At 44.0% G+C, this 144179-nt stretch overlaps 1 protein-coding gene across 1 annotated transcript; it reads right to left on the reverse strand.

Annotated features, from left to right (window-relative positions):
• Window positions 1-4062: 4062 nt before the first annotated feature.
• On the reverse strand, window positions 4063-61951 carry UBL3 (ubiquitin like 3). The gene is made up of 5 exons (XM_061993344.1): window positions 60952-61951; window positions 14938-15046; window positions 11324-11410; window positions 6256-6333; window positions 4063-5865 (listed from the first exon to the last, which is right to left on the reverse strand). Exons 1-5 carry the CDS (start codon window positions 60976-60978, stop codon window positions 5813-5815), a joined length of 354 nt encoding a protein of 117 aa, XP_061849328.1. The 5' UTR covers window positions 60979-61951; the 3' UTR covers window positions 4063-5812.
• Window positions 61952-144179: the final 82228 nt, after the last annotated feature.

The raw sequence follows: 144179 nt of genomic DNA on the forward strand, positions 1-144179 counted from the left end.
CCCCACTGCCATTTCCTCCCGTGTAAGGCCCACGTGCCTTTCACTTCACAGCGCTCCACGGCCTGCCACCACACAGCCCTTCCCGTGGCACCACTGTGGCATGAACCCATCCGGATTTAGGAACACCAGAGAGCTGCAGAAACTACAGAACTGAATCTTTTCATTTAACCAGCACAGGTAACAGACAGATGCAGGTCACACAGACACCGGTACGCATTTCCCTCTCTCAGTCTGGACTGCAGTACCATCCATTCAGCACAGCTGACTACCAGTACCATGGATTCATTTTTACATTTAATTAAAAAATAAACAAATCTAACCTCTACAGGCAGTTGCACTCTGTTATTCTGCTTGTCAATAACTACTGCAAGATCCCAATCCCTTTCTTGACAGGCAACAACTTAAAGCCTCATAAAGGGACCAAGTGTCACCCCTTCTGCCCCTCATTCAGAACTTGAGCAGTTGTGTCTGAGTTGGCAAAGTGTGAGCACTGGTGACCTCTTTGCCACAGCTGATGTCTGTGGCTGCTGGTAGGTCAATGTTGACCAGACATTTAATGGTTGATCGTGTGTCAGGTGTCTAAAACTCCCCCCATTATTTCTTCCCCATCTTTAGTTCAAAGGATAAAAGACAACACAGAAGGAAATTGTTCTCTGTTTCAACCCATTACCCTGCCTCTATTAAAAAAAAAAGTAGTTGAAGAATATTTTCTGGTAGAAAAGTCAAAACATTTCCTACCCATAAATGCAGTGTCTTCTGAATTGATAAAAGCACGGTGCTTTCATCGTGCACTGTGGCTACCCTAAGGAACTGCATACAGTTCCCATTCTGCACCAGTTGAACACAGAAACTTACTCCTCCCAAGCCTGCTCCAGGAAAGCATAAACCTCCCTTTGGCTCTGGCCAGAAGTTCTCCTCATGGAGCAGCAGGTTTGTGCAGAAAACCTTGTATCAGGGTGCACAACACGCTTGCCCTGCACAGGCTGCAGCTCACGTGATGCAGTTCATTGTACATAATGGAGGTGGCAATGTGCCAGAAGTATTTCTTCCATGTGAGCTGTGTTCTTCCTTGGAAGTCAACCTAATGTCTGAAGGACAAAAGTTACTACCTTGTTGAGTAAAAAAACCCCAGTTGTTATCACTGACGATGATACAGCTGAAAATTCTACCGATCTTCATCAATACAAGGATCCGTTTGCCTTTCAAATCTTGCTCACGTTTTCTCCTCAGACTCCTTCTGGTGAGAGTGCTATTCATGTCATGAAAAAATGGGTTTTTAATGTATCACCCCTGCTTTAAAGAAAACGTAAAAACTGGGCTAATAAAGTTACAAGACAAAAAAAGGAAGAAGTTCACCCATTTTCTCTGTGTTAGTCATAACTATAGCTATGTTACTCGTTCTCTTCAATCTCTCTGTAATATTTCTCCTGTCTCATTATTTTTATCATTTTCCAAACCTGACAATGTGTACAAAGTTCTGGATCCATCCAGGCAATTCTAAAACTCAGAGCGTGCAAGTACTTTGCTTCCTCTGACTATGCCATCCTTTACATTCAAAACTGAACTTCCTTTGCCCCCGATCCATTCCACGAGCTTGATAAGGTACCATTGAATTTTCTGTGAGCTTGCCTTTAATAACCTTCACCATTTTGTATTTTGCTGGTCATTCCTTTCCCAGATTCATTAAAAAAACCCCTTATCACTTTAAAAGAAAAACCAAACCAAGAAAGAGTCAATTGTAACTATTGGGAAAAGGCAGAGCACGGAGAGAGATTTGTAATTTTACAGTCTGGTATCATAAATTGATAAGCAAATTAGCTATTACAGTGCCAATGTCTTCATGGGTACACACCCGTGGCACAGAAGAACAAGTGTGCTACCGCCTCATGAGGATTTTTAACAACTTGCTATCACGAGCCATATATTACTGTCAGCCTCTCAAATGGCAGCAAAGGCCTTTTATTGTGCTCCGAAAGTAAGATTGGTAACGAGTCATGGCCAAGATCGAGTATCTAGGAAGAATCCCAGTACTTCATAAGAAATAAAAGTGGTAGGAACTCTCATTAAAATACGTAACAGACCTTGGCCCTTCCTGTGCTTAAGCACAGAAGTCTCATGAGTTCCAACGGTGTGACTGCTGTTAATGATCTAAATGTCAATTTACAGGGGACACATAACCCAGAGCCTGCGTAAGTTTACCTGTTTAGTTAGCACAAAGTTAGTGAGAGAGTTTTACACGGGGAAGTATATCCATCTTCCTAGTTGCTTCTTGAAGTAAGATGTGTATAGATTCTCACTCGCGCACACACCGAACCACAAAACACAGCAGCTTCACTGCCCCAAAGATCAGCAGAACAACTCCTGCCCTGGCCAGCCTGGGGACAGCTGCCTTCCTCCTATAGGGCAGGAAGGAAGCTTTCTCACAGTGCTACGTATGTCTCTTCTAGACTAAACCACTGCTCCTCCCGTTGTAGATGCAGCGTCCTAAGGAAAGGTGTTCACAGCCTGCAGGGATCAGCACTGGATTATGATTACTGTGGTGCCTTAGCAAAGCCTTTCACTTTAGTGGCCATACTCCAGCAGCTGGGCTAATCCCTAAGACTGTTTCAATAGTCATATTTTTGCTGTCATTTAAGAAAACAGAAGCTGCAGAGTACTCTCGGTGCTCCCAGACAGCATTCCTCACACGTGTGGATATTAATGTAGGGTTGGTAACACCCACAGTAGTACGGGAGGCAGATGTGGTCCCTTTGTGATATTTCAGAATACAAAGAGCTCCAGTTCATCATCTCCTTCCCTTCCTTCATGACATCTATTAACCCATCCATAGGGAAAATACCATTTCTGTCTAAGTGAAAAATCAAATGTCAAACTCTTCAACACGCTATCAGACCACCCAACAGCCTGACCCTGCAAAGAGCTTTAATCTTTACAGGCTGCAAGTATCCTCTTGACTGCAATCAATGTAAAAGAGAAGCATATGAACTTTAGCAAGGCTGGGGGATTAAGAGCTACCTCTTCTGTTTTGGTGAACAGACAACACACAATACAAGGCATCCAAGGAAAATAAAAAGCAGAAATATTTTAGCAACTCTCCTGCCAAGTTCTCCACCCGCCTCACACCACACCAGCAACGGTCTGAAACGGGAATTTGCAGGGTAATTACGGCAACGGCTCTACCTGCTCGCTGCAGGAGTTGTCTTGGCCAGGCAGCACTGCAGGATTTGCTTGGACATGTGCGTGTGAACATTCTTGCTCATCTCAACTAAAGGGAACTCCGTGGCACTGCTGTCTGTGCTTGCCAAATATTGTACCTGGGAGCTACTGGCTTTGCATGTGTTCATACTGGATGAAGCACCTCGCTACTTATTCAAACAAAGATTACGTTTCAAACACTCATTTTTTAAAGTCAATGCACCGAAAAGACTTGTCTGAGTAACAAAACGCATCCTGCCTCAGCCCCTCTTTTCCTTGTATCGTTGAAGCCATTTCCCACCTCAGGCCGTGTCACTTACATGGTCGGTGTTTCAGGAAAGGGAAGTTTCAGGTTACAGTAAAGATGACAACAGGCTCCTAGTAGCTTTCTCAAACTGATATTCACCAAACTTTTTTTAAAAAACCAAAGGTTGTGTCCCTGTAATTATTTACTCAGCAACTACACCACGGAGTATGTGGAAATCCCCTCTCTCAAGGATCCTTTTGACAGTGAGCATGTCACACTCACCTCCGTTCCCCACATCCTAAGAGGTACATGGATGCTCTTCGGCTATGGAATCTCACAGCACAGACACATAACTCCTACCAGGCCCTGTATCAGGCTGCACGTTTGCAGCTGCAACTGTCTGTGCCTGCGTTCTTCTCCGACAGAAAAAAACCCTCTAGGCCACTTCTTTTGATGTGAAAGGAAAACAAACCCGAAGTGATAAATCCCATTAGTGGTTTTCAGCAGCTTTGCACCCACCCTCTATTTAATTTTAATAAATTAGATGTACTCCTTAGTTTCCAGATGAAGAATTAGTATTACCAGTGGTCACAGTCCCAATTAAAACACCAAGGTGCACTACAATATTGTTTTATTTAGTTTACAGAGGAGTCTATCAGTACAGGTTGCAGAAAGAAAATGTTTAGTGCTATTTACAATTTGTTTTAAAACTCTGCTCTATACAAATTTAATTCTGATCAGTATGAACAATATTGTTGTAAATCTACTGCATATAAAGCATTTCATCAAAGCAGTAACAACGAATAAAATAATCTGATGACATTTGAATGGTGCCAATCATTCGAGAAAAAAAACCCAAACCCCATGACACGGACCATCTGTAAGAGGTGTGGACACTGAAGTACAGAACACAATGTCAACCTGTGACTCGTTTGTTTTTTTTAAAGGCTAAAGCTATTTATATGGAATATTGTTCTATTATACTACACGCCAATCTATATTTCACTTCTATAGTTATGTACTTTATAAGATTTTTATTAAATATATTCTACACGTATTTGTAATTTCACCCAGGAAGAATTCCTCCCCAGGGGAAAAAAAATAGAAAATCTTTCATATTTTTTTAAATTTTTAGTCTTTTTTTTTTTACAGGTTTAGATGAAACTAGCTCATGCTTTTAGTGCTGTGCAAATTCCTTTAGCATATCAACATTTAAATTATTGATATGAAATAAAAGAATGGCATCCTTTTTAATATGTATGCCTTCCAAAAATCAGCTTCTGATTTTAATACTGTTGCAAGCACTAATACCAAATGCAGGTTACGTAAAGAAACAAAACTAGTACTATGGCAGAGGTTTTCTTCTTTTTGCCTTTTAAATTTTCATAACTCTTCTGAAGTCTCTAATGAGTAAGCATGACACTGGACACTAAGGTACAGGTGAGAAAATGACCGAAAAACACCAATTGCCAATTTTCAAAGACATAAAATTGATTAGTAAATGATGTTTTCTAACATTTATGCACAATAATAAAAGCCTATGAACTACAGGAAATTACCCCTCCCATATTAAGGCTAGGAAATGCACTCTCTGCACTTGTTTGTGCTGTCTGAGTAAGCACTCAACTAACGAACGAGATCAGAGTGCACGCAGTAACGAAAGAATCAGTTTCATCAGCCCTCTACAGAGTGCTTTTAAATTACAGGCACATAGTTTTTGTTTGTTTGTTTGCTTGTTGCTGTGAAAATATATATAGTTAGACTTGGTTTAGTTAGCATTCTGTGCCAGTTCGGCCACCAAGGTTGACTTAGGTAGAATTAACAGGTTTTTCCCTTTGATTTGGCCATAAGTGAGATGTGTTTTAATTATAGATATCCTATTTTCCAGTGTTGCATTATACATTGTAGGTTATTAGTAAGTGTCTCAAATATCGTTAGAGATTGTTGATGAGAAATACACTGTCAACCATATTTAGTGCAAATTGCATCTAGAAAGCTTGACTGGTTAGATCCGGTTAATGGAGATCTTTGTGGCAGCAAAATGATTCCTGCTAAGGAAAAGAACACATTAACTTCTCTGGAGATTGAATTCTTTCAAGAACTGATGTACTGTAAGATTATTCAACAAATAAAACGCAGGAATTTAAAAAACAAACCGACCCCAAACCCATGAAAGTGTTCATAGATCTTTCTCTTCAAAAGAAAAAGAAAAGACTAACGAGACAGTGTTCGTGTAATATTTCAGTTCCATGGATTTACAGACAGGCTCTTCCTACAGGTGTCTGAAGCAAAGTAGGGCCTCTTCTATTCCAGCAGCATGAAAGACAAAGACTATATTACATCACACTTAGCAGGTAAAGCTAACAGGGTTTACAGGATTACACAGCAATTGCTTTCTCCAGTTTTTTCACGGTTCCTTTGACCTGTGGAGTAAAAAGAAAGCTTTGCTTACTTGCCATTTCTGAAGCAATTAGGTTGTCTCACATGTGAGTGGGCTTGATACAAGTCTGTCTAGTTATTTTTAGTGAAAAAAAAAAAAATATACACATACATAACTTAAAACTGTATCAGGAGTAGTTTTACCCATGAAAATTAAAAGCTTTTAAGGTTTGAGCGAGTTTCTGCATTCTACAAAAACACTGAGCCAGAACAAGTTTCCTACAAGCAACATGCACAAAAGCATTCCACTACTTGCTTCACGAAAGGCCACAAGACTTGACTCTTCTCTACTATGAAAGACTCAAGCGGCCTGTAAGAGATCTGACTGCTTTGCCATGTACTTGAGTAAGAAACGCCTCCAGTGCACAGCGTACCTTGAGAGTTTGGCTCTGGCAATGTCTCCCTCGCCACCAAATGCATCACTGTTGTTTTGCCAAAAGGAAGTTTTAATGCTGCAAAAGGAGAAAGGGAGATCTATTAATATAATACAGCAGTTTTCCTTCTTCAAAATGCCCCCTTGAAACTGACAGCAGTTGGATTAGCATCTGTTCCAAAGGTCATACTGTAAGGTTTGAACTGCTTAATAAATAGATTTACAAAGGGGTTTCTAGCTAAAGTTTTGTATATCAGGGTCTTGGGACCTGATAATAATCATCACTTAAAATGTTGTATTCTTGGAGATATGATATTCCTGTTAGGAATCAGGGGACTGGGACATCTTTCATATGAGGAGAGGCTGTGGGAACTCGGGCTGTCTAGTCTGGAGGAGATTGAGGGGTGATCTTATTAACATTTATAAATATCTAAAGGGTGGGTGTCAGGAGGCAACGGGACAAGGGGTAATGGGATGAAGCTGTAACACAAAAAGCTCCACTTAAATATAAGAAAAAACTATTTCACTGTTCAGGTGAGGGAGCCCTGGCACAGGCTGCCCAGAGGGGTTGTGGAGTCTCCTTCCTTGGAGGTCTTCAAGACCCACCTGGACATGTTCCCATGCGACCTGATCTAGGTGACCCTGCTTCTGCAGGGGGGTTGGACTAGATGATCTCTAGAGGTACCTTCCAACCCCTACCATTCTATGATTCTATGAAACCGAGCCTTCCTCTTTTGAGCGAAAGCAGAAGTGAGCATTTATACCACGACTCAGGTGCTAAGAACTCTTTATTGACAGGGATGCAAAAAAGTGGCTAATTCAGCCACAAAAACGTTATTCCTGAGACATCAAAACACTGAGCCACTACTGCAAAACAGATTTTCCCAAAACATACTTTCTTTTCTGAAATACAAAATGTCTGCATTTTGCCTTTTAACATTAATCTCTGACATCAGCTGTTTGTGAGCCATATCAAATTTAATAGCAAATATCAAATTTAAATTTTAAAACTATATCGAATTTGAAATATTTATCTCACTAATATTTACAAATATCTAAATGCTGGATGTCAGGAGGTTGGGGCATCACTTTTTTCTATTGTATCCAGTGACAGGACAAGGGGCAATGCAAAGAAGTTGGAACACAAAAAGTTCCATTTAAACATAAGGAAAAAATATTTCACTGTTCAGGTGAGGGAGCCCTGGCACAGGCTGCCCAGAGAGGGTGTGGAGTCTCCTCTGGAGGTCTTCAAGACCCGCCTGGACGTGTTCCTGTGTGATCTGATTTAGGTGAACCTGCTTCTGCAGGGGAGTTGGACTGGATGATCTCTAGTGGTCTCTTCCAACCCTACCATTCTATGATTCTATAAAACACTTAAAAACAGATAAAGTAGATCTAACAATGCTACTTTTGTGAGCTTTAGTAACACCATAATTGCAAAATTGGAGCTTTCCACAATTTCTTCTGCTTGTTTCTGGAACAAAAATGACCATTTTCACATTCTGATTTGGGTATACCAACACAGTGCTGTATTTATGGGTTTAGCACTGTAGCAGAATATTTATCAAAACTTCCAGTCTCCTTGAAATGAAAGGATTCTCTGTTACTTACTATATTTAGCAGATTTTCATTGCCAGATTCCACATTCTGACCTTTGACTTCATCTAATTACTTGGGAGGGGAGTTACTTTTTCAAATTCTCTACATAATTTTAGGGGTTTTTTTTCCCTCTCCAACTCCTAAGACGAAGCATCTCCCTTGATTATTTTTCTGAGAAATGTAAGGTAAAGATGCTCTACGTTTTGTCTTCTCCGTCTCATAAAGGAAAAAAAAAATAGTGAAAAACGTAACAAGAATTTAACCTTAAATACACAAATCATTCTGACTTGAGTAGAATTTCTCCTCTCCAATTTACATCTTCTGTTTTCACATACAGTGCACACTAAGGCATTTTAAGTCAATAAAAGAATAAAGACTCTCCAATAAACCTGAAAGTACTTGAAGAAAAAATGCCCGTATTTTAATCACATGGATCAACAGCATAAATTCAAAACATAGTAATAAAAAAATGAAACAAACCTAGAATTGAATACATGTAGTAACCATATACAAACCCAGCTACAACACTGATAGTAATTGTGCTCATTGCTTATGTTTACTTGAAGAAAAAATGCAAGTTTCAATTAAACACAGGTGCAAGCATACCAAGGAACACACATTTCCACAAGCAAGTTCTCTGCAGCAGCTGTACTTTGGGAAAAGCCATTTCTATAGCAGATCTAAAAACCACATAGTTTACTTGAAGTGCTGACTCGACCTGCAACTAGAAGGTACTGCTTAAAATCTCACAAGGATAAAGTATTTTGGGTACTTGGTTCTGTGAACCTGAAAACTCTTCAAGAAGCACATTTACCATCTGTTAAACTCAATGGAAAGGCATTGTCTTCACCACATAAGCTCTTAAGAAGCCTTTACAAAAAGAACAAAATATTACAAACTAATCACATCAGGGACACCTTTTGAAACAACAGACATGTCAAGATATTTGATTAGTGAATTGTGGAGGTCTCACTTCAACTGGAGGTTTATTTAATGCCTTTCCCATCTGTTTAATTCCATTTTTGTTCCAGATTTTCTCTTGTTAGTATTTACTTGTAACCCCTCCTTTTGGTCCGTGTATGGCACAGGTGGGTTGGTTTCCCTTCCCCTACCTCAATAAATAAGGAAGTAAAACGCTGCCATTACCTTTATCTAACAAGAAACAGAGAACTGTCAGTTATGTATTACCTCCCTAATTAATACTATTTCAAATGCAAACTGCAGAGCAAATATTTAGCTAAGGAATGAAATTTCCTGTTGGAAGCTGAACAACAGACACTGCCTCAGTAGCTAACGCCCAGATCCAACAGAGCAGTGCGGCTCAAGCACCACAGGCAAGACTGGCACTGCCAGCTTTACAGTTTTCTTTACCTCTTGCAATGCCATTAGCTCCACTGTTCTTGTAGTGACAAATCACTCAGGGAAGGTGGCAACAGAGATGGTTTCTTTAAAACAAAATTTTCCACTTTCCTACCACTTTGTCATTTGTTGATGCCTCTTAGCTTAAAGGTGTCTCACGTTGTCAGGACACTACATAGACATGTGAGGTTACAAATACAACAGTACAGTGGTATTTTTAAACAGGAACAGAAGTGGCCCCCTGTTAAAAAACACCAAACTGTTTCCTTGGAAACTTTTGTTTCACTAGTTGATAAAGTGACTTTCAGTACACAGTGGGTCCAAACTCCAGTCAATATTTCCTAATCACCTAAGGCAAATAAAACACTAAGTGCTATAACTCAGAAAGCTGCAGATAGAAAAGCTTAACGGAACTGTAGTACAACAGCATAGGAAACAAAATATTGTATTTAGCAAGAAGTTCCCCCTCACCCTCTTTTAAAGATAACTCGTTCACTTAGGGTGACATCTTCTGACCGCCACAAACTGAAGTAATCATCTTTTCAGGTTGCTTCATGAATTGACTGTTCCTCTTTCAGCTGTATGACCTTACTCCAGATAACTTCATTCGTACTGAACTAAGCTAGGGATTCTTTTTCTTAAAACAATACAGCAACAAAAAGATCTTTGAAAAACACTAATATACATGTAAATTTCTTCAGGTAAAATCATGATGATTAAATTTCAATGCATGAATGATAAGGACTGAACTAAAATGCCCTAAACCCAAGTAAGTGTTCAAAATCCATAGATCTGAGTTAATGCAAGAGTTGACAGCATGCAGCTATTATTTTTCAGCTTGACTCATTAAACAATATATTAAATATTTAAAGTTGCTTCAGATTTAGACAAATGTCACTAAAGGGAACAGGTACTGGTGGTCAAGAGCAACACCTAGAGATGAATGGCAAAAAAAAATGCCACTTAGCTCTCCTTGCCTGGAAAACATAGGGGAGACTAGCATCTCTAACTGCAGAGATAATCCAAGACTTAACATTTGTCTTTCAGCTCTACTCCAACTGCTACTAGCTGCACTCATTGGCACCTGGTAAACATACAAATTAAAGGCTGAATAAAAATTTCAGAGTTCCCTCAGTTGAATTGACAATGATCTTGTTTGTTTATAGAGCAGCATTAAAAATTGATTTATGTACATCACAAGCCAACATCAGTAATGTCAGAAAGTGAATCAATGGCTACATCATCCCAGTCACTTCTTCATGGAAAGACCAGAAATGGTCTTTTCAGGTTAATCTTAACTTCAGAAACATTTCACTACTGATTTTGCATTACATTGTCTTCTCTGTATTGCACTCAAGTACCAAATGCATGAACAATCTGAACATACAGAGAAAGCAGAAGTATTATTTTAAAACCGGCACAAAGAGTGATTTTGTTTAGTCATTGATCCAGTTGATATTCACATGCCACTTCTGTCTACAAAAGGAAAGATTACTGTGACAAATTGGTGTCATATTTCTATCAAAGACACCCATCAAAGTGTGTAAGTGTGGGAGAAGGCTTGCCACAAGAGGGCACAGTTGAATTGCATTTCCTTAGCATATGAAGTGAAGCCATTTACTTTTGTTTTTGCATAACTATGCAATTGTATCCCTGGGAGAGCACTGGACAGCAAGAATGCTTCCCCTCATTCTCATTCATATGGTGTCTTCCCTCATGGCACTGAGATTTAAAGTATTGTTTAACCAATTATCATAATCTTTATCAAACATTTTAAATGCTTAAGGCATTTATGAAGAAGCTTGCCCTGCAAGTGCAGTGTAAGACAAGTGGCACACGGTATTCTTTTTAAAAAGACAACAAATAAAAGCAGCAGTACTGTCTCTTTGTGCAAGACAAGACTTGAATTACCAGGTTGTACTCCCAAAGTTTAGCAGCTAGTGGTAAGAAGATGGAAGAAATACACAATAAGATACAATATACCCTATGCAGACAAAAACCAGCATATAGCAAACCATACTGTGATCTTGAACAGTAAAGTAGTGTTTACTGCACAGTAAATAAATATCTCCTTTGCCTGGCTGTAACTTGGGTGACAATTATTTTCTTACCTCCTAGTGTCACATTGCCATGAAGAAACCTCCCTTGATAAATAAGCCGCAAGATATTTGGACTGCTGACTTGTTCTTCCTCCCAATCTGAAAAGAAGTGAGAAAATTTTCACGGTTGTGTTGTAATAAAAACATCTTTTGTTATTTCTCTCACCTTGACCAGGGAAAAAACCCAAGAACAGGACTAAACAATAAAAAGAGAGCACAGGCTAAAGATATAAAAAGATAATTCAAGGCTAGCACTCCCAAAATCTATTACTACATTATTTGACTTTGGGCATTCAGACACATAGTTTTATGTCTGTAAGTATAAATACTATTGACTTACTTCAAACTGAATGAGATACTAAATACACATACAAGTCTTACACAAAACACTTCAGAAACGCATGCGACATCCTGAGGCTTAATATCCACTCGACTAAAATTGCCTGAACTTCTTCCCGTTCAGAATATTCTCCAGCCATACCTTTCCTCACCAGCCAACTGAACTGGAGCCATTCCCCAGCAAGCATGGGGTGAATCACTTGCAACAGGAGTCCCTGATCACAGCACTGAAATCTCTCTGTGGCTGCTCAGGCGTGTTTGATGATGGCCAGATTCCATCAGAGCCACGTCCCCAGAGAGCAGTGACCCCAGCAGCCTGCCATGGTCACAGCAGAGCCTCAACAGAGGACTCTAAGAGCGGATGCTGACTGACACGTTTTCATGACTTTCTCAGAGGACAATCTGGGGATGTTTTTATGTAGTAAGCATGCAGTTTTTTCCTATAATGCATTTCCTATAATGCTTAAGCTGTCATAAATAATTCATAAGCTTAAATGATCTTTTCCTACTCTTTTACTGTTCCCTGTCACAAAGAGAAAAACAAATAAATATGCACTTTGCTTTCAGAACAAATATCATAAACCCCCGAAATGCTGAATTTAAATGGACTCTCTGAGAATACAAGTCTTACATTTCTTTGCTGACCAGACACCTGGCAACAGCTGTTCACAAATGTTCACTCTTTCTGCTTTTGTAATGTTTATATACCAAAATGAATATTCAGCAAGGGATCATGACAAGCAACAGACATAAACTTGTTCACTGGGAACATACAATAAACATGCGAGCAGTAGCAACTGCCACCACAAAAGGAAAGGAACTGAAAGGGGAGAAGGGGAAGCATTTAAAACAAAAGCCACGGCTCCAGAGTGTGTACAGAGAGGCATCTGGTGCAAAAAAGCAAGCAGGCAGAGACATGGGCATCACAGCCCCAGGACAGCGCGGGGACTGGGCTGGTAGCGACAGCGAGGGCTGCTATATCTCCAGGCGCTGCCATGTGCCTAGTCTAGAAGATTAGATCAAATTAGGCAACCAAAGCTATTTGAATTGGAAGCACTTCCACCCAGGTCTGATTCAACTGTCCCACAATTCGAGCTCATGCCCGTTTTGCCGTGCTGTGAAGTGAGATATGTTGAGCATCTGAATTACCACCCTGCTAGGGTAAATGATCTTTTGGAAGACAACGACTTCAAAATGATTTCTTTTTACTTCACACAGTCTCTATTATACTATGGTTATAAAGAGAAGTTCAACCTGTTTACACTGCCATAATGAAGTAAAATAACAACCAGAAGAAGACAGACTATTTTGGCACAGGTATTTGCTCATTGTTAAGCTGCCAGTTTACCCATCCTTTTAATTTTTGCCTTTTGGCTGGCAGTCTGAAACATTTCCTTCTGACATGATTTCAGATTTTAATTTCCACTGATGACTAAATAAGCCAAGGAGAAATTTATCTTCACTTCTTTTTTTTAAGTTCAGCAGGTAATTTCTGTACAAGTTAAAACCATCTAGAAGGAAATGGGGAGGAGAAAAGAACAAGTAACCTATCTAGATGATACACATTAACAAAAATTTAGCATTTTCCACTACAAGTCAAGAGATCCTTAATTAAAAACTATAATGCCAAAACACAGCAGGAGAGGTTTGCCTTAATCCTGACAGCATATGACAGGACATTTCATGACCTTTTTCCCGACAAGACCATGACAAGAGAAAACAGTCGTAAAACCAATCATTTCCTACCATCTCTGTTTCAAGGAAACTTCATTCCTCAAAATTTCTCAGTCCTGTGGTAAAGAGGAGCGAGCACTCTCAGTCTGGAAACAGCTCGTTGCCTAATGTTTGTGAAAACCTATACACTATTCTAAAGTAGACTTTTCCTCGATCTTTTAAATTTACACCATTCTTCTTTGCACAGACAATTAAATATCCATTACGATTTGGACCACTCTCTCAGGAGAGCAGGTATTTGAACTGAGGCTTCCTTGGCAAATTCTACTTTTCACTTTAAAAAAAAATACCAAAAAAACCCCAAAACCCCTCCAACTTTAAAGTCTGGGTTTCTTTCCAACTTTAAACTCAGAATCTGCAACCTTCAAGCTCCTCACAAGACTGGGGACGTGTGACCACATGGTCAGGAAGAAACTTGAGTACGAAAATCAGTTCTGCCTTTACTAATTCAGATTAAAGTACAGGAAGAACATTTGGCCTTTACAACTATGCTGTAGGCACACATCAAAATATATACAGGAGATACACAGATGCTACATCAATCAGATTTCTTGGTGTAAAAGTCCTCTTTCAGAGGACTGAAAACCTCCTCTGTCATTACATATTTTACTAAATACATAATGCTGCATGCCAGCAAAACACACAGTGAAAAAGTTACCTGCAACCCTGTTCTTCCTGACCTCAAAGACCAAATTAAAGCCTAAAATATGAATTATCAACACTAACTTTTTGGTATGAATTATCATCCACCATACTTCTTTGTCAAAGTCACCACAGAAACAGATGTCATAGTGTTTTAGTGTTTAATTTTTGTAAGTAGTAGTCTTTTTTGACATCAAAACTCAGATGAAGTTCTCTACTAAAAAGAAGCATTTTCTTTTATCATATGTAATGCTATATCTGTGTTTTTGCTGTTTCCCCATGAAATCATAGTCAGGGAGAACAGAAGCACTTTGTTTTTGTGAAACTATTCTTATATGTGAACACATATCTTCAAGTTTTCCATTCCGAAGCTACTATTCCTGCATAATCCCAAATATATTTATACAAACGATTTCAGTCTCCCTCAGTCTTTTTAACATCTCTTAAAATGTTCTTTTTATATTGGATTTTTTTTTTCCTGGAAAAATAGAATTATTACAGGTTTTTTCCAAGATTAAGGCAGAAAGAAAAAAGAATTTTATACTCAGTTTCCCTAACTCACTCCTGTGACATGTCATGTTTTTACATTAGCTGCCCTCACATAAAACCTTTTGTATCTCTGACAATTCCTCACATTTACAAGATCCTATCTAAAGACAGAGGGAAAGCAGTACTTTGGAGAAGTAAACTCTAGAAATAAAGTGGGAAATAGTTCAGACATCTAAAAGTTTGCTCAAGTGAGAGAAGAAGGCAAGAAGACAAGTGCATTTCTACATAAATCTATGCACAGATACACAATAAGCTTATTTTGAACACTGACAACAGAGATCGGTTTATTGACACCTTAGTCTGAAAACAGAGGGAAGCTTCTAGCTCACCAGTTTAAAAGCCAGAGCCACACAGCTACTCACCCATGGGCCAGTTGTCATAGACGTGTTTTGCGATGTCTGCAGCAGAGTCATTCGGTGAAAACAGGAATTCTTTCGTCTTTCCACTTACCAAGATGAGGCGCAAATTTATCTGTAAAAAAATGCAGTATTAGGAAAATATCCATGGAAGACTTAAGTAAAAAACTGTTTTAAAATTTATTAAAAAGTAGTTGTTGGTTTGATCCAAAGTAATTTGAGAAAATGGCTTAAGATGGTGTTAAAAACAAGGTCAAAGAGGTCAATAAAGTTTCATTTGTTTACACATAATCTAGGAAGATTAAATCCTAACATCTGGCAAATTCGACAATAAACATTAGAAGATTCTGATAGGTAGTGATTAAATCAACTGTGCCATTAAAAAAAGCTTTCAGAGTATTAAAAAATTGACCCACTGGCAACATGTTCTCTTGAATGAAGAGGAAAAATATAAAACTGAAAGATTAACCCAATCAGAGAGCACTAACAAAATCAAAATCTGCACCTGAATAGTGAACCTCAGTAAGCTCAGTGAGCTTCCTCCAGTAAGATATTTGTCAGCCCTGATCTCACCCACTGCATCTCCTACAGAATACCAGCATCCTTCCTTAGTCCCAGCTGCCACAGAACTTGAATCACTCTGCCAGTCTTCTGAACCAAAAAAACTTTGTTCTACCACTCTTTCACTGCAAGCAACATGGTTGAGATCCACATGCAATAGAGTAATAACATCACATTACAATTTTTCCATCCATCATCTATTTATCTAACTATCAGTATCTTCAGCTGTAATTTTCATCTCTTCTGTTTGCAAGTAATTGAATAAAACTCCTTTTCCATATAATATTAAAATAACCTGTACAAAGAGCTCATTATGACATTGCTTACAATGCAAAAGACATTAAATTTGAGCTCCTCAAGCAAATGCTAATAAGGTCACAAAACACGTTTGAGTTGTTAGCACTGATGCCTGTGGCAAGGAGAGGAGTCTAGCTGCTTTCTGTGTTTGATCTACGTGCCTAAAAGGCATCGATTTTTAGGAAGACTGTAGTATACTAACTGCTTGGATACTTTTTTCCAAATCCCACTCTCAAACTATGGGTCTCATTTTAAGTTAAGTTGCAACAAAGCTTTCCTTGTTGGAATTCAGCAAGCTATTTTCGAGATCAAATACAAAAGGAAAAATGTACAGTGATGTCAAAGTCTTCAAGACTTCTTCAGGGTCAAAAATCTCAACAGATCATATCCACTGAACATGACAGCCCTGCCTCATCGCTTATTTCAGAAGCTCTAGAGACAAATTGTCTATTCTCTCTTCAGTGCTCTAGCTTGGATTCATCCCATCTATCTTTAAGCATGTAATGGAGGTATCTAAGGAACAATTTCTATCATCCTGCACACTTCGAAATCAATGAAGAAAATGACCCCTCCAAAAAGCAATTCAGTCTCTATTTTGAAGTGTTGCAGGGATAAAAAGAGTTAGCACAGAAGGGCTAGCTTCCAAAAACACGAGTTCTACCATTAGCCCAGGAAACAAACCAAGTGGTAGCAGTCTCTGAGAAAGCACCACCTCCATGATAAGAGTATTGCTGTGTACGAGGAAATCACAAAAAAGCTTGAAAGAGAGAAGTTGCAGGAATGCTGTTTGGTCAAAGACATTAAAAATGTTCAGCACATATCTGGCTACAAATATTGAAGTTAATTTTCTTTGATATTTCCAGAATGATTAAGGAATTATTTTCAAGTCTCATCAAGATTTGGCAGAAAAAGCAGACCAAGTTACACTACTCTTGTTTACACCAAAAACCTGACTACTGTAATGAATTACAACTTCAAAACGTTATGCCTATATTTAGCAATGGCCAGACTATGTCTACTTGTTTTGCTTTTATTGTCTTTCAGTTTAAGTAGTATCCCCCCTTTTAGCTGTTTCCATCGGTATATGTATAGGTAACATCTACATATACGGTTTCTTATCTGGGCTACCCAAGACAAGCTCTTCAAGCTTTCTCTAGTGAGATACTCATTTCCCCATTCATCCTAGAAACTTCTCTTGACATGCTGCAATTTCTTCTCTTTTCTCCTCAAAAAAGAATTCTTATTTCTGAAGCATACTAAATGATATCTCACCACATGTCAGTGTAACACCATCAGTAATTTCCTCTGTCTACTGGAAACATTTTCTGTGATTGTCCCAAGAGCACATATACTTTCTCCATAACTGTACTGTGCCATTGGTTCACTTACTTCGTACCTTTCTCTACTTTGATCCTTTAAGTTACTTGGTCTCTAAGCTTGTAACTGACATTTTGGCTAGAATACCCTAAAGCATAAGACTCCAAATTTCATCCCATTCTTATTACTTCATGCTTCCAGGGAAAAGAGGATAGGTGGAAAGATGTATCCTGCACCACAAAGATGTTTCACATCTCCATGTTTGGGCCCATGGCCTGTGAAACCCCCTCCATAGTTTTTATGTAACACTTCTTTCTCTCTGCATTAACAGTATTTTTCCAAACTTCATGTCATCAATGAATTCTAGCAGCTAGATCTCTTTATAGGTACCACCGTCATTAAATGAATCAGGAAGCGTAAGACTGATCTGACGACTGATCCACAACGATTCCAATAACGGGCTCTCACTGAGTTAGTTTTCCCTTCCACTCAGGCAGATCCTTTCTGTTAGGCCCTTACGCACACTCACAGTTTTGCTATTAAATCTAGATTTCTCCTATTTAACCATCAGTTTGAGATTCATTGGAGGTCTTCAAGACCCGCGTGGACGTGTTCTGGAGTCCTGTGACCAGCTCTGGGCTCCTCAGTTCAAGAGGGAGAGAAAACTTCTGGAGAGAGTCCAGCGCAGGGCCACCAAGATGATCAGGGGACTGGAATGTCTTTCATACGAGGAAAGGCTGCAGGAACTGGGGCTGTTTAGTCTGGAGAAGACTGCGAGTAGATCTGATTAACATTTATAAATATCTAAATGGTGGGTGTCAGGAGGTTGGGACATCCCTTTTTTCTATAGTAGCTAGCAACAGGACAAGGGGTAATGGGATGAAGCTGGAGCACAAAAAGTTCCACTTAAATATAAGGAAAAACTATTTTACTATTTTGATTTTATGCAGGTTATCTAAGGATTTCTTTTCCTTCACTTGTGTGTAGTTTATCTGTGGTGGACATCACCTGTTTTGAAGACACTTTACTAGGCAGTAGATCTAACACCAGAACACCAGCTCCCTAGAACTGATTTGAATCCTACATGGAGATGTTTTAAAAAAAACCACCCAGATTAATTCTGCTCAGTACCTGAAATATGATTAGGGCACTGCATTAATATAGAACTAAAGTTGTTCTTCAGATAGCATAACATTAAGGAGACGTGATTCTCACTACTGAGCTTTGAGATTACCAGGCACACTAAAGTGAATATAGAAAGGAGAAGAATATCACAGACAAGTGACCAAACCTCACTTAGCTTCCTGGAAAGTTTGAGTAAGTCATACTTTTGCAGTTAATATACAATGTAAAATCAATATAAGCAACAGGAGGAAAAAAAAAAAAAGAAGTAAAAACTGTTAGTTCCTTTTCCCATCACCTCCCAAGATGGATAACTTAGCAGTGATGAAGTTTTTTGTTGCTGAAAGGCATTTCTTGTAGTCTTACCATAAAAAGGCATATCAAGATAAATTAATAATTTTGCAGGACATACTACAAAGTATGTGTAAAATGCAGGGGAAATATTTTCATTTTAAAAAAAATCACCACCCAATCATCATCAGCACCCAAAATAAATCCTTAAATCAGTCAAGCAGATGTTGCATCAAGTGCAAGGAAACAGCTGCTCTAATGAAAGGTTGAAGTATTTTCTTATTTATAGTACAGCATGTCACTGACACAGTTTGCATGTTTGTCTATATATATGAACATAAAAGACATATATATCTTTATATTTATATTTCTTGATCTTGGCTCGAAGGTATCTTAGTCTTGAGTTGCACATCACACTACCTCAAAGGGTTTGAAGCAAAGAATCCTCAAACTTGTCTTTAAATTTAGATTCTAATCTCATTCCCCTCAAGAGCACTGGGAAACTTAATGACTTGCAACTGCTGTACTACTCCTCCTCCAAACCTAAGAATCCCCTTTCAGACAAATTATAGGAGATCTGAAACAAATCTTTCTGGCAAAACACCACTAATGAAAAGCTCATATCTGAAAGGAAAAAAAAGGGAGGAAAAAGGACACGTGTATACAAATTTACTTGAAGGAAAGTGTAGGGAAAAACTCTTGCTTACGTAGCGATGTTTCGATACAAAAGCACCAAATTTTAACTTTCCAAGTTATGAAAATATTCTCAGTAGTTTTAGCTGATCTGTGTCCCATTTCCTACCTTAAAAGTTAGCAAGGAAGTTGTATCTGCATCCCTGGTATGCTTAAAGCCCCTCCACCTACTCTTGTCAAGACGAGAGTCTTGATATTGAGACACTTTCCTGATTCTTGCAGCCCTGACAAGTTTGCTGTTTCACAGGGGACATAACAATGACTCTCCTGGCATTATTTTCTTTCTTCCTCATTTTTCTCCCCCCAGGCTACCAAATTGAATTTCAGACTTTTGAAACAGCAAACTGATAAGGATCATATCCTCACACTTCTGCACCAACTGCAACATTACTAGTGAAAGCAGTTAAGAAGAGCCACAGTATCAGAAGTGGGATTAAATACAATTTGTGGACTACATCCCCTCTGCACTGTTACATAATAGCACATTCTGCTTGTGATCTCAAGCATGCAAATCTCACCCTCGCTCCCCCACACACCACAGCCAACAATAATCTCATAATCAGAGCTCCAGTCACTAACCCCATTAGTTGCACTGCATACACAATAAAGAGTTTCAGTGCAGATTTTAGATGGTAGACCAAAAACAAACAAAAAATCCATACATTTATTATATGCAAAGACTGTAGTAACAATTGTGACCACAACTTTTGGAACAGGTATTTGGATCACATTTATGCAGACATACAATAAGTGGTGTTTTGTTTGTTACAGGCATCTGCAAAAGAGGTTTTTCATTCTTTTAAGTTGTTAACTACAAAATGCCCTAGTTCCATGCTGCTTCTAATTTCACAGTTAAACAAGTGGGAAGTCACTTAAACATCAAGAAATTATTTACAACCTACATGATGTTTCTTGATATTTATGTGACTTCCCATCTATTCAGTTAATCACGTTATTTGGTTATCAATTTTATGCTCCAGAAGAAGCTTAAGAACCATCTCATCTTATAATTACAATGCATAGGAGGAACAGTGTCGTATCAACACATGCTATACAATCCCAAGCTTAAACGAACTGCCTTTCTTCATCTGTTTAAGATTAAAATACATACACAAAATTATGTTTTCCTTTTCTTAACAGATGTAAAATTGTGTAAAAATCTAAAGATAGACCAGAAGAGAAAACAATGAGTTAAAACCATTCAGAAATACAGACTGAAGTTTCACTTCTCAAAATCCAATGCATTTGCTTCCTAGTTCAGGTTCACAATTCTAAGAAATAAATTTGTTCTCCAAAAGTGCATCCAAATTTCCTCTCAACTCTAGGCCAAAGAGAAACCTCACAGCATCATCCAGTACACTTTTACTGTCTGAATTCCACTAGATTCAAGTAAGAGGTTGAATCAAGCCTCAACAACAGGTTAAGTGAAATATCAGCTTTACACAGGTCAGGTCAACAGAGACCTGCAAGTTCTAGACTCCAGTTGACTCCTAAGGTAGATAGATCATCTGATGTAACTCCTTCTGGAAATATATGCACTTGAACATAACAAAGAACTCCAGTTTTCACATCCCTAGAAGGCTGCTCTAGAACCTGGATGTCCCATGGAGTGAAGCCACCTTCTAATTGCCATATAAGTTTACTCTTGGACAGGTTATATTCACCAATGACAAACCTACTTAGTGCTTTACTTATAAAAGACTTTCTCCCCTTGGGGTTTTGATGACTTTCTTCTACATCTGCAGACAAGGACACACTTTGCTAAAATCAACAAGCAAAGGTTTTCTTCTTTGACAGGCTGGCCCTTGGTGTGATCACTGTCTTCAAAGCTCTGAAGTACATCAACAGAGGTTAAAGAAATTGGTCTTTTTTAGCCTAGAGGCCTGGTGGGCACTTACTAGCAGCCTTCTTACACCTAAATTACCAAGATGTTAACCTCTTCACAGAAGAACAAGAGACAAGTGTTGTAAATGCAAACAAGAGGTTTCAAACAGAGGAAAAAGGTTTTTGCCTTGAGGACATTAAAGCAATGGAAAAGGTCATCCAGAGATGCGTTGGAGGCACTGTCCTGGGGGTTTTTCAAGATTCAACCAACAAAGCCCTGAGCAACTTGGTTTGAATATGTTGCTGATCATGCTTCTAGCAAGACGTTAGGCTACAAAACTTCTGAAGGTCCTTTCCAATGTGAATGATTCTACAGTTCACTTCAATTTGAATCTGCTTTAGTTTTGATTTATTTTTCTTAAGTCTGCATGATTAGAATCATACATAAAATTTCAGGAATTTATAAAATGATACTAGAATCTCCTTGAATTGACCACAAACATCTTTCCATTTTCCATACGAACATCACAACTGTCTCACCTTTGCAATGCTTTTCTCTAGTCCAGTAATTTTCATGACAGAAATCTTCAAGCTTGCATTACAAAATACTTCTTTTAACCACCCATGATGTACAGGATATTTTTATATTAATGCAATTAATTTTATTCCTATTACTCAGTCTTTGAGACAATCTAACGTTTTCTATTCAAAATGATAATCTTCCTCCGTGCTATCATTGAATTTTTGTCATCAGCAAGTTCCATCAGCATCCTGATCTTCCTTGTGTCAGTGGCATAAACAAAAACATCAGAAAGATAGTTGGTCCCAAAATCAATCTGTAAAGAATTCCACTAAGCATAACTGCCAGCCTGACACTTCCACATTGAACACTGTATCTTATCATTTTGTCAACCCAAGTTCCACAGTCTATCAAACCCTGCCTTCACAAACCAATCCTTTCCTACACAACATCCACTACTCATTGAAAAGCAGACAGATTACACCTCTTGTGCATTTCCCTCATCTGAAAAACATTCTCCTTCCAAAAAAATGGGCTAACGAATCAGTCATAATCTATCTTGAGTAAATTTATATTGTGAATTCAATTCCATTATTTCTTCTCTGCTCCTTCTCAATGTCCTTCTTTAGGAGGTTATTCATCTGCCAAATTCAAAGTGTCTCAACATCCTTTCACTCATCCAGCATGCAGATATCCTGTACCATTAACATCTTCAACCTGAACAAACACCAAGAAAGCAAATTCTTCAGGTACCCTCTTTATAATAACCCAACATGCTTAGTTTAATCAGCATCTGCTCCCTTGAAATACAAAGCCTTTATGTACAATCCTACTTTGTTTATTCTTCCGTTTGATTTTTAGCTGTGTCAGCTCAGGACATGGGGTGATGGGATGAAGCTGGAGCACAAAAAGCTCCACTTAAATATAAGAAAAAACTATTTCACTGCGAGGGTGAGAGAGCAGTGGAACAGGCTGCCCGAAGGGGTTGTGGAGGCTCCTTCCTTGGAGGTCTTCAAGACCCGCCTGGACGTGTTCCCATGCGACCTGATCTAGGTGAACCTGCTTCTGCAGGGGGGTTGGACTAGATGATCTCTAAAGATCCCTCCCAATCCCTACCATTCCGTGATTCTATGAAGTCCATCATAATCATGGAATCATAGAATTTAATCCTAAAGTGTAAATTGCAACATACAGAAGACCCTGCTTTGGAACTAAGCTTTAAAACCAAAAGGTAGCAAAAATTGTAGAAGACATTAACCACATGGCATTTCTTTCAACCCAGTGTTATAGTAAGTGTATTTTCATTTTTAAATAAATTGCTAAAATTATCTCTACCAAAATTTAATGTTGATCTGTGTACATCCCTTCCTCTGTTTCCTCTTTTAGTCAATCAGTATACCATGCTGAAACAATCATTTAAAAACACAAGAGTGGAAATAAAAAACAACTCCTTCAAATGACAATGCACACGTGAGAAGCTCATGCTTGTGGACTGAGCCAGTTAGCTCTGGTGAACACAGTCAGAGTGAGGTGTTTAGAGCTCCTGCTCTCAGGAGGGACTCCCAGTGAAACTGGAACCAGGTCATCCTGGAGTGACATATCCTGGGGGTTCCTGGCCTGTAGCACATGGAGTTACTGGTGAAGCAGCAACAAACACAAAAGGCTTTTAGATGACTTCTTAAGAACATACATACAATAATAGCAGGGAAAAGCATTCTGGGTTTTCTTTCTGAAGTAGGAGAGTGTGAGTAGGAGAAAGAAGGTGTCTGTTTCTGTATTTTCAAATTTTATCTCCCTAAAAATGCCTTCTAATGACATGCATGCCAATATTTGACTCAAGACTTTACAAGTGAAATCAGCATGTGCCACACGTTTTGCTATTCTGCCATCTCTTCAAGAGCTGCCTTTGGATAAGCCCATCACCTTGTTTCCACCATCTCATATCAGTTGGTATTTAAAGTCTAGAAGCTCACTACACAAATATGAATAAAAATAATGCCGGACATTTACTGAAATTTGGATTAATTCTGATGTAACTCCACATTTGTTCTAATGTAACTCAAAATTTGTTTTAATGTATTCTATAAAGAGAGTACTTACGTAAGATTTTAAGATATTACATAGGACAGTTGAATGTCATTTTTAAAGAGAGATGCAAGAACAGTAAGTTTGTGAATTTTGTGAGCTACCTAATATCTCAGAACTGAAAGTGAATACTACTATTGCTGCTGCTGCTGCTAACAAAAGAGAAAACACAATTTCGATGAATCATTTCCATATACAGCTACTTTTTCTGAGTGGAATAAGCAAGCAGATACCCTCCATCCCTTATTAATCCCCAATCATTTTTTTTTCCTATCTTTAACCAGTTTTGTGGGTTTCAATTAGATTTAACACATGTTCCTAAAAGTTTCAGATGCAGTTGCTCCATGACTGCAAAGAGTAAAAAAAAACCTGACAGTGGTCAGGAAAGAATATATTGAATGCTCTGTTTGTACATTATGAGAAAACAGAGGCAGAAAACTGAGTTTTCTGCTGCATAATGGGAATTTTGAAAGCTGAACACAATTTTATAACCAGGACAGGTCAGTTAGACCATGCAAAAAGCTGAAAGCAATCTTTCAATTATGGCCTGGATGCAAACAAACATCAGCTTCAATTTGACCAGAGAAGAAGTTCAGCAAGGAAAAAAATGTGAATACAAAGAAAACATTATAAAATACAGGGGGAAAATACAGACATTTCAAGGGAGCTCTTATTAACTGGAGGTAAACAAGAGGAATATTAATTGCAAGCAGCACATAGTCATGGATATTGTAGAATCATTACAGTTGGAAAAGACCTTTAACATCATCAAATACAACATCTAGTTCCACATTATAATTTTCGGGACAGACAAATGGGTTTATTTTTGTTGTTGTTTTTTTGTTGTTGTTTGTTTTTTGAATAGAGTTTTTCAAAGTGATTTCTCGCTTTATTTGCACATAATAAACATGTGTTGGGCTCTCTGCATTCCTGGGTTAATATTTATTGCAGAAGTCTAATTGCTCTTGCCCCTGCTCCCACTTTCTGCCACGTGACAGCAACAATTATTAAGGAGTTAGTGTATATAATAATTTTTCAATTCTCACCAAAAAGAAAGAAGTTACTAGCCTATTTACAAAATTCCCTGGGAAAAAATAAAATTAAAATGCATTTACTTAAAAAGGAAAGAAACTCCCTCCACAAAAACAAGCTCACTTTGTTGGAAATGAAAGGTCCACTCCTTAGTTCCTTACGAGAGTGTAAAGATTCATGAGGTGATACTTTTCCTCAGAAACAAATTAATCTCCAAAGCAAAGCCTATTTAAAAACGTGCTACTCCTTAGACCCCAAAAAGAGGACAGTGACAACCAGGTACAAAAATAGCCTGATTTGGAGCAGAAAAGAAGAAAGAGAAGAGCAAGGAAATAACCTTCTGAATCCAATTTTGTCTTCTACTTCCTCTTGCAATAACTGCTACATTATATGTTTTTTACTGCAGTTTACTGTACAGTACAAAAAACCCACATTGTGACTAAATAGAGGATTACAGGTAATATAAACACTGTTTGCCATTTAAACTAGACACAGCTTGAAAAATTCCAGGAAAAAAAGATGTCACTCCCTAAAGACAAATAAAAAGTGATGATGGGACTTTCAGGTGACTGTATATCAGCTTTAAGCTATTAGCAAGAACACTGTATGAATAAAACAAACTTTCCCAATTGAAATGCTAGGAATAGGAGGCAAGTTTGCAGTTTCTCACTCTAGAGTCATTTTGGGACTATGCTAACAAGTTCTTCGCCTTATATGACTGGGCATCTTGGTCAGTACTGAAGTACTAAATTTTTCAAGCCTTGAGAGTGACAACACCAAACTGGGAAAAAAATCTTAAATATCTTTTAAAATTAGAAAGAATCAAGGAGATACATCTTGACTTAGAGATACATTTCAGTTCATTTGAGTGGAAATACCATAAAACTAAATTTTATTATTAGCTACTGATTTCTAGCTTCTCTAGGCTCACTGTGTATCATGGCAGTCAGCCAAAGTTTTACCATTCCAAAGTACTATCTGAATCACTGAGCTGTGATAATTAAAGGCAAGAGAAGGGCAATATATGTTTTTGTCCCTGATGCAAAAGATAGCTCAAATTTTGATTAAAATGGGTATTTCAATGACCATAGACCTCATTTACTAAAGCAAAAGCAAGCAACTGGGCTATGAATGAGAATACAACCTTTTTTAATTGTTTTCCTCCTAAAATAGCACCAAGAAAACACTGAATTATGTGATAACAGATCAAGGATCATCATGCTGACACCAATTTATTCAGAATACAACTCTTAAAAAGCAAACAACTTGACCTTGAACTATGCCTACTTCTCAGAACAAAATAATGAACACTATCTCTCATTTTTTCCTTCCTCAACAAGTTACCTTTAATGTTCAACAAAACTATATGACGCGTTTATAGAAAGTCTACACGTTTTTGTTGTATTTAAGCATTACAGCACTAATTCATTCCCAAGCTAAGCTTGTTGAAGTCAACTGACTGAAGTTAATGGAGTGGTATCACAAATAAGGTCTGATCCAGTTATTTATTGTGCTCTGCATTCACTGCTGAATACTAAAAGGCACAGTTTATGCACCTTTCTCTTACTGCACGCTAGTCAAGTGCTTGTGTTCTCTCATCCAGCTGGCAGTCTAATAATAATTCTTATCCTGTTTCCATCATGAAGAGCACTAGCGCATCCAGACTGTCTACTAATGACTAAAACAGTTAAAGCTGCCTTTTAAATTTGGCCTCCTCCTTCTCCAGTATTGTTAAGCCTTCTGCAGTCAGAAACATACAATTTACCAGTTCTTAGCTTAATGTTCCACTTCCTTGGATGATCTAGCTCCTGATGCAGTGTCCCTGTATGTCTACTACATGGTTCTGTGAAGTACTTGCCACCACAGTAGTCTACTTCCAAAGCAGACTGTATCTGCTTTTTTGCCATCCATAAAAAAACGGTTTTCTTATAAAAAAAGAAAATTAGATTTTAGTGAGAAGAAAAATAATGCATAATAAAAGCTTTTTACAGAGCACAATTTAATATCTTTTCCTTTTCTTCATTTGTCTTGTATGCCCAGAGTCTACAAAAAAAAAAATCAAATTACACAAAAATGCTTCAATCTAGCCCTCCAGAAAATCTACCCACATACAAACATAAAAGCAGAAATTTAAGACGCAATTGACATTCAGGCATCTTCTAGGTATAAGTATCACCTTGATCTAGGATCTCACTAACTCTTTGGTTTGTGTGGAGGCAGATTTTTGGTAGCAGGGCAGGGGCTGCAGCAGTGGCCCCCGTAAGAAGTTCCTGAAAACTTCCCCAGTTTCAAGGCAGACTCAACTCTGGACAAAGCCAGGCCAGTTGCAAGCCTCCACAGTCACTAAGAAGGGAAAGCCTGCAGCAGCTGGAGAAGGAGGGAGAGGAAGTGGGATGGATGAGACAGAAACAACCATGAGAACACCAAGGTCAACGAGGAAGGAGGAGAGAAGGTGTGTCAGAGTAGAGACCTCCTGCATCCTACAGTGAGACAGAAACTGTGCCCCTGCAATCCATGGAGGGCAGTGGTGGAACTGAGATCCACCTGCAGCCCCTGGAAGACCTCACACTGGAGCAGGTGGCAGTGCCTGAAGGCAGCTGTGACTCTGTAATAAGCCTGTGCCGGAGCAGTGTGTTTCTGAAAGACTGCAGCCCTTGGAAGGGACCCACACTGGAGCAATTTGTAAGGAGCTGTAGCCCGTGTAGGACGTGGGAAGAAAAGTTTGTGGAAGATTGTCTCCTGTGTGAAGGACCCTTCGTTGGAGCAGGAGAATCATAGAATGGTAGGGGTTGGAAGGGATGTTTAGAGATCATCTAGCCCAATTCCTCTGCAGAAGCAGGTCCACCTAGATCAGGTCACACAGGAACATGTCCAGGTGGGTCTTGAAGACCTCCAAGGAAGGAGACTCCACGAATATGAGGAGTCCTCCTCCCTGGGAAAGAAGCAGCAACAGAGACTATCCATGAAGGACTGACCTCAGCCCCCATTCCCTGCATCACTGAGCTGGTGAGGAGGTAGAAATATAGGGAGAAGGGAGCTGAGTTGCAGGAGAGGAGAGAGGTGGGGGATAGGTGGTCTTAAAGAAGCTGGTTGTATTTTCTCATCCTACTCTGTTTTGTTTCTGCTGGTGGATTAAGTTGATCTGGTTTTCTTGCCCAAGTTGAGTCGTTGAGTCTGTTTTGCTTGTGACCATAACTGGTGAGTCTTCCTTGTCCTTTTCTTGACTCACAAGGCCCTTAGTTACCTTTCCTCCATCCTACCATTGAAGCGAGAAGTGAGCAAGCAGCTATGTGGTACTTTGTTGCCAGCTGGACTTAAACCACAACAATCCTTAGCAGGAGGGAAGAATAGTGATGCCTTCTTGAAGGCATGACAGGCTTTTAATTCGTAGCGATCATAAGCAACACCAGTCATGGCTCACAGTTCTCACTGCACCAACAACTACATTACAAGCCATCTGCTCTGTGTCAAAGTAGTAAGGCTGGCTTCTGTGAATCTGGGGCAACATGTGTTCTAGCTTGCATCTTAATTATGGTTTACAAAACCCTATGTATGGACAACTACAGAGGTATGTTATTGAAAGCTCCCAAAAGTATATATGATTCTTACCTTAAAAAAAATAGAACTACTTTCCTGAACTAATTTGTTTGAATCTATATAGATTATAGAATATGCCATAGGAGAAGAAATTACTTACAATACTTTCTAGAGAGATGGCATCAATGTCTGACCATATTAAGAGAAATTTCACTGTAACCATGACTATGACTAACTATAGTTAATGGAGATAATTACTTTTGTAATTATCTCAATTGAAAAATTACTTTGATGTTCCAAGAAACAGCAAACACTCTTTCCCAAAACCAAATAAGCCAGACGGTCTTCATTCTTATTGGGACTCAACATTTTCAACTCAGACCTGTGGATGGATGCCCATATCAGCTATGATGACCAGTCTTTAATGAGAATAATTAATGAAAAAAAGAGATATAAAACATCTTTTTTAGTATAGGAAAGAAAGATGCTATATCTTTGATAAAAGTTAAAGCAACTATGCTTTTGGAGAGAAGGATGTAAGAATAATATTTAGCAAGCTATCTGACACAATATCCATTAGTAGGGATCTTTTTTTGGGAAATGAGTATAGATATATCAACCAAATGACAATTTTGTGCATGCAGCCTGATGTTAACAGTGACATAGTTCAAAAGTTCCAAGTTATCAGCCAACTGATTTTCTAACTAATTACTAAGTCACAACTACAGCACAGTAGTAGAAACTTGGATATAAATACTTTTTGCAAAGGGTCTAGCATATACTCACAAAACAGCATATAAAGTACAGCTGCGCTATAGGAAGAGAATGAAACTCCACATAGTCAAAACTATTTCATTCTTCTCAGTCGGTTGGGAGACAAATCTTTATACAAAGCTGAAAAGAAGATCTTGCATTTAGAAAGAAAAGTGCATTTGTCATATGAAACAGCTATCAAGAAAGCTATTGTCTTAAGCTACCCATGGCTTGCCGTGACTATTCAGCTGAGAGTCAATCAGCATCAACCTGCAACTAGTGATACTGTCACTTCCTGGTGCCAGACACAACTATGGCATCATCTCCTTTGCATATTAACATTTTCATTCAGAAAATAGTCTTCAAAGGACATAATGAATTCTCATATGCATATAACTATTTCATTGATTACTTAAACAAGCAAGACTGTTTACTTACAATAAACAGCCTATCAAATTACACAAAATAAGCGTTGCCTGAACACTGTGTAGTGTTTACAAATCAAGGATATGAGTAGCTAGGTAAGTATACACTATGCCAGATACTGTTTAGGATCTAAATATCATGATGTTACAGGAAAGTCCAATTCCATCATCTTGGAAATACATTTGCCAGTGTGGCAGCTAACTGACAGGTGAGTACCATCCAGGAGAGTTCAGTTCTGATTTAGTCTAAATAAGTATAAATTATTTTTTTTTTTCTTAAGACTTTTTAATAAAGGTTGAAACCACTACAAAGCAACTAAAGAAGGCTGCCCAGAGAAGGATGACAAAGGAAAGAAGTAGAACTAAATGACAGGCCACAAAAATTTGTAAAACCTGGAAACTTGTCTCCCTGGAAAAAAAACTCAACCGGCTAAACTAACCAAACAGAAAACCCAGAGCAAAATAACAGCATCAAAAAGCTAAGCTAAACAAAAAAAAAAAAACCCAAACAAATCAACCCAGTTCCAGACTGCAAAGAATGCAGGAGTAACATCAGCAAGGGAAATGGAACAGAAGAAAAAGTAGAAAATTAAGTACAATGGTGATGAACGTGGCATGGAATGAAACTGATGGCTGTCAACTAGAATCATTGTAAGGCCCCACAAAGTCTATGAGGCTCTAAGTCATGAAGAGTAACTGTCCACAAATACTCATAAGCAAGCATTTAAAAATAGGTAAAACCACGGTACTAAACATCTGTGCTTCTCAAGTTGCAAACCTTTCACAGAAGTATCAATTAAACACATCTATCATGACATGCCCCAAATAAAAGCTTGCCCAAAGTACCTCTGACCCAAAGGTGTTGAAACTTTTAATAAAATGTCACAGATTATACCCTAACAAAAACTAGTTTCATATTTTAAAAGCTGCATCGCAGAGAATTGTAACAGAAAGCAGGCAAAACTACTCTCTTCAAAACCCATGGCATTTCAGACCTTTCCAATACATGCCTCAAAGGCATAATTAAAAAGTTTAATTAGCTTTTCATGCAAGTACTGAACGAGCTGATCATATTCACCTTCCTCCCAAGTGCATGAGTAAAATCATCAGGGTACTATTCACTCTCTGAACAAGAGATCATTGCTGTGATTGTCTGCTAACAGTTAAATCTCAAAAGCCCTGGTGTCATGTTCTTAAAACATGTAGGAAAGATCATGTATGCTCAAAAGTTAAGCAGCATAGGCCTCAAAGTCTTGCATCCATCTAAATTCTAGAACAGAGAATACATTCCTTCTCCACAATCCACTTTTCTGTCTTGAAATGTGAAGAAAACAGACTTCATCCACAATAAGCTGAAATCCTTGCATTTATTAATGTAGCATTGTGTGTGATTGTTAGAGAACATAGGTGTTTTATCTGGAATACATATATGGAGTCAATCTGGCTGCCTTATAATGAAAAATAACTCACACTCCAGGGTGCTACGAAAAATCAAGATACCTGTAAAATTCAGTTTTATTAATAGTGTAAGTCTACATACTATAATAATTCTCACGTTCAAGAAGATACAAGAAAACCAAGACAGTATTTCAATCTTACATTCTAGAATGTTTGTCAGCTCACAAGTTTAAACTTCTCTTGAACTTCTGAGATGTTTCCTTTGCAACTCAAATATTATTGACATTTTGCAAATTACACCTCTACCTCTCTCCATTAATGCCTCTGCTAAATAAAACAAAAGAGTAAAAATCCATATCCCAGCAATCACTTTCAGAATTATTCATTACAATATTACTTATTGGTATAAAAACTACATATGGAGAATACTAACTTGTCAATGGATTTCCACACAGTGTACTTCAATGCACAGCAAAATTGCCCTAATATAACCAGTCACTACATTATAGAATCTCAACATCAATCCAACTAAATCTACTCCATTTTATGAAGTTTCCAGATTTTTCCATTTAGTTATGTCTTATTTTTTAGTGCGGAATTTAAAGATATAAAGAGTGCACTGTCATTGTGCAATACAGGGGCAAAGTTATAAAGAAAAAAAACTGAGGAGGGGAGAGATGAAAAATTATTTTGAATTTTTTTTTTTTTGCCTGTTGTGATAAAACCAAAGGAATAAAAAAATACCATCAAAGATGAATCCAAGCACCTAAGTGTCCTGGTTTTGTCTGGAACATTGATAACTTTCTTCCTAGTACCTAGTATAAGTGTTGTGTTTTGGTTTTAACATGAGAATAACATTGATAAACACATTGATGTTTTAGTTGTTGCTGAGCAGTGCTTACACTAAGACAAGAACACTATCTTCACTTGAGTCTTATTTTGACACAGTCCTGGATATCTCAGAGAAAGGATTAAAATCTTCATGGGGTGTTCCACGCTGGTTCCACAGTGCCAAAACTGAAGGATATTTTCTTGCCTTCAATGACTGGGTTTGGCTCTTGAAAATTAACAGCTCTGTTTGACTTAAGTCATGACAATCATTTTCACAATGATTCTTATTAAATTACACCTTCCATCTCATTAAAACAAACTTGCAAATTCTGCTGAACATTTACCTCACACAACCTCTGTGCTCTTTAAATTTTACAATTATCTGCCTCATCGTTCAAAGACAATTTATATAGATACCAATTCCTAGAGCACCTTCCCATCTTTTTTGTTAACTCAAATGAAGGATTAATATTTTTTGTGTCCAAAAACGTAGTGATTCAACATGTCATTCACCACGGGTTTGGTCTAATTTGACAGATGGTCTTTAACCAAGATAGTGCACTTTCACTCCCAAACCAGCATTTTCCCCCCTTGTATATACTTCAATTTCACATTACTCCTTTAATTTAAGGGCTAATAACAATTCACAGCTACTCAGAACACATTATTTTCTAAGTCAATGTTTAATAGTAAATGTCATTCACAATGTGGTATTACCAGGTATAGATAAAGTTGAAGTGAAATACAACTGCATTAAGTCCAAGTTACAGGGGGAGGTTTGAAAGAATGTAACTTTTATCTTGCTTTAAATACTCATTGATACTCACTACCACAACACACACGCACATACAGAGGAAACATGTTTCTTCAGAACTCTGCAAGTACAACTGAAAACACAGTATTTCTTGCCCACTAATTATTATTTTATGGTTTGATAACAGCAGTTGCTCAAAGGGATGGTACTTGTGTCAAGCTAAATGACTAGAGGGACATAAAATCAAAAGAGTATTCCATCCCATTTCTCTGCTTCACAGCTACAGTCATAGAAACTCCCCAGTTAAAACTTTCAAACTTTCCAAAGGAAAATACAATGGTAATTAATACTCCTTTGTTATTACACTGTTTGTTTCATCAAGACAGGAAGTATAATTGATATTGCAAACCACAAGAGACAAAGTCATAGTGATTCTTAATTTTTTTTTCAGCTGTCTCAATCAACTAAGCTGTCTCAGTCAACTAAGCTGTCCTTTGAACAGATGCTGGATGTCCAATTAACGCTGCTTCAGTAGGAGACGATGGTAAGAGAGGCCTGTGCATCATTTCTATGTTCTTTGGGGAAGTTTGGCTTGCAGATCTCCAGGCTGCTGCTTTTATTGCCTTGCAACAACAGGTTGAAAAAGTTTCCCTAAGTGTTGTTACTGCTTCATGGAAAAGCATTAAAAAGAAAATCAAAGAGAAATATTAATTATGACAAGCTGCTAAATGGATCCCCTTCTATTCCTGTTTCTCTAAAGACACACACGTGCTGTCATATGTTTTTTCTCCTGCACAGAAACCAGTGCAGATTGAAACACTAAGAAAAACAAACAAGGGTAAAAAGCTATCCTATAAGCAAAGCAGAGAGATGAGTAGTTGGAAGCCTAAGTTCTTGACAACAGGTCAAAGCCTCAGCCTAAGAAAACCTTCTGTGCCCATTCTGAAAGCTGTGCCATAACCTCTGCACACTTTCAATAGCTTTAGTTAGAAATATTGCCTCTGGAAATGGGTGCCAAAGTACTACTTTAAGTACAGGCTCTTAGTTTGAGCTTAAGAAAAAAAAACAACCAATGAACCAAACAAGAAACGTTTTTCATCAGTGTCTCCCACAAGCAGTGGTTCACTGCACAGAGAATAAAATTACTGAACCATCAGCTTCCAAAACTAACCAATTTTCCTTTCAGAGAAGTTAAGCACTAACCAAACTAGAACCATAATAAGCACTCTGTTCAGGCATAGCCAAACATCTTACAACTTCTGATCAAGAATGACTAGCAAAGTGAACAATCTACAGTTATTCCAAAAGTATTTTGAGAATTTTAATACATTTATGATAGCTTTTTTAGTTTTTTAACACTTAAAGTGTGCTCTAGCATAGAACTGTATTACTAATCAAAATGTTTTTCCCTTTGCACACACTCAAGCATGAAAGCAGTACAACACACTGAACAAATATTTAATTTCTTGAAATAACACAGAATACTTCCCTTTCCATAAAAGCAGGTATTGTTTGTGAACTATAAAGAAACACTATCTTTTAACAGATTAGATCTTTTTATGTACAATAATGGCTTACTAGAGTTTAATCAGGTTTTAAACAGTTACAATTGTTTTAATTGCTCTTGAAACAATAAGATTACATTTTTGAGGTACAAAATTGCAGGTTGTACATCCACCTCAAACTTGTCCAGAAAAACATTTTTAGAGAAAAACAGACCCTATTTCACTGCCTTAGTAACACATACATTGTTAAAAGAAAAGAGGCAGTTAACACTGACCAAGGTTTTTTATTGAAGTCTTCTGCCACTGGTCATACAACATTCTAAGGCTTTTACCTGCAAGGCTGAGATTTTCCATACTGGTTCTCACTTAAGATAGGGCTTGCTCTGTTTGTCGAAAAGTACCACAATGAAGTGACTACTTTGGAGACAAGTGAAAGGACATGGAAAAAGAAGCAGCACTTCTGTGTACTTTTTTTTAGAAAGCAACTGTTAAAATTTCAAAGTCTGAAACAATTGTATCAAGACAAATGGAAATAAATTTCAAGGTCCGATGGTAAGGCTTCAGTGATGCATTCCATTAACTGGTGATCTACACATAGCTACCTCCTAACTCAAGAGAAGAAAAAATCATCTGTTTACAGTTATCTTGGAAACCATATCAGAACACACCATTTACTCCTTCCTGAAATAGTTACATCTGCAAAGCTTTCCTTTTAAACAAGACATTTTGCAGTCACTTTGCAGATGTCATTTTATCTGATAGCTTTTTTTGGTAATTCATTTACTAGCTAACATGACTGTCTGCAGGAAAGTTTTATTTCTACTTCAACTTAAAATGAATTAGGTGCAACTACACAAAGAAGGAAATACAACTGAAGAATCCAACCACCCACAGCAATACAGGTAAGTATATAATGCTGAGGAAATCTTTATATAAGTACTGCACGTCATATTCAGCTTCCCTCATGAATCATCCTGTACAAGTAACTTTAGTTTTTCTAGGTAGATAAGTTCTTGCTCCTTGGGAAAAAAATAGCACAAATCACTAGAAAACACATATTACATCACCGTTCCTGTTTGAATGACTTGTCAGAAAGCCAAAATCCAATTTATTTCCAGAAAATGAACAAGAAATGCAATTAAACACTCTGATGACTCTGTTTAATCCCATGTTTCTTCTGAACCGCTGTGATCCCACATGCTCTTTGCCCTCCTTGCCTCTTACAACACTTCAGCTGCCCATCAATTTTATTACTTACTTTCCTAATTTTTCTCTCTTTCAGCACTGTTTTCTATTCCAAGGTGACTCACTTGTGTTTACATATTTATCTGACATCACACATCAAACCAATTTCCCTCAATTTAGTCTCCTACATATCTGTCAATTCATCTGCAAGTAACTCATTCTCAGCACAATACCAAGTATGCTTATGTTTTTTACTTTCAAACTCTTGTCCTTCTTGTATCTACTATTATTGGCCCATTTTTCTGACTGCTGTGAGTAGCTGCTGACCAAGACTTTCATCATTCAGGCACATCTTCAAATTTTCAGATTGCCTTGAATATTTTTCCCCCTTATAAGCCTAGACAGACACTCTCCATTTTTTCCTTACTTATTTGAATCCCGATATTACCTAGAAATCAAAGTGTAACACACTTAACTGTGACCAGAATAAAGAAACTGTCCCTTATAACTCAAAGTTGTCAAGGAAATACTAAAAAATCTACAGAGAAAGAACAAAGACAACACTGCTGACTATTATACTATGGTCAGTGGTCTTAAGACACTACCTACACTTTGTCAAAATTCTTGCAGAAATTTGCACAAGAAATTCAGGAAGAAAAACACAGAAAATGTTAATTTTGCAGTAGACATACACAATATTCTTTCTGTACAACTAATGAAGAAATAGATAGTGAACAGATATATTAAGAATGCAAAAAATTACATTTATGTCTTTGCAGATCATCTGGAAGCATATAAATGCTTCAAATGTTTCACTAACTGAAAAAAATAGAGATGAGGAGAACCTGGAGACTTTTAGCTGTAGGGGCAAGTAAAGGGAACATAAGTTAATTAAGAGCTGATATGAAACAAGAATCTGAAAGATTTAGATAAAGATCTCATGAAGGCATTTCAATCACACTCATTCAAAAATGGCAGCCAAATTACAGGCCCAAGCAATGATCAGAGAGCTGATGCTGCGCACGTAACCAGAACAGAGGTAAAAAAAAGAGATGATTTTAGGCCTTGTTCTGCTTGAGCAAAGATATGTCATAGAATCATAGAACTGTTTCAGCTGGAAGAGATCTTTAAGATCATTCAGTCCAGACTTTGTCCCAGCCCTATCAATCACTAGACCATTTCCCTAAGTGCAACATCCACCTGTCTCTTAAACACCTCCAGGGACGGTGACTTCACCACCGCCCTGGGCAGCCCATTCAATGCCTGACAACCCTATCAGGGAAGAAATTCCTCCTCATATCCAGCCTGAACCTCCCCTGGTGCAACCTGATGCCCTTTTCTCGTGTTCCATTGCTTGTTCCTGGGGAGAACAGACCCATCCCCACCTCACTACAACTTCCTCTTAGAAGGAAGTGTCAGAGGGACAGATAGATTTTAGCTGGACCAGGTGACAAGTCTGGACTAGAGGTTTTCATACAAACCTGGCAGCAGTTGATTCTGTCTATGAATAAGGAAACATTTGGAAAAGTTGTAGCAGGGAGAGACAGAGCAGACACAGATGCACAAACATGACTGAGCAAAGTACCAAGGACACAGTGTTCTGAAATTTCTGCTAGAAAGCTTGCAGTAAAAGCCAGTTAAGAATTCTCAAAAGAGGATGCAATGAAGACAATGCAGGAAAAAAAAATAAAGTTATAGCATCTCTGAAGGACAGACTACCTGAAATCCACTATAACCTCAACACTGTCATTTATTTATTGCTATGCTGGTCCCAAATCTACAACCAATAGTGAAATACATACATTTACCTCATTTAGATGTTAGTAACAAGTGTGTTATTTAATAAATGCTGGACATGGATAGATGATGTAGTTGAAGATGACATTTCAAAGATCTATAGGCATGAGAGTCAGCACAGAAGGAAGAACAGGAAGTTTTAAGTCTTCATTAATTGTTATTGGCAAGACAAACGAAAATGACACCCTATAAAAACAAAACTGCAATTCCATATTTAAGAAAAGCAAGGCAGTACTTGTGTTAGCACAGTGGAAGGCATTCTCTGCAGTATAAATTAAGATGTTTCAAGGAAGATATTAAATATGTTCAGGGTCTCAGACTTTTAAAATCCCAGGGATTTAAAAAATAAATAAAAATTAAAAGAGGTTCCAGTAGAAGTCACTGCATATGGAACACAACACAAAAAGATTGCGTCCCTGACAAGGTGGTTTTCCAGAAATGCAACATGACAAACAAAATAAAATATGCCAAAATATGGGGGGGGGGGGGGGGAAATATGTGAGAGGTCTTCCAGCTTAAATATTAATGTAAATCAATCAGCTATAACCCTCTCCTCCATTTTTTTCTTTATATAATTTTTTTTTTTGACTTGAAATATTTAGAGTGTATTTTTGAAGTGGGTCTGACTCTGAACCAGGGAATATTTTGAGCAACCTCTTACAGGAGCCATCTTTACAGCCCCTTCCTCATTACCAGAAACAGCTCCACACAAACCCATGACATACCTTAACCTAGATCTCATTATAATTATTTCAAGGTATTTTATTAACAATAAAGAACATGTTCAATGTAAGGATTTCACCAATTTAAGGAGAATCTTTACTTCTCAGCATATTCTGCTTACTATCCTACAAATACAAAATGTACACTCTCACAAGTTGCACGGGGTGGTTTGCTTCACCATAGATAAGGAAAACATGGAAGCTCTTTTATTAACTGCTATGGCCAGATGACTCCTCTAGCAAGCAACAAGATAGCTGAAAGTAAACCTGAACGCATGTGCGGTAAGTTTATGAATGAGTCAAAAAAGTTTCATATAGATGAAAAGAGGAAAAAAAAACCCATAATTCCATTAGTTATTTTTATTTTTTCCTCCTTATTTTGAAATCTCTTGTGTTCCCACTTACTGCCCCTCATTTTCCCTCTTTTTTACTTCACTTCAGAGCCTGGGCCCATCTTTTAGAGAACCTCCTTGTAAATACTAGGAGGCTGGTGTTAGGTCTCCCCAAAACTAGCTCTTCTCCAGGCTGAAGAAACTCTGTTTCCTCAGTTTCTCCTCACAAGATAAGTGCTCCAGACCAGACCATCTTGGTGGTCTCTGTGAGCATGTTGCAGCTGACCAACACATTTCCTCTTCTGCTAGGTACAGGAAAAACTGTCCAAAACTGGACACTGTATTCCTGATGCTGTCTACTGATTGTCAAGTAAAGGGGAACAGCCACTTCCCTTAATCCCACAGTTTATGCTCCTCTATTTTAGGTGGCCCTGCTCTGGCAGGGGGAGTGGACTAGATGATCTTTCAAGGTCCCTTCCAGCCCTTGAGATTCTGTGATAGAACCAAAGACGCTGTTGGCCTTCACTCTTGCCAAGACACACTAGTAGCTCACATCTGCCCGCCTAAGCTCCCCAGGCAGTCAGTCCTCAGTGTGCATCACTTCTGCAGATTAGTCCACCCCAGGCATACGGCATTTGTCCTTGCTGAACCTGAGCAAGTTCCCACTGGTCTGTTCCCTACCCTGCCTTGCTCCCTCTGACCAGCAGCCCTGCCCTCAAGCAGGTCAACTGCAGCTACAGCTCTGTGTTCCCAAACTTAATTAAACTGTCTCCAGGTCACTGATAAAGATATTAAACAATTGAGGTCCTAGAACAGACCCCTGCAGGTCTGTCTGCAAGCAAACTGCAGGTGGGAAACCAATCAGTAGGCACTACCACCTAATGTTAATGATCCAACCATGAGTCCCCTGTTTAATCACATCAGTCTACTGCCTCATCTACTCATATGTCTGATTGAGATGGACTATCCTTGTGCTTAGAGGAACATCTAAAAAATCCTGATAAAGAAAGCTCAGAAAAGGGAAGCTTCGTCAGTTTGGCAAGGAGCACAGCACAGTTTCCAGCTGGCACTGTAGGATTCTGTAGTCTACCGTATCTCCACCATTATCTAATTAAAAAAAAATTCCTTCTGTTTCTTTTCCTACCATATGGCTGTCTACATAATACCTGACTTAACATAGCTTTTCCCACAATCAGACCAGGGACTTCAGGACTTTTAGGCCAGACAATAGTCCAGGGAAGAAAAGCATGTCTTATCAGAATATTTTCAATTGTTGGTATATAAACCTACTTAAAAAATATTCTCATTTTATTCATAATCCTCTCTTGGCACAGATAATTACATGTAAATTTAATAAACCTATCCTTGGATCTGTTTAGAAAGACAAACATATTGCACAGGATAAATATCTGTTCTGAAAGTCCTTTGGGATTTGAAGGTATTTTTGTGCTTTTAATTATTTCTTCCTGTAACTACTAAGATTATGAAAAGGTCACTTTTAAAATTCATTAAAATAGCTTATATTTGAAGGGAGGTAAAAAAAGCCTAGTGTCATTTTCATTAAAATTAAGATCTCTGAAGCTTATTTTCTAGAATATTACCCCAAATTTTACTGAGTCTACAAAGCTTTATAGGTGGTTTGGGTGTTTTCTTACATCATAATTTTATTTCCACTATCGAATTCTTTCTCTGAGTGACAGGCATGGATAGTTTTTTGCTGTAAATCTGAAAGGATCAAAAAGTCATCAGGTATAAGCAGTCATTCACATGTCCTCGACATGCTTTTCTCCTTGTAAACATGCTTTTCTTCATTAACTCATTACCTGTTTACACGTAGAATGAGATAGCAAAGTGGACACATAAGCAGCTTACAAAACCAAAAAACATTATCTAAAATGCTGTGACACCATCTAAAATACTACCTGGCAATCTCACAACCTGCAGTGAGCATGACATTGCTTGATAACATGCAGATGGAGGTATTGCACATTTGATGTGCATTCTATGATTCTATGATGTGATATCATACACAGGTCCTAATGGCCTTATAGTATTAAACTAAGAATGTTGTGTTTTACAACACTTTGGAAAACGGAGTTTTTGTGAATAAAAGCAGAGGAACGGATATTCATACAAAAGACTCTTACATAAAAATAGCAAGGTATGGTGACAGCATAGGCATCCAAGTGCATTATATATACATCAAAGCACAAATCAAGTGTTTGCTCAGTCAGGGACAAGGTCACTAACTGATATCCCTTTCTTCTTCCCCCTGCCCCCTCCCTCCCCCAAAAAAAACAGAGAGTAATAATAATTCCAGGAGATCCTCCTTCTTTCCAGCAATTAGTACCAACTTCCACCAAGATGTGTATTTCAGAGATGAGCCCTTATCTTGCAAGATCCGTTTTTGAAAACTTATGAATACAATTTTCACTTTTTTCCCACCTCTTTTAGTATTACTAACACAATTCAGATTAAAAGACATTTTGATGGTGTCTTTTTCTGTTTATTTCAGTAGTCTGAATGCTTAAAATAAAGTTAAAAAGTGCAGGTTGCTAATACATGCAAGGAACAAAAGGTTAACTTCTAACCTGAAAAGGTGGGAGTGGAACAGAACATTGTGCATATATTAAGAACTTTTTTTTATTACAAACAACAACAAAATAAACTTTTCCTTGTTTACTGTTTTTGCATTGCAAAGATGTGATCAACTGCTTCTCTCCAGAGCTTCACACATACAAGAGCACAGAATTGTTTTCTTTGTTCCTATTTAGCTATCTATTTTTAATTGAAGTGTCTTGATATTTTTAAGTTCCTCTTAACTCAAAACACAAATTTACTTCCTCTTTCGTACTCTCACTTAAATAAATGAGATGGACAATGTTTTTGGCATTTCATCTAAGCTCATTTTTTAACAAAAATCTATACAATCACAACCATTGCATCTATGGATGAGGACAAATGTTCTAACAAAGAGAAATCAGAAACAGCGATTTTTAAAAAAATTTTTGAAACTCCAGTGCACGGGGAAACTCCCTGTATGAGATTCACTGAAGGCTTTAAAACACAGAGAATTCTGATACAGTTTGGTTGTAAGTTTTTACTGAAAGAGCTAAACACTTCTTGTACCACCTTGGTGGTCACAAGTTGCAGCAAGGGCATTTCGCACTGCACATGCTGGCAAACCCTCCCAGGTAAGGCAGTTTAAGCTCTGGCACAGAGAGCTCTGTTTAAGCTCTGGTCCTGAGAGGCAGTGGAGTTGACATCTTTGGACACAGCCAGAGCTCAAGTGGACAAGGCCTGAGCAATGTGATCCAAGTTTGAAGCTAGCCATGCTTTGAGTTACCATCACAGATAGCTCTGCTTTGGACTACAAAACCTTCAAAAGTCTCTTCTAACTTCAAGACTCCATAATCTATATATTTTCTTACTTTTGAGTATCATTTGTGTTAAACACATTCAATATATCAAGGCACTACTAAACAGAGTAGAGCTTCAAAGACCATGTTTGGCAGCCCCACCAACAGGTTTCAGTCCAACTAATAAGTTCTCAGGAAAAAAAGTATATTTATTATAGGTAGAGAACTCTCTATCTGTGTAACAGTCTCTGACTCACAAATTTTCTGAGACTCCAAGAGTTAAAAAATTTAAAAAATCTTTTATTCTACCTTAACAACTTACACTATTATCTCATTACTGATAGCTGAAGGGCTAAACAGATTTACAGGAATAGCTGAATACCTCCTATGCTTCCCAGACACATGCAATATAATATCTTTATAAAAACTCATGTCCTCTGTCAGGCCAAACGATTTTTATTGCTACAGATTTCTCACTGTTCCTCTGATTTATTTCACACACACAAAAAAGCAGCACCAGTAAGAAGATTAATGTCTGATAAATATGGCACCAGGAATGTGAGAAAGGAGTGAGTAAATATTGCATTCGAAAAGGTATTAAAATGAAAGATATTTATTTCCTTAACTCTCTTTTTGGTTATTTAATTCCACCTAAAGTTTCCAACAGCAATAACTATATAAAATTAAGACTATTTAAGTATTCACATGCCGTTTACTATTAACATTCAAGTCACAAAATTAAAAAAAAAAAAAAAAGAGTGCTTCTTGTTTGCCTGACAAGCAACTAATCCTTTAAGCCAGGTTCACTGTGACAATGTTATGATCCTGCTTAGAAATTGGTATTGTCTCAGTACATTGGTGGTTACATAAATGTAAGCATGCTTGGATTCAACATTCAGCAGCTTGCCTTTTCATAAAGGGAGTGCATTTTCTGTTACATCTGGACTAGATGATACCGATGATAGGCATGGTCCCACTTTCTGCCCTTGACTGGGGTCAGATCTAGTGAACCCAATATCATCAGATGAGTGGGTTTAAGCTCGATATATGGAAAAGCTCTGGGAGAAGTACTGGTAGATCACTCCTGCATCAAATCATTCAGTGGCCAGTTCTTCTTCTGGGTGCATGACCACTGACTACATCTTATTTTAAGCACATGGTGGAAAGATGGGCAAGTGTTACATGGGTAGTCATGTAGAGACACAATGACTGTATGGGAAAGCATATAGGGAGAAACTCAATTGCCAAAGCAGAGGTTATAGCACAGTTTTGTTCACCGCTATAACAAAGTATTTGAACAAAGACATTACGTGCCTGGTTTGGGTGTCCACTTGCCAGGCATACAGATAAATAGGCTGTCTTGCAATCACCTTACATACCCTGGTTTTAGCTACAAAGCTTCCAATGAGACTTTGAAGACAAGGGCTGGGGCAAAGGAGATTTTAAAAGCATATATCTGAGGTCCTTGATCTTCCTAGAATAAGCCTCTGATGAGTCAGGCCAATGAAGTTAAGCCAAAGCAAACCATGTGAAAACAGCAGAGACTGGATGCAATTAATTCTCAAGTTCACTTTATCCAACTGACACATGCATAAAAGAAAAACAAGAATTTCAAATATTTTGGTACCCTAGCTTGATTAGTTGCACAGATGTCCTTCATACAATAGCGACAAATTCTTGTTCCCATTTCCTATGCTTATCTACACTCTGGAGACACAGCAAAATGCAACTCCATCAAGCTGCATCAGAGTGCTGCTGTTCTGAGAAGATGAGAACACCAAGCTGAGCAGGATGAAAATATACTGGGGTATTCATACACAACATTGAATTCAGAGGTTTCATGCTTTAAAGTGGTGCAGACACCTCTAGCTTACTCTTTCATGAAGAGTAAACAAACAAGGATTTCCTCATGAAGTGAAGCCAAACCCTTTCCCAATCCAACAGTCTCGACAGAGTGGAGTGAGTCAACAAAAGGAGCTTTGCCATTCTAAGTGTGAGTGAGTGATCACAGCCAGCGCACAATGTATTTCATGGAAATACAAATCAGAAAACACAGTGCAGTGTCTCAGGTAGTTTCAACTGACTTCTGCTAGGTTGTATTTGGGCATTATTTTACAATTTCTTACAGTGGAAGTCAGAAACTGAATTCGGAAAGCTATGTTGCAGAGTTAAAGCCAGCTCTAAATTACAGTCAAAGAGACAGTTTCTAATTCAAAACAATTTCTGCATTTTTTTTTCTGAATACAGGTTGTTTAGCTGCCAACTGAACAGCAGAATAGAACAATTAACTGACCTGCAACAATTTTCTTTCCAGACTTTTGTAAATACCATTTTTTTTCCTTGTCTCATCAGCCTTTATACAAATTTTAAATCAAGCATAATAACAACATAACACTAAAACTTGCCAGGTCACCCTGACACCATTATTGAAAAGGTCTCATTTATCTCAGGGCAACATTTTAAACAAAATTATTTCAGAAACCTCCTCTGGTCTGATTTACCATCCTCAAACGTTCATCTAAAAGGAAACAGTTACAAAAAGCTGCATCATCTCACAGGGTCAGATAAAGAAAGGTGAGTGCCAGACAGATTAACTAAATGCCACTTGTGTTAGATGTCAATAGGATTAGAAGGGACTTTGGGTTGCCACTAGCAAATACATCCACATGCCACACAGAGGGTTTGGCGAGAAGGCACATGTCTTGTCCCGTGGAGTTGCTCCAAACCTAAGTGGGAGAAGATGAAAGCACTGACTAGAGAAGTGCAACAGAGAAAAGGTTTCAACTACATTCCTCAGCCAGAGACTAAATATAAGAAAGTGTCAGACAAGCTAAAGAAGTCTCAGATCAAAATAAAAAAGCTTTTTTGTCAACTCACAGAAAGTCTACTGTGTTATTCCTAAAATGTATGCCTCAATTGAGGCAACAGTGCAAAATGGACAGCTGGCTAAACCCATGCAGAAAAAAAATAAGCTTCTGGTGTATTTAACAGATGGTGGTACAGGTTATGAGATTGGTCTTTGCTTCAGTTTCCAAATACAATTTTTTTAATTACATAATTGAGATATCATATTTAAATAGCCTTAAAGCATCTCTCAAATTAAACAAATCAAAGCATATATTGTAGTACATACACTGATGTTTAGAATAAACAGAAAAACACCATGCTTCTATAGATTATATCCTATTCCACGTTTCTGCTGAGGAAAAAAAATGAAATCCATGCTCAGAAAAATGAGGAGTTTTAGGGTTACTCTTTTGTACCTCAAGCAAAATGTTAGGGACATGCCAAGCAAAAAATGTTAGAGGCACGCCTCCATATTATACATTGCCGCCTAGCAAAAAACCTCCCAAAGTTTCCCCTTGTTCATGTATCTCAAGCTGCCTTCTATATATACTCCTTTGGCATGTAATGTCATGCCAACACACTCAATTTTCACAGAGAAAAGAGTAATTACATTATCTTTGTTTTATATCACAGGGTTTGGTGTAAAAGGAGGTTTGTTTTCAATAATAGGAACAATTCCCTTCTGTTACATTGTAAATCAAAGTCTAAACCTGTTCAGATGGGATAGGGAAAAGTGAGGGTATCTTCTCAGAAAACATATATTTGAGAATTTTCTTAAACTTGCAAATGAGTGTCTGTCAGTCCTGTGAACTCGGGAAGTTCAATGCCACAAAAGTCAAGCCGAAGATGGGGGTCATAGAATCATAAAATGGTAGGGGTTGGAAGGGATGTTTAGAGATCATCTAGCCCTATTCCTCTGCAGAAGCAGGTCCACTTAGATCAGGCTGCACAGGAACATGTCCAGGAGGGTTTTGAAGACCCTCCAAGGAAGGAGATTCCACAACTACTATTGTGGGGTAGCTCCAGAATAGTAGCTTGTGGTCAAGCTACTAATGAAGGTAGCACAGCCCCATATTTCACCAGTTCAAAAGCAAAGGAAAAACAAGGACGTAACTGCTGGACTGCAATACTTTTTTTCTAGATTTTCTAAAAATCTGTAGTATTTGTACATGTCTTAATAAATTTCCTCATTTACAAAGACTTGACCATTCCTGAAAAAGAAATGTGATAGTCCTTAAACTTACAAAATTCAATTACCTTTCATTTCAGATCAGGTAGTCAATGCTCCCTACAGACGCAGCATATTAGTCCTACAAATGTGCAAGACACTTCTTTCAGAGCCAGCATGAGCTAGGTAGGCTGACCTTCTTTCCCACACTTTACACTGGGTGAAAAATTCTCTTCCCACAAACATTAAACCCTAAAATTCAATATGGAATAGAATATTTTGCACATTCTACTCATAGATATATAACTATTAATCTACAAATAATTTATTAATGATTGGTCTTCCAAGTGAAAGAGAATTAAACAAAAGACATACACGTGCACAGGCTTGGCAATGTAATGCTTTCCAAAGCATACAAATCCAGAAGTAGGTCACAGCTTTATCCTACAGATCATTTTCAGCTTAGTTTGAACAATAAAAGTCTTTTGAATAAACTGCCTGCATTCAACAATCATGATACACTCATCCACAAATAGAAGCTGTATTATAAGTGTAACAGCCCATGGATCCGGAGCTGAAAATTGATAGATTTGAACAAATATATTTGTGGCCTGCTTGTTCTTTGCATCTTTATACTTAAAAAAAATATTTTTTTAAAAAAAATCTCACTCTTCATATCAAGTGTCATTTCCAAGGATCCCACTCTGTCAATTTCTGTTTGATCCCTCAGTAATTAATTCTAGCCATCCAAAAGCAGTCTGCTAGAAGCACAAAGGATTAATCTTGTTAAAGGAATGAAGACTATATTTAGATATATATCTATTTACACAATTAGTATATAAAGATTCCTCTACATGAAATTCTTCAAAAACATGAAGTGTTTAAGCAAAATATGATGTAGTCTTTAAGCATGCAGACAAAATACATTTACTTACAAGTAAACATGAAGGAGCTTGGATATCTTTTCCTGTGTTATAAATACTACACCACACTATGCTGAAATAGTTTCATTTATAATCATTAGATTTGTATCATATGTAAAAAAAACCACCACAAAAAACCAAATAAACCCCCAACCAAACAACACCTCTCCTCAACAAACACACAGAAGTAATGTTCCAAAACTTTAATGGCGTCAAAACCTAAGTGCTACTATGGAGGACAGCATAAAGGCTTCACTCAATTCATAACTCAGCCTTTATCAGTATCAAAAGTTGCTCTCCAAAATACAAATGTAGGTTATGCTTATCATACTACAGGTACGAAATTCACTCCAGTATACAACAGAAACCTTACTAGGGCTGTGATAACAAGCTTCCCTGCACTCATATCTTATATAATGCCAAAGAATCTTCATTATTTAATTATGTAAGCATAAGTTTTCAACCCACTCATATTCATTTCTGCTCTGAGGATATGAAATATCTTGCAAATATTTCAGGCCAAATGTCAAGAGAGACTTGTCAAGCTTCAAGTAGTAAGCCTCTTTCTTTTAATCTAATCTAAAAACCACCCTGACTTTCTTTGCAAGACTCCATTATAAAAAATTCAGTATCATTACAACATAGCATTTGTATAGACAGCATTCTTTCTCTCCTGCTCCACAACACATTTCTGCTGTGATGTTTACAATAGATTATTCAAGTCCAATTTTATGCAATGAATTACATAGATGATGGATAATGCACTTCCAAGGACTTCAGACAATTTTCAAAATTAACCCAGTTGCGCATTTGTCTGGCAACTAAAATTACTTTTGAATTTACTGTGACAACACACATAACCTTCCATTTTCTTTTAACAGGTGGTGTGTAACAGCTTAGACTGGATCAAATACCTGCAGTCACACTGTACCTACTCCATCACAGCATGCTACTACTCTGCTACACCTACAACTACTGAAACTTCCATATAGTTGTAATTAAGGGAAAATCTGCTACAATAAAATGAAATAAATTTATTTTGAAATAAACCAGAATTTATGCTGGAAAATTTTCTTTCTACTAGAGCATTCACAACCATAGGTATGAAGGTTTTCTGTGGGAAGTAACAGAAGTGGTAGAACTTTGATTTACTGTAAATCAAAACATCTCATGATTCTGAAACACTAATCAAAGAATTTAAGCTATAAAAGATAACCTACCAAAACCCAATCTGAAAGGGTCACAAATGAGGTTTTACAAAGCTCTAACAGCTCAAAAGAATTACCTAAATACCTACATACATTGCTGGTTTTAGGTGATGTGCAGTACTCTCCCCACAGAGTGCAGCTGCTCCTCCCCTGGGCGTAGGTCTCTCCATGAGTCTTGACCACCTGCTCTTTCTGGCCATATTGGCACATGCAAATGGCCACTAAATGCCATATTCACACAACCAAATCACATTTTTGAAGCTTTGAGCCTATATTTGATAAGATTTACTTTCGCCAGAAGGTGAGATAATGTTTGCACAGACGTATCTCAATGATTTTTCCACTCAAAGTAACACACGTTGCTTTTCTATCTCCATTCAGCATCAATACTGAAAACATAAATATTAAGGGATGGATTTGGGTATGTTTATCTGGCAGGCAGAGAAAGGGCAAGGAAAAAACTGTTATCTGAAACATTAAAAACTTAACAGAATGAAGTTTTTTTCTCACTGGATGGTTGTGTAATCATGATTTGTTTTTTCCCTGTACTCCTTTCAGCTGTTACTACCACCCATTCTACAACCTGCTACAGCAGTCCAAAATGACTACAACAGAAAAAGAACATCATCTTCCCCAGCAGCCCAGCAATAACTATTTTGAAACAATTCAAAAGATTTCTCTTCACTGTCTCAACTACTCCACAGACACTCCAGGGCAAGCCAATACAGCTTCCAATAGAGCACCACAAAACAACTTGTGGCTTTAAAACCCAAAATTAAACACAGAACAAAAATACATGACTACTGTATTTCAAGGTTCTGAATCCATGATTTTTGTATAGGAAATTTCAAACTCCCACAACAAAGAGCTATGGTTCTTCCTAAAAACTGTATCCCATTTTTTGGAATGTTTTGCAAACTGATTTTACAAGAAAAACTATTATGTGATATAAAAGACTGCACAAAGCGTTGTGTTTGTTGAAGTATAACACTCTATCTTCCATCTTCTGCAAAACAATGTCTAGTAAAAGGAAAAAAAAACCCACAACTTCAAAACTGTACTTTTAGATGCAATAACTACACCAATTTTATTTACCTCTGGTCTTCATTGCTGTATGTGAACTACATGCTAAACCAAAAAGATTTGGTTGCTATGTTTTTTTTTTTTCCAGAAGAGACCAACAAAGAGAAAAGGAGAAAAAACCTCCTATGCACATGGTCATTATAAATAAAATTCATAACCTAGGACACTTATTTAAGCATCAGTCAGGACTGATATACAGCAGCAAAAGCAACTGTAAGAGGCAGGAAACTATTTACCTTCACTCTACCTTATCTACCATTAGTCAGCACTCTGAATTATTCATTCTGGTGCTTAGCTATTTTGTTTTTAAGCTGAGTTTGAAATTTACCAAGCAGCACATTTGCAGATAAAGGCACTGACTGATAATCATTCTGAGCTCTACGGATAGGGCAAGTTGCCTTTCCTACATTTCATTTCCTTAAAAAACCCACACCAGAATTGCAGTGAGATAATTTAAGAATATAACTAAATCCCCATGTCCTTGAACATAGGGAACTGCTGTGGATGCTATCAGTGTAAGTCTGGAGCAATCTCCGAAGTAGAAACATGAAAACTGACAGCTATATTAAGGCAATATTTGATAATAAAGTGCTCAGAATTTCAGTTTCTTTGAAGGATCAACAGGAATGGCAAAATCATGTGATTCTGAATCAATAAAAAGAGTTGAAAAAAATACTAAGGTGGTATGAAAGACATCTTCCCCTAAAGCATTACCCTCAAAATCTGCTCTTTCCTATAGTTAACAAATACAGTTACAACTTTTCGCCAAATGTTGTGGGAGTATCTAACAATGTATAAATATTTTATTGACTTTTGCACCATTTTAATTAACTTGCTGCTGTCCATAACAAGTCTTCTGGAATAAAAGCTTCATGTCAGCAAAGAGTACAGTAACTTAACTGAAATGTTGGTACAGTTATGTGATATGACTGCCCTGAACAACCAAGACGGACAGGCACTGAAGATGCACCACAGCAGAACTGGCCAGAGAAATTTCAGCAAAATTTGACTAAAATATACAATGCCATTAAAAAGAAGTTTAAAAGAACGTTGGTGGTGGTTGAATTTTTTTCTGTCTGACCACAGTTCAAAGCGTAAGATTTCATTCCCCGCAAATCTGCTGCAGAGTTATTGACTGTAAGAGTATATCTAAGTGAAATTATATTCCACAAAACCTGTGATTTTTGATAACCAACTCTTCTCTCACAGATCTTCCAAAAATAAACATATTTTAATAAAGTGCTTGTTTTATACAATGTTTATAGTATCACAGGAAGGCTCAAGATGAATTAAGACCTATCTTCCAAGACAAGTTTGAGCGGCACAGACAGGGAAGGCACGGATCCAGTGACTGAGCAATGAGGAGGTGCTAAATAAGGGAGGGATCCTGGGGGTAGGAAAGTATATGGCTCTATAAGAAGAGATGCACTTACACCACAAGGATGGATAAATACTGTTACATAGTCTTGATTCTGCTATTTATGACCAATTTGGTTTTTCATTTTATGAGTGGAAGAGTTCCCTCTTAATGTGAGTTTTGCATGTATGACAAGTAGTGCCACCATACATACACCACACTCAAAGAGCCTGCATGAGAATGCTATAGCACAAAGTATTCTGCAACTGTACTGCAGCCCTCCATAGGGACCACCCTGGCTACCCCCAAAGCAGAAGAAATGGGCACACAGGGCCTATTTTCATTCACATCGTATATGGCATGTAAGAGAAAGTTTAAACGTCTCGTCATCCCAGTTGATAAAAGTGATGACAGTTCATCATGTGCTTCAACCCTTCTTTTTACAATGAATTTGAAAAATCTGAATTTTTGAGGTCCTTGCTAGTGAAGGAGCATTAGAGTCCACTATCAGATTTCTCTGCCACCCTGTTCTGAGCACCTACACTCTATCCCTGAGCCACCTTCTACAGGACACCTTTCTTCATGAAAAGAAACAATTCAAAGATGACCCTCTCCCAGCTTATCAATTTTGCAAATATCCACTCACTCACACCTTCACCGGAGCCCTCATCACAACCCCATTTACAGTTTACCTAGCGTTCTACCCACTACAGGGGATCTTAAATCTCTAAATAATTTTAAGCATGTGTATTTTTTTAAAAAAATAAAGCCTATTTCCAGAGTTACATGAAAACCTAATTCTTTGGAAACTATACTTGCCAGAGACAGTAAGTAGACAGAAATCGAACACAGCTGCAGTTTCTCTTCAGTAAGAGCTCCTAGACATCTTTCCATTAGTTATTAAAACAAGATTCTCAAGACAAAGTCAAATTTCTCAGTAGCAACCTGTTCTCTTGGTGCCAGATTTTACCTTAAAACCTCAGTCTTGTGTCTAGACAACTAGAAATACTATTATCTTTTTAAATTTTTGAGATAAAAGCTTCCCTTCCTTTATACTTTAGCTTGAAGCTGGCACTCACGTAAAATTCTTACCACATCTTCAAATTATAAAGACAGTCTTCAAAATAGCTTTTCTTTGAAATCCGTAGCATACAGACTACATATTAGAGCACATTTTGGTACAAAAGTCTTTGGATATTCAAGTCAAGCAATCTCTATACATTTTTATGGCCAAAGCTAGCATACCAGACAAACCCCACCTTACAAGCATAGAGTTCCTGACCAAGATATAGTCAAACTAGAGTGACTCCAATAAACATTACCATGATCTTTGTCTAACAGGGCATCTCCTTAGGTGTTCACAAGAGCAGCTAAACCACTGGTTCCCATGTCCCAACCACACTAACCAGTGCAAGGCTGACCTCAGGCAGGGATTCACCTGCAATACTACCCACGCCAAGCAACTATTGGGTGGTAACTACAGAGTGCACACGATGCTGCATCACAATTAGTCCTGCATAATATAGGACACTGCAGTCCAGCAGTTAAAATCCAGAAAATAAATGCAAGTGAAAATTTAGGAAGTCCTCATAAGAGAGCCCACACATAAGAGAGCCCACAGCTCTTCTTGAGAAAACAGCTTTTTAGTTATTATTATAAACAAACAGTAATACAACTTCATCACCAGTTTAGTGTTTGTTACTGAATCTTAGAGACTTAGTGAATAGGAATTTTTTCCCCTCATTTAAAATCTTTTAAAGCAGCTTTCTGTAAGTTTGAGTTTCTTGCCAAAAATAGCTACACAAGTATAAAAAGTATAAAATACACAAAGCATAAATCACAAACATGTAAGTCCAATAAAGTTTGCTTCCATCACAGATCAATAACCTGGACTCAGAAGTGAGAGCTAAGCTTTCACCATCATATCCCACAGCTGTTATGATGTGTAATTCATTTGCACAAATTAAAAGTATGTTTCATTCACAGGCAAAATTATGTAAACATTCAGCTTTAATAAGCCTTAACAAGGTTGTGCATTAAATACAACCACTGAACACTATATGAAGAATTAAGTTTATTTTGATGTTCTTGTCACTGCCCACACAAATATTAATTCTATAATTAAAAAATAGGTAACTAGGTATTTTGAGCTTTAAAAGCACACAAAATGTTTTAGTCAGTCCTTTACAGCATATAAAGGATAAGCAAGTCTGAAAAATTTTAGGCACTATTTAATCTTAAATACTGACAAAGACTATTAATTTATAATAATACAAATTATGACAACTTTCCTGAAGCTTACTAGCATATGCCACATATATTCACACGTAGAATGGCACTAATCTACCTTTAAGAAGAGAACCGTAAATTTACATCCTAGCTACAAAAGATATTTGACCAACACTGCACTTCACTATTTTACCACTAATCCATTATTTCTCTATATTAAAAACATATGTCAAATTCCAGAGACAGATTAAGTAGTACCATCTAGAATATATGTTAAGTATCAGGAACAGATTACAGTGATGTGGATCTCTGCCAGACCACAAAGCATTACCATATCGTAACTCCACTAAGGAGACACCAACCAATCCTACAGTATATGACTTTGAAGTACTGCAAGTTTTTTAGATGGAACACATTGTTCTTTTCAGTTTTTGAAAGACAAAAAAACCCAGATATAGTTTCCTTATGTTTATTTTTAAATTGGTGCTACACTTTTATCAAATGCTTGAGAGAATTTATTGTGCAACACCAAACAGTAATTACTGCATAATGAAGATCATAGAAAAGCACCCAAAAGGGCTCAATATCACCCTAAATAAAGAGGAGAAAAAAAAACAGAAGATCTAAATTTTAATTCCCATCTAAACCACCAATAGATTCACAGATTAAAATCCAGATCCTCATCTGCAGCTAAAGAGTACTCCAGGGTAAGACCATCTTGGCTCCTCAGCAGTGGTCCACACCACTGACATCAATTAGATTAGCCTGAACGGTAATCTGTGCCAGCTCTCAAGAGAAACTAGAACAGTCAGAGTATGTAGACACCAGCACAAACATTTCCAGATCACATCCCTATGCTGCTGAACATGAAGTACCATTTTGGTACCAATGTCCCACTAAGGCTTAGGTTCATTCTCTGGCAGTGGAACAAACCTACTAAACTCCTAGGCAGAATCTCTGATTTTGACTAGTTAATTTATATGGGACATACAAAACTCAAGGAGTTTCTTGCTTGTTTCTGTCTCCATAACGACAGTAACATGGCATAAAGCCTCAGCTAAACTCTGCCACAAACTTTCCATTCAACTCGAAACTGAATCTCCCAAATAATTTTAAGTAAAAAAAACCAAAACAAAACAGACCCACAAACATACTCACTTTCTTTAGAGAAAGTAGAAAAACCTACAAGACACTCGCGGTAACATCCAAGTTGTGTAATCTGACAAATCTTCATTTTACACAAAGTTTCTATTTGTGGAAAATATAAGCTACATTTTAAAAAGTTATATATTAAAATACTTGCAGAATCTTAATACAAATGGAGAAATTGCCTTTACTGCAGATGGTTTACAACAGCAACAAACTTATCCTCTGTCTAGGAGCTCAACACAATCCCAGTCAGTGACCACAAAACACACCAAATTTACACAAACAGGTTCAGTTGCAACAACATTTAAGTATTTCTGCAGAACTACACTTTTGACATCCAGCAGACCTACAAGTAAGAATGTCTTAACATTTTCTTTCGGTCTTACAGACCTCCAAAATAATTTTCTGTACATTCATTGAGTGCCTGTTAGCAACTTTTCTCCCCCATTAAAGTTCAGATACAGAAAAGCACAGTATGAAGAATATACTGTTTTTTACAGAACCTCAATGGACGTCTCGGTAACCTTTTTTTTTTTTTTTTTAAATAATTCTTGCAGGGTGTTGATTCTTCATTCTTTTCTTCCCTTAGAATTTCCCCACCATCATTGCTTGCAACACTCAGTGGCAGATCTGTGAATTTACATTTGTCTGGAGGTATACCAAGTGAAAAGTGTTCCAGTCATTGCTTTAAGATATTCTGCAACATATGTGTAACAGAAGCTGATGAAAACTAAAGACTGTCCTTCTGGTAGAATTGACAGGGTAATTTTTAACAATAGCTGAGTTACAAAAGACAGACCTCTAAACTATGTTAAAACTGATGAAGAGCTGGGGTCTCGGTCTTTGACTGAGAACAATGACATGCAAATTTCTCATTGACAATTACTCACTTGGTCATATCCCTTTAATAATTACAGTGAGCTAAAGTTTACACATGCAAAAGTGTGTCAGGGAAGGTCTGCCACCTCAGTAGGCTCAATTAATGACTGAAAAAACAGATTTAACATGGAAGAGTATTGATCAGCAGTCCTGTCTTTCACAGAAGTTAGACAGAGTGTGAAACAACCAAGTTAAGTAGATCTAATGCTGTACAGAGAAAAGATTGGAAGTACTATCTCTTTTACATAAAACCACAAGAATGATTAGTCACATTCCAGATATTTCTGGATTCTTGGAAGCTAGAGTAGCACTCACAGGCTGATTCAGAATTGAGCTCTCCATTCTGCTAAGTATTGCATAAGCATATAAAGAGACATCACAAAAAGTTTACATTTGGACTTTTACTGAGAAGCAAAGCTGACTGACCAGAAACATAAAACAAAGTAAATCCCACTTACTGAATATACCATGACTTTCATCAGTCACAGAAGTTGTATTTAGAAAGAACTCTCAGTGAAAAAGTAGAAAAGCGTATCCTTAGTTGTTTTGTTTGCAGTATTATAAAAGTATTGCTTACCAAGTGTGCTGCAAGGACCATATTTAGACAGGCTAATTTCTTACTACAGCCTTAAGCCAAGCCAAGGAAGAGAGCTATGGGCCTTGAATGATCTAAAATTTAAGTTTAGATATATGCAAACAGTAGCCACAAGCTCCAAGGTTAAATACAGGTTACCAGTTCCTGAAGTTGTCCCTAAATCCACAACTGAGAGCTGCAATTTGTCCCCATTTGGGTCCTGACTGAGCTGTCCAGCTTCCACTGATGACATCTGGCAATTTTTTTAACACTCAGAATTCAATGTTACTGCTGTAGAAGTGATCATTTTGCTACACCTGGATAATCAACATTTGTTTTTTCCTCTCTCAGCCCTGTTGGAACCTGTCAGCAGCTACTGCTGGCTTCCCAGCATTCCCAACAACAGAGGAGTTAAACATCCTTCAGAACGTATTCCTTCCAGTGTTTCATAGAGTTAGTCAACAAAAGTATAGAGAATCCAATTCAGGTAGCAACAACAACAAGAAGGGTAGGAAGCAGGAAGGAAGAAACAGTTTACCCTGCCAGACTACACTTCTATCAGAAGTATAGTGCTGCACCAAGACCCAGCATAAAAGTCGTTCATTATCTCATCCACAGGTTACAGCTGTCCATCCCAAAGCAAATGAGATGAAGGACATACAAACATCATTTCACACTATGTTTAATGTTAGGATACTGTGGAATTTCCAGCACAGTGTCATACCTAAAACTGCCAGTCATTATTAAGATACCTATTTATCTAAGAAACAAAAATAAGAAAGACATTTTTTAACCCGTGGAAGTAAAAAAAAAAAGGGGGGGGGTGGAAATGGTAAATATAAATCATTTTGAAGTATAGTGAAAAATATACATTCAACATCAGCTTTGACAAGTTCATCCCTGGCTATTTTAGAGGTAACAGAAAAGGAGGTTCATCTCATTACAAGAAACACTGCTATATGCTATAAAGGCTGGATTAATACATAAGGCATCAGGAAGGAGCTTCTTCAAGCTCTTCATTCTAACACAGATCCCACCAACTCCTACTCTGTCTTCAAAACAAGGCAAAAAAACCCAAAATACTGAGAATGACAAAGGACAGGATACTCCTATCTGTTACAGTCAGCAAACAATAGTGGGGAAAAAAATATCAAAATAGGGAAGGAAAAATATATACACAGAAAAACCTGATAAGCTACTTTTATCTTAGAATGTAACGAACTAGAACTTCCCATGTGAAGGGGTACAAAAATACACAGAAATAATTAGACCTGTATCATAAAAAAACCTTAAGACTAACATGACTACATGCACAAAGGCTACTAGGAATAATTTTCAAAAGCAGGAAAAAGGATCTACTGAAGGCAAAAGGAAAAGCAGTTAAAATAGAAGAATAGAGATGAATGACTTCTGTTTTGTTCTGATACACTAAAATGCTATAAGTGAACAAAATATTTTCCTTCTGTGTTCTAAGCATATTATAGTGATACTGTACTTAAATGTAAGAATTGTTTAGACCAAGTGATGGAAAATAAATTTCAGCTCCTATCCACCAGCTACTCCCTTAAGTCTCTCCTGTCTGAACCTTATTCTTGGATGCCAGGATTGCCCACCTGAACATAATACCAGTTAAACATCTATCCTTTTTCCCATTAGCCTCCATTAATATGTATTACAAATGAAGTCCTTACACATTACAGTATTGATCACCATTCTGTATTAAACCTCCTAGAACAGAACATGCATACACGTTTCCAGTAAAGATACTGACACTAACAAGGTGTGAATTGAGAGGAGTTTTATTTACTGTTCTTCCACCTACTGCCCCCTACTAACTTTGACCATGCATGTAGAGAGTAGTATAGGGTAAGGGGACCTAGGGGTCTTGGTGGACAGCAGGATGACCATAACCCAGCAATGTGCACTCACAGCCAAGAAGGCCAATGGTATCCTGAGGCATACTAGAAGGGGTGTGGGCAGTAGTTCCAGACAGCTTCTCCTTCCTCTCTATTCTGCCCTCATGAGACCGCATCGGGAATATTGTGTCTAGTTCTGGGCCCCCTAGTTCAAGAAGGACAGGGAGCTGCTGGATACAGTTCAGTGCAGGGCCACAAAGACGATGGAGTGGAACATCTCCCTTATTATGAAAGGCTTATGGAGCTGGGGCTCTAGCTTGGAGGAGATTGAGGAGTGATTTCATTAATATTTACAAATACATAAAGCGTGGGTGTCAGGAGGATGGAGCTAGGTTCTTTTCAATGACGTCCAATGACAGGACAAGGGGCAATAAGTTGGAACATAAGAGGTTCCAAAGAAATACTAGGAAGAATTTCTTCAGTGTGAGGGTGAGGGAGCACTGGAACAGGTTGCCCAGATGGGTTGTGGAGTCTCCTTCTCTGGGGACATTCAAAACCCAACTAGACAAGTTCCGGTGTGACCTACTTTAGGAGGTCGTGATCTGGCAGGGGAGTTGAACTAGATGATCTTTGAAGGTCCCTTGCAGTCCTTAAGATTCTGTGATTCTGTGACTCCATCCTTTTGCATGCCTGCAAATGTCTCACATCAAAACTTTTAATAAAAGTAGTCTCTCCCGTACTGTCCACGTTTCTTAAGATTGGCATATGGATTCAACAGCTGTACAAAATAAAATTGAAAATCTTGAACCACTTGATAGATTTTGGTGTTCTGCTGTTTATTAAATGCTAAACACACCCCCTCAATAAAACAAGTGAAAAACCCCACCATGGGCCAAAAGCACCACTCTTCATTACTACTCAGATAGAAAATTCATTTGATATCCCAGCCGGCATGCAAAGAAATGCCCAGGAAGAAAGTGTTGGCAGAACCTTTCTGTACTTTCTGTAAAAGGCAACAATATAGGAAAAGAGTAGACACTGTAATAGTTTTCAGTCATACAGGCCCCATACTGCAAACTTCTGAGATCCCTAAAGAATTTTCTCTGTAAGAAGAAGTATCAAAGGCACACAGAATACAGAGACGTGGCTTTCCTATGATAACTCCACTGAAACAAAGGCGAGTATTCAATTGTGTAATAATTTCTGGGCTGAGCATAGGTTTTTCACAGCTTGTTTTAAAATAGTCAGCTACAACGTTTAGATAAATACAAAATCATTTTCATTTGGTCCACTTAAAAAAAACCCACAAATACACAGTGTGATTAACTTCACAAGTCCATAAATCACCTCATGTCTCTTTCTTACTACAAAAGAAATACAGCTTGCAGTTATTCACAGTCCAACTCTAACTGTGAGCAAATGGTAAAACTGCTAAATTATCTGATGAAATTACTGAACATACTCAGAGATGCCCTGTTGGCACGACAATTGCCAGTACTTAAGTGAAAAATGAAACAAACTTAGGCTCAAGATATGCAGTATAGTCTTCAAACACTGCCCCATACATGTCTAGTCCTAATTAAGATAACACAACCACAGAAGCAGAGAGGTCAGTATTAGCAGGTTTCATTCCAGGAGTGGAGTTTTAACCTGGAAGTAGCACACATTGCTAAGGAATAATGCACCACAAACTTACAATACGCAGAATGTGGTGTGTCACTATCCAAATTATTAGTGGAATGCAAATGATAAAGTACGGTGTTAATTATTTAAGAAGTGATGTTGAAATGGTTAGCTGGTAAAATCTGCTGCAATTCTGAAAAGAAGTCAACTAAAAGTCAGAGAAAAGGAGGCTGGGCCAAATTATGCCTACATACAAGTACAAAGCTTACTGAAGATTTGGTAATTTACTATGAATTTACATATAGCAGGTTCTTCTCAAACATTGGCCACAAAGACAACACATTTTTAAGAAGCAGCAATTATAATAGTTTTTTATTATTATGAGAAGGTTAGTTCATGAATATGACAAACAGTTCGAAACAATTATTATAATACTTTAGTAATACATAGCAGATTTACTAAGTGTGATGGAGTCTTCATAATATGACACTTCACACTGATGCCAGCTCCTACAGAAATGGGAAATCATTTTTTGTAAATGAAAATTACACAGTGTGTGGATAAGACAAAAGCAAACTGCAAAATTCTACACTAAATAAAAGCACATATAAACAAGGTGACAGCCTGGTAAGTGCTCCTTTTACAGAGTAATCAAATAACATTGCCATTGTCTTTTCTGAACAAGCTCCTTTGAAATGAGGATGGTGACAAAGGGAGATACAAAATGAGTTTACAAGTGCTCTTCTTACAAAGTTATATCTATTAGTTGTATTTAATAAACTGTATTTCTACAACAAACTTTCAGAGAGAAACTGATGTTAATAATGTAGAAACTCAACAAAATAATCCTAAGACAGACCAGGATACATCTATTTATTTAGTTTAATTCTACAGACATTGGAAACATCTTCATTGACATGTTTTTGCAGTGACTCAATATATAAACATCACTATGTATAACAAGCTTCTTCCTGATTTGAAGCAACAGAGCATCGCTAGGCCTAGTGATCCCTCGTCAGTGGTATTCTCATTACGTCATAACAACAGAAGGAAATAGTTTTCATAGAAACAAAATAGTATTTTACCAATCTTAAAATTTGTGTATTTTGTATAAAACATCAAATGTCAAACATTACAAGCCCAGAGGCAGCATCACGATACCCAGGCAAGCAGGACCTAGTGGTAATGTGGAGGTGGCAACAGGCTCAGCCAAGGTGAGAGGGAACAGGAGCTCTTCTCTCACAGCCCAGGGACTCCTCCAGGCAATTTAACAAGCAGCACTACGAGATTTGCAGCAAACACTCCATAGCTAAGGAGAGGATTTCCATGACATAATGCTAGACAGACACGTGTAAGTGTGAAGGGATTTCAGAGTATTCTAACAGCCAGAGAGAGACCCTACAAAGGAATATATTTAAATCCTTTCATCCATCATTTTTTAAGTCAGAGGCACTAGTCTCATCAACCATTTCTTCCGGGGGCAAAATTTATTCATAGTATTTTCGAAAGGTAGAGGGGAAAAATAAAACAAAGAGGGAAAAAAAAGGTAATCTTAAAACCGTATTTGATCATGCTCCACATCTTGTTTCTGCGTATTTTTGGCACAATTCACTCATTTTGCCTGCAGAACAAAAGCCGCGAAGGAAACGCTGAAAGTAGGCAACTAAAGGCTATCATCATTTCAACAGCTCATTTGTCATATATATGCACCATTAATTGTATATCGATGGCTGAAACCAGGGCTACTGGGTTTTATTGTTACCACTACAGGGGCAGGTTTTACCCATAAACCAGAACTGGATTCTGAAATGAAGAAAAAAGCAAGTCTGCTGCTTTTAGGAAAAAAAAAAAAAAAAAGTCCCGTCAAAGGTGAACTAGCTGTGGGGAGATAGATAAAAATATTCTACCATAAGAATAAATAACTAACACATCAAACTGCAGCCACAACTTTTTTTTCTAATTAAGTGTTTTAGGAAAATCTATAAATATGGGGAAAGTCGAGCTGAACGAAAGATTACCTAGCAGACCTGATTCACCCTCCCTCCTCATGCCCTGCTACACCTTCGTATCTCAAATGCACCGAGCTCAATATTCAGCACAGGCTGAAGTACAGTCCGCCATAAGAAGTACTAGGAGTGCCCTTGAAAAATGTCCAGATTGCAGCTAGTGCACAAAGGACCTCGCTATGTAAATAAATGCATGGGAATTTCTCTCTGGCTCTTGACCCGGCAGCCAGTGAAGAGATTAACTTCCCATCAACGTCGGAAGACAAAGCGTCGGTAAGAAACAAGCGAAGTTTGAGAGAAGAAAAGGAAGAAGGTTGAGACTAAATGTCACTTGGTTTAGAAAGGAAAAAAAAAGGAAAAAGAAAAATAAGAAAAAGAAACTAATTTAAATCATTCTGAACGTGTTACCTGGTATTTCTCCTCCCCCACCCCCGCCCCAAAAAATGCTCGGCAGAGCTGAACAGCAGTGCTACAATAACAAGCAAAAGCAGTCGGCTATTAACTGCCATAGGTAAGAGAACGCAGACACCCCCCCTTGCCTTGCTACACAGAAGGCGACGCTGCAGACTTCCCACTCCGCTACCAAAGACCAAAGCAGAACCAGCATCTGGGGCGAGGAGGGGTGGGGGGGCAGTATTAACTGGGAACTTTTTGTTCCTTAAATATGTAACCGAGATTGTTTTTTATTTACCAGCCCCTCCTCGTCTTCTTTGCCAAAACTGGCAAAAATAAACGTTATTCCATAATAACACTATTAAATAAGGAATATAAGACTTACCATATCAGCTGGAACGCTGCTGGACATCTTGATGTTACACTAAATGGCTTAAAATCGACTTCAAAAAAAAAAGGCAAAAAAAAAAAGCACCAAGAAGAGCCCGCCGCGGATGTTCAAGAAGCAAAACCGGTGTCAGTGTTGGAGGCAGCAACTTCCACGTCCCCTAGGAAAAAGAGGTGCCGACGTGCAGCGGGGAAGCGGCCGGCTGAGCAGCAGGGATATCCAGGGGCAAGCCGTGCCGGGGCCGCGCCGGAGGAGCCAGCGGGAGGCCAGAGATGGCAGCAGATCTCTGTCAGCAGCGGCCGCACCAGCGGTGCCAGGTAGACCAGGCAGGACTACACCGCCACATGAGCTGCGTGCGGGCTTTTGCCCCCCCCTCTGTCTCTCTCTCCCTCTTCCTTCTCTCCTAGCCTTGACAAATGACGACGGGATGATTCACGGGATAATGGTGCGTCCCAGTCACCTCCTCAGTCAGCGCAGGCGACTCGGGCGCGCAGGACCTCACTCCTGCCCTCGGCGGCGGGGCAGGGAGGCGGGGAGGGCCGGGGTGGGCCCGGGGCCGTGGGGAGGACGCCGGGCTTCGCCCCCCCTTAGGCGGTGTGCGACATTCAACAGGGTCTGGCGGGGCGACGGGCCGACAGGGCTGCCTGAGGGGAAAGCCCTCCCCCGCGGCGCGCCGGCGGCCACAGCACTCGGCGGGGGCCGGGGTGCGTTCAGCGTCGGCCGCCTCCTGCAGCCTCAGCTCTCAGCTCGCATCGCCGCCGCCTCAAGCCCGTCCGCCCGCCCTCCCCCGCGTCGTCCTCCGGCGGCTCCGGCGCCCCCCCCGCCTCCCCCGCGATGGCCGCGCTGCCTCGCCCCGCCGCGACCCGGAGGTGCCGGTCCTCAGCGCGATCCTCGCCTGCAGCTACCCCCTGTCATCTTCGGCTCAAACCAACATGGCGTCTGCCGAGCCGAGAAAGGGGACACGGCAGGGGAGAGACAGACGGACCCCCTCCTCCTCCTCCCCCGCTCCCGCCGCGTCACACGCCGCCGCCCCGCGCGGCACCATGGGCCTTGTAGGCTGCCGAGGCGAGCGGGGTGGAGTTGCCGCTCCGCGGCAACCGTTGCTAGGGCAGGCAAGCGGCCGGTGGCGGCACCGCGCCGCGCCGGTCCTCCCTCCCTCCGCGGGGCCCCTCATCCCGTCTCGTTCCGTCCCACCACGTCGGAGGCGCCCCTCTTCCCCACCGTGGGGTTCCCGAAGCACCGCCGGGGCCTCGGCGCCGGTTCCCCGCCCCCCCGCCACCCACGCAAGTACCACATCAATGGTCGTTTTCCCAAGGGTGGCTGCAGCTTCCTCAGGGCGTTTAGGGCAACCCTTGCAGCCCGTTCTCCGCGGATCCTGTTCCCAGCCTGTAGGGCCGTGCTGTTCTCCTGGATGGCCTCCAAAAAAGGAAAAAAAGGATTTTTTTATGTTATTGTAGTTGGGTTTTTTTCTTGCACCCCGGATCTGCAAGTCTGGGCATGTACACTATTTATGGTTTTCCTTTCTTGCTTTTTTTTTTTTTTTAGAGTTTGAACTATCAAAGTTCATGGCTTTCCTTTTTTGGTTTTTTCCAAACTCTGTAATTTTGTTAATGAAGAAAAAGCTCTTTCAAGATTCACGTTGAAAATGGTGACTTCCAATTAAGGGCTCTTGACATGTAAAATCTCCCGTTCAGTTCTGTCCCCATAAAGCTTTGTGTTTGTTAGGAACCCATGTTATTGGAAATGATGTGTGTAACGGAGACTTAATTCCTTATCCCACGCTGCTCCAGAATACCAGCATTGCAGAAAGAAGAGCTGTGCCTGACAAAAAATACAGCTCACCTCACACACAGAAAATCCGACTCAAGGTGCATATCTACTGAAGAAGTGAATAGGCCTTCTGAGAAGAGTGTGGACAGACACATGCATATGCCAGTAGTGTGAAACTGTCCAAGGCAAAAAATAACCAAGAAAATGAAGTAGATAGAGCTTGTGACTGATGCAGCTTGGTTCCTTCGGGGGTAGATCTCATGTAAAACCACAGGAAATTAAGACAGAGTTCTTCCCTTTAATACTAAAAGTTCAAGGCTGCCTTTCCTCTTTAGGCTTCATGCAGCTAAGGCAATCCCAGCAAGACACCATCCCTTGCAGAGGTTGTAATTATTTTCTTTATACCATGCTCCAAAATAGCACAAAGCTACCAACTTCAGAAAGCAGATTTGACAGCAAGCAGCCCCGCCTGACTGACACCCGGGAAAAGAGTTGGAGGCCAGCAGAAGCGGCCCCACACATGTCTCTGTGAGGATCCTGGGCTGTCACATGTTGTGTGGCTTCAGGCTCATCACTCCTTCTCTTCTCAGCCTAGTTTGCCTAGATGGTACATTTCTGGGAGGCAATGACTTGGCCATCGCCTTCTAGCCAGGAGGAGGGGCTGAGGTTTGAGACTGTTCGGCCCCAGGAAGAGAGGTCTCAGAGGAGTCTCAGTGTAAGTGCCCGGTGGGAGGGAATGAAGAAGAGAGAGTCAGGCTCTTCTCAGTGGTAGCCACTGACAGAACAAGGAAATGGGCACAAGATAAAAACCAGTAAATTCAACCTGAACCTGAGAAAAGACTTTTTTTTCTTTTTTTTTACTATAAGGGTGACCAAACACTGGCACATGTTGCTCTGTCTGCAGAGACACTCAAAACCCAACTGGATGTGGTCATGGACAGCTTGCACTGTCTGACCCTGCTTGAGCAAGGGGTTGGTTCAGAAGCCCCTTCCAACCCAAATGATACTGTGACTGTCTATAGCCTGATAAATGTTTTTATGGCACCTTATATTATCATTCCCCAATTTCAGTCAGGTCTTTTAGCTGCCAATAGGATAAAAAAGCCAGTGTTTGTGGAAGTAATAGCAAATTGTTGAAGCATCACTCACTTTCTCTCCAATCAGGTATCCCTGACAGACAGTCTTTTGTTGTTTTTTTTACTTTCATCTAAATAATAATACTCACAGACAAGGGTCCTCTCCATCCCAAATACTATGTGTTCCTGGACACGTGAGACTTTCTGGTAAAATCAGTGACAGACTGAAGAATTATAAATAGATATCACTGAATGGAGTTTATACTTAGAACATTTTTAATGTGGGGTTTTCCCTGAAACAAACAAACAAACAAAACCATATACATACAACAGCTTAAGTTTGTGCAACAGGCTCTTGAGATCTGCTCCAAGGCCATCCTGCAGATCAACCCTCACTCCATGCAAACAGCAGCCCCTGCGCTGATGCCTTGAGGTGATCTCAGGGTATTTTAAGAGGTGCCTTGCCCATGCCCTCCCTGCTAGCACTCTCGTAGTACAAGCAAGAGAAAAGGCACCGTGACTGCTTTTCAGTCACTGCAGCTCACAGCTATCTCTTCACAGAAATTGAAATTGGGGGCAACTGAAAATTATGTCCTTGGCCACACTGTAACAGCCAAGGTGCATGGCCCTTCCAACCTCCTCTACTACAAGGAGACAGGGCAGACAGTGGGGCTTTGTAGTCGTTTGCAGCTTACAGGGTGAATTGCCAAAGGTTATATGGAAATACCCTTCAGTTGTGTTTCAGAAGTCCATGTGCACAAGCAAGTCAGGCAAATAAGGACACTGGCAAGCACAGGGAAACTGGATGAGGGTCAACAAAGCAAGCAGGCAGCAGCAGGGCACATCCTCTGCATTGGAGGTGGCTCTTCTAAATTATTTAGATGGATGAGCTCATCTGTGGCTCATAAAGCTAAGCACATCACTAGGACACAACCATAGGAAAGAATACAGAATACTTGGAGCCTAAAACAGCATGATTCTATGGGGTTTGCTTTTTTTGCCCCTAGTTTAACAGTCCATTGCAAGGAAGGATTATACAATTTGTGTTGTTGAAGCAGGGGGGGATAGAGAAGTAGTCAGGAGACTGTGCTTGCTACTTCGTGTGTGCTCTCAAGTTGGTCAACTTTTCTGTTGAGTGTTGTATAAATAAGGGTCAGCTCCTCTCTTCAACACAGAGCTGTGCTGTCCAAGAGGTGGCACGAAGAATTGCATTAGTATTATTATTATATATTTGAACCTACAGTTATGACTGCAAACCAGAATGCCACTGTATTAGGCACAGCACAATAACAAACATGTATCTCTTGCTGTCCTGAAAGGTTCATAGGGCTGGGTTTACTCAGCAGTTGACATTTCTATCACAATCGCGTGGGCTTTTTTTCCCCTGGCTCTCAGCTACGATGAGCCAACACAAACAAATGGAGGATCCGACACAGCTGGTACATGCTGGAGATCATTTTAGGTTGGTTGTGTGCTGAGCAAATGAATAAAAAGAGGTGCTGCACGATGATCCTAGTAGCAGTTGTACTATATATGAGGACGGGGGTAAACCTCATGGATTTTGTTGAGGTGAGTTCATATATTGGAAATACAGCATTGCCAAATATAAAACAGAGAAACGATCTTTTGTCCTTGGCGTGTATTAAGAAAAGCTGTTATGGTAGTATTCGTTTGAGATTCACACACAGAGAGGAAATGAGAGTTGTGGTCAGCAATAGTCAGCTGGAACAAGGGACACTGCAAAAGTGTTACTGCAGGCAGAGTCTGGGATTAGCTTGCAGATAAACCCTGAACAAGTGCTTACAGACGTATACATCTGGAAACAAATCTTTCCCACATCCAAGGATCAAGCAAAACAGGAAGTGCTGTTTGAGAGTGCTAGCAACATAGAGAGCTAAAAAGGGTATTCCGCTTTTAGGACCTAATCCTGCATTCAGATGCACAGATCTTACTTCCAATTAGTCTCCTGGGCAGAGCTGTCATGTGAATTTAGCTGTCCAGGTACAAAATCCTTCATCATTATTACTTTGGCAATTTATGGGGGAAAGTATCCAACTGATATTTATGGGGGAAAGTATCCAACTGATAATTTGCCCCTCGTTTGAAAAACATGACATGACATGAGTAAATAAGTTGATTTTTGCTATACTGTGTTCCCTTTGAGAAGAATTGTGCCAGATATCTACAAGTAGATTGGGCTGAGGTTTTAGTGTTTTGTGGCCATCTACTAGCTGAAACCTGACTCTGTGCTGAGATGTGCTTAATAGGAATAAAAGCTCTGTTATTCAAAATCAGATTAGTAGTCCAGCCAATGTGATATCCTGTCTCCAGCAGTGGCCAGCCTCAAATGCTCCAGAGAAAGACACACAAACCCCCCACAATGGACAATCACGTTATAATCTTCTTATTTGCTGTGTTTCCGCTGCTGCCAAGGCTGCCACAGAGGCTGGTTTATGCCCCGAAGCACAAACCTTCATGTTCTTTATAGCCTTAATGTCAGAATAACCCTTTGATGACATGTGAGACTGATTGTCATTTTTCAAAAGAACAGCACATTCCCCCGACAGTTGTTACTGCTGGGGTTGGAGACCGTGTTGAACCTACACCCCAAGACCACCATTAGAAGCTCTCAGCCCTATGCTCCAGCATTTTCCTTTTGAGGCAAACTGTGAACAGGATCATCCCTGGGAGGAGGAACACACCACCATGACATTTCTTTTAAGGCAAGAACATCCATTGTTTCTGATTTCTCTCCAGTTTTTAAGGGCAGCCTGAGAAGGTGAAAGGCTCCTGAGACAAAGGGTTCAATTCTCCATGGTTTGGCTCTGGGACAGATCAGGATTCTTTCCCTCTCTGGCAGCCACAGAGGCAAGATATCCAGGGCAGCAAGGAACAAACTGGGCTAGTCAACAGGATACTTTTAATGCCTTTGTAGAAACACGTGGTCATTTTTTAACTCTTACAAAGCCAAGTTTGCATTTAACCTGGTTGGAGTTGGTCCTGTTGAATTCAGGCCCCTTACAAGGAAGTGTTCAGGAGAAAAAGCTGCTTTGGAAATGAGGGCTGGATCCTTCAGTGTGCTTGCTGTGTGCTGGCTGCTCCTGAGCACTCTCAGTTTCTCATGATGACCTTTGGAAAAAACCCAGATTTTGGGTTTTCAGACTGTAGTGGTTTTGTCTGGGCCAAGTTTTGGTAGAAGGGGGCTACAAGGGTGGCTTCTTTAAACAGAGCTGCCAGAAGCTTCCCCTGTAGCTGACAGGGCCAGTTCCAGTCAATTCTAAGATGGACCCACAGCTGACCCAGGCCTGGTCAATTAGTGACTGAGGTAACGCTTCTGTGATTAACGTATTGGAGAAGGGGAAGAAGTTGCTGCAGTAGCAACAGGGAGTGAGAATATAACATCATCTCTGCAGATACCAAGGTCAGTGGAGAAGGGGGAGGTGCACAGGCCCTGGAAGAAAGATTCATTCCTCTATGACCTATGGTGCAGCCCATGGTGAGGCAGCTGTCCCCCTGTAGTCCATGGAGGACCCCACACCAGAGTGGGTGGATGCCTGTGACTCCGTGGGAAGCCCACACTGGAGCAAGTTCCTGGCAGGACCTGGGAGTCTGTGGGGAGCCCACACTAGAGCAGGCTTGCTGTCAGGTCTTGTGATGTTGTGAGGGACTCAGGCTGGAGCAGTCAGTACCCGAAGGACTGTTCTCCCAGTGGATGACCCACGTTGGGGCAGGGTGTAAGGAGTTGCCCCCATAGGAGCCCCAGTGCTGGAGCAGTTTGTGAGGAACTGTAGCCCATGGAAAGGACCCACGCTGGAGAAGTTCCTGAAGGACTGTCTCCCATGGGGAAGGACCCCACAGTGTAGCAATGGGAAGTGTGAGGAGGCCTTTACTTGAGAGGAAGCAGCAACAAAGTCCAACTGTAATGAACTGACCATAATCCCCATCCCCTGTGCTGCTGGAGGAGAAGGAAGGAGAATCCCAGGAAGAAGGAGGGAAGGGCGAGGTGTTTGAAGGTTCAGTTTTATTTTTCATTTCCCTGTTCTGTTTTGATTGTTCATTAATAAATCAAACCATTTCTCCCCAAGCTGATTCTGTTTGCTCGTGATGCTGATTGCTGAGTGATCTCCCTGTCTTTATCTCAACACATGAACCTCTCATTCTATTTCTCTCTCCCCTGTCCAGTTCAGGAGGGGGAGTGATATTACAACTTGGTGGGCATCTGACACTCAGCCAAGGCTAAACCACCACACAGGTATTTTTTCATACTAAACTGATTCCTTTCCCTTTGGAAGAGCGTGGATTTTTACCTGCTGGCTGCTTCTGTGTCAAGCCAAATCAGCATGTGGGTCCTACTGGCTTCCCCATCTATGCCACTAGGCTTCTGGGAATAGTATTTAGCAGTCCTCACCTGCCTCAGAGCCAGCAGGAAAGCAACAAAAGGGCCTCTGAGGTTTTGCAGTGTTTATAATACACACATCCAGCCAGAATCATGGCTTATTTATTTACTTTTTAAGTTACTTGTCAGACCAATCTTGCTGGAAAACAAAAATGCAGCTATTCAAACAACTCACATTGTGCTCCTGAATGCCCCAATATGCTGTAAGGATTTATTTTTCTCCCTCACATTTGCAGTACCCGTGTACAAACACAAGATTATAGGAAACAACCAAGTGATACTGTGTGCCAGAGGTGATTCCTAATCTTCCTGATGCAGCTGAACCAGGCAGGAACTGTGTTCTGCCAATCTAATGGATGTAGCAGAGATATGACATAGTGGTGCTACAGTTACCGATGCCATAAATTACATCAAGGAACTCCTAAGAGCAGGGGTGAAGAATGATAGGGGAGAACACAGAGGTGGAATAAGAAGGAAAGAATAATGTGAAGAAAACCAAGAAGTCAGCAGATCTGGTTTAGAGAGTGCTCCAGTCACCAGCATTCTTGAGGTGGTTTAACTATCCATACATCTACATCTTTCCATATAGAAAAATAAGCCTGAAGACAGTTGGAAGAAGTTGTGTGTTTTATAATAGGTAAGAAACAGGAAGGAGAAGTTTTAGCAGAGAAGCATCCATCCTGGATTGGCTTCACAATAATGGGGAGGAACAAAGAGGAACATTGAAATAATGCTCAAGCTTTGAACTTGAAGCTTGAATTTAGCAAAGAATTTAACAAAATATAGCAGTAAAATGCTCTTTAATATCAGGAAATCAAATATGTGGACACTGAAAAGTCCTATGCAAGTGGTCGTAAGGGTTGTGGTGACAGCAAATATTAAAATTTGCCAGAGAAGATGAAGGTCAAAGATCTCCCCCAAAATGCCATATCAAATTAAGTGACAGCTCTGCAGAAAAGGAACAAGAATCTGTGACTTTGGGGAATAGCTGTTGCAAAACTCAACATTGCAAAAGAAAGTCTGTAGAAAATAGGTAAAGAAAAATACTTCACAAATGTTAAAGAGAGGACAGTAAAAGAGCACCACCAAACACTCTCAGTCTGACCAAGGATGCAAAAGGAAAATGGCTTTGTACAACTGTTAAACATGAGAGCTAAAACTCAAATTGCTTGTTGGTGCTGCTGGGATCCCAGCCTTCATTTATGTCTTTGGCGAGCCACTGCAGCCCAAGGCTGAGTGTGGCCTATTAGCTGCTTAGCGCTAAGCTCAGCGGGGACTCTGGAGTGCCGGCTGCGTTTTAACATCCCTCTGTCCTGCTGACTGCAGCAGGTTATATTTTTACATTATAAGGCAGCTAGGTTCATTTATATCTATTTTCTTTACTGTAAGGGTCTCCAGTGGGCAGATAAATGTCAGTAAGCTCCAGTTATGGCTCATATTTACTATTTACAAAATTAGTACTAAAAATGCTAAATTGAAGTAAGAAATCATTCTTGCTTGTTTGATTTTCATGTCTACTATCTGCACTATGTTAGAACTCCTCAGATTTTAAGGATCTTCATATATCTATAATTTAAGGCTGTTCTTTATATGCATGTGTATATATGCATAAATACATGTTTATATAGGCTCTAAATGTATATGCACACATGCATATCAATTCTCCCAGCATTTTTTAAATTAACCGTAGCACTCAGATAGATTATACTCAAATCTGATTGTGTACTACTTGAGCTGAAACAAAAACTCATCTCAGAATCTGCGGTGAGGAGGTAATTGTTGTTTACATATATTATGTCAATGTAATATAACACTTCATCTGCCTTATTTTCTACCATTATTAGTCTCCAAACCAGAAACAATATCTGAATGAAGCAGTGTCTAGAAATGCTATTTTTAATTGGCTAAAGAGATTGCTTGACCTCTGGTAACTGGTTACTGTTGTTGGGGAGACTCTCTGTGAGCAGTGGCACATTGTTTAAACATAATGGGACAATAGTCCCATGTCATCTATAGGATATGGAGACACCACAGTTTTGTGCTTCTTTTACTTTATTACTATACATGCGAGGCACAATCGACAAAGACTTCCTGAGGATGAATGTTGTCAGTATATGAAGCACTGAATAACTGCTTTTTGTTTTGCTGAATGGTCCCCTTTCTTTCAGATTTAAAGGGGAAAAAAAATGCAAAAAAATAGCTTTGGGGAAGGGAGTCTTGCATATAGGAATTTTTTTTTGACAGAGAGAAACTTTGGGCTGCACTGAGATCTTACAGTAATTTTATATGTTTGACTCCACTGACGTAATCTGAATGATTCCTGGTTTACAATAAGGTGAGAGAGGGACTGAGCAAATTAATAGGAGCCTGAATTCCATGTTACTTTCAGTCTAACAGTCACCTGGGTCCTGAATGCTGCCAGTGTTGGGATTGATTTTTTTCTCTTTTTCACTTTCATTACGACTATAAAACCCGAGAGGGCTTGATTTATTTCTAGCCTTCCTTTCTCATTCTAGTCCCAAGGCCTATGTGGACAGTAATAGGTGTTTGTGTAGCATAGGCGACTGCTCACAAAGTAACCAGCACTAAAAACCATCTAATTGGTTTACTGTCAGCAAGAGAGCAACAGAGTTTGAAAGACTCAGCTCACAGGTTTTACCATGTTTAAGTTTATGTGCGTGTAGTTGCTGTTAAAGAGCTTAATTTGTTTTTATTAATTTTAGTTTCATTAATTTCTTAACATTATTTTAGTTAAAAGTTAAATGAAAGGGGACTATGTTGGACATGAGTCTCTCTACTCACTTATTTTGCATCTGTTATTGGCAGTGGGCTCATGTGTTGGGTGCCAGCTGCAGGCACAGCAAAGGAATGAGAAGCAATAGCCTCAATGTTTGTCCATGTGCAAAAATCTGTGCCATGTTTTCAGATTCCCTTTATCAGATTTTAACGGTGGGATTCAACTCTCCTAAATTTAGGCTTCTAAAATATTGGGTATGTTATCCATGCCACTTGCTCAGCCCCATCTGTCACCAGGAAGCAAGGTGTGGCCACCACCTTGACGTCTTAGGTAAGACTCTTAACTTCACTCTACTAACTGCTACAAAAAACTTGCACAATTAGTTTAAATTAGTTTCTTGGGTTTTATACAGCTGAAGATAACCATGGTGAATCCCTCTCCAATCTCTGCCACTTCTCCCCACCAACACGGTGTTCTCAGCTCTACATACTGCTTAGCTGAAGAGTTGACCCTCATTTGTTGCTCAGGGCTGTTCTGCACCAACCCACCCAGACCTTGTCATTGTTAGTGTTCCAGAGAGCTGAAATCTGACACCAGGGATGCTGCAAACATTTATGCAGGACCTTCAGCCTGAAAGTGGCACCGCCATGTCTGGAGTTGTCAGGCACAGGCTGAATTAATTACTTTACAGCAAGCAGAACTAGTTACCTGCTTAAGCAGGTGCATAAACTTTGGCAGGATCAAGACTTAAATAATAATCACCTCGAGGCAAGAAAATGTTCTTCTTTTGTTTCCTTTGCAGCACAAAACTTGCTATTGTCACTTAATTAACTTGGTTTTCAAACTGATGAATGATGAAGTACCTTTGGAAGCATTACAATCATGGCATCACTCAAAACACCTCAGTGTTCTCCTGAGAGAGGTGAGAAGGTTATGGGCTGGCTGTTCTGCTAAATGAGGCCACTCAGTGATCACAGCGTGTGCTCTGGAGTCTGCAATATCTTCGGGGCACAGCCTGGCTGCTATTATACTGTATAGGCAGAGTCTCACTAGCCAGGTGAGAGTTGCATCAGACCTGAAAACCTTTCATTTTTCCAGAAAGATCTTTATATAGGACACAGAGGACACGGAAAAAGGAATTGATCATTAAAGGCTTGTTGAAACAAGAAGAGAATGGGAAAGCTTGGAGAAAACACATCTAGATCTCCTTTTCTTCATAACTTCAACATGTAATGTAACATGTATCCTTTCTAGTTCACAATTTCTTTGTAGATGCAGCAAGAGGTAGTTCTTAAACAGAGACTGGTTACACAGACTATTGCAGAGCATTTTCAAGAATATTAAAAATGCCACCAAACAAAGATCTTGATCGCTTTCCCTGCCCTTTCTGTGACAAATGACTGCAGTAAAAGTGAACTCACGCTTTTCCTTATTTATGAAACACCTCTTCTCTTTGTATGAAGAGCTAATTTCCCTGTGCTTCAGAAAGTGTATAAGTGGCGGTTGAAAACGCAGGCAAAAGCTGTACATTAGAGTGGAGGAACAAGGCAAGTACTGAAAAACAAAAAGCTATTCAGTTTTTTTTTTCTCTAAAAGGAAAGGAATGAAAACTGTCATCAGACTGAATTGTTCTATTCCTGATTGCTGTATGTAGCACGATGGAGCAAAAAATGCATTTCCATTTTAGCTTTCACAGGCAATATATGCCCGCAGACATTTTGATAAAGAACTGATTTTCAAAGCAGTACATTTCTTTAGGCTAGCAGTGATCCAGCAGAGCTCTCATGCTGCTTTGACTTTTCCAGCTCTCAAGAGTATCAGACCTTTACAATTCTTTCTAGGATTCCAGCAAATTTAGAATCATAGAATTGTTTTGGTTGGAAAAGGCCTGTAAGATCATCAAGTCCAACCATTAACCTAACACTGCTAAGTCCACCATTAAGCAACGTCCCTCAGCATCTCATCTGTGCATTCTTTAAATATCTTCAGGGTTGGGGACTCCACTGTCTCCCTGGGCAGCCTGTGCTAGTGTCTCACAACACTGTCAGTGAAAAAGTTCTTTCTAATCCCCAATCTAAACCTCCCCTGGTGCAACTTAAACCCATTTCCTCTTGTTCTGTCACTCATCACTCGGGAGAAGAGACCAACTCCTACATCGCTACAGCCTGCTTTCAGGTGGTTGTAGAGAGTGATCATGTGTCCCCTCAGCTCCCTCTTCTCCAGGCTAAACAGCCCCAGCACTCTCAGCTGCTCCTCATCAGATTTGTTCTCCAGGCCCTTCACCAGCTTCGTTGCCCGTCCCTGGATGTACTCCAGCACCTCAACGTCAGAACACAGGATTCGAGGTGTGGCCTCACCAGCACCAAGTACAGGGAGACAATCACTTCCCTGGTCCTGCTGGTCACACTATTGCTGATACAAGCCAGGATGCCATTGGCTTTCTTGGCCACCTGAGCACACTGCTGGCTCATGTTCAGCCAGCTGTCAATTAACACCCTCACCTTTTACCAGCCACTCTGCCCCAAGCCTATAGCATTGCCTGAGGTTGTTGTGGCCCAAGTGCAGGAGCTGGTACTTGGCCTTGTTGAACCTCAGACAATTGGCCTTGGCCCAGTGACCCAGCCTGACCAGGGCCCTCTGAAGAGCCCTTGTGCCCACAAACAGGTCTATGCTCTCACCCAGCTTTGTATCATCCACAAACATACTGAGAGTAAATTTAGTAAAACAGGCAGACTTCTTCATAGATTTATTTTGAATTTACAAGGCTCATGGCTGCTTGCTTGTCTAGATGTAACCAATAGGCAGAATCCACACATCAGTCTTGGAAAAAAAACCCCGTCATTCAGACAAAATAGATTTTACTCGTCAGCCTCTCGACAACTGAGACTGGCAATGTATCACACTTGGCCATAAACATTTCTTCAGGAAGGAACTGGTCTTAAATAAGTCAGTTTAAATAAGATCAGCAAAACCATCTCTACTAACACCATCTGGTGACTCTTAATCACATCCGAGCCTAGATTGTTGCAGATATGAGTCAGGTTAAAAAGACATGAGAAAAACAGTGTGAGTGTGAAAATGCAAGAGTATGAACTTAGATTAGCTCGCAGCCTGTAGGATGGAGAAGAGCAGTAAAGAGGAACATGTAGATAAGCAATTTGTAAACTTAGAGACTAAGGCAATACATTCTCATTAGAATGCACCCATTTACTAGTCTGCCTATTCTTAAGTCTGGTTTTGGCTTATTCCTTATGTAGTGCTGGGGTACTAATACAGGTACAAAGTGGACGGCCTAGCACAGAGTTGAACATCATGTGTTTGCCATAGTCTCAGCAGCACCAAATCATGCCTTCCCTGCCGGGTGAGCCATGGCAGCAGTGTATGCCCCCCTGAAATTGCCTAAGAACCCAGGGGAGTCACTGTTGCATTTTCTGTATTTTCTAAGCCATTGGCAGTGCTTTGGTGAATTTGATTTTTTCTATGCAAAGGTGCAAGCTTTTTTCTTTCCCACATTTGTTTTCCTTTTCTGCAGATGAACCCTTAAATAAACAACAGCCTGCGGCAACTTGTATCAAGAATAACAAGGAGGAAAAGTGGGCAACACCAGACACTGTGCTGGTTTGACAAACCAAACAATTTGAACGATTTGCTTATCAATTCTTTGCAAAGCAATTTTTCTTTTTTTTTCTTTTTTTAGCTACTGGCATGCACCACTAGATATAGATTCATTTCACTGACTGCAGTACCATTCCTTCTCGGTAATGAGCATCCAAGTGATGCATCACTGGATCACATCGGGGGATGTTGACAAATAAATGAATGCACTGATTCCTTCAGCATTTAAGCCTTTCATTCAGCTCTCTAATCTAAAGACAAGTGATTTCTTAAAGTGGATTTACATGCTGGCAAATATAAATGAAGACTTAAAGTGATGCTAGAGACAAATCCTTTATAGACTCAGAAATCATTAGGTAAAATGAAAAAGGTGGGAGTGATTTTTTCGTTTTAAAAATGTTTTCCAGTTAGTTTAACAGGATTTGACGTGATGTTTCACAAGTTGATGAGCAAGTAGCTGAATAGTTTGGGCTGTGTGTGTTTAATCTTGTCCTGAATATTTTGTTTGCATTAAGCAGCTAACAGAGTGTGCATCTGTCTCCTCATCACTGGCCTCCATTCTCACACTCTTTCTCTCTTTCTTGCAAAGTATTTTCACATGTGCTTAATCCCAAGAACATTGCTGATCCTGGGCTGTTTAAATACTGGGCTGTGCCTGGAAACTAGGCACAGCCTGCAGTATTTTATTGGCTTGTGCTGAGACTATGAGAGGATCTGTCATCTTCTGGGAAAGACTATATTGCGTGAGTTGTGCATGGGGTTGACTTCCACTGGCCAAGGCAGGGAGAAGATGTCCTCTCCCATGGGCATGAGGCAGTCCTTGGGTCATGTACACCATGGCCTTGAATATCAGGCTTAAGGACTGATCTCAGGAGATCAGCGGGCTATTCAGGCGGTCGCAGTGTCAAGATCAAGTGGTTGGCTAAAGTCTATCTTAGATGTTTCAGCATGATTTCTGCTTGCAAAGAATGTAGTGTGTCAGGTCTGGATGTAGCCTTCTTTTTTCTTTCTCATTTACTGACCAACTCCTGGCTTTGCAGTTGTGGATTCTGAATCACTCCTTGCTCTTATCTCACACAGTAGGTGACTTGATCTGTCAGAACTCCCATGGGGACAATATCTTCCTGCTTGTGACCTTGGCTCACTGTCAGGGAATTTGTGTAAGGTGGAGCAATGTGTGGTGGATGCTCTTATAACATATTGATCAGATAATTCCTCCTTAAAGAGTCTGGGTATCCACTTCCTCCTACTGGGGAGCAGCAGCTCTCAGAGAAGCCAAAGAAAAGTACTGATTGGAAAGGTGACCATAATAAAAAAAGATAGCAAAATCTATATGTATAAAAGTATATGTGTGTTTGTACATGAGCAAAGCCAGTTGTTTCTGTCTTCCCAAATCCCCTGCCTGCAAGTGCTATTAGCTGGTGCTTGGCCCTCTGGGCATTTTGGGTTGTTGTAGAAGTAATTGGCGTGTTTAGTGGGGTCTTCTCGCAAAGAGCATTTAGGGTGTTTTAATTAAGAGTTTAAAGCACTCAGGGGCTTGCACAAAGTCTTATGGGTACTCTCACTCACACAGAATCAGATATACACTTGCAAATAAAGCACAGAAGGATACAGTTACTTTTATGATTGGTTCAGCTTGACAAAGTATGGGGGATAGAGAGTTTCTTTGTCCTTGTACAGGACAGGTTTCTTGTTCTTCAAGCATTTTTGTGAGCAAATGAATGTGTTAAATTACGTCCTGTAGAGATCTGCTGGCAATTTTAAAGAGGAGGCATAATGAAGCTTGTTTCCAACTCTGCAGGGACAGCTTCTTTTGTTAATCTACCAAATTAAGTATTGGGTAGGCTTGCTTCATTAGGAAATGGGAGAAGAGATGCCAGGAGCCCTCCTTTTAACCTCCTTCTCTCAGCTCTGTGACCACCCTCTCTTTCCTGAAGGGGAACCACAATTCTGTTTTCTGAGGGATCAGTACAAACCTTTTCTGACATACAAGCTTGTCTCAGATCAAACACCTCTATTGAAAAACACTGATATACATTTGGAAAAACCAAACCAAGCCAGAAGAAAACCCCACCTGTTAATTTCTTAACGGGTTTCACATTTGTTGCAAGCATGCTGATAAAAAAAAATCACCCCAGCAGCATAATCTCATGTACAAAATATCAGTCCCCTAGTTCAGAGGGAAGTCTTCTACAGCAGCTTTGAACATCAGAAGGGAATTTCGCTCAAAGACAGGTTGGTTAAAAGTTGGTATTTAAGATTCAAAGGAACTACAAAGAAAGGCAAGGCCAGAGGGCAAGTCTTCCCATCTATACTGGCAGCTGTCTTTGGAGGGATGAACAGTATTTTCGCAGCCCATCTCTCCTCTGACCAGACAGGCAGCCAGCATGGTTATCTTAGATTAGATTAGATCAGATTAGATGACTGAGTCCCGAAAATATAAATTCTGGCTCCCTCAACAAACTCTATTGTTCCTTTTCCAAAAAGCCACACATTTTATGTCATGTCAGATCAGTTTTAAGAAGTGTCTGAATCTCAGCTGAGATGTGGTCCTGTAGTGTCCCTGCTGCCAGAGCATCCCTGCTCTGCTGATACGCAAAGAAAGAAAAATACCCTCTGCAGCTGCACACCCAGCAGTGAGAAGCCTCGGGCTGAGAACAACAGAGTGCTCAAGTGATTTTGGCCAGTACATCAGAATAAAACAACCTTCATAATATTAGAACAGCAAACCACTTTACTGCTTTTCAAACAGCAAACCGCTTTGTGCACAGTAGCAAAGCAGTCCTTGCTGGAGCATGGTGATCTCTCAACATGGGATCCATGCCTAACCTTTTCAGCATGAGACACTGGAAACACCCACATTACCAATGTGCTTTTACCTGTATATTATGGAAACAATGAAGGCATGGGAAAGACAATAGCACAGAGCCCTTGGTTGCTTGTGTATTCCATGTAGCAAAAGCTGCTACATGTCTGCTTGTGTGGGAGCTGAAATGCTCTGCTTGAAAATAAAGAAAATAAGAAACACTCATAAGCCACTTGTGCTACCAGTGTATTTACTTCTTCTTACTTTGAAACCAGAATGCACTTAAGCCTTTAAAAAATGTAAACATGCATGAAGCAGAAAATATAGTCACTTCATTTTGTAATGAGACACAGGTACGGAAACCCAAAGGACAAATCTATATAGACATCAGGAAAAAGCCCAGTGCCTGAGCCCCTTGCTAGAAAGTGAGTGCACAGCACTACAGGTGATGCCGTGGTTTCCACTTGCCAAAATGTAAGTGCCTGCAAAACCATTCCTCTCTCTGAGGACAGCAGCAGAAGTTCCATTTCCATTTCCATGCTCCTTCAGGAATGCTCTATAGAACAGAGAAGGAAGCAGTGGTCAGAATAAATATTACCTGTCTCACTGCTGCATGCTACTGCTCTGCTCCAGCTCTTAGAGCTCATGGATGCAACAAAGGTCACAGACTTGATGGAGAGCGAAGAAGAAGAAGTAGCAGTACCCAGTTATAGATCCCTGCAGGCACAATGCTTGCTTGCTGGAGATGTGACTGCAAATAGCTGCTCCCATCCCTGGTTATTTCCAGAGCATGTGAAATTCTCGTGTGAAAACACTGCTGGTCTGCTGCAACTCAAACAGCCAGATCAAAGCACAGTTATCTGTATCTAGATGGACTTATCAGTGTGCTAGGCTTCACACTTGCAGACAGGAGCCCAGATACCTTCATCTTTTCCCTAATTCCTCCCAATACATCAGTGACATAGAAGGGAGAGACAACTACATTCAGAAGAAGAATTGGTCTAAACCCAAAGGTGAATGCTGGTTTAATGTGGGCAGTATTTCACAGTCAGGAAGAAAATTGTAGGCCTAAAGACCTACAATTCCTGGGACAGTAATCTCAGCTGCTGGAAGCACCAACATGCTTTGGAGTGACTCCCTGCCGTTGCCAGACCTGGATATCACTAAGGAAAGCAAATGACTCTTTTATTCCAGGAGCATCCTGCCCTGATAACAACATTTTGACAAAGGGATAGTCCTCACTTGGTCTTTATCTTTGCATGTGGTACAGCTTGTTCACAGAGGCCACGAGGCCAAAAAACATCAACATACTAAGGTGCTGCATAAGGACACTCAACGTGGAGTTGCTCTACTACCCACGCAAAGGAGGCTCCAGGCTGTCTCAGCTGCCAGAGCTGGGCATGGTAGCCAAGGCAAAGATGTGGAGGATGTTCAGACTGAAGTGAGGACAAGGATAAGTTTCAGCCATGCAAACAGAAGCAAGAAACTTTGGGCTCTGCTCAAATCCATTCCCCCTCCTTCAGCATCACCGGCTCCTGCTGTGTCACCACGAGCCTTGTTTGCATTGCTGAGGAAGGGAAGCTGGCAGAGGTGATTTCCTTACACTTCTAGAACCTTTCTAGCCTGAACAAAAGACTTTTTACTTCTGACATTGGATTCCTGTGTCTGATGAACCCCTCACTTCTCTAACTTGAATAAGTAGTTTAATTCATAGCAGAGCTGATTTGAGTTGATATTGAATGGTTGTCATCAGGGCATCGTTCAACACAGGATAGGAATGTGACCAGGAAAACCTGAAATTAATAGTTCCTTGGTGTGACCTTAATAGAAGAGTGTGAACAAAAAAAGCCATAACTGCAGAGGAAATATCATCATGTCTGCGTGGAAAGGATTCCTGCTGCCATTTGCTCTCTGGTTCATTCTATTTGTTTTCTACCACCATCTCCCCCTTTACTATAAGCTAGTCGCTTTTCAGAAACCTCATCTCCATTGACATTGCACCTCTATTCATTGGCACAGACATTTTGCAGTGACTTGGATAACATTTAGTCAAAGGAAACAGCCTGAATAATATCAAGCATTATTTTTCTTGACAGAACAGTTAAAAGCAAAACAACAACAAAAATATATGAAAGGTGTGGTTAGTATGATCATATGTTCTTCATTTGGTTGGGCTACTAAATGATGTGGGTTGTAAAAGGAGTCATTATATAAATCCTATGTGAACATAAGGCTTTTTTTTCCCCCCTTCTGAGATTGCAGGCTGAGTCTATGCAATCCTGTTAACAAAATGAGCCTTGTCACTTGAGCAGTAGTGCTTAATGACAGTTGTCAGTCATCACTAGGTACCACACTCGAGGGATATTTGGATATGTCTGTGACAGACAGATTAGATTTTGTCTGGAGAGGGTTACACAGCAGCTGTAAGAAAGCCCTAGCTGAGAGGAAATGAGGATCTAAAAAAGAGTGGGGAAATCAGATGCAGCTTTTTCAGCCCCTTTTCTCTAGAGCAGATGATCCTTCTGCTGAGGTATGAGCTGTTTGTGTCTGAAGCTAATGGCTAAATGGGAGATGGCCACCATTGTGATTTAACTTCAGTCATCCAGAGATGTGAATCACATTTATGTTGTGCTCGGACCTGGGCAGATGGAAACCATCACTTCCACCCCAAATAGTTTGCAATTTAATAGGTTTTCCTTCCTATTCTTCATACTGTCTTACACGGAGGGCAGATGTAACCAGCACAACTATGCTGAGGCAGAAAGAGATTGAAATTGTCATTTGCAACTTCCATCTCCAGCAGTGAGGAGGCAGCAGAGTGATCCTGTTCCCCCATCCATGTGCCCTGGCAGGGACCCACTCAGTGCTGGCAGAGGTCAGGGGCTGGTGCAGGACCCTGCTCTCACTGCTGGACTCCTGCTGCTGGAGAGCCTGAAGGCAGCCCCAGAGCTCTCGGTGCAAGTGTGCCTATGGGGAGTGCCTCCCAAATAGCAATTTGCCTCACTCGTCCTTGTAAATTGGCCATGTGGAAATTAAGTGATGCAGGGGTCAACTCAGGAGCCTACGCACACACTGCTCTCACAAAGATGTGCTCTGTACCCATGCATGACCAGAGACTGAGCCTGTCAACCAGAGAAAAGGCTTTTCATGCATTTCTAGTAATAGCCACAAGGTCATTCAACACGGGTATGGGCAGCAGGGGATGGGATTTGGAGCCTCTGCTGCAAAAGTCTTTTATCTTTTTTCAGCCAAGGGTCAAACGAGACTGCAGAGAAAGACAAATGGGACACTGGCTGCAGGAGACCTGATGGAGGAGGCCAGCAGAGGCTTGCTGAGGCAGCAGGTCGCATGTCGCACACCTAACACTGCTCACATAAAGCTGAGCAGTGAAACTGCAGCGCTGTGGGGCCTGCGAAACTGCTGTCTCACTGGGACAGTGACGATGATGAATGACACTGCTTCCAGGCTGCAGGAAGCCAGGCCTCAGGAACTCCTCTTGCTCCCCACTCCCATGTACTGCTGATATCTCCCAGCAAACAGGAGGCCCCAGGAGGCTACAGCCAGCATGTACCACAGCCAGCATGTACCACAGCGAGCTGCTCCCCAGGGAACAGCCCTCTGCTTACAGCAGCTTTTCTTCTGTAAAGTCAAGAGATTCAAGAGGATTCACAAGGTGCAATTCACTCAATATTTTCAGCCTTGACCTTCATGACCAGAAAAACAGATATGAGCAGGACCACTCCAGAAAAATAGAAATCTTGTTAAAAAAAGTAAATAAGTGACCTGGAATTGTGGAGGAAGCAAGAGAAAATGCAAGGTTTAAAGTTAATTAGCCCTTGAACTGTCAGGCCCAATTACTTCCAGCAGCCTCTGACATTTCAAAGATTAATTAGGGAGCTAGCTGTCACGTTTCACAAAGGACCACTGTTATGCAAGAGAAGATCTACCTGCTCTCTGCACACAATGTCTTGAAATTTTGCAGTGTAGAATTATGTCCAAAAGCTAATTGGGGACCTCTGGTAAAAGCTTTCTGATTCTTGTATTCATTTTGAGGAATGTACTGTATTTACACTCTGAAAGACAACTGCCTGCTGTGAAGGAAATGTTTAACTCATAGGATGACAGTTTCAAATATCTGTAGCTCCTGGGCAAAAGGCCTTTGTATTTCTCTGCTTCTTTTGCAGCATTCTTGTTGCATCCAGTATAGATTACACTATACTGCTGTAAGTAGTCTATATAGAATCACAGAATCATTTTGATTGGAAAAGACCTTTAAGGTCAGTGAGTCCAACCACTAACCTCACACTGCCAAGCTCACCACTAAACTGGGGAGAATAGATTGACCTCCACTTTGCTACAGCCTCCTTTCAGGTAGTTGTAGAGAGTGATCATGTCTCCCTCAGTCTCCCCTTCTCCAAACATCCCCAGCTCCCTGAGACACTCCTCATAAGACTTGTTCTCCAGATCCTTCACCACCTTTGTTGCCCATCTCTCGACACTCAGTGCCAGCACTTCACCAGCACCTCAATGTCTTTGTGAGGGGACCCAAATCTGAATGCACTGTTTGAGGTGCAACCTCACCAGCACCAAGTACAAGGGGACATTCACTTCCTTGGTCCTGCTGGTCCCACTGTTGCTTATACAGGCCAGAAAGTCACGGGCCTTTTTGGCCACCTGAGCACACTGCTGGCTCACATTCAGCCAGTTGTCGATTAACACCCCCAGGTCCTTCTCCCCCAGGCAGCTTTTCCAGCCACTCTGCCCCAAGCCTGTAGTGTTGCCTGGGGTTGTTGTGGCCCAAGTGCAGGAGCTGGCACTCAGCCTTGTTGAACCTCATACAATTGGCCTTGGGCCAGCCATCCAGCCTGTCAATTATACTGCATGTTTTCACTCCTGAGCAGATCTGTGTGTATTACTATGTACTTGTTCTTGAAATCAGTGACCCAAACTGCTTCTGAGTAGCAGAAATGCAGCTTCCGTAATTTGCATCAGCAGCGTGGCCATGCAGCAGCCAAAGCAAGACCTCTCCTGGGCTGGAACAGTGAGGGCACAGCCAGCAGAGCTGGTGATGGGATTCTTGCACACTTCCACACTGTTCATGAGCCTGGTCCAGTTTTAGTGCCCTCAATTCAAAAGAGACATTGCAAAACGGGCCAGGGTGCTGTGGATGGCTACCATGGTGCTTAGTGAGTTGGAGATCTCGACCTAAGGCCTTGCTTTCAAGGAAAAGCCACAGCAGGTAATCTCCAGATGCTCCTTCCAATCTGACTTTTTCTAGGATAATATGACTTTTAACCCTTTCTTCTTCCCTAGGATACACCAGCTCCCTGCAGAGCTGGAGGGAGAGGCAATGGGTTGTTTTCTTCTCCTTGGTGCAGCATTCTCTGCAGCGGTGAACTGGAATTGTACCTGCAAGTCTGTCTGTATTGTACCACTAAAAATGTTGTTGTAAGCACCTTAGCAGACAAAACCCTGTCCCTGCCTCACAGCAACTAAAGTGTAACGTGCAGACTTAATGAATCATGGAAAGGATCCTTCAGAAAAAGTGGAACAAAAACAAAAGAAAGGCAAAGGAAATGAAATCCTATTTTAGACATAAAATGGTTTCTGGCTTACAGCCATCCAGATATTTTTAACGTGTCCATCAATACAGTGTCTGTGCACAGCAACTGACAGATCTGTGATGCTGTGTTCATGCTTCCATCTCTCCCCCAACGACCAGAGGTTGTCTTTGAAAGCATAATTTGTCTACAACTAGTTTTATTTTCCTTTATCTTCAGGAGATACTTATGTGAAAGCTGGGTTGTGGAGTGGTGGGACCTCTTGCCCAGAGAGGTGGTAGATGCCTCATCACTGGAAACATTCAAGGTCAGGTTGAATGGGGCTCTAAGCAACCTGATCTAGTTGAAGATATCCCTGCTCCTTGCAGGGAGGGCGGACTAGATAACCTTTAACAGATCCCTTCCAACCCAAACTCTTCTTCGGTTATATGATTCTCTTGGGGGGTGGTTATTTCTATGGTCCTTTTGATGTCTGTTGGGAGGGGGTTTCCAGGGCCATGGCAGAGCTACGTGCAGCAGTTAGCCTCCTGCACGGGCACCCTCAGCCCTGGCACAGTGAGCTCATAGCTGCTGGTGAACAGGAGTCATCAAGAAGCTCTCTGATGTCATCTGTCTACATGCCTGGAAGCCCATGTAACTGCTTTCCTACCAGCAGTGTAAGTACCTATTCCCACATGCATACAGTGCTTGGAGCAGGGCTGGCCAGACCTTTGCAACCTCACAGGGTAAGTGCCAAAAGGTTTCATGCTGGGCATGGGTGTCAAGAGCTCCCCCAACTCTTCCCAGTTAGCCTGGTCCCTTCTGATCCAGCGTCTGGCTAGAAACAAGGTCCCTGATACTATATTGTAGGAATTGGTATTTTCTGTGAATATCTTAACATACAAAGGACTAAGACAGTAGAGGCATAGTTAATCCAAATTCAGAGGCAAGGTCCTGAAGAGGTGGAGGCTAGGGCTCATCCTAGCCATCTACAGCCATCTCAAAATTATGAAGCTAAGCCAAGGAGAGAACCTGTCTTTTAAAAAGTTCTTTTTCATGGGAGAGCACTTCATCCCACCCTAAAATAGACAGGACGATTCCTCCTCTGTCAGCTGTAAGGAGAACCTACACAACCACCTTCAGGGAAGCCTGTGGTATTTGTGGGCCTTGGCCCCAGAGCTCAGAGGATGACCCTTGACTCAAAGTTTGCTGCCGCTGGGAGCTGTACTTGAACTCATAAAAGCCTAGAAACAGAAGCGATAGATACTCCCTTCTCGCTTTCCTCTCCGAGTGACCTGTTCAAAGTCACACAGAGTTGGCAGCCAGACCAGGAAGTGATGTGCCCCAACCACAAGCCTATTTTTTTTCTTTCATGTGTTTCTAACCATTTTCAAACCTACCAGGAACAGATCAGCAGAAAATAAAATAAATTAAAAAATACCTGAGATTCCAAATACCTTCTAATCTTCTCTACCATCAATGCTGAAGTCATAAATACCCACTGGAGCCAACTCAAGGCTGGTTTCCCGTTTCATCTTTCAAGGTCTTTATTTTAAAGGCAAGAGAAAAACTAGTTCCTCTACAGACAGCAGTTAATCTTTAAAGGTATGTGCAAAAGATAAAGTACTTGACCCTTTGACGTGGTGGGAGAAGCATGTAAGTGGAGATGACAGGATATATTGCCTTACTCTTCTGGACAAATCAGCCTTGCTGTGGGAAGGGAGGAATTGAAGTCTTTATCACCTGAGCTTAGTGAGCATGTTGCATTTGAAAGAGAGTAATTGCATACTTTAAGGCTGCTAGCTTGCAGCCACTTCAGTAATTCTGCCTGATAAATGCAAAGTCACTGATGCTTTGTTCTCGATGTCCAGCATCTAACGGGGAAGTGCTTAGTCAGCCTTATTTTGCTGACTCATTGCCTTGGAAGCACAGCCCGTCTTCCCTGGCAGGGATTTGGTCAGGCAGGGCAGTGAAACGAAGGGGCTGGCCGGCGAGCAGGCTGCCAGCAGCAGCCAGCGTGGTCCTCTGCCACCTCGCAGGAGCCCAGACATGCTGCACAGGAGATGTGTCGCTGGGTCCTTCTGGGGCCAGACCCAAGGCACCCTCAGCCGTGGCATTGGGAGGATGTAAAGATGCCTGACATTTTTCCAGGAATAAAAGAGGCAATATTCCCCCATCGGGCTCTGCGGGAACAGACCTTTCCGAGGAAATCGCATTTTATGGCCTTATTTTATGTTTATCCACCGAAGTGCTTTGCAGCACTGGTCTTGCCTGCACTTAGAAAGAAAAGCCAGAGCGAACAGGATTAGACGGCGGCAGAGGAGCCGCTCCTGGCGCTCCCGCTGGCCGGGGCGGCGAGTGGCGATGCCACCTGCTGGCCACGGAAAGGCCGGTGCCCGCTGCACCGCGCAGCCCCGGCTCGGCCGCGCTGGGTTTCGGGGCCCGGCTGGCAGCCGTGGCACTGCGTGGCTGTCCCGCTGCCCCACGGGATGCATCGCCCCGCTGGGAACGGCGAACCCCCGGCGAAGCAGAGGTGCCGAGGTGAGGGGATCTGCTGTGTGGTTGGGTTTGGAGAGGGGAATGCTGGGCTGCAGGGTGCTGTCTCTGCTCAGGCAGCTCCATGGGCACAGTAGGGACCTGTTTCTGATTTCTCCCTCTGCCACAGGCCCTCTGTGAGCTGCTCACACGTGGCTTTTTGTCGGGAAGAGCTGAGGTTCCCTCCAGTAATGCAAGAGTTCACAAGGAACAATACACAGATAAACAGAGAAACAAGCCCATAAGCAGGGACTGGAAATCACAACCCTCCTGCCCCTCCAGCTCTGCTGCCTGCTGGGCAACCTAGTCAGGCTCCTCCTCTCTTATGTGTCTGGCAGAGGGAAGCAATTTCAACAGCCAAACTCTCCTTTCCAGGGTCACTTGCACCTCATGTCTGAGAAAATGGAAACTTCTTTGAGATGATCCCAAGAGCTGTAAACCCTCTTACTCCTGTGCAGCTGCACCAGCCGTGCTGGGAAGAGAAGGTGGGAAGCACATCTGCACCAAGGCCCTTGCTGTCTCACAGGTATGATGGTCACCTTCTCCTGCAGTCCCCAAAGACCACAGTAACCACACAACGTACCCGGTAGCCACCAGATCACTTTGGCCAAAGGAAGGCAGTACTTCATGTGTATCTACCTCTGCGTGACTTTCCCAAACCCACATACATGGAGTCATGTTCAGAGCTCTGACTGAATACTGGCTGTTCTCTCTTGCCCTCTGTGGGTCTGATTGCATCTCTCTCCCAAATGCTTGGGTCAGACCGTGTTGCTAAAAAGAGGTTGTGAGTTGAAGAGATGGGCTTGGGGAGGCAAATGCAGTAATTCCAGAGTTAGGGAAGGTTTGACCTTCTTCAGTTTGCCATGAACCTTAGCACCTATAGTCTTCCCAAAGACTATGCAAGGCACTGTGACTTTTAACTGGTGGATGAGGCACACTCTGGCACAATAGATGTGTTGCAGCTTCTTATTCAGAGTTAAAAATTCTGAAAGAAATATTAAATGGTAAAGTGCATGTAGAGAATCTCTTGCAGCCAAGCTGCCGGCCCTCCAGCAAGTCCAGAACTTCTGAAGAGGATTATAAGGGCCTCCATCTATGGAGGATGAAGCCCTGGGTCATTCTTCCAGACTTCTGGAAAGCAATCTTCACCTTGAAGGAGTGCTTTGGGCTGAACCCCACAGAGATGAATGAGAGAGCAGGAGGGAGAGAGCAGGATAGAGAGCCAGGGGAGTAGATGGTCCCTTGGAGCTGGTGGGCACAGTGCCACCATGATTCCTGCTGGGTCATAAATCAAAAGGGTGTAAGAGTCCTTGCAGACATTCATTTAGAAAAACTAAAGAGAGGATGACAAAGGAGAGAGAAATTGATAAAGCAATGAGGAATTAAATTAGGGAGAACTACATAATAACTGAGATATCATGTTTTTCCAACAGTCAGCTTTCCTCTAGCAAAGACATAGGGCCTGGTCTCCCAGACACAAGGGAAGTAGGTCATCGGGATTTTAGGGATTATGTTTCTGGAGGTCCTGAATCTAGAGTCAGGTTTTCCAGTTCTCTGATAACATGACAAGGAGTTCCTTGGCAGAAAGAACTGTACAAAACAAAACGTTTCAGGAAGAGCAAGGTTATAAGGAGCTGATGGACACTGCAAAAGACCTTGCCACCAGTTTATTATTAGTGGGACTGCAGCAGTCCCAGGCACCACGTCCAATACACAGAGAAAGCCTGGGGATTTCAAAACCTGAGGAGACCAACACAGAGCACAGAGGTGAAGGGACTTGCCCAGGGTGAGAGTGCAGGTTAGAGGGAAACTTGGGCAATGAGCTCAGATGCCCTCGGCACCACATGTTCCTGTTGTGTGTACAGTTAGGCAGGGCTGATTTAGGGCTCTTACATACTGTGTACATCTTGGGCCTGGTTACTGCAGACTTCAGCTTTGTCTTCTTCTAGCAGTGCCACACGAATCCACAGTACCCAAGCAGGAGGTTCTTCCTTTCACTTCTTCTTTCCCCAGCTGCACACAGCCCTGGGGCAAACAGCCAAGAATGGCAAGTTCTTCTTGCAGCTTCCTCAGCTGAGTTTTGCAAGCAGTTTAACGGTTTATGGCCCTCCTCCTGCCCCCATTTTCTATCTTGTGACTTCACGTGGGGCACTTTTCCATTAAAATTAACAGCCGGCTCTATTGATAGTGGTGTGTAGAGCTGCTGACTTGCCCTCCTGGCTGCATATACCATGCTGAGGCTGCATATACCATGCTGAGGCAGCCTGGCTGTCACCATCCTCCAGTCCTCAACAGAGCTCTTTGCAGCAGCCACAGCCCAAATGCTGGTGTTTCATGGGAAGCTAAAGTGGTTGCCAGACACGCTCCCTGCCACTGTTTTGAGCAGTTATTCCAGCTACCAGGCAGGAGTCTGTTGTCATTAGTCAAAGCCATACCCACAAGAAAGAGCAGTAAGAAAGTGAGGATATTTTACACCAGAAACTACTCTTTATGCTTCCTTTTGATCTCTGTCTGGGCACAAAGCATCTCTTTTTCTCTTCCCTTTGCCTGTGCCACTCTGGTCTTGGTGCTGATAAGGGCAGAGCCAGGCACTCAGCTCCCAGGGCTCTAGGATACTCATCTCTCTCAATACCCCTTGTGAAAAGGCACTATCCTTCTGTGAGCATCCAGGCAGCCAGCACAGCATGTGGGAGTCACTCTGGGGTGCCTGCCCTCCATCCCATGCTCCAGTCCTGCATTACACCTGAGTTCACGTAAAAGAAAACACAGGATATTATTCAGTTTATAAATACATCTTGTGGAACTGTATATAATCACTCTTGATGCAAATAATTAATTTTACATCACTTTATTAGCATGGATTCAATCCCTGACTGTGAATGAAGGTATGATCCTCTCTCTTTCACTCTGTCCACTTATGTGAGTGGACACACATGGACAAAAAGCGTATTGGAAGCTTTGTGGACTGGTGAAGCATCTCTGCTGGTGCCCTGTAAAAAGTGTCACACAGCCTAACACAGGCTCTGGTGTGCAGGACACTGTGTTGGATGAAGAGCCAGCTATCCTGGAACCTGTAGGCTCCTTCCACTTGGGCAGGGCGTGGTGGGCTCCAGCAGATGATCTCTCAAAGCTCCGGAGGGCTCCTTCCTAGCAGAGCCCTACCTGTCTCCCCACAGCTGCTGCCGTGCTCTGTGCAGCACAGAGCAGCCCTCAGAAGCCCAAGCAAACCCCAGCACTGCCATGCAGTCAGAAAAACCCCAAATCCCATCATGCAAACCAGGTAGAGGCTGTGGAAAAGCTTGGCATGGCCAGCCTCCCTTGGATTCTTTTCTTTCCAAGGCAGCAATCTCTCCACGGATGTCAGTGAGGCTATCCTAGCTCTGAGCAACATTCTGTGCGTGGGAAGGGCAAATGAATATTTAGATTCCTCTAGAGAGAAAAATTATCAGCAGAGATGGATATAGCTGAATTGATGTGGACATACCATACTTGCCTACTGCTAACCAGGGAATAAATAGGGTCACTGCAATCTCTTCTGTCAGCTGTATCTGGGGTACCAGAAATCCTGGGGCCAGGATTAGACTGCAGGCTACTAGACCTGTTTATGCCAGTTGTCAGTATAAAACCAGCTGTAATCTGAGGAAAGTTAGAGGAGAAAGCCTGTGTGTGGGCAGAAGGCTCCTCTCTCCATGAGGCTAGTGGCTGAAGGGTGGTCACCAGCCGCAGCCAGGGCTGCAGGCGGCCCTGGGGCAGGGAGTTGTCTCTGGGGGTACTGCTTGCTGCATTGCCCACTGGCACTTCTCTGCTCACTGCCTCCACACCTTCAGGGGCTGCATAACTCACTGAGGTTTGCCAGATTCAATGTCTTTGGTTGCTGCTGCTTCTGGGCTTTATCTCCACTTGCTCCCCACCGTTAACAAGGCCAGCATGGCTTCCAGTGCCACAAACTGGCCAGCCTTGTTGGTGATACAGTGCTTTCACTCACAAGACTAATTTCTGTCTTGGAGTGGAGATGTGTCTGAAGTGCAATTCCCAGGCCTAATCTTTCTGGATTTTTTCCCCCTCCATAATAAGGAGATTTCTGGCTGCCAGCCCCAGGACAATGGCTGGTTGCTTGTTGCTCTGCTCGACAACTCCCTCATTAGAGGAAACCTTGTGATAATGCACCAGTCTCTACCCACAGTGACTGCCACATACTGACAGATCCAGGCTGCAGAAGTTCTCTGAAGGCTTCCCAGCCTCCATGACTGCCCTAGGGAGATCAAGAACTTTACAGGACATCATGCTGTGATGGTGAGAGATCTTCCCTATGCAGCCCTGAGTTGTTGGGGAGACAGGTGATTTTTTTCTTCTGATGCCTTAAATAGCTTTACCTCCTATTTCAGGCATTTTCAGAGGGCAGTGATAGCTCTTCTTGGCTTTTCTTTGGGTACAACAATAAGCTTCAAGTTTCTCCTTATAACAGCCTTCATTTCCTTGGTCAATTGGTTCTCTTAGTATTGGTTCTTTGTGGACACATCGCTTTCATAACAAACAGTATTTGTGTGGTACTAGAGCACTGCCTGGATCTGTGCAGGCATACAGACAGATGCTGTACAGTATTGCCTTCCTTGCTTGGCTTTCTCATGGGCAGGGACTCTTAATCCCATAACTCAATTGATTTTAGTGGCAAACAGGCCTCTGTGCAGTCTTTCCAGCAAGGTGCTGAAAACCAGAGCCACTAACCCTTAAATATTTATCTTTCCAGGACAAGCAAATAGATCCTTCTTTCCAAAATCTTTCCCCATACTTCTCCTAAAAGTAGATTTTGCTGGCCTGATTTGTCTTGTCTTGTAAATGGACCCAGCAAATTGTTCTATACCTTCTCCAAGATAAACTGTGTTAAATTAGTGCAAGTATTTATTTTGGTACAAATACAAGTCTGCCTATCTCCAGGTCTGGTGCCCTTTTCTCCACTTAGTTTAGCTCAATCTGCCTTGTATGTTTTGATCACGTGGAGAAAGTGTTGAGAAACAACTTAGGTTTATGGCAAGTCTTCTAAATCTCTATGTCCCTGATGTCACACAGGGAACCACATCAGCCTTGGACTGAGAGAGGGAGGAGGTTTCTGGCACCTGCAACCCAACCTACGGGTAAGAAGCTGCAGGACTGACAAAAACTGTTAACTTTGCTGCTGGGACTAGTGCATCTAGTGGAAACAAACTTTGACAGCCTCATCTACTGAGAAAGAGGCAAAATAACCTCCTTTTCATACTATAGGGATTTTTTAATTATTATTACTACATAAAAAACTTGACTGTGAGAACTCTCTTGGGCTGAGTAGAAGAGCATTGGGTGGAGATGAGAAAACCTGATTGTTTGAGAGAATTATACTAGAAGATGTTCATGAAAAGAGGGTGAAAGGGTGATTATAAATAAATGGTGTCTTTTCTTATCTGTTTTGTTTTGTTTTGTCCTTGTTTTTAACAGATCAGATCTGTGTCTCATCCCCAGTAGCTAAATTCAGAGGGAATTATGCAAGACCCGCTCTACTCTTTTCATGGTGGGAGGTCTTGGAAGGGTTTCACTTAGTGCCGAGTGAGTCCAGTACCATTAGTGATCACTGGCAAGGGATCTTCTGGAGGTGAAGGTGAGCAGACAGAAACCCTTCCCAGGACATGCTCAAAAGGCCAAAGAAAGCAGCTCTGCTGTTATTTTTGCAGACCAAGATATGTGTGAGGCTGTGGATCTGATGTTTGTGAACAAAGTCGGTAAGGTAAGGAGACAGTTTCTCACATTCAGCCAAAGTGTCTGTTTCAGTAGAGGAAAGCATTTTTGCTTTTGGAGTAATAGTTGAAAATTGGCTTTTATGTAATTCTTCTGGAATAGCTGCATCCATAAATTTCCACATTTGGGCAAGCCATGCACTGCTGTAAATCTGTATTATCCCATTAAGCAGGAGAGAATAAGACTAAATTTGCACTATAAATTTGATCAGGATGAAGGCCTGGCCTGATGATGAGTGTCTTTGCTCAACTCAACACACTTTGAGGGCACCAAATTTGGTGCTGAGCTCTCCCACAAAGGATGGGCACCTTGACCTCTCTCAATTGGAGCATCTGAACATAGAGCAATCTCAGCTGTGATTCATCTCATGCACCATGATCCCTGCTCCGTAAGCCATCCTGGGTCTGCCTGCACAGGAAAACAGGCATAGGGAGAGCACTGGCTCACTGACCAGGCACTGATCCTGACTGCACAAGAAACCCAGCTGTTTGGCTGAGGATGAAGTCAGTTTCCGCATGATGCAAACTAAAGGAGCCCAACCCGAACCTCAGAAGTCACACTTGAAAATTGTGACTGTGGATTTTAATCCAGGTGCCACTGCTGTGGCCACTGGAGGCTCTATGGGAAGCATATGGTCTCTCAGACAACGGATGTGAAACTGAAGGAAAGAGAAATGTGATAAAAAAACAAACAGAATCAGCCTTCTCTTAGTTAGGTTGAGACCCTCCCTACAAGACGGATATTGAGGTGCTGGAGATGAGTAACTAAGCTGGTGAAGGGTCTGGAGAAAAAGTCTGATGTGGAGCAGCTGAGGGAACTCGGGTTGTTTAGTCTGGAGAAAAGGAGATCAAGGGGAGACATGATCACTCTCTACAACTACCTGAATGGAGATTGTTGTGAGGTGAGGATTGATCTATTCTCCCCAGTAATGAAAGAGAGGAAGAGGAAATTGCCTCTTGTTATACCAGAGGAGGTTTAGATTGGAGATGAGGAAGAACTTTTTCACTGAGAGGGTTGTTAGGTGCTGGCCCAGGCTGCCCAGGGAGGTGGTGGAGTTCCCAGCCCTGGAGATATTTAAATGTCATGTAGCTGAGGTGCTGAGGGACATGAGTTAGTGGTGGGCTCGGCAGTGTGAGGTTAGTGCTTGGACTCGATGACCTTAAAGATCTTTCCCAACGGAAAGCAGTCCCCTCAATCACTCCAGTGCGGTGCTATTGACCTGCTGGTATTTTAGTCAGAGGGTCCCATGAGCACATTGCACTTGATATATGTTAACCACCCCAGCCAGGAACGCAGGCAGGGTAGACAGGAACACTTCAAGATGAAGTGCCTCTTAATGTATTTTCCTGTTTAAACAAAATCATGTACTCACAAAACACAGCTCAGGAAAGAGGCAGCAGCCCTTGGCAAGCAATCCTACCTGCAGCACACTCTCAGCGAGTGTTTACTCAGTGGGCCTGGAAAGCATACCGAGTGTATTGACATTATAATGCCTTGTTCACCACGTGTCCTGTGAAGCAAGAGGGAGGGATGACAATCTAATCACTGTCCCCAGAGCTACTCTAACCCAGGGCATCATTGTTTCTTTGCAAATAGTTGGTGCTCAGAGGAACTAGATTAATTTCCAGGCAAATTTAAAGTGAAATTAAATTCTGCCACCCATCAGAGATCCAATCACAAAGCAAACATAAGCAAAACTACTTGCAGGGGGGAGACAAGGACCTTGCATCACAACTCGCAAACCCTGCCTGGTTGTGGAAAGACGTGACTCCCTGGAAGAGACACCATCGTTGATACACAGCCCCCAAAACAGCATCCAAATGTCAGTGGAGATACAAAGGTCTGCCCGAGGCAGTACAGATACCTTATTCCCTCTCTCCCTGCATGGAGACAAAGCATTATTCCCAGGCTTAAGAGCCTCCTCTAGCACATCGTGTCATCCTGCTTTTGATACAAATCCAGGTAAAGGCAGGGTTGCCAAATTTCAACGTCTATCCATTTCTTTCCCATCATGAAGTTGACATAAAATCCTGCTATTTGGGGGGAAATAGAGGAAAAAAATAGAGTATGTGGCACTCTATTTTGCTTTTTGGTCATAGTGCATGATGTCACTTTTTTCCTCAAGTAAAGCTAAAAGTTGGAGTGAAACTGAGATGCTCAGCTAGTCTCTGAGAAAGGAAACTGTGGAGGCGCAGCAAAACTCAGAGCCAGCCCAGGCTCACCAAGAGGCCCAGGGACCTTCTGAGCTCCAACGTGTTGTGACAACCTGCTTTTCTAATGAACCGAAGCAGAGTCCCCAATTCCTTTAGATGCAGGTGGTCTGGGAGCCCTCTCCAGGGGTGTGCAAGCCCTCCCTCACCACTCTGCCCCACAGCCAGGCCACAGCCAGGGGCGAAAGCCCTGCAGAAGGGAGGGTGGTTGCTTTGATTCTCAAGGGCAGAGAAAATAGGTAGCAGCTGCAGACAGAGACAGCGAGGCCATGAGGATGGCACTGCGGTGCCCAAGCTCCTGCAGCACAGCTACCTGACCCCTCCATGCCTCATCCATGCAAAGGGGGAATGAAGATGCTGCAGGTCTCATGCTGCTCAGTCTCAGGCACTCGCTTGGTGCTCCCATAATCTTCAACTTGCTTGTAAACACCGAGGCTTTAAAAGCACAGCAGTTAGATATCTTTCACAAGTTTTTTTGAGCATGATCTTCAGGACCTGGGGTTTCAAGATTCCATCTTCTTTCTCTCCTAGATGTGGGGGAGGCTGAAAGAAAAAGTTGCAACACTGCTCAAGCTGTACAGCTGCAGCATCATGGGTCCTTAACAAAAGCTCCAGATGCTGGAATTCAAGAGGAAATAATTCAGACTGACAACATTCTATCAAAAGCACATTTTCATAAACACATTTTCACACTTATTATTCCATTACTTCTCTGTGCCACCATACTTGTGATGACAAATCCTGCAGCCTAGATAAGGAATTGGGCTTTGAAGCCAGGAATTGGATCAGGTTTTGGTGTTTTTTCCTTTGGAGGGATCTCTGTCTGTTTGGTTCGTCTCTTCACACATTAAAAAGAAATATTCTCAAGCCAGGAAAGCTCTGCTTTCCTCTCAGTTCTCTTTCAATTCCAGCTCTTTTTGGCTCAGTGCCTCTTTGTGCTGCAAAGCATCACCCACAATTGAAAGAACAGAAAAAGAGAAATCATTCAATGAAAAAAATTGCATGAAATAAAAAGCGCTTTGCAGGACAGATGTCAGAGCTGGGCAGCATTCTCACCCTCCAGCTCTTAGCAGTTTTTTAACCTTAAGGATTATTAACAAAAAATTCATTTCCTGCTCTTGCATAGATTTAATTTGCAATTTGTTGAGGGTTGGGGTGGGTTTTTTTCTGTTCTGAAAATGTTTTCTCTTGCCCGTGTACACTGAGGAATTCCCTTTATATCTCCTGAGAAAAAGTAATATCTCTATTAAAAGATAAGCTGTGGTGCTTGTGGAGTCCCCACCGTGCTCTAGCGGGCAGAGACCCCTTCTCTGGATGCTGCTCTCCATGCAGCACAAGGACTCCCTGGCTGCTTTGAAGCACATAACATTTGCTAAACCTGGTAAAACATCTATTTGAGGGATCAGTACACACGTGGGAATTTCTTCAAAGCTGCCTCCTTCAGCATAGAGCAAATTAAATCCAGCGACAGCCGCAGGTCTGCTTTCCTCAGGGCCCTTTGAAAACCCCAGCTTTTATGTCGTGCCTCAGACTTGCAGCGGTTTACTCTAAGACTTAACAAGCTTAGTTTGGTTGGTTTTCTTTCCTTTTTTCACAGACTTAATTTGTCTCAGAGCACACAGTCTTCACCGGATCCCAGAAGAGTCTGTTTTGAGCAAAAATGTGGCAATGGAATACATACACACGCAACCCTCTCAGGTTGTTCTTCCATAAGGTCTCCTACAAATCATGCATGTTTAGCAAAGGGAGGTAGTGACAGTTTCATCACGAGTCAGCCCGGTCAAGATTTCAGTGGGCTTTGATCAGGGGGTGGTGGATAATAAAAGTTCAGGTGTGGGGTCATGGTTTCACTGGTGTTAGGGTAACCACGGAGAGGTGGGGAATTCGGAACTTGCACATCTCAATCCAAAAAGGTGAGCACAATCTGGTGAGCCAGGGCAAAAGGGCGTAAACCCTGGGCAACAACGTGGCCACTGCTGCAGAGCTGGGAATGTGCAGCGGGCTGGGGGTGAGCATGGCCTCACACTGAGCCTGTGTCTGGCTCTTGTGATGCAGCGCACAAGAAGCTTACAAATATAATTCCAGGGAGGATCTGTCTGAAGTGTCATCGTAGGCAATTTCCCTAATTAGGGGAAGTTCATTTAAACATGGAGATGTGCCAGAGCTAATCTCTGTGTCCAGTTACCACTCTGCCTAGGAAGTGCCAGTGTCTCTGGGCTTGAATGCTGATGCCAACTGAGCAGCCATCTGTCGCAGGCCCACCCCAGCCAGACATGGAGGGTCAGAGGGAAGGGGAAAGGGTGGGAGGAGCAGGATAACACTTTCCCTTCCTTTGGCTTTGAGTACACAGGTACTGATACATAAACACCCATCCACTTCCCTAGAAAACTGAAAATGTAAGAGGCCAATCTGTTTTCCTGGTTCTACTAATTCATTTTCCTGGTTCTAAACCACCATTGAAATGAGGGATATGCCAGGCTGCAGCATCTCTCCAGCTCCTCATGCTGGAGGAGGATGTGGAAGAATTGAACTAGTCTCCTGTGTGCTGGGCAAGGAGAAAGAGGACAGGGGCCAAAAGAAGAGGTGGACAGCCGCACCAGCAATGGCTTTTTTCAGCCAAAACACCTGACCCCTGATGGAAATTCTGAATCGATTTAGAATGCTGAGAAAAATGCCGATTAGCAGTGGAGGCAAGGAGCTCGGGTGGAGGGCTGGTGTAGAAGAGTCTCTTTAATTTCGGACAACTGAAAGGCCTCCCCAAGAAAGACCAAGATGGAAGTGCAGAGGAATCTAGAGACAATTACAGAGACAGGCGCTGCAGGTAACGGTGTGAGACGCCACCAGCTTTCAGATATCACAGCCACAGAACTCTCTCCTCTTGCAGATCAATAAAAAAGATGCAGAGAAAAATAAAAGAGAAAAAGAGAGGAAAAAGCCCACGTTCCCTGGTGAATACTTCCTGAAGCATCAGCTCCTGTCTGTGTTTCCCAATAACAGCCCTCTCTGAACTTTCTCCCCTTGCATTCACTTTCAGTCAGTAGCTATTGACCCAAGCTTCATTTTCTGTTATTTCATGTTATTTTTATTGCACTAGCATGAGATGGTAGGATTGCTGCTGTGCTGTGCTGTTCACCAAGGAGCAGCTCGTAAGCAGACAACATTAGAGACCATGGTAGCGAAATGGCTGGGTGTCCCCATTTCATAGACACCTGCCACAGACATAAAGCCTGAGAAAGGACAAGAAGCTGACACTGGGCTTCCCCATGATGAGGCTTTTGTGTTTTTCTTCTCTCAGTCACGGGAAATCTTTGTTTTCTCTCTTCTCCTATGTCAGTATTGCTCCTAGTAGTCATCCTTAAATCCTTTAAAACTTCTAACAGCCTTTGTACTTTAACTTTCCATTGGAGATCTATGTAAGTATGTATGGGTAGATGTATATATGTGTGGGTGTAGATATGTACCTTAAGGAACTCCTAAACAAAAGATTTCTAGAGAATATGTGCTGGCTAAGCATTTCTCTCCATCATCCCCAGACTGGTCCTCCTACCTGGGGCCTTATCCTGCATGTAGAGTGGCAATGCCCAGCACCTTGTGCAGGCTGCTGGAAAAGACATGGACCTATTTGAGTGGATTCAGAGGAGGGACACAAAAATGATCAGAGGGCTGGAGCATCTCCCCTGTGAAGATGGGCTGAGAGAGTTGGGGTTGTTCAGCCTGGAGAAGGGAAGGCTCCAGGGAGACCTTATTGCAGCCTTTGAACACTTAGGGGGGGCTTATAAGAAAGAAGGGGATAAACTTTTTACCAGGAATGGGACAAAGGGTAATGGTTTGAAACTGAAAGAGGATAGGTTCAGATTGGACATAAAAAAGAAATTCCTTACGATGAGGGTGATGAGACATGGGGATAGGTTGCCCAGAGAAGCTGTGGATATGCACACCTGGTAAGAGCAAGGTCTGTGGCACAAGGACCTGGAGAGGCTGTTCTGTGCTGGGGAGAGCTGTCCCTGCAGCAATGAGGAGCCTGAGCCATGCCTCACACCCGGGGCTGCACTGGCACAAAAAGGTTCGGAAAGTGGCTCCTGCTTTCAGCTTTATTAGAAGGGTTTTGCTAATTTTATGGGCTGTCAAGACTGATATTTCTCTGACCATTTGTCAGAAGCACCATGGCAAAAATAGTACCATTAAAAATGGATCATAGATGCGACTTGAAACTTAAAGCCGTTATGTAGACCGACTCTAAAATTCATACCTTAATGCTGTGAGATGGGCTTATAAAGGAGCTACATTTCAGACTCCCATTTTCATCCCTCTGTGAAGCTAGTGCTGAATCATTACAAGCACTTTTCTGACAGAGTCTTTCCTTACATCCTCTCTCACTCATCCCTAAAAGTCACCAAGTGAGTTTTCCAATATCCTATTAAGTCACCTGAGAATACAATTTGCATTGAAATTCATTATTTTCAGTTTAAGGAAGATCTGTGGCACACGGTAATTAAAGCCTGATTTAAAATCCTTTTGTTACCAGGAAACATTTCATCCCCCTAGTACTGTTTATTAAACAATCTTTAATCATCACCCAAAAAGTGCTTTTCATGAGCTGGGCATGCTCAGGTTCAGGTCACACGTGCACAAAACAAATGGGACATAGTCTATGCACTCAACAGCTTTCCAAAGGCTCTGCATCCATATCCAGAAAAAAAACAAGGGTTTTTTATTCCCAAAGATGTTCTCATCCATACATGCCATGCTTCCAAGCCCTTTGGAGAAGGAGGACCATCTGTCAGAGAAAGCCATGCAGTGAGATCCCTTCACCATGAACCACTGCCCATCTCCTGCCTCGAGCTGTGCTCACCTTGAAAGCCTCGTGACTCCTATTCCTACATTTGAGTGTTTCTAAATGGTCCTATGGCTTTGTCTACAGCCTTCTCCTTTGATCTCCATTGCCTTTGAAACTCCACCTGGATGCTCAGGCAAGCCACACTGATTTTCCTGCAAACCACCACTCTGGGAGATGATATTTCTCTCACTGAAACCAATGCAAAAGGTCCCATAAACCCAGGTCACAAACTGATGTGTTGTTTTAATGTTTGGGGCTTTTTTTAAAGAGCCTAGCCAGCTCACTATGTCTCACAAGGTGTGGAGCATCTCCTGAAGTCTCCAGAAGCAGGTGAGAACATCATCAGGTGCTTGGAGGCCCACAGCATCTCCCAGGGTTACATTCATCTGTGACAGCTGTAGGCTTGTGCCCTTCAAGTGCCACACAAGAAAGCTCAAACATCATCACCACAGGCATTTTGGTCTATCGCAAAAAAGACCATACTGTGTCAGATCAGCATCTGGGCTGCCCAGAAAGATATCTGGGAAGCGATGTCTCCTACTGCAGAAGTGTTAGAAAAAAGGATATGTCAGAGCAATCTCACCCATGGTGTATACTTGAAGCCTCCAACCCAAAGCCATTTAAAGATATTGCAAAGCTGGAGTTTGAAGTCAGGCTTTGACCTGCAGAACAGACTGATCATTGCTCCCTACTTTGACCTTAAATTCTAGAACGTGTCAAAGAACAAAACACAGGCACAGGAATGCGTCAGCTATGACTCGTAGCAAATCAAGTAGACCGACTGATTACCTGTTGATGAGCAATTTAATTTGAGCTCAATTATACGCTCTGGAAGCCTGGGTCTTAGGGAGGTAATTACCCAAATTTCCACCCTCTGATGGGGCCCATCTAGCTGGGCATGTGTGATGAGGGTAGGAGCTCTGGTGCCTAGGAGCACCAAACTGGCTGGCAGACATCAGGCTTGGGGCACGGTGGGCTGCTGTTGTGGGAGGCCTGACCACTGCATGGGGAAGTAGACATGGCTGCAGAGCATGCGGAGCCGCTACGCTGCTCAGCATCTTGTACCACAGCACTTGTGGAACAGGTATTCATGGGGGCTATCTTAAGAACGCTTTTCATTCAGGAGAGAAAAAAAAATCCAAACCCAAAAACAATCACACAACCTAGTTTTCAGCCATGGGCTGAATTTGATGATGCTATTTGATTTGAGGGGAAGCCAGGAGATGGCCGGGGAACAAACACCCGTTGACATTAACACAAGCTGGCTGTGCCCTTGAGCTATGGCAACTATATTTACTGGAGACTTTATCTTCCATGTCCGGTTTATATTTAGGCCTGGTTGTGCAAGGCTTTCCCATGCTGCTGGGCATGTGCTCATTTCCTCTGACATTAATGGCAGCACTCACAAGGGAGGACGCACTAAGGTGGGCAGAGTTTCTCAGTTTGTGTGGGAAAAAACAAAGTTTTCAGAAAGGCAGAGAGTTTCCTCACCTCTGATGTTTTGGCTGTGGCTCAGGTTGCAGCAACCACCATCATGCAGCCAAAGTGAGAAATAAGTCTGGCTGTGGCAGGAAGCCCCATTTCTTTAAACTCTTAACACTTTAACACTTTTTTAACCACTTCTGTTATGGTCTTTGGTTAAACGTTTGAACAGGTACTTCTTTACTGTGTAGTTACTTGTGCGCTGATCTTGCTCTTTCAAACCAATCAAGGACCAGGCATGTTATGAACACAACTGCAGCAAGAGTAATACTAGGGTGAAGGCTTAAAAATCAGCATCACTGGGGCATGTGCCACGAGCCAAGCAGTATTTCTGAAAGTGAATGAGGCTTTATATTGCTTATATCCAGGATCTACAGGAGGAAATCAAATTTATATACTTAAAGATCATATCATAGCTTGCTGTTAAGTGCAGACAGTATTTGTCATGAAATATCTGGCAGAGCTTTGTGGACGCAAAGATGGATCACTGGTTAGAAAGGAATATTTCTGCTGTTATGAGATTTTGTAGTTTAGGGGTGGAGAGATGGCTCGTAGCAAGACCAAGGTCTGATCTCACTCTATCTTGTGTTGCCAGCGGTGGTATAAGGTCCCAGCTGAGAAGAAGCCTTCTTCAGCTTCTGTCCATCACACATTCTGGAGCAGGATTGTTTTCTGAGCACTACTCTCATCTATCCATCACACATGGCTACTTGCAGCATCAACATCTGAAACTACCACTTGACAGCCGAGATTTCCCAGTCCATCTCCTCAGACAAGCAGGTCTAGCCACGCAGTTTCCTTTACTTCATGCAAAAAGAAAGAAAGGTTGGGAAAAAGACAATTATCAGTCAGATTTATGTGTCCTAGATCTCTATGGCAACCGTACGCAGCTCGGCAACGACAGCGGTACACTCGGGCACCCTGGATGTACAGCATCCAGCTCCAACCAGCAGCCTGCAAGCAGAGCTGGCAGCCTGTCTGGCCACCCGCAGAGCCAGGCATGGGAATTAGAGGGCCAGCACAGAACCCCTCTCCGGAGTATTTTGATGCCTTTACTACAGGACAGTCAGGCATGAGTCACGATGTGCAGCAACACAGCACCACATGACAGCAAGGCAGCCACATCCTCCCATTAGGTTTATGGGCATCTGTTGTCAGAAGGCTTTCAAGCGCCTTAGAGAGCAGCGCCAGGGATCATGCATCAGCTTTGGGGTAATGAGAGAGATCCAATGAGGAAGGGAAGAGGGTGAAACAAAGTGTACACTTTGCCATACTCAGGCTTTCATGTAACCAAGCAGGTTTCAAAATGTGTCCAGCCTTCCCTGCCTCTGCAGTTTTGGTTTAAGCTGCGATGGGCGAGGAGGGTGCATGGGAGACCAGCTGTCAGCAAGAAGCCATGTCAGTGAGCATGGGTTTGTTGTAGCTTGAGGAAGAAGGACAAAAAGAGTGTGTGTTTGTGAACCAATTGGTCGGGATATCCACCAACTGCTTGTAAAGGCTGTGGCCCCTCAGCCAGCACAAGCCATGGCCACACCAGCCCAGACAGGCTTCTAGCGGTGCCTGAGCAGTGAAGGTGATGGCAATGGAGTAGTCTGAAACAAGACGAGGGAGTGCTTCAAAGGTGTTCTGCACACCAGGGCATTTAGGTCCCAAAATGAAGGGTTAAGCATAGGTGAAGCTTTCCAAGAGACTACTGTCACAGGAGCACCATGTCTCCAGGGCAGGGGGTTCCACCGTCTCCTCCCAAGACTGTCTCTCTCAGGATCAGGGTGGGGAGTGTCCCAGGACAGACTCCACTGCATTGCATGAACTTGTCTATGTGTCAGCCCTCTCCCAACCGGCTGGTCACAGTGTCAATCATGGGCTGAAAGCCCAGCTGGTAAAATACGTTTGAGGCACAGATTAAAACTAAGAGATGGGAGGAGTTGCTGGGAAGACTAGTGTAGCCCATGACTAGTGTGCCACGAGCACTGGCAGGCAGTGATGGGAATGCAAGAGTTTGGGAGTCAGGTGCTGACTCCCTGCATATACTGAGATGTTTGGGGATTGGAATGCCTGCAGAAAGAGAGGTTGACCTGCTTTCTCTGAGTTGGTAACACTTTGAGGGGCAGGAGGGGAAGTGAAGGCACGTGAGCTTCACCACCTCCCAGGCTGGCTCCTCCAGCACTCCGCAGAGAAGCAGCCTGGACTTAGGGGCAAAACCAGACAGGTATAACACTGCCCATCCTGATGGCTGGACTAGTTTTTTCCACTTAATCCTTGATTTGAATGGGAACTAAACTTGTTTAATGCCTCCAATGAATATTTCTCCATACCTTTCACCAAGGCTGGATATCTTTACTAGATTATGTCCCTTCCTTCTTTCTCATATCTCGCAACCCTCTTAGTATTATTCTAAGTAAATACAGGTTTTAGGCTCCTTGAGAAGTCAATTATTTAATGAACTCTATCAGTGATGGCATTTCCCTCCAAGCTCTGTGACTAACACATCATTGCTTCTTTAGAGCTCTGCTAAGTAGCAGGTGAGGACTGGCCACCCATGCAGCCACATCAGCAACGATGTACCCAGTATCCACGAGGGTGCCTCTGTGGTGCTGTATCTACTCTTGGGCTCCCCAATATGACATGGACACACTGGAAGAAAAGTGTCCAAAGCGGATGGTCCTAATGCTGTCTGAGAGAGGACTTAGTGCCTAAAGAGGATTACAGGATTACTCTTCCCAGGAATGCACACTGAAATGACCAGGGCAATGGTTACACATTGCAACAAATTCTGGTTTGATATAAGGAAAGTATGTCACTGTGTTGGTGCACAAACACTGTCAGGGGTTGCCCAGAGAGGAAGTGGAATCTTCGTCCTGGAGAAACTCAGAACTGAAGGGTTGAAGACCTGATCTGGCTTTGGAGCTGGTCCTGCCTTCAGTTCCTTCCCACTGAAATTATTCTGTGACTTTGCAATGCTATTATTCACTTAAGAAATGATGAGAAAAGTAAAAGAAGAGTAAATGTATTGTATCTATTTAAATTCTGATGGCAATAAAAAAAAAAGAAAGCAGCAGTCTTGTGCAGTGCTCTGAAATGATTCAGTCTGACAAGTCTGCTGCCAGCTCTACCTGAGAACAATGCAAACTGCAAAATATAGCTAAACGTTGTTTATTATAAACCTAGCACAAGATTCCCCCCTCCCTCCTTTTTTTTTCTGTATGAGCTTTCAAATTCACACAGGACGTTTCTGCCTCCCTAGCTACACCCATATCAAACACTGATATTTGTATATTGTTTTGCTTTGCTGTTTGAAAGCAGAGAGCTGGAGCTACCTGGTAACGCTTGCTCATAATGGTAGGGTGGCCATTTTATTTGCTTCTGTGCTGGAACTGAAATGAAGCCTTCTTTGGATTTTCACACTTGATCCTGGGTATTCTCAAAAACCATAGCCTTATCACTACAAATGTGCATGCAGATAAAAGGTCTGGTGCCCACTCTCTGAGAGGCTTTTTTGCTAAGGGAGCCGAGGGCACTGCCCCCTGCAAAGAAGCTCTTTTATTCCCACTGCTTTGCTACAAACTCCCCCTGGTGCTTTTGTGTGCCTCAGGTCCTCAGGCTCCCTTCCCAAGGTGAAAGCTTCACTCACAGAAGCCTTTATAAACCTTTTCTTTCTTGAAATCTCTCAGGGATGGGATTCAGATTCAAGTGTCACTCTCTCAGGAAAGGTTATTGCCCCTAATTTCTCTAGAAGGCATAATGTAGCTGTCTGCTCTTGTCTCTTTGGAAAGCCAAGGGTTTCTCGAGCAGAGCATATGCCATCTTTCAGGGATAAGATGCTCTCTCTCCCAAGTGGGCAATACCAGCTTGCAGCTCCATCATGATGAAATTCGGCAAAATCACCCATCAGGGCACATCTGACCCAGGCCAGACACAGGCATATCCATTGGTATGTTTCTTTCAAACCAGCCATGGAGGTGGCACAGGGTTGCACCAGCCACAGCAGGACACATGGTCTCTGATCTGACACAGAGTTAATCCACGGGCTTTCAAAAAACAGGTTCTCATCAGCAGACTGTGTTTATTCCAGATAAGCTTTTTGTATCAGGAGGCTAGGGCATTTCTGGTATGCTGGAAGGAATCCTAGAGCTGCACTCAGTCTCCTGCCAAGTGCAAACCCAGGGAGTCACAGATCAGTGATTCTCCTAACATCAAGTGCCCTGGCAGCCACACTGAAGATGTTGGCATAGGCCTGTCATGGATGGCTCCAGCTCCTTACTGCCCTGTGAATGAGGTAGGCCTGGGCAAATCAGCTATTCAAAGTGGTGAGGAGCCTGATGTGGCTGAACTGCAGCACCATAGAATCACAGAACAGTTTCAGTTGGAAAAGATCTTTAACATCATCGGGTTCAAAAGCTAACCTCACACTGCTAAACCCACCACTAAACCATGTTCCTCAGCACCTCACCTACACAGCATTTAAATGTCTCCAGAGATGGTGACTCCGCCACCTCCCTGGGCAGCCTGTGCCAGTGTCTAACAACCCTCTCAGTGAAAAAGTTCTTCCTAATCTCCAATCCAAATCATTCCTGATGCAACTTGAGGCCATTTCCTCTTGTTCTGTCATTCATTACCGGGGAGAACAGATTGACCCTCAACTCACTACAGCCTCCTTTCAGGTAATGGTAGAGAGTGATCATGTCTCCCCTTGGCCAAACTAAACAAGTTCCCTCAGCCATTCCTCATCAGAGATGTGCTTCAGACCCTTCGCCGGCTTCATTGCTTATCTCTGGACACACTCCAGCACCTCAATGTCCTTCTTGTTGTGAGGGGCCCAACACTGAACACAGTATTCAAGGTGCAGCATCACCAGTGCCAAGTACAAGGGGACAATGTCTTCCTTGGCCCTGGTGGTTACACTATTTCTAATACAAGCCAGGTATGCCAATGGCTTTCTTGGTCATCTCCCAACAGATCCCACAATGTGGGACACAAATACTCCCAACAGCAAAGTGGGACAGCCAGCTCGGCTGCCCTGTGCTGTGGGCATTTCACACAAAACCTCTGGAATGGTCATCACAGCCAAACAGCCCAGAGCTCTCCCGAGGGAGCAGCTGAAGCTATGGACACGAAGATATGCCTCTCTTAACTCCTATAGCTCCTGTGAGAGTCTGAACAGCTCTTTTGGTGGTTCCCCTTGACTGGTCTCCACTGTCAGGAGCTTTTCCCCGCTTTTCCAAAACAGTGTTGACTTCCTGCAAACTCCTGTCTGATTTTGGGCACCAAATCTCCTGAAGCATAGCACAGAAAGTAAGAGAGGGCCTGGTAGTCTCTTCTGTGTGACATCAGAGAGCCAAATCTATGGGTTTAAGGATTGGAGTGTAACAGGGGGAGACTCATGGCTGCCAGGATAGATCTCCCATGGGTGCCTGAAACCAGTCATTTAGATACGACATCTCTTTGTCACAGGAAAGGAGTCACTCTCTTGCATGCAACCATCAGTGGTGACGAGAGATTAGGAAGGAAGAGAGCTATCATGGTGACAACCTGTGATCATATGATGTAACACAGCACAGATCCAGATAAGACAAAAATAGGATCATGATTGTCTGGACAGGTCAGAGGATGATCATGAATTTGGAGGGACAGTTTTCAGGGCAATTAGGGAGACATTTCTGCAACATCTGTGCCCTGTCTTTCTGTCATACAGGTGGTGCCAGCTCTCACAGGCTGTCAGAGTGTTCCCATGGAGCTCAGAGACAAGGGTTGGCACAGGGCACTAGGAGAAGCATCACAGCAGTCCAAGAGCTACTGTCCCAAACTGAGCAGGGCACTCTGCCAGGGACGCTGGAGCACCAGGGACCTGCCAAGAGGACATTTGCCTGAGGAACGGGTCAGACAACAGTGTGTTTTGAAACGATTACAGCAGCTTGGGCAGAGTAGGTGCCCCGTGAGTCACAGTGGGGTGGGGAGCCAAGGGTTTCTGCTCCTCACCCACAGCCCTGCCTGGGCACAGACAGGGGCAGACAGGCAAAGCACTGCTGCCCCCAGCTCCAGGGCCCTGGCAGCTCCTGCCTGCCAGCCTCTCGTTGCAAAGGGGTCACCCCTGCTCCTGGGCTCTTCAGACTGGCGGAAGTTTGCCTCCAGCCTCCGTGCTGAGGGAGATGTGCCATGGAGACCATTCCCACACACTGCCTTTCTTTCTCTTTTACTATTTTTACCCCTGCCAAATTGAGAACAAAGTCAGGACCAAGAGGAACGCAACCCACATCCCTTCAAAGTGACGCACCAGGGAGAAACCCGAGAGAGCGCCACGCATCGCACTGGATATATATAGAGAGAGACACAACCCTGGGAGATTTCTCTACAGACGGCTGGCAGCCCCAGGGACAAGGTGATCATCTCTGGTGGTCGCGTTCCCACTAGCTGCAGCCTGGGCTGCTGGGATAGGGCCAGGACAGCTAGCTTCCCAAGGCATGGGATGTGCCTTCACTACAGGCTCAGTCCTGCCACCATCAGGCCTTCACACAAATCCTCAGGGATACTGCATCCCTTTGAAGCAAGAGGCCAGACCAAGCCCCTAGTCTTGGGTCTCACCTGTGTGTTACAGGAGGGCTATTGAGCCCAGATGGCTGGCTGCCATCCTGTTGCACACAGAAGCCACTCAGCCCCTCCGCTTGAGATGTCTGAGCTGTGCTTCAGCATCTTGAGAGACTTTATTGATCACTAGAAAGGTAATGAGGAGTGAATCTGCCCACCTTTCCTGCCTCCCACCCCCTCCCCGTGCCTGCCTAGCACACAATATGCTCAGGGAATCAACACTGTATTTCCATTTTTACCCGTTTGTCCTGGATATGTACACCGAGTGATTACGGCACACGGGAAAACATCAATAAGAGGTATCTACAGCAAACTTGATGTCTACTTTTTTTAACTGCAGAATTGTTGTTTACACCTGGGTATTACAAGGCTTACTCATCACCTTATTTTAAAAGGTAAGGGAGCCCAGATGACTCATCTCGTTGGCCAGCACAAAGCTGTGCTGCCACTCCTCCCTCCTCAGCTTGCAGCTCAGCTCTGGGTCCTTTTGGGCACAATGCTGCTGAGGCTCCCTCTGCAAGGGCCATCTGGGCTCAGCAAAACACCAGCGTGTAAGGAAAATCGTAAGTGCCATTGGAGAAGGACTTCACATGAGAGGGTGTGTTTGTGTGCATGGAGGCAGAATCAGGGACTCTCTTCCATGGCAAAACAGGCAACAACCTGGGTATCCGGCTCTGGTCCAGAGATCAGCTTCCTGAGTGTAAGGCTTTCACAGAATCAGTCTCGCTCCACTCAGCTAAAGGAAGAGACTGGGAAGAAAGCAAACCCTTATTTGCAGGGCCACATCTGTCACTGTCCCCATAAGCTGGAGCGAGGGGCTTGCCTAGGATCACAAAGGAGCTGTTGGCCGGAACCATTCAGATTTACAGAGTCCAACATCATGCCTTGCACTAAGAGGGATTTATGCTGAAATCTATCTTTGCTAGCTCTCTTAAACAGATCAAACTGCAGGATAGCATGCAGGCTTTTTGGAATCAAAGATGATTTAAAAGGGAGAAGCATCTATTTCTGACCCTTTCCCTCCTTGCTTTGAAATGAAGGATCACGCTGGCCTGGGAAGGCAGCTTCTCCCTGAGGGAGTTTTTACCACATGACGTGTCTGTGGGCAAGGGAGGAACAAGTAAGTGATAGCATCAGCTCAGATAAGAGGAGAAAAGCCCTTATCTTGGCAGCCTGGGGGTCAGGAGACTAGGCAGCTAAGTAAACCCCAGCTCCAGGGGCCCAAAGCACCAAAACCAGCATGGTGTAGGTTATTTTGGAATAAACGTGTACACATCCATTGCTCCCAGCACCAAATTGCTCTCCAACAGCCTTTCCGGAGCAGTGCTGGGAGTGGCTCTGGTCCTCCATGGCAGCAGGACTGTACTGAGGCTCCTCCATGTGCATCCGTGGGTCAAATGCACACTACGACTCCTTCATGGAGAAGAGCACAGTCTAGCTGCCATGGCATGCATAATAGCTTCCTCTAATAAATAAACCTGTGAGCCTCCCACAGGGAGAGCTGCTTTATCTCTGCCTCATCTCACGGTAGCAGGAGTAAGTATGACCCAAGGCAGCCAGGTTTTAGCATCCTGGAAAGGCTCTGCACTTGGATAACTGGGCTGGGAGCAGCGTTAGGAGTTGCTGTTGTGCAGCTGAGAGGGTTGTAGAAAAGAAGGTAAATTTAGGTCCATGGGAAGCAGTTCCATCTGAAAGATTTACTGCTCTGCCTGGCAGCTGTGCCTGCAGACAGAAATGAGACACTATCACTGAGAGATGGCTGCCCACTTGAAACATAAGCTGTGCCCAGCTCATCCTTTCTGAGTTGTTCCAGATTTGTCTGAGGAACCTGTCAGAGAAAAAAAAAACAAACTGCTGTCAAATGCCCCCACTGAAGCAATTTTTTCCCACCTGATTTGGCTGTACAGTCCTGCATGCAAAACCAGGCGGTTTGAGGTCTCTGCCTGTGCCCTCAGTGACCGCTTTTGCTGGGTGCCCTTGTTCTGATGGTCCTCTGTACTGGCAGATGCACCTCAGCACCACATTCTGTGCTTCCAGCCTGCTTTCCTGCAGGCACACACATGTAAGCATCTGTTCCTGCCTCTCGGCTCCTCTCTGGAGTAGGTTTTTACCTTATTGACCAGTTTCAGCCAAATGTGGTAGCAGGGCAAAGGCATCCCAGGTAACTGGGTTTGTACAGATTCCATAAAAGCAGGCCTCAGGTAGGGCAGAACCTCAGGAAACCCAGGTGAGCCTGATCCTTAACACAGACATAATATGATGGGGGAGGCTGTGTGATGACCCAGACATTTATGGAAAAGTCTTGTTTTTCCTTGATAGACATGCTGCAAGCTGCAAATCCCTGTACCTGCCATGCTCCCAGCCTGTTCCTAGGCCAGGAGTTAAGCCAGATTTGTAGGCAAAGCCCCGAGGACACTGGGGAGCTGTCAGTCCAGATGATGATTTAATAAACTAGTAACACCAGGAGAAGGGCCGTGGCTGGGCTGGGGCATTCTGGCCACTCTCAGGGCAGCCCAGCAGTCTCATGCCCATCCCAGGCCCCGCAGCCCTCCCTCAGCCATATGCCGGAGCCGCTGCTGCAGCCACAGCATCTGCCGCCACGCTGGCTGCCTGTCGAGGGCCGGGGGCACGGCTCCAATGGGAGCAGCTTCATTTCCCAATCTGGGGAGGGTTTTCTCCATTTGGAGGAGGACTATCAGCTTTTCCTGACCTTCTTCCAAGGGACAGCTGTTTTTCCTTGATCGCTTATTCACTGCTAAGGCTTCTGGCCATAGCTACCGCTGTTTCTTTTGGGCCTTGGATTCAGTTCCACAGCAGTGGCCCCTGGCTGAGCTGGCCTGTTTAATTAGTTATTAAGATGGAAGCACTTTGTTTTTTTGTCACATCTCCTATCATTCTGGAACAGGTCCACTAATAGTTGACACAACTCAGACAAATACCCATTACTCGGCCTTGAGTAGACTAAACAGTTCTGGTGAGTCAACCTTTGTGCTTCGGATTTGCCAGGCACCTGCCTCCCACCCATGTTGCTTTCTGGAGGGTACAGCTGCCAAGGGCCAAGCATGGGCTGGACACAGGCCTCTGCCACCCAAATGGCATCCATTGCATCCATTGCAAATGGATATGGGGCTGCTCCATCTCTTTGGGGCAATGCTCAGCTCTGGAAGCCTGATTATGTGCCGGAGGTGTCTCATGGCAGGATTTCCTGTTTACGTTGCCCTGCGCCTTGTTATTTAGCATCACATCTCTAAACGTGTACCCTTGCACTGCAGCTCTGTGGGAGCTGGGCGGTGAGTCACAAAAGCCCTGGGGGCAATGGCTCCAAGATGGATGGGGAAAGAGGAGGAATTGTGTGGGAGCAGCTGCAGCATGCTGTGCCTCATCTTCCCACAGAGGAACCCACTCTTTGCTTTCCAGAAACATCCTGGGTGGAAGTGAGAGCCTACCACACATTAATGGGGGGGTTGTTTCACACAGGGTGCCTGGGAGCCTGGCATCAGCCAGGCAGGACAGGGAAACCCAGGCAGGAAAACCACATCTGAGCTCCAGTTCTGCAGTCAGCTCTATCAGCTTGCTCTGCTTGTTAAGAATGATTTAGACTCTTGCTATCTTAACAGAGCAATGTCAGGGACACAGACAGATACTGAAGGGTTCCCAGGTGGCTTTCCTCAGTTTCTTTTTGTCCTTTTGCATGTTTTACCCTTTCAGTGTGCTGTGTTCCCCATAAAGAATGTCCTTTAGGCTCCGTCCCATGTGCACAGCCTCAGGGTGACCCACCCTGGTACCACCCTGCACTGCTCTGCTGTATCCCCACACCAAATTAAACACTGACTTACGTGTCAGCTTGGCACGAGGCAATGAGCTCTGGGTGCCCGACAGAAACATATCAGCATTCCAGTGGAGGATGCCAGTGTCACAGATGCTCCAAGGCAGTGTGAGGTAAGCCAACACAGACAACAGGGTGAATATTTTGGTTTCTTGGCTTTGTGGCAGGCTGGTAATTAGCCTGGCCTTTGCATTGGACCCACAGTCCCGTATGCCCCTCTCGGGATGCATAGGGCAGACTATTGCTTAGGCACAGCTTTAAGCCTCCCTCATTTGGGGGAAAACCAATGATTTGTGAGTCCTCAGCATTTGTCTAACACTGTTCCCTTCGCTGGCAAGAAGTGTCTCCTGGGCCTGGGCTTTTCTGCTGGCACAGAAAAAGTGGAAGGATAAGGGTATGTGCCACCCCCAAACTATCCAGCGTTCCCACCGCTGACAGGTGCTGTGGGTGGCAGCTGAAACCTGGCACATTCAGATTAGCTCTTCCAAGGCCCGTGGGAAAAGCTGAAGGTTTACTGCTAAAAATATAATGGAAAACTATCAAAAGAGAGATTTTCTTGTCAGACACAAGTGTTTGCTACCACAAAGCAAAGAAATGCCTTGGGGCTACACCGAGCACTCATGGACACCTGGTTTTAAACATTTGCATGTGCAGCTGAGGTGAGGGATGACCACACCAGCTCTGCCTCTGCCACACATCCCTGGAATCCAGTCTGCCACTTATCTGTTCTGAAGTACGACTGTCCCCGCTAAATGGCTTAACTAGAGCCTCTGTGAGAGGGGCAGAAGGCAGGACACATCACTATTGCCCCATGGGAGGCATCATTTCACCAGGTGACCACGTTCATGTTCACAGCCATGGTGCTGAGGGTTGCACACCTCTGAGGGTGCTGAGCTGTCCCCCCTTCCCGGTGTGGGGCCAGGACTTTATTGGGGCAGGCAGCTGGACCTGGGAGGTGGGAAATCTTACCAGTCCCACTGCCAACTCACACCAGTGGGCAAGCTCTGGGCTGGAGCTGCTATCGCAGGTGTTAGAAGCGGTGGGGGACACCCTAAAGAGTGTTGTGGTGGTGAGAGTGAGGCAGGCAGTGGATCTCCACCCCTAGCCCTGCCCAAGGAGCAGTTACATCCGAGATTTACTATAACACATGGGGCATATGTTTGCTCAGCTGTCTTGGCAGCACGCAGGGATGGACTCTGAGCTGAGGCAAAGTTGCAAAAAGCTGAGGCAGGAGGACAATTTCTCATTCATCAGCCTGGGCAGGGCTTCCACTCCTCCCCTTGACCTTCAAGCTCAGTCCCACAGGTCTGGTTAAGCTGTGGGAGTACTGCCAGAGGCACTCAATGCTGGAGGTGGGTGCAGGCGGCTCCACAGACAGACAGCTGCCTGTCAAACAGCCCTACAACCTTGAATATCACCTATTTCATTTGTACTGCCCAGCACACAGAGCAAGGAAGTCACATTCTGCAAAAATAAATAAAGGAGAAAAAAGATGCCCGTGTTTTACTGTTTGCCCTTTGGTTGTGCTGTCAGAAACAGGTGTTCGGGCTAACAGTGGAGTCCCAGGCAGCCCAGCACTGTGCAGGGAGCTGCAGGCTAAACATGGACCACCTATTTCAGGGCAGACAGAGCCCAAGGAGCGTGCAATCCACAGAGCACTGACTGCAAGAGCCTATCTGGCTGTCTTGGGAGGGGACCACGTGGCTGAGACAGCAGGTAGAGAGCCAGCAGAGACATTTTGTTGTGCGTACAGGCACTGGTGTTTAGTCTCTGCTTTCTGCAAGCCCAGAGTTGTCCACAGTTCCCTGCTCTGGAGGACTCTGCTGAACCTGCCACCTGCCGTGGTACAGCCTCGGCTCACCCACAGTGCTGATCCCTGCTGTGAGGAGCTGGGAGGAAAGCTGCTCAGTGCAGGTGATGCTCAGATGTCCTGAGCTGGGTCTTGACCCCAGCCCTGGTCCTGGGCAACCTCATGTGGTGGGACGGCAGCAGCAGGGTGAGTAGCACAGTCACAGCTGCTCTCTCTGCTCTGAGGGCTCTGCATGGCTCTGCCTCTAGGCCAAGAAGGCCAATGGCATCCTGTCTTGTATTAGAAATAGTGTGGCCACCAGGACCAAGGAAGGGATCGTCCCCCTGTACTCGGCTCTGGTGATGCTGTACTTTGAGTACTGCGTTCAGTGTTGGGTCCCTCACTACAAGAGGGACATTGAGGTGCTGGAGTGTGTCCAGAGATGGGCAATGAAGCTGGTGAAGGGTCTGGAGAACAAGTCTGACGAGGAGCAGCTGAGGGAACTGAGCGTTCATCCTGGAGAAAAGGAAACTGAGGGGAAAATCACTCTAAACAACTACCTGAAAGGAGGTTGTAGTAAAGTAGAGGTCAGTCTCTCCTCCCAAGGAACAAGTCATAGGACAAGAGGAAATGGCCTCAAGTTGCACCAGGGTACGTTTAGATTGGAGATCATTAAGAACTTCTTTACTGTTAGACACTGACCCAGGCTGCCCAAGGAGGTGGTGGAGCTCCCATCCCTGGAGCTATTTTAAAGCCCTGTAGATGAGGTGCTGGGGGACATGGTTTAGTGGTGGGCTTGGCATTGTGAGGTTAGTGGTTGGACTTGATGATCTTAAAGGTCTTTTCCAACTAAAACAATTCCATGATTCTCACCACCACACTGTTTTCAATGGATTGTATCTATCTTCCTAATTTGAAGCCCTGGGAGGACAAAGCAGTCTCCCAATATGTGCCTCATCTTCTCACCACTGAGGAAGAGGAGCTGTGACCACTACAAGTGGTGAGCCACTGAGTCACCATGCTCCAGGCATGGCAGTGCACCAATGGGGACACCAAAGCTTCCCACCACAGCAGCAAAAGCTATTTCTAAACTTTTAACATCAGAAAGTGTGTGTGGGAAGGATACCAAGTCTCCCTGTTACAGCCTCACCATGGCTTTTGCTGCACAGCAAAGAGTTGCCAAGGCAGGAAACCACCTCATGCTTCCTCACACCTCTGCCCTCACCTATGTCTCCAGGGAAGGGTTTCCTGCAGCCAGGAAAGGGGTCAGGCTGCTCCTGCTTTTGGCAGTGGTTTTCAGGCCTGCTTGGTGTGGGGATTGCACACAGCTGCTCCCTGGAGAGCAGTGTCAGCAGCAGTGAGCCTCAGTTGCTTCCCCTTTCAGCGACTGCTTATATTCAGGACAGGAAGATCCCCCCATATTTTCTTTCTCATTTCAATCATAATTTTCTGTATATTGAAATGTTTAAGATTTAACTGCTGAGAGAAGCAACAACAGAAATCAACGTGCTGGGCAAACTTGGGCCACAGCTGAGGGACACACAGGTACAGGGTCTCCCCTCCACAGCTGTGGGTGTGCAGCCAGCTGGGATGCTTGGCACACTCATTGCATACCTGTGTGCGCAAGACAGGGCTGGCAGTGACCTGGGATTGCCTCCACTGTTACCCCTCCAGTGTCCCTCTGCTGTGCAGCCTCATGGACCAGCCAAAGCAAATATCGTGGGAAATAAATGTATAAAACATTATGTCTGCTGATGTGGCCAGCACAAGACATTCAGGCATCTACAAGCTGTGCAGAACACCCAAACGCATCTTTTGTGTATCTCAGTCTAGGTAAGGTGGATTCCCACAGCCCTTGCTCCCCAGATAGGTGTGCTGGCATCCCTTGAACCTTGGGGCTCGAGGTCAGTCACTCCAACACCTCTGTCATCCTAACACAGACAATTGCCATCACGGCTGGGCTCAGTCCAGCCCCAGTGATGTCTCAATGTTTACAAATAAAGAAGGGCTGTCAGTTTACTCATTCACCCAAAAGTAGAATTTATGGCGAGGCTGTGCAGTCCCCTGCTGTTAATGCCAGGCAAGTGTGGTGCTGGGTGACTTGAGGGGATGCACTGGCAGCAGAGTGGGCGAGGACACCCATCTGTCACTGCCCACACCATGCAGAGCCCCAGCGGTGAGCTCATCCTGAACCTTTTGCATCGGTGTGGCCACAGCATTTGACTCATCGTAAGGATCCCTCACACTGGATTAAGGTATTGCTGCACTCCAGCTTTGAACATTGACATGTCAAGAGGAGAGAGCATCTCGAAGGTGGTGTTTATCTCTTAGACAAACTGAAGAAGTTGCTGAGGGTACTGCTTACCCTCAGGTCAGGGGATGACTTCATCCAGCCTCCCTCCCTGAGGGACATCAATGTTGTCAAAAAGGTGTTGAAGGAATACCAAAACCAGTTCTCTATATAAGCTGAGAAGCAATAACACCTGGAGAAGGGAAGGAGATTTCCTTCTAACAAAAAGGGTCGGGTTTGTTTTCTAGAGCCAGTGTGAAGCTCCAAACAGCCTTTCATCCATGACTGCAGAGCCAGGCCTGTAGGAGAAGTTGGCTGAATCATCAGGATGGTGGTTCATGCTCATGCTGAAGCACCCTGAGTGCACCCTGAGTGAGCACCTCTTTGGGGCTGATCCAAGGGTTGGCAGATAGCAACATGATTTTCTTTAAATTCTACTCACTTGTCCCCACTACAGTTATTTCTTATCAATCCTATATGTTTTTATACCCATCTCCAACCTAGCTGAGACCAGGGTTCCCATCCAGGCACTCATTAACAGGGTGGCCTAAAGCTCTGGTAGACAAGGTCTGCCGTCTTTCAGTAGGAGTTTGTCTGTTAACTTTCAAAAAGTTACATCCCAATGGCCTATCTGTGGCTCTTACACCAGTCCAAGAAGGTGCAGCAGGACTCCTGTCACGGGGCTGGGAGGTATGGTTACACAGTGCATGATTATCCTGATAAATTGATTGTTTGCTGAGGTGTACTATGAAATCACCACTGTAGAAGAGTTGGATATGGGGAAGGCGCTGCAGTTCTGCTTCTTGCTTTGGGAGGACTGATGAAGGTCAGCATTGTTGCTTGGACAGTGAAGGTCACCTTAGTCTTTCCCCCTTAGCAGCCACACTTTCAAGAATCTTTTTGAAGGGTTGGCTCTCCCTGTAAGTGGGGTTTGTTTGCAGTTTTTGCAGTTTAAGACCTGAGGGAAAGCTGTACTTAGATGGTGTTGTGCAAACAGAAAATAAAAAGTAATCAAAGACTCAGAAAAACTGTTCAGTCAGCATTTTAAACCACTAGTTTCATCCTTCAGAACATGTTTCTGCGAGCATGGTATATGATATAACAAATAACTGGTCTATGGTACAGAAGTGCAATAAGTTATCGCTCTTGCTTTGCTGTAGTTCAGCAGTATCCGAGTCACTTGTGCAGCTTTCACTTAACCTGTGCATTAGGAAAGTTAATTACATGGTCACATACTGGAGATCAGCTGGGACCCTTGCTCCCATCCATGACGGGAGAGGTGAATGGAGTTAAATCCAGTTGTTGTCTGATCACCAGTGGTGTTCCCCAGGGCTCAGTGTTAGCTTCTGTTCTGTTTAACATCTTTATCAATTATTTGGATGAGGGGATAGAGTGCACCCTCAGTATATTTGCTGATGACATGAACCTGGGCGGAAGCATAGATCTACCTGAGGGCAGGAAGGCTCTTCAGAGGTCCCTGGACAGGCTGGAGCAATTGGCCAAGGCCAATTGCTTGAGATTCAACAAGGCCAAGTGCCAGGTCCTGCACTTGGGCCACAACAACCCCAGGCAATGCTGCAGGTTTTGGGATGAGTGGGTGGAAAACTGTCTAATGGAAAAGGACCTGGTGATATTGGTCAAGAGATGGCTGAACATGACCAGCAGTGTGCCCAAGTGGCCAAGAAGGCCCATGGCTTTCTGGTCTGTACCAGCAGCAGTGTGGCCAGCACGGACAAAGAAATGATTGTACCCTTGTACTTGTCACTGGTGAGGCCACACCTCAAATACTGTGTTCAGTTTTGGGCCCCTCACTCCAAGAAAGACATTGAGGTGCTGGAGCATGTCCAGAGATGGGCAACAAAGCTGAGGGAGGGCCTGGAGAACAAGTCGGATGAGGAGTGGCTGAGGGAGCTGGGGATGCTTAGCCTGAAGAAGAGGAGGCTGGGGGGAGACATGATCACTCTCTACAATTACCTGAAAGGGGGTTGTAGTGAGGTGCGGGTTGGTCTCTCCTCCCAATTAACAATGATAGGACATGAGGAAATGGTCTCAAGTTGTGCCAGAGGAGGTTTAGATTGGAGATTAGCAAGAACTTCTTTACTGAGAGGGTTGTTAGACACCGTCACAGGCTGCCCAAGCAGGTGATGGAGTCACCATCTCTGGAGATATTTAAAAGATGTGTAGCTGAAGTACTGAGGGACGTGGTTTAGTGGTGGGCTTGGCAGTGTGAGGTTAGTGCTTGGACTCAATGATCTTACAGGTCCTTTCCCATCAAAATTATTCTATCACTTTATGAACATGACTGGGCTGTGCTCAGGGAAGGCTCCTGCCTGCAGGATCCCTGCCTGTGTGATGCAGCTGTGAAAGAAAGGAGGGGATTGAAAAGGGAGGAGGGACAATGAGTTACTAAAGTTGATTGGTTAAAGGACCTGATGGCCCTGCTGAAATTAGGATGCTTCTAGCAATGCTGACACCCTGTCAACCTGAAGGTGACCTGACCTCCACATCACCCAGGCACCCAACATGCAGCAAGAGGCATATATGGTTTTGAGGAGGGCCAGGCATACACAGCTGCACCGAGACGTGTTCTTCGTGATGAAATTATCCTTTCCTGAGCATTCCAGATGAGATGGGCAGACTGAGCCCAGCTCCCCCACTGCAAAGCTGAGGGGAGAGGCTTGCCTGTGCCTGCAACGAGACAGGGGAGACAGCAGCATTAGTGGCTGCAGACTGCTGCTATGATGACAGCATCACAGGAGCACCTGTGAGGAAATTAATCCTTCTAAAGCCTGTGCAGGGATTACCTGGGTGCATACAACCAAGCCACGCACTGGGGGTGGATGGTGAAGGCAGAAAGGAGGTGAGCAAAGGAGGTGAGCGCCCCAGACACAGACCCAGGGCTGGTGCAGGAGAGGATGCCAGAGCTGGGAGCTGGGGTGAACATCTCTGCTGGCTGTGCTTGGCAGCACCACGCCAGAAAGCTTCCTTCTCCTCTCCAGCCAGCTCCCTCTTCCCAGAAGCCCTCACCACAGCCGTGCGAGCAAACAGGTATGTCATGCTGCAATTACAAATGGTCAGCCCGCATCAGCCAGAGACGGGTGGGAATTAGGGCTCCAATGGCATCTAGTATTTTTCTCATTTTTTACAATCTGACTAGTTTCAGACTAATTTGGTGTTGTCTTGTGTTCTGTCATTTTGGTTTCATTTTTATCATTATTGCTATAATTACATTTATGCGTGTTTCTGTTTGATTAAGCACCAAATAGTAAATACCCACATGCAGTAGTCACAGCAAGAAGAAATCCAGGGATTTGCTCTCCTGTTTCTAGCTGGCCCCAGCGCAAACAGCACCCAGCTCAGGATGTTCACCTTAGAGGAACGCAGGAAATCTGGAAGCAAACATTCAGAGAACTGCCTCTGGGCAAAGACAGAAAAAACAGTTTGCTCCCTGGCTCCGTTGTCCTTTAGGTTCCTACAGCAATCAGGCATCTTCCTCTCTTTACTCACCTGCTGTTTGTTGCTTAGCAGTTGTGTTAACATGTGAGGCATGAATATTGCCTGTAATACTTATTTATGTAACCTCTTAGGCATTTTAGGAGGCTTAAAATTATCTTCAAGTGCAGTAAGATACATGAGCACCACCATCAGCAATGTTCACTAAGGCACTTACAGAATCACTTGACCACAGCCAAGATTTCTCTTTTTGGGCAAGTTGCAGCTCTCCATCCTGGGTCACGGATCCAGTGCGTTTCAGGTGGCAGCACCTCAGTTCAGAAAGTTGTCTGTACCCATCAGCTGTGCTGCAAAAACCCACTGTGATCACATTCACCAGGTCAGTTTGAAGGAGAATATTTTCTTGTGCAGGCAGGCAAGCCAAGGGCTGGCATGTAGATCAGTGCTGTCGGGCTAAAGCTGGTGGCGACAGCACAGCTTTTGGTGGTGAGTGCCCACATCTGGGTGATTAAGTGACAGCAGGGAGAGCAGGAGGAAGGGCATAAGGGTGGGAATGCTGAAGCCCTCTCTCTCCATGCTGCAAACGTGTCCCTGGGAGAGTGCCCGCCCAGCCCAGCGGTTGCCTCTGTGCCAGAGAGCTGGGCCATGTGGGCCGTGAGGCCAAGGATGATGAGGAGGACACGACGGAAGGAAGCAATTAAAGATGGAGGAGGAGGCGGCTCATCATGATTGCTGTCGGGTGGAAGTCGTTCTGGGAGACGACACACACCCATGAGCTGTCGTGGCCTCCACAGCTGGGGCCCTAGCACTGCTTCATTTTTTGATTGGTACATGTTTCTTCAAACCATCAGAGTGGCAGAACCAGACCCAAAGACCTCAACTCACCTCTTTAAGCACCCGCAGGTGGGGTCTGTCATGTGGAGCAGCTCAGACGAGGGCAGGGGGTGGCTGTCACTGACAGGAAACACTGCAAGAGGAGGGTCGAGGGGCACCTGTCCACTTGTGAAAGGATGGGGCAGGTCTGAGGTCTGGCCAATGAGGGCAAACTAGCTTTGCCAGGTGGGGACAGCTCTGGCTTGACACAAGCTCCCAGAACTGCTCCCTAGAGGAGAGATATGTTGCTCTGCTCCATGACCACAGACGTGACTTCCCCTGCTCCCCCAGAGCAGACATTTTGCAAGGAGAAGATCTCCAGAGCTGGGATCCATGGCAGCTATTTTTATTGGTTAAATGGGGGCCACAGAACACTGTTGTCCTTGACAGGGCTTCTCCCCCAGCACATCCCACAGCTGTTTTGTCTCCCAAGGCCATCAGGCATTTCCTTGGGGTTTGACCCAGCCAGGCACTTCACATACTAAATCTGAAGCACATCAGTAGGCTTACTCAGACCCCAAAGCACCCGGACTAAGTACACAACAAGCACGCTCTTCTTCTGTGGCTGTCACAGGAAGGACATCCTTTTGCATCGCTTATTATTTGGACATCAATTTGTAGTATAGCAGGAAGAGCCAAGGACGAGTGTCTCCTGCCAGCTGCTCCCAGGCAAAGTGCCCGTTTTGGACCAAGGTGATGGCTCCAGGGCAACATGAAGCTGCTTTGCTGCATGTTGCAGCATGTGGCTGCCGTTTGCAGGGCTCAGGAAGGATCACTTTTGCCACTTTTGGAAGCAGCAAAAACAGGCATTCGCCTACGAGAAAATATGCAGACACGTGAAACCCAGGAGCTTTTCATCACCCCAGTTGGACCAGTTGCAGCCTGACTAACAGGAGGCCAAGCCTATATTTACTACAATTTATATAAATCAAGAGAGATCCCATGAAAGACAACCAACCAACCTAATTGCTTTAGGGACAAATTCCTTCTGACACATACATCTGATAACATCAATTACCTTCCAAACAGACTGATTTAAATGCTGTGGGTGTTTTCAGAGGTGATAAACATTATGGGAGGAGGCCAAGGCTGAAGCTGAAAGCACATGGGCAAAGGCAGAGTCACCAATAAGGGACAACATCCATCAGAGACCGTACACTCATGGGTGATAGAGACCCCAGGATGGCCTGTTCACAGCTCCTCGCATGCCACAGGCCAAAAAAAAAAGCTTTCAGCATCTTATACAAACTTCAGGCCTCTAGTGAAAAACAAATTCAAAGCTAGGCTGTGCTAAAGCACACTGCTGTGTCAAAACCTCCTGCAATAGTAGGGAATATGATGAATATAAGATGCTTAGTGCTGTGTGGAGGCCTCTCCTTGACAGCCCCCTTGAACAAATCCACCCCACTCTCCGCTGCCTTTGGTCACCAGGTCAGCAGGAGGCCATGCAGTGCCCGGGGAGAAGTGGATGACACTACACCCCTTACTGTCCATCGCTGCTACAGAGCAAACCTCCCCACTGTCATGCGGACAGACTGGCCCCTCTGCACCTCCACATGCCCCCCAGGAGTGGTGGCTACCTGGGGGAGCTCTGACAGCTGCAAGAGGAGCTGCTCCAGGTGAGCTCCGCCAACTGGAGCTACACGTCTTGGCACCCTTGTTCTCGGGAGGCTTTGTTCTTCTGCTGCTCAGGCCCAAGTGGCTGGCGCTGCTTCATGGGCCTGAGCTCCTGTGGCTGTTTCCGTCTCTAGCTGGTGGCATTTGCTTCCCCCTCCTCCCTCTGCCAGGCAGAGCATCCCGTCCCCGCAGGCACCGGGTGGCTCGCGCACAGCTCACGGGGAGGTGGCCGGGCCTCTCAGAGCTGGCCCAGGCTTGGGGCCCCACACTGTGCTCCCATGGCCGTTAGATGTAATTGTTAGTTTTCTGTGGTTTTCCAGTTCAAAGGGTCTGAAATAATAAGAAGGCTGCGTCATTGCCTGACAAGACTGGTGTCTGCTCATAGCAATGGGTGCCAAGGATGTGTTTTGCATGCCTTGGGGTGCAGCAAAAGGGTTTTGGGGGTATCTGAGGGCAGAAGGGCTGCAGGAATACAGCACTGGAGGACAATCAGGCTTGACATGGCATAACAAAGTGCAGGCTGTTTGGAACCGGCTCAGGAGGCAAATTTCCCATCAGCTGTGTGCAGCTGGGGCCAGTAGGATGTTAGCTCTCATTTAGGGTTGCATTTTCGGGCTCAGAGTGACTTTAAGTCTCTGTGGACCTTTGCAGCAGCTGTCCCACCCCAGTGAAGGTCTCAATCCTGGAAAGAAAAAGGAGGGAGGAGGAAAAGGAGTTGGGCAGGAGTTCAGAGGAGTTATTTGCAAAGTAAAAGAGAATGAGGCGGGACAAAAGTGAAAAGTGAAGTCATTGCAAAGCACTAACTGTGTGAATCTTAAAGGAATCTTGAAAATCTTGGAAAGAAAGAGGATAGAGTCACCCTAACAGCAGAAGGGAAGCAGGAGACCTGCAAAAGCTCTTCCACGTCTGTGAGAAGTCAATGCCAAAGCAAACACATCACTGCCCCTACTTCTGCACTCAGAAACAATGTACAAAACCACTAATTCTGAGAAACAGGTGTCATGAGGATGGGTAGACTTAAGCTGGGAAGGACCTATGCTCTCCAGTTTTTCCTGGGAGTCGAAGATCCTACAGCCAGCCGCAGCTGAAACACAGGAACAGAGGGAGAAGCCTACAGAGCTAATTGGTCCTGATTTGCAAGAACTAAAAATAAATCCCGGGGGAAGACCTCAGTGAGCAGCCCATCTCCAGGGGATGCTGACTCAGGCAAAGCAGCGTGATGCAGATGAACGGGGAGGTGAGAGCCTGAGCAGAAATCTCATTACAGCTACCTAGCTGTTCCTGCTAACCTGCCTCCTATTTATTGCCCCAAGGGCTTAAGGAAAGAGCATTAAGAATGAAATTAAGAAAGCAGAAATGTTGGCTGAGTGTCTGAGAAATCTCCGTGACATGGCGGAATGACCTGTGTGTCCGCAGCAATCTTTGCCAGCACCATCAGCTGGACAAGGTAAGGGGAGCAGGCGCAGCTCTGCAGCAGCAGCTCCTCCAGCCCCAACCCAAGTACCCCTGGGATGCTCCTCTCCCTGCTGGGCACTTCCAGGCTCCTGGTCCTCAGATAATGGGGGAGCGGGGATGCACAGCCACCTCTGGGTGTCCTGTGGGCAGCGATGCTCCCAGGAGCTGGGTTGACCCCCAGGCTGAACTAGTTCACCCTTCGCTATTCACCCTCGCTAGGAGTGGGGTGCAGCCCACACATCTCAGGGTGGGGATTCCATGGAAACGGGGAGACACCTCTCAGCCTGGCATCCCACTGCCATTCAGAGGATACATGGCAGCTCATGAGTCCCTGAGCGAAGGGGTGAGCACTTTGATGTACTGCTGTATCACCCCAGCTGCTCCCGCAGCCCCTCAAAAGCATTGAGGATCACACAGGAGCAGCTGCATTGTAGCAGTGTGCAGTGGGTTTGTGTGACCAGGTTTTGGTAGCAAGGGGCTGCAGGGGTGGATTCTTTAAAAAATAAAGAGCTGCCAGACGCTTCCCCTGTGTCTGACAGGGCCAGTGCCAGCCAGCTCTGAGATGGACCCACCACTGACCAAGGCCAAGCCATTTACCAATGGAGGTAATGCCTCTGTGATGAACATGCTGGAGAAGGGGAAGAAGTTGCTGTGCAGTTACTAAACTGCAGGAGCAGACAGGAATGAAAATGTGAGAACATCTCCACAGCCACCAAGGTCAGTGGAGAAGGAAGGGAGGAGGTGCCCAGGCACCGGAGCATAGATTCCCCTGCAGCCTGTGAGTGAGGCCCTGCCCCTGCAGCCATGGAGGCCACCAGGGAGCAGAGACCCACCTGCAGCCCGGAGAGGACCCCACGCTGGAGCAGGTGGATGCCTGAGGGAGACTGTGACCCTATGGGAAGCCCACACTGGAGCAAGTTCCTGGCAGGACCTGGGAACCTGTGGATAGAGGAGCCCACACTGGAGCAAGTTCCTGGAAGGACTTGGGAATCTGTGGAGAGAGGAGCCCACATTGGAGGCAGGTTTGCTGTCAGGACTTGGGACTCTGTGGGAGACCCACACTGGAGCAGTTCATTTCTGAAGGACTATTTTCACTGTGGCTGAGATCTATACTGGAGCAGTTTGTGAAGAACTGTAGCCCATGGGAAGGACCCACGTTGAAGAAGTGGGACCCCACAGTGTAGCAGTGGGAAGTGGGAGGAGGCCTCCCGCTGAGAAGATGCAGCAGCAAAGTCTATCTATGATGAACTGACCACCACTCCCATTCCCCATCTCCTGCACTGAGGGGGAGGAGGTAGGAACCCAGGAAGAGGGAGGGATGGGGCAAGGTGTGCTAAGATTTAGATTTTATTTCTCATTTCCCTGCTCTGTTTTGGCTGGTTGTTAATGAATCAAACCAATTCTCCCCAAGCTGAATGTGTTCTGCCCATGACCCTAATTGCTGAGTGATCTCCCTGTCCTTATCTGGACACATGAGCCCTTCCTTATATTTCTGTCTGTCCTGTCCAGCTGAGGAGGGGGAGTGATAGAAAAACTTGGTGGGCACCCGGCATCCAAACGGGGTCAAACTGCCACACAGTGAAATGAGCATACACTTGCTCAGCCAGCAGTTTACCATCTCTCATCAAACTCTTCTTCTGACCCTCTTCAAAAACAAAAAAACTGATTAAAAATGAAAAACACTGGGAATAAAACTCATAACAGACAGTGGAGACTTCCTCCCTGTCCTGCCCCAACTGCCATTGTCTCGGGCAGCAATATGTGCATGAAATGCAAGAAGCCCTCAGCGCTGGTGCCTGGGCTGGCAGTGCAATGTGAGGTTGTCATGCTCTGTCTGTCCTCTAATTTGCTATGTTGGCACAGGCATCTGTGTTGGTAATTATGCACATAGTGGGATCCACAGCGTTACACATAGCCGCTAGCACAAGTGAAGAGCCAAGAGAATGAGGCGCTGCGAGAGCGCAGCTGAGCCAGAAATTTGGCACGCCTGGAAAACTTCATGCAACGTGTATCAGTGCCTCCCTATGGAGGGCTGGTGGGAAACAACTACAAATACTCGCTCTTATAAACAAGAGTTGGCTAACAAATGCATAAATAATAGAATCTTTGTTCCATTTCCCGTCACTTCTGCTATTGCAGTGCTGCTGTCCTGGCAGAAACGATGTCAGAGAGTGACAAGTTATCTCTTGGATGGGAGGTTATCTCTTGGATGGGAGGAGGACTCTTTTCTCAAAATCCTAAGAGAGCAGCAGCTGGTGCCAGGATTAGATGGACATACAGCCCTGTGTAGAGTTCTGGATAACCCTAGGCCAGAGAAGGCTGAGCTTTTGTGAGATCCGCAGAGGGAAGTGAATCTCCAGCTCTTATGCAAACAGCCCTGCATTCAAGCTTTTAAGCAGATGCTTACCTTCAGTCACAGACTCAGGTTCCAGCAACAGCAAAATCATGGGACCTGTGGTTCACAATCATGGCAAGATCCTGTGCAGGCTGCCAGTGGCCACCAGCCATAGAGGCTACCAGGAGTTGATGGAGGTTCACCAGGCAGGAGATGGCAGCAATTCTTTCTTCTTCCATCCCAAGGATCTCCAACAGCTGCTCCCTCTGACACACAAGAAGGGCAAAATGGTTGCAAAATGCTGGGGCTGCAGAGATGCTGGTTCTGCAGCATCTCACAAGATTGCCAGACTGGGACATCCTGGCCTCAAAGCCCAGGAGCTGGTGAGGGGAGCATTATTCTCTTCCAGAATCTGTGCTCACTTGCTGTCTGATCTTGGGTGGCAAAACAACAATCCCATCTATGGCTTTTTGCTATTGTAAACCCCAAACAATACTTAAATTCTCCAGGAAAAAAAAAAGGAGACCAACCCTTAGCATCCTGCTAGCACAATGTAATACAGTGATTTACAAAAGGCTGTGAACCCCATTTTTATCTCCTGCTTCAATTGTTAAAATAATTAATTACTTCTGGATACTTTTAATTAAAAGACCGCTGTATTGCTAATTATGTTTAAAATACTTAACATTGAATCATTCCATCTACAATTTACTGACAGCAGTGACCACTAGCATCTTTAATATTCCAATCTCAAACTGTCCTGGAAGTGTTATTTTTATGTGTGCACTTCAGTGGCCACTGGTAATTCTGCAGCTTAAATCAACATGCTGCTTTTTCCATTCCCCAAAATGACACAAAGGTATTTGTGAGAATTGCAGCTGTCCAACCAAATTATCATCAATCACATTAAATTAGAAATCATGAGGAAATGGTTTAGTTTTATATCATCATTTTTGTTCCAAACTGAGCAAGAGAAATAAAGCTTCTATTCTTGAGAGTTGGGCAGAGAGGAACCTCATGAGGTTCACCAAGGACAAGTGCAGAGTCCTGCATCTGGGAAGGAACAATCCCGTGCACTAGTACAGGCTGGGGATTGACCTGCTGAAGAGCAGCTCTGCAGAGAGAGACCTGGGAGTCCTGATTGATAATAAGCTAAATATGAGACAGCAATGTGCCCTCGTGGCCAAGAAGGCCAATGGCATCCTGGGATGCATCAAGAAGAGTGTGGCCAGCAGGTCAAGGGAGGTTCTGCTTCCTCTCTACTCTGCCCTGATGAGGCCTCATCTGGAGTCCTATATCCAGTTCAGGGCTCCCCAGCTCAAGAGGGACAGAGAACTGCTGGAGCGAGTCCAGTGCAGGGCCACCAGGATGACCAGTGGACTGGAACATCTTCCTTATGAGGAAAGGCTGCTGGAACTGGGGTTGTTGAGCCTGGAGGGGACTGATGGGGAACCTTATTAACATTTACAAATACCTAAAAGATGAGTGTCGAGAGGATGGGGCCAGTCTTTTTTCTGTGGTGTCCAGTGACAGGACAAGGGGTAATGGGCACAAACTGGGATACAGGAAGATCCACTTGAACATGAGGAGAAACTTCTTTGCTGTTCAGGTGATGGAGCCCTGGCACAGGCTGCCCAGGGAGGGTGTAGAGTCTCCTCCTCTGGAGGTTTTCAAAACCCACCTGGCCATGTTCCTATGTGACCTGATCAAGGTGAACCTGCTTTAGCAGCAGGTTGGACTGGATGATCTCTGGAGGTCCCTTCCAACCTCTACCATTCTATGATTCTTCCTCTGTAGCACTCCCAGACTGCACCCTCATTTCCTTCCATTCCCGCTGCTGGTGCTCTGCAGGTGCTTCCAGGTGTGAAGACTTCTGTTGAAGACAACAAGAGTTTGGAGGAGAAGCCATAGCACTGCTCAACCAGCAGAACAGCCTGGGGCACCTGGGAAGCTCCAGAGGGGGCTGAGCCTGCTGGTGACTGCAGCAGTGAGAAAACAGAAGGAAACCAAAGCTCAGCAGAAGACAATTGCCCACACAGAGATGTCATCACATGCCACAGTGGACCTGTGATATCCATGGGATGCTGTGGTTGAGCACCTCACTCAGGCATCCGTGCGCTCCTTAGCTCAATGGTGCTCCTGCCCCTCTGCTCATCCACAGCCCATGATGGCAGGGCCAGCCTGTTGCTGTGCCTGGCCTTCCTAGTTCCACTCATCATTTTATGAGAAGCAAAAACCACGTTTCCAGAGCTCTCCCTGCGTAGCCATCACTTGGCAGTGTGCACAGCTGGAGCATTAGAAAGCCAGATAATTTTTCACCTGGTGTCTCATTCCAGCCTCTCCCTGAGATTTGTATGGAAAGAGCCCAGGGTAATGTTGCATCCCTACGTTAGGTGAAGCTAAACAGTTACACAGCTTCAAAACTCAGCTTATCCTCACAGTTGTTCCCTCTGTTCCCCTCCTGTGTTCATTCCTTGGCACAAATGGATAGAGTTTCTCTCAGAGCATCTTGAGGAATTCCCTTCAGAAGACCTTGCAGTCTTCAGGAAGCCAGAGGGAAACCGATAGAGCTGAGACTTATCAGGGAATGAATAAATTCAGCTTCTGGAGGCCCAACGTTCTCCAGACAATATGTGTGAGCTGTCAGGATCTGCTCTGCCAGCTCAACCAGCTGTTTTGAATGCAGATCATATGATTGTCATCTGTCTGGTGACACTGGGGCTGGATGCTCTGCTGACCCCATGCCCACAGCTGATGCTGTTCTGCTGCACTGAGCCTGCAGACCCCACACTGCCAGCAGCGGTGCAGGGGAATTGCAAGGGAATTCATCCCTCCTGCTTACTCTTGTGTACAATACTGACTGCTGAGTGCACCAGCACCACACCACCAATCCGCCTCTGTGATGGAAGAGATTTTCTTCGAAGACTAGCATTTAAGCTTGCTTTCTGACTTCTGTTCAAGCGACTTTCGATTCACATCCGACTACACCAGCCCTCCATCAGGTCTCCCTCTGCCGGGAGCACAGATGGCTGGGGAAGACACCTGAGCATCAGAAAACCCAGAAGCATCAGCAGCATCCGGGAGCACTGAAGCACCTGGGAATCAGCACCAAGCACCTCCGTCCTCTCATCCGCCGACGGCCCCGATTTCGCTCTCTCCGAGCCCGAGGCAGCTGCCAGGGGGCAGAAGCAGCGCTTCCGAAGGCCTGCCGCACCCGGCGCGGCGCGGGCGGCTGCGGAGGAGCGGCGCTGGCGGCGGAGCAGCCCGTTGCCGGCGGCACGTCGGGCGGCGGTCGGCAGAGGGCAGCTCCGCGCCGCGAACGCGAAGGCGGGACGGGGCCCCGCGGACGGCGCGGCGCGGGATGCGGCACGGCGCGGGATGCGGCACGCACCGCCCCCTGCCCGGCCGCCGTCCCCGGCGCCCCGCACCGCCCGCACGCCCCCTGCGCTGCGGGACCCCAGCGACAAAAACACCGCGTCTTCTGGGGCCGCTGGAGACTCAGCGTGGTCCATCTGCCCAGCGAGAGCCCGGTTTGGTCCTTGGGAAGCCCGGAGGGAAGCTACTGCCTCTCTGCAGGGAAGCTGGGGTGGCAGATGTCACCCTCCCATGTCTGTGAGAGGCCCTAGACAGGGTGGTGGGTGACAAGGTGTCCTGGTTTTGGCTGGGGTAGGGTTACTTTTCTTCCTAGTAGCTGCTACAGGGCTGTATTTTGCGTTTATGCTGAAGAGAATGTTGATAAAAAATGATAGAACACGAGGAAGTATGTTCAAGTTGTGCCAGAGGAGGTTGAGAGTGGAGATTAGGAAGAACTTTTTCGTGGAGAGGGTTGTTAGACACTGGCCCAGGCTGCCCAGGGAGGTGATGGAGTCCCCAGCCCTGGAGATGTTTAAAAGCCCTGTAGTAGAGGTGCTAAGGGACATGGTTTATGGGCCTGGCAGTGTGAGGTTAGTGGTTGGGCTCCATGATCTTAAAGGTCTTTTCCAACTGTAATGGTTCAATGATTCTAGTGCTATCCCGGCGATGTTTGGGTTGTTGCTGAGCAGAGCTTGCACAGCACCAAGGCAATTTCTGCTTCTTACCCTGCCCCACCAGCAAGTGGGCAGGGAGGGTAGGCAGTGTGTGCACAAGACTCGGGGAAGGAACAGAGCCAGGACAGCTGACCTGAACTAGCCACAGGGCTATTCCATACCACAGGACGTCATGCCCAGTATATCAACTGGGAGCACTGAGCTGGGGGTGTGGATGGCTGCTCAGGCATCCATCAGTGGGTGGGGAGCAATTGCAATGCGCATCAGGTGTTTTTCTTGAGTTTTGTTTCTCTTAATTGCTATTATTGTACTTTTCTTACTGTTCTTATATTTATTTTAGCTTAGTTATTATACTTGTTTTTGTCTTCACCCAGGAATTTTGATTTTCTTTTTCAGTTCCCCTCCCCAGGAGGGGGAGTGAGTGAGCAGCTGCCTGGTGCCACGTTACTGGCTGGGTTTGAGCCACAACCCAGGGCAGCAGGGCTGCCTGCTTCACTGGCCCAGGTGGGCATGGTTTGGACTCCTCCTGGAAAAAGTCCATGCAGTCCATGCAAAAAATCAGGAAAAGTTCTTTCACTTTGCCTCATGTGGTGGGTCCAAGCCCCTGGGGCAGGGGAGGCTGCCCCATTCTCCCCCACTGCCCACCAGAACACCCGCTGCCTGATTGAAGAGGTGAACTGGGGCAGCATCACCTCGTGCATCACAGAGCCGCAAGAGAGGGCACGACCTTGTTAGAGATGTATTTTCTGCAAATCATTCTGCAGTAAATAGATCAGAGGAGCCCTGGCTGTTGCAGAAACACCAGTGAAGAGGGTCAGTGGCAGAAATTTTAGTCCAGAAATTCTTTATAGCCTTTCTTTCCCGATATGCAGGACCCAGACAATTTATTAGGTGATCATCATGACGTGTGGCAAACAAACTCAGAGAGGAAGCTCCTGCTGGCTTCAGCAGTGATTTTGCTGTCTTCCCAAAGGCAAAAGGTGGGCACGTGTGGCTGGGGCCCATCTTCTGCCGCAGGTGTTTTCTTTCTCCTATCTCCTGAGATCCGTTCCCAAACTTAAACCCTGCCCTTCGCCACGCTTTGTCCGCATGTGTGATACTTCCCGGGAGGGTTTGACTCTAGGAGCCATCAGACAGACCACAGCCGCCACAGCCATCGTGTCTCCATCTGCAAAACGCAGCCTGACTCCCCCAGCGCTGGCAATGGCTGGAGGAGACAGCCCACGTTTCCACTCTGAGCAGTCAGCAGGGAAGAGGTCCCCGCTGACTCCAGCATGAATAAACTGAGGAAAACAATTAACTATGACAATTAATTTGGCAACCTCGGCTGCTATTTTGCACCTCTGGGACAGAAAGACGGCTGCAGCTCGTTGCATCGGCTCTCCACCGTGCTTGTAAGGAAGCAGGGTGGCAGGAGGTGCTGCTGCTGGTCTCAGAGGTACCATGCAGAGCAGTCACACACATGCTGCTGGCCTGGGCCGTGCCAGAGCTGCATGGCCACCAGCAGGCCCAGCACCAGGGGCTGGCTCAGCTGCTGCACCACTGGGCCACCGCCGGCAGTACAGGCCCATGGCAGACCCAACACGGCTTCTGCTGACAGAGACCAGCACACTGTTTAACATCCAGGAGGTGTATTTCTGCAGCAACATGTGCCTGACGGTATTTGGGAAGTGCTGAAGAGTGAGCGCCTGCCTTTCGCTGTGGCAGGAGATGTCTGCAGGCCCCCAGTGCACAGCGTTGTCCAGCCTGCCAGAGGGAGCTGCTGGCCTCCTGCAGCCTGCTGCGGCCTGCCCAGCCCTGGCAGCTCACGGGGATACACAGACGCCTCTGCTTCAGGGGGAAGAAGCACCAGGTTGCAGCCATTTTGCACTATGACGGGCTCCTACCCAGTTCATGGTGAAGCTGGACAAGGGTGGACAAGGGTGCTGCTGTGGGCAGCCCTCCGTGGTGACAGTGCAGCTGGGGATGGGCAACACCAGCCCAGTGTCCCCCCGAGACATCCTGGTCTTTGCTAAACTCAAGGCACTGGTCCAACCCCCTTGCTCAAGCAGGGCCACCTGCAGCCAAGTTGCTCAGGTACACATCCAGACAGCTTGTGAGTTTCTCCAAAGCATGGAGACTATAACCCCCTCAAGACAATCTGTGCCAGTGCTTGGTCACCCTCACAGTGCAAAAGTGTTTCCTGATGTTCAGATGGAGCCTGTTTATGCCCATCACCTCCCGTTCTGGGTTAAGGATCTCTGGGGATGATGACATGGGCTGCCTTCTGCTCAGCAGAAGGATCCTGCTGTCAGGATATCGCATACACTGTAGTTACTCAGAAAGTAAAGCAGAAAGCGAAGCAAGCAGGAGCGCTCCTTGGCAGATGTGCCCACTGGAGATGCCTTTTCCCCTTGGCTGGTGGGAGGATGTGTCCCCTTCCTCAGAGGTGGCTGTGCCCATCACCATTCCCCACCATCGCAGCCCCAAGCCCATTAGCAGAGGCGCAGGTTTACCTAAGGGTACATGTTCAAGCCCAGGTTCCTGCACTGCTGGTGTGCCCAAGCCCAGGGGCTGGTTCACAGATGCTGCAAGGCAGGCACTGCCCAGCTGGAGTGACTGCTGGGGGGCAGCTGCAGCAAGCAGAGAGCCCAAACACTGGCATGTTTTTGGAGAAAGACCAAAGACCGTCACCAGGCACTTAGCAAACAAGCTCTGGGGGAGATGCAGAGGTTGGTTGAAATGGTATCTCATCCCTGAGCTCTGGAGTTCTCAGAGTCTCCTTACACGTCCTCAAGCCCCCACTTTCCCTGATGCACCACACACCCACTGACCACCTCATCTGAGCACGCAGCAGCTGCTGTCATACAACAGTTTTATTTCACTGTCCTCGAGCTTCTCTGTTCGTGCCCCAAGTCAGAAAGTTTTGGGGTTTTAGAGGGGCTTTAGTCCTGAAGGACCAAGCTGCTTCTGCAGGGGTGTCACAGCCCACGGGCTGAGCAAAGAGCGAATCTCCATGAGTCATTAAGCTCCTCTCCCCCGAGAAGCAGCTGGCTCTCGGTTGCACCCGGAGGTGCATGTGTCTCCAACAGAAGGTGAGAAAAGGAAGTTTTTAGCTCTCAAGTGTAAAACGAAGGTTCAATAAATAGAATCATTTTCCAGCCACGAAAAAGCAGCATTTGAGTCACCACTACCCTGGGGCTATTTACTTGGCTGTGCAACTAGTGGCTGGTGGAATGCAGAAGCTCCTGAGCTTTGTTATGCATACTGTGAGGTTTCTTCTTGAGCATTTCTCCTGCTGCTCTGGTTTGCTTTTAAATAAGCACAAAGCACAGGCTGATGCTGTGGCCTTGAGCAGGGACACCCTGAGATCAGCCCTTCCCAGGCACTCGGAGAAGATCTGCAGGGGAGATTGGGCAGAGTGGTGGGTAAAGGTTGTTGGCACTGTTGCTTGCCTCTTGCAGTCTCCCTCTTTTCCCTAATTAATTTGCTACAAATGAATTAATTAACATGCTTGAAGGCTGAGGCCCTGGCAGAGCCCGTCTCCTGCTGCCCTGCTGTGGAAGCAGCAGTCCCTGGTGCTTTCCAGGAAAAAACTGCACGTGGAATGAAGGTTCCAGGCTGGTCAATGCCTTTGGACTTGGAAACTGCCTGTTTGACTGCACAGGCTGACGCAGCCGCCTTCGAGATCCCTGGCAGCCTGATGTGTGTCACGGGTGGCCAGTTCCCCATCATGTAACAGTGACAGTCTGCTGGCATCTGATTCTGCCCAGTTTCAGGCAAAGCAGAACTTCTTATCTAGGGTTTGACCAGAGCATCTCTCAGCATCCTCCCAGCAGCATCTCTCAGCATGTGTGATGCCAAGGCAAATCCAGCAACCAACTCTCTCCTTTGCACCTCTTCTGGCAAGTACACATTAGCACACGTCACAGCTCTTACAGAAACAAGTACAAATTCACCTGTGCAGGGTAGAAACTTGGAATATTCCTGTCAGCCAGATTCTCCTCAGCTACATCCCTGTCAGCATGGTGAGCACGGTAGGCAGCATCCCCCAGGGCATACCGTGGCTCATCCATGCCATGATTCTTCCAAACACTTCCTGGGGACTAACTCTGGGAGTTAGTGTGGGACAAGGGCTTTTCCCCATAGGTAGGTAGGGGATGGAGACCTCAATCACAGAAGTCTAGGCCACCATGATCTGGATGTCGCAGAACCAGAGAACAGTCCAGGGCACCTTCCAGGCACTGATGCAGATACAGCCACCATGTCCTATATCCTGAGAACCCCCAAAACAACCATGTGTGAGGTCCAGCATGTCATATTGCACCCTCGTCTGTGCCAGGGCTGTGGTTCTTCACCTGGCCCATTCTTCAGGCAGCAGTTGCAACATGGCACACATCCATGGAGTCTCCCTCTCTGGAGGTTTCCAAGCCCAACTGGACACATTCCTGTGCACCCTGATTGAAGGGAACCTGCTTTAGCAGGTGGTTGGACTCGATGATCTCTAGAGGTCCTTTCCAATCCCAACCACTCCGTGATTCTGTGTGATTCTGTGATGGGTGTCTAGCCGTGGGTCTTGGCTCTGTGCCCCCGTGCTTCCCCTCCATGGGCTGATGTCACCACCCTACCCAGAGAAGCAGAGATGTATGTTTGGGTGTTATTTGCCCACAGGTCACCTCCCATCCCCTTCTGGGGTGTTCCACTTGTCTTCAAGTCTCTGTAGGGCCTCTGACCCAAGACTGTGGGGCATTCACAATCTTTCCCACAGGATCATTGCTGCACAGCAGCTTTGGGGTGAATGCCTTGGGTGGGGAGGTGGGTCTTGGCAGGGGCTACTTGATTATTTTGCATGTAAAATAATGTGGCGTGGTTGTGTAGCTGTTTGGTACACACGCCTCTCCACCGCTGAGCGTGGCCAACGGGTCAGACCTGCTTCTTCCTACCCTCCACTGCAAGCCGTGATAGCCTCTCTAGTTTGAAACCTCATTAGCTTCATTTAAGAGGTTATTGTGTGAGGAAGACTGACCCATGCCAAAGCTAACACAGGAAAAGACCTGTCATCTGTTTCCTTTTTATGAAGTGCTATTGCTACGCCGAAGACAAGCCCCAAGCCCCTAATGTTTGATCCAAGAAAAAATACTGTCCAACAACAATAAAACCACTTATGGTTATGCTCCGTGGCCAGACCAGCCAGAAGACAGGGTCTCACAAGCATCTAATGCTTGGGAGACGCTGTCCTGGGAGACCCCTTGAATGTGAATGATTTGTCATGCAAAAATGAACTTTCTAGAGCAGACCATTTTCTGGTGCCCAGCATCATTATTCAATGAAACTGCACATGCACCCACTGTCTTCACAGAAAACCAGACCCAAGTAACAATGATCAGAGAAACTGTTTCAAAGAGACCAACTGAATAGGTAGAGTGAAACTGATTTTAGTCCAAAACTTACTCTTTCAGAGTACAATCCTTTTGCTTCAGAGCAATCCACGTGGGTGTTGCTTGAAAGCAGGTTTTCCTGTTAGAGGTATGCCCAGCCCTCTGTGGACAGGTGCCAACAAGTTCAACGTGAGATTGAAGTGCACATCTGAGCTGGAGGAAAGGAAAATTAATAATAAAACATAACAAACAAAACCATGTTTTAAAAAACTCACAAACACGTCTCTGAGCAGGTCCAGGAGCTGTAATACCAAAGGAGGGTATCAGCGCTGAGACCACAGCACCTGCTGCAGCAAGGATGTGGTGTGGTGACCCAGGGAGGGAAGGGGTGAGGATGATGGCTATGTGCCAAGGCACTCCTAGCCTTTGCTGCTTGCAACATGCTTGCAAGAAGGCAGAGTGAGGCCTGCATGGGGTGGCACCCACAGTAAATGGTGACTCTGCCAAAGACGCCTCATGCACATGATTAATTCTCACCTGCCAGCAGGTCAAGGGAGGTTCTGCTCCCCCTCTACTCTGCCCCGGTGAGGCCTCATCTGCAGTCCTGTATCCAGTTCTGGGCTCCTCAGCTCAAGAGGGACAGGGAAGTGCTGGAGAGAGTCCAGTGCAGGGCCACCAAGATGATCAGGGGACTGGAACATCTTTCTTATGAGGAAAGTCTGCAGGAACTGGGACTGTTGGGCCTAGAGGAGACTAAGAGGGGATCTTCTCAACACCACCTAAAGGGTGAGTGTCAAGAGGATGGCATGAGTCTTTTTTTCTGTGGTGCCCAGTGAAAGAACAAGGGCACAAGCTGGAACAGGCACAAGCTGGAACAAAGGAAGTTCCACTTGAATGTGAGGAGAAACTTCTTTACTGTGAGAGTGATAGAGAACTAGAACAAGCTGCCCAAAGAGGGCTTGCAGTCCCCTTCTCTCGAGGTTTCCAAACCTGCCTGGACGCGTTTCTGTGCACCCTGATAGACGTGAACCTGCTTTAGCAGGGGAGTGGACTGGATGATCCCTTCCAATCCCAACCATTCTGTGGTTCTGCAGTTCCATGATTTTGTGGTTCTGTGATTCCATGATTCCATGGTTCTGTGATTCCATGATTCTGTGGTTCTGTGGTTCCATGATTCCATGATTCTGTGATTCTGTGGTTCTGTGGTTCCATGATTCCATGATTCTGTGGTTCCGTGATTCTGTGGTTCTGTGCCTGAGCTGTCCCACTCAAAACAGTCCTGCTCTGGTTTCCAGTCTTTGGTCTTTGTCAAAGAGATGGAAGTCACTCACAGTGGTGCCGCTGTGTTGGCAGGAGTCACTCAGCTGAGCAAGCGGGGCAACTTCTGTAGCCAAATACGTAGTGTTGCTTCATCAGGCAACAGACTCTGGATCCAGCCTGTTCCTGCCAGTCTGGGCTCACGCAGGGCACGGGTGAGTGAGCTCAATGGGGAAATGGCAAAACTAAAAGGGGCAAAGAGGGATGCCCAGAGCCCTGCCCACAGCAAGCAGAGCTGCAGCCCTCCGCTCTGCAGGTGTCATCAGAGCTCAGAGTGCTGCCAGCGGACAGGTCCTACTTCCTAGCCACAGCCAGAGGGAAGTGGAGTCAGCTGCCAGCAGGGCACGGTGGGGATGTTTATTCTTGGAGGCTTTGCCACAGGCACTGGAGCATCTCCCTTGGCTATGAGAAAGATGTGTTGGGAGAAAAGAGATTGGCTCTGACCATCCTGTGCCACAGGGTTGCAAAATATCATTGGGAAGATGTCAGGGCTTGGGGATAATATCTGGCTTTTTGAGCTTCACAATTAAATGCTGAGCTCCTCATCTGGTTTACTAGCACATTAAACATATAAAACAACAACTTATTGTTTTATAATCTCTCCCAGAGGAAGTTAAGCTGTTGCAGCATCCTGCAAGAGCTGCAGTGAATGCTGGATATTACTCCAGCACTGCCAACCATACTACTGCAAGAGCTCTTACAGTCAAAATGACAGAGGCACTCTCAGTCCACAAACCTTAGGCTCATGCCATCGCCATGGCAGTGACATCTCTGGCCTTCGCTGAGCTGTCGTGGATGTGACAGGCACCTGCTCTCACCATGCTGGCGGGCAGCTTCCCTCCCTCTACAGGCTGGAAGAAGGGGGTGCAAACCCTCCGCCTTGCTGCTGGGGAGCACTGGCTCGCAAGCGCCGGGTACCTCACTGGTCAGACAGGAGCTGTCCCTGCTTCTTGTTGGCCACCACAGAGCTCAACCCCCAGCAGTGCTTTGGCCTTTCTGGGTGCTCCCCACCCACCCACCAGCACAAGGTAGGGAGGTGTCAGGACTCTGCAAACCAGGTGCTGCTGCGGGAGCACCTTACCTCTGGTTTTGGTAGCAGTGGTCACAGTTATCAATGTCCTTCCTTACTTTGCACCCTATAGCTGCACAGAGGTAGGAAAAGACAAGCAGATAACAAGAGGAGGCATCGTGCTGGACCACCTGCTGTCAAAACATCATTTTTTTATGCTACTTTCTTCTGTGTGGCTTGGAATTTCGAAGCAGATGTGGAGAAGCTCGCAGCCTGGTGTGGCCGGGAATGAGTGCTGATGTTGGATGGGGCCTGCATGCAAGGGCCCTCCTCTGTCACAGGTGAGTGACCATTGCTGCCAGACACCTGCAGCTCTACTCCCTGCTCAGAGCCACCAGCTGCAGCAGCCTAAGCTGCTGGGCTGCAGGAGCCCCTGCCAGGAAGCTGCAGATGCCAGCACCACATCAAGAAAAGATCACCATGCCTGGCAAGACTTGCTTGGGAAGCCCTCCGTGGCTGTGTGCCTGTGCACAGGATCTCCTCCCTGATAAGACCCAAACCCCTGTGACCTGCTGTACGGGCAGCATTGATAACCAGAGGGAAGCTCCTTGCTCTGCACCATGCCCTTGAAGCTCACCAACAGCAGCAGTTTGGCTGGAAAAGTTTTGGTGCCAGAAATTTCACTTGATTTGTCTAAAATGAAGGAAATGTCATATTTGCCAGAATATTTGAGAGCAAGGGCATCAAAGTGTCATCATTCCTTCTGGCCTTGAAGACCACTTCCCTCCTCTCTCCTGGCTCCCCAACTCCTCCAGCTTGTCACTGGGCAGTGAGCTCATGAATCCCCCACATCAGCAGCTGTGAGGGCGCAGTACAAGAGGTGCACAAGCTCACACATTTTGAGGACACGCTCAGCAACCCCCGAGGTGCCAACCCCTCCATGACGGACACCTCCGGGTATGATCCGGGATGCCCTGCGCAGCTGTTTGGTGGGAGAAGGAAATGCTTCAGACACAAGCCGCCTCTGACACTTGTTTGCAACTGGCTTGTGCTGCGTGGTGAAACTCCGGCGTTGCCATGGTTTTCCAGGTTTCAAGGGGTGTTTTTACTCCATACTGTCAGTTTTTCACAATCTGCTTGTCTTGTCTCTTTACACAGGTTGATCAAAGCTGGTTAAAATGGGGGATGCGTTTGTGAAAATGCTCTGAAACTACTCCCTGTGATACCCAGCGTGGTGGGTGCCCCCAGGGAGATTCCAGGAGCAGTAAAAAACACCTGATTGGCATCGACAGGGCTGTGTCTTGGTGTCACATTGGGTTATTCTGCGCAATGGTTGTATCTTCAAGACCTGAATTGCAGCGTGGAGGCTCTCCCTGCCCATGCAGCGAGGAGCCTGCCAGAGCCTGTTCCTGCTGCCCGTGTTTCTGTGCATTTACAAAACTTGCTCCAGTCCCTGGCGAGTCTGAGAGCTCTGCAGATCCTCTGTAGGTCTGAGAGCTTGAAAAGCAACAGCAGTTAGACTTTGGTTGTGTCGGATGCTTTACTAATAGGCAAAAAGCATTACAAACCAGAATTAATATGCAGATATTTACCTTTTCCTGCAAGCATAAGCAGCAGGGGGTTGAGCTCAATGGCAGAGGACATTTCAGCTCACAAAGTTGTCGACTTGCTGCCAAAGGCCTCCCTCACTGTGGCTGACCTCATCTTCTCACAGGTATTGGGAATGGTGGGCCTGGGGGAACAAAGGGCTTTCAGTTCTCACAGCCCCTTCGTGAAGTGAGACTCCAGCAAGAACCACTGCTCCCTGGGGAATAGAGCTTCACACAGGTGTGGCTATCAGAGAGAAATGGGATGCTGAGTGGGAAATGCTGTGCAGGAGCAGTGTACCCACGAAGCCTGCAGCTCTGCCAGCCCTGCAGCTTTCTGGGTCACAGCAAAGCTCAGAGCGGCCCTGCTGGGTTTCTTCCACATCCATAATGAACTCCTCTCAGCCAACTGTCTCTTCTTGGCCTCTATTCCCTTGCTTCTCATCCCAGATAAATGCCTTTACTTTTCATCAGTGTCCCCTTTGCCCAGCAGCTTTCACAAGACCTTCAGGAGTTTCCTCTTTGTTTTTTCCTCAGTGTCATTTCTCCAGCTATCAGGTGATACTTAATCTTCAAGTATCTTCATAGGTCAAGTCACTTCAGATGCTGAGCTGCTGGAGATGAGAGAAGTAACAAGTTGTTGTTAAGTCTGCTCAGTTTCTATGGTAGCAAGAAGAGAGGTTTTTCATTAGGCTCCACGTTTGAGATACCGCCTCCAGAGCAGTTCCTGGGCAATCGATGGTCCCTGTGTGACCTGTGGCTTCAGGACCTGATAGAATCAGGGACATGCTGCTGATGGAGCTGGCTGGCAGTTTACTGTCTGGAGTCTAATGGAGGTCTCCAGTCTTGCATCTTGGGAGATCAGAATAGAGCAGAAGCCCCACAACTGAAGTGAAACTGAGTAGCAATTCAGGGAGAGTATGGGGGAAAACGGGAAATGGTGGTGAGGACGGGCTGGTAGCTGAGCTAAGTGAACCTGTCCTACTTCAAGAGGTCTCATGAGTAGGGGACACTGGCTCCAGCCCTATGACCTAGAACCAAAAGATGTGAGAAACTGAACAGGAGACAAAACACCGTCATTCTTCATGACATTATGCAGGGCTCAAAGCACGTAACCATAAATTTAAAAGCCAGGAAGAACTTTGCGGTGGTGGAAGAGCTTCTGTACGTAACGTGGCATTTCATGGACCCCGTGGACAAGCCCAAGTCTGCTTTTCTGTCAATGACATTGTACAATGAATGAAAGCATGTTGGGTGTCAGGGTCACCAGCATTGCTGCTTGGCTGGGGGTACTGAGCGAGATAGAGCCTTCCCTGCAAACAGCCTACTCCTGCACAGTGGTGTGTCTGTACACTCATAGGTATCCCCAGACTGTTGGCTTGAGATTTCCAAGCACACAAAACGTATCTGTCAGGTGTGTGCTGACAGAGCACATCTTTTTTAGATGTAGCCCAATATTCTTGGCTTTATTCTCAGCCTTATTGCACTGACAGGCCAGACTAGTTGTTTTCTTCACCAAAACATAGGTTGCCTTTAAGAATCAGGCAGCAATTTGCTCATCTCTCTTTGAATAGCAGGGAAAGCCCTTTTGAAGTCTCATGAGGCTGTCTCTGGAGTATGTAATGTGGTAGCTGTGCTTGGAGAGAGAGAAAGAGCCTCTGCTAGCACAGGAGGTAGGCTCAGCAAAGGAGATGGTGAATATTGTTTTGGAGAGGTGTCAGGGCATTAAGGAGGTGTCTGGAACTGAGGAACAGAAGAAGGATTGAGGTGGGGAGACAATGAGGAACATGGATGCATTCGGTAGCCTGGCTGCTGTAAGTCAAGCTGAGGTGTTGCATGTCAACCAGAGGCAACCACTTTTTCCAGCAGAGAGCACAAAGCTTCAGCTCCCTGATATGAAAAAGAAATCACTCTGAAAGAGCAGAAGTTCAGGATAGTTGCACGTTGCATCAGGAATGGGCCTTTCCTCTCTAGCTTTGGCTGTCTAAAACTGATTCCCATGAAGGCTCAGTGCTGAGCCTGGTACTCAAAGGGACTTGATCCCCTCTCAGTGACATGGAGCCATATGACTTTCTAAGATACACCTGTAATCAAACACCAAACTGAGTTGTTTCCACTGGCTAAGTCTAAGCTGGTTGCACTTCTAATCTCCTAGTTAGAGTCCCACTTTGTAGCCAGTGAAGACAAACAGTAAACTCCAAATACCATCATCAACACTATCAACTTGCCAACCTTACAGACATACCTTAGGATGAGCTGGGTCATCCCAGGGGAATACATCTCCTTCCACTGAGGATGGGGAGAGCATGGTCAGCCAGCAGGGCTGGATACCCTGCCTCAGGGAGCTGAAGTCAGCTAAGATAACTCTCACCTCATAAACCCTCTGACACCACCCCAGTCTTGCCTAATGATGGTAGAATCATAGAGTCATTTAGGATGGAAAAGACCTTTAAGATCACTTAAGTCCAACCATTAACTTAGCACTGCCAAGCCCATCACTAAACCGTGTTCCTCAGCATCTCATCTACACAGCTTTTAAATATCTCCAGGGATGGGGACTCCATCGCTTCCCTGGGCAGCCTGTGCCAGTGCTTGACAGTCCTTTCAGTGAAGAAAAATTACCCAATATCCAATCTAAACCTCCCTGGGTGCAACTCGAAGACATTTCCTGTTGTCCTGTCACTTGTTACTGGGGAGAAGAGACCAACACCCACCTCACCAGAGCCTCCTTTCGAGTAGTTAGAGCGAGTGATAAGGTCTCTCCTTTTCTCCAGGCTAAACTAGTTGATGCTCACTAGTCTTCTCTTCATGTCTTCTAATGACCTGAGCATTAATTAGGATCACAGGGCAAGAGATGACTCAGATGACATCAGTGTCCGTCTCCGACTATGGAGCCTTGGTGCAGCTGCTGCCTCTACAGGTCCAGTTAGAGCAGGCTGATCAGGGCCATGATGACTTTGAACACCTCCAAGGACAGAGACACTACCACCTCTCTGGGCAACCTGTAACAGTGTTTGACCACTCACCATGCCAGCCTCGTGTCTTATATTTGAACAGAATTTCCTGTGCTGTCTCTCATCCATTCACCATGCAACTCCTAGAGAGGTCTGGCTTCATATTCCCCATCACCACCTATAGCATAGTTGTAGGGAAAAAAAATAGACCCCTCCTTTGCCACCTTCTCCTATGACTGAATAAGGTCAGCTCTCTCACCACCCCCTGGTACTTCCTGTGCTCCAGCTATCTCAGTGACCCCCCACCAGGCTCTCTCCAGTGCACCAGTCTCCCAACACTTGTCTCTCTCAGTGCTCCTCTCCTTGTCTTCCATTCCTCCCCTGAGGGAAGGACACCCTTGTATGTGGATCCAATGAGAAGCACGTGCAGCAAGCACAGGACCAAGAGTGCTTTCGGTGTCCAGGTTCCCAGAGCACCCAAACACCAGGGGTCACAACCCAGTGTTGCACCAGCAGGTTAGCAGGGGCGAAGGAGACACTTTGTCACCCTCGTTGTGAGCGCACAACAGGGTTTGCAGCTGCACAAACTGCCTCCTAGGCTAGAATCCTTAGGATGAGATCTGAGCATCTTAGCTGTTCCCAAAGCTGTTAAGCCTATTTTACAGATATAGCAATGAGGAAGAAGGAGACTGAGGTATCATCTCACAGAAGATCTTCAAGGAGCAAGAGACTTGGCTCCTGTGCACAAGGCTTGAGCTACCCTTGAGCTGCCTTGGGGAATCCCTCAGAGATTTCAAAGCAATCAGGGTCAGGTCACTGTCTTTAATACAGGAAGATGGGGCTTATGCTGAGGAGGTGTACTGAAAATGTATCTGCAAATGACACAGGGACTGCATTCTGCAAGTGTCACCAGGCATGGGAATGAGGGAATTCAGGACAAAACCCTCCTGCCTGTGCAAGCTTTTGCGTGTAGAAGACAGAGAGCATGAAGGGCTGGGAGCGCCTTCATGTACACAGAGCCCTGATGGCACTGCACGGTTTGCAGGGCTGACCCCAGGAAAGAGCAGGGGTCGTCCCACACCTGCACAGAGCCTGGTGGCAGGGCTTGGCCAGGGTAATGCGACGCAGGAGTCCCTCCTTGGCCCTCTCCACTCCCAGCCATCACAGCACACCAGCTCGAAACAGCCTCCAATGAGCAAGAAACTGTTTCCTCAGCATTTTATTGCAACTAATGTGTTGGCGCTGGTATCACACAGCTATTAATGCTGCCCTGGTTTGTAATTCTGCTTTCACTTTGGCTCCATTTTTCTCTTTTTAATACCGCTATCTGGCCTTCTGGTTCTTAAATGTGGGACCTATTTTTCTGTCTGCTGTAGCAGAAAGAGCTAATTTGGTCCTTCTGTGTATTAGCAACAGGCCTGTGAAGTGGAATAGCAGGCGATTTTATCTCTGTGTACGTCCTTGGACAGATTGACACTAGAATACTGCATCCTGCTGAGGTGCCATATTTTAAAGAGGACATCAAAAAATTGGAGCGGGTGAAGAAAAGAGCCATAAAAAATGGTTTGAGAGCTGAAGAAAACCACTTACAGGGAGAGACTTCTAGAGGTCAGCCTCTGTAACTTGTCAGAAAGAAAACTGAGAAGTGATTTGATGATGTGTGTAAGTACATGTGTGGAGAGAAAATACGGATGAGAGGAGAGGTACTAAAAATTTAGTTTGAGGATGGCACACAGACAGACAGTGATGGGCACTGGAGAACACACTGAGCTGAATTAGAAATCAGGTGTACTCTTTAGGCAGAAGGATGTTAACCCTCAGAAGAAAATTGCCAGGAGAGTAATGGGTATTGCATTTACTGAGGCATTCAGAATCAGTTCTGTATGTCAGGATAGAGGCAGGGATTCCTGGGGGATGGAAATCAAGGTGAGTTTGCCCGGATATAGCCAGGGAGGTAACAGAATCCAGCTTCACAGAAACAGAATTCCACATTTTATTTCATATGTCCTTTTTTCCAGTTGCCCCCCACGTTCTTGGACAAAATCCTTGGGGAGGCAACTCGCCTGATGTATTACTAAGCTGGCAATAAGCAGTCACTTTTAAGGCCGGGGAGGGATATGGGGAGGGAGAACTGGAGCACTCAGACACACAAAGGTGGACGCTGCGAGGTTGCTCACTTGTGAACACCTTCAGGACAGTGGAGCCGGGAGCTGAACATCAGCATCTTGGCCACCCCAGAATCTCCAGACAGCAAAGCTGTGGCTGGCATGGGCATCCCTAGAGGTGCTGGTGAAAGAAATGTCATCAGCCTCGTGAAACACAACTTTTCCCATTGCTTCTATCAGTGAGTGCCAGCAGCAGCTCCATGAAGCAGCTTATAAACTGATGTTCATGGGAGAAAGGGGTAAGGGTTGTAAAGCCCAAATCGCAGCAGCACTCATCGGAACCAGGCCCGGAGGATCACTTAGTCCAATCCCCTGCTCATGGGCAGAATGGCTCCTCTAGTGCTGCTCCCGGGGGAGAGTTCAGACATGCCTCACAGCGATGGGTCTCTACAACACTTCCAGTTTTTCCTGTGGGGATGTTGTATTCTTTCCCTTGATGTTTACCACAAATATCCCGTAAGTTAACCTGAGGCTATTTCCCTCTGCCTTACCCTCAGTGGACTATAAGAATGATACATCTTCTCCCCCTTTACACATTTTTAATGTATTTTCTTTTTTAGATTTTTTAAGATTTTTTTTTAAACTATCAAGTTAAAGCTCCTTAAAGTTTTATTCTTTAAAATGCAGCAGCTCTCATTCTGAGCACTTTCCTCCACAAACCATGTTTCTCTGCACTTCTTGTAATTTAGATTAGATGTAAGAAAGAAGTTCTTCACTGTGCAGGTGTTGAGGCATTGGCACAGGTTGTCCAGAGAGGCTGTGGATGCCCCATCCCTGGAAGTGTTGAGGGCCAGGTTTGATGGGGATTTGAGCAGCCCGGTCTAGTGGAAGGTGTCCCTGCCCATGGCGGGGAGGTTGGAACTAAGATGATCTTTAAGGTCCCTTACAACCCAAACCATTCCGTGATTCTAAGATGATTCTTACTGCCTTTCTGTAGAGGCTCTCAGATTGCCCACGTTCTCTCAACTGCAGTGCCAGGACTGGAGACAGATGCCCAGGGGATGAGGACAAGAGGCCGCTCCTTCCACCAGGAGAGCAGGACGCCGGTCCCTCCCACCCAGCTTGTGATGCCCTGAGACACCCAGACCTTTTCTTGCTCTGCTGCTGGTCAAGTCATTTCCTCATCCTGCACATGTACAGATAATAAATATATCCCCCATTACACAACTCCTCATTAGTAAACATGGACCTTTTAAACAGCTCCTACACGTCTGCATCAGAAAAATAACACGTCAGAAAGCCGCAAGGAGAAACTTCCAATTAAGCTCACTTTGTAAATCATCTGCGGTTTCTAAACAAGCCTGGCACATACACATTCCTCGAGCTTTTTCCCGTGGTGGATGTTTACAGTCAGCACTTTGCACACAAGCTTTTGCAGTTCCTTTAAAGCTAAAGCGGCTCTGAGCAAGAGCTGAGGACCCTGAACCCAGCCCCAAGGCCAGGAACTGCTGTTAGACCCACAAATGAAAAGCTGCTGGGCATATAAAGCAACTAGTAAGCTGTTCTAGCTCTTAAAACTTCCTCAAGTGCTTATGAATCTCAAAAGCAGTTTGAACCTTTTCTTTCCCTGATGATTTCTTGCTCTCTTAAGGACATATTTCTGCAGACGGCCACATTCAGGAGGTTTCTTGTTGGCTCTAAGAGTCAAGTGATCTTCAAGAATTCAGAGCTCAACAAGAATTTGAACCCCTTCCAGATGAGCTCTTGTGCTCTGCAGCCTCTGCACAGCTTAAGAAACTTCAGTATTGCCCAGTCTGGTGTGAGCACCACACCCCGAGGAATTCTAAATCAAAGGGGTTATGAGCTCCACGTACACAGC

This window comes from Colius striatus, chromosome 1 (assembly GCF_028858725.1).
Source record: "Colius striatus isolate bColStr4 chromosome 1, bColStr4.1.hap1, whole genome shotgun sequence".
In the NCBI taxonomy this organism is placed as follows: Eukaryota; Metazoa; Chordata; class Aves; order Coliiformes; family Coliidae; genus Colius; species Colius striatus.

What these genes read in the sequence shown, in the direction of transcription:
- UBL3 (XM_061993344.1), bottom strand. Translation starts at nt 60,978, where the DNA reads ATGTCCAGCAGCGTTCCAGCTGATATG. An exon ending in GCAGCGTTCCAGCTGATATG is followed by an intron (nt 15,047 to 60,951) that starts GTAAGTCTTATA and finishes ATTTTTTTACAG; the next exon opens with ATAAATTTGCGCCTCATCTT. An exon ending in TGGCAATGTGACACTAGGAG is followed by an intron (nt 6,334 to 11,323) that starts GTAAGAAAATAA and finishes CTCCTTTTGCAG; the next exon opens with CATTAAAACTTCCTTTTGGC.